The sequence below is a fragment of the Vulpes vulpes genome, chromosome 12 (genome assembly GCF_048418805.1).
Source record: "Vulpes vulpes isolate BD-2025 chromosome 12, VulVul3, whole genome shotgun sequence".
NCBI lineage: Eukaryota > Metazoa > Chordata > Mammalia > Carnivora > Canidae > Vulpes > Vulpes vulpes.
The window spans coordinates 157,366,631-157,510,809 of record NC_132791.1 but is presented as its reverse complement, the minus strand read 5'-3'; the positions used below and the strand labels follow the sequence as shown (position 1 = coordinate 157,510,809).

The following is a 144,179-nucleotide window of genomic DNA, read 5'->3' as shown; positions in this document are numbered from 1 at the left end:
GGTGAGGGTTAGCATAGGGGTTACTGTTAGCATTAGGACTAGGGTTAGGGGTCAGGGTTAGGATTAGGTTTATTCTATGGGTTAGGGCTAGGGTTAGGGTTAGCGATTGGGTTAGGGTTAGGGTTAGGGATGGGTTAGGGTTAGTGTTAGGGCTAGGTTTAGAGTTAGAGTTTGGGTTAGGGTCTGGGGCTAGAGTTAAGATTACAGTTAAGATTAGGATTTGGGGTTATTTTTTGGGTTTGGTTCGTGGTTATGGTTAGGATTAGGTTTAAAGATAGGGTTAGGGTTGGGTTTAGAGTATTGTTAGGGTTAGTGTTAATTGTTAGGGTTAGGTTTATGGTTATGGTTTTGGTTTAGGATTAGGCTTAGGTTGGGGATTAGGTTGTGGTTTAGGGTTATGGTTATGGTTAGGGTTATGGTTTGGTTAGAGTTAGGGTTAGGTGTTAGGGTTATGGGTTTGGTTTAGAGTTAGGTGTTTGGTTTAGTGTTAGAGTAGGTTTAGGGTTATGTTTAGGGTTAGGGTTAGGGTTGTGTTATGGTTAGGGTTAAAGTTAGGGTTAAAGTCATGGTTTGGTTTGATTCAGGTTTTGGTTGGTGTTATGGTTAGGGTTAGGAATTAGTGTTATGTTTAGGTTTAGGATTAAGGTTAGGTTGGAGTTAACGGTATGGATGGTTAGGTTTAGGGTTAGGAGTTAGGGTTAGGGTCATGTTTAGGGTTAGGATTTATAGTTATGGGTATGTTATGAGTTAGGGTTAGTATTATAAATAAGTTTATCATTATGTTATACTGCTAGGGTTAGAGTTAGGATTAAGGTTATGGTAAGGTCAGCCTTAGGATAATGTATTGCTTAAGTTTAGAGTTAGAAGTTAGTTGAATGGTAGCATTATGTTTAGTTTTAAGAGGTAGTGTTAGGGTTACTGTTAGGGTTACGGTATGGTTAAGGTAAGGTTTAGGGGTAAGTTTAGGGTTAGGTTTAGACTTAGAATTAGGGATAGGGTTAGGGGTTAGTGTTAGGTTTCGCGTTAGGTTTAGGTTTATGGCTAGGTTTAGTTTGGGGCTAGGTTAGGGCTGGATTAGTGTTTTAAGGTTAGGTTTAGGGCTAGGGTTAGGATTAGGGGATAAGGTTAGGGTTAGGGTTATGTGTTAGGTTTAGGGATAGTGCTAGGGTTATGGTTAGGTTTAGGGGTTAGGGTTGCTGTTAGGGTTAATGTTGGGGTTAACTTTGGGTTAGGGTTAGGGTTAGATTTAGGGTTCAGAAAAAAAGATTTAGGGTTCAGTTTTTGGTTATGGTTATGGGTTAGGGTTAGGGTTAGCATTATGGTTATGGGTTAGTTTTAGGTTAGGGTTACCTTTACATTTAGGTTTAGGGTTATCTTAGGCCTAGGGGTTAGATTTAGTGTCAAGGTTTGGTTTAGGGTTAGACCTTAGAGTTTAGATTTAGAGTTATGGTTAAGGTAGGGGATAGGATTAGGGTTAGGGTTACAAATTAGGGTTAGGGTTAGGTTTAGAGTTAGGGTTAGAGTTAGGGGTTAGGTCTAGGTTATGGGTTAGTGTTATGGTTATAGTTAAGGTTAAATTTAGGGTTAGGGTTTGGTTTAGGTAGGATTAAGGTTAGGTTGATGCTTAGACATTAAGGTTAGGGTATAGTTAGGGTTTAGAGTTAAGAGTATGGTTCAGTTTAGGGCTTAGGGTTAGGGTTCAGGTTAATTTAGTATTAGGGTTTTGAGTTAGTGTTAGGTTTAGGTCTAGAGTTGGGGTTAAGGGTTAGGGATGTGTTAGTGGTTATGGTTAGAGTTAGAATTAGGGTTAGGTTTAGGGTTATGGGTTATGGTTATAGATTAGGGTTATGTTTAGGGTTAGGTTTAAGTTTAGGGTTTAGTAGAGTGTTAACTGTTAGGTTTAGGATTAGGGTTAATTTAGTCTTAGGGGTTAGGTTTAAGGGTAGGTTTAGGTTTAGTATTAGGGTTAGGATTATGATTAAGCCTGGCCTAGGGTTTACATTTCTAACCCACCCCTACCCCTAACCTACCCTTACCCTACCTGTACCAACTCTACCCCAAGCTCTACACCTACACCTACCCATACCCTACTCCTACCACTACCCCAACTCCTAATCCTATCCCTACTCCTAAATCCCATCCTACTGCTATCCCTACCCATGGAGCCTGCTTCTCCCTCTGCCTATGTCTCTGCCTCTCTCTCTGTGTCTCTCATAAATAAATAAATAAATAAATAAATAAATAAAATCTTTAAAAAATAAATACTTTATCTGAGAGGCTACTTGAAGGCTGTATTCAAGAGACGGTTGTTACTCAGAGTTTAGTACACTGCATTTCCATTGTGCCTCCACTGCTACTTATGAGATAGGTGCTAACTCCCTTATATTAGCAGCTAGTTGAAAGCTGCTTTCAAGGAATGCTGGTTCCTTAGAGCTAACATAACCCTGGTCTTACCCCTACCATTCCTACCATTCCCCTAACCCTACCATGACTCAGTCCCCTACTCCTACTCATAACCCTAACCCTATTCTAACAGAAACCCCTACTGCTTCCCCTACTCCTAATCCTAACTCTACCCCTACATGTACCCCAAACCCTAACCCTACTACTACCCCCAACCCTACCACTAATCCTTCCCCTAATCCTAACACTAACCTTACCCCTACCTCAATTTCTAACCCTACACCTACCACTTCTCCTACCCTACACCTAACACCAACCCTACCGCTAACCTTCTACTACTCCTAACCCTAAACCTATTTCTTTTTTTTAAAAAAATTATTTATTTATTCATGACAGACAGAGAGAGAGAGAGGCAGAGACACAGGCAGAGGGAGCCCGACATGGGACTTGATCCTGGGTCTCCAGGATTACACCCCAGGCTGAAGGCGGCGCCAAACCGCTGGGCCATTGGGGCTGCCCCCTAAACCTATTTCTAACCCTACTCCTACACCTACTCTTACTCCTAACCCTAACCCAAACATGAACCCTAACCCTAACCTCACACCTACACCTACACATATACCTAACGCTAACCTTAACCCAATCCCTAACGTTACATCTATTCATAGACCAAATCCTACCCCTACCACTCTATAGCCCTATTCCTACCCTTACCTTTACCACTAACTCTCCCCCTGCTCCTACTCCAACCCATATGCCTACTCCTAAATCTAATCGTAAACCCACTCCTACCTCTAATCCTACCCTACTTCTAAACTGGCCTCTACCCCTAACCCTCCCCAACCCTAACACTAACTCTAAACCTACCCAACCCCTACAACAACACCTACCCCTAACCTAAGCCCTAACTCTACACCTAACCCTAGCCTTAACCCTATCAGTAATCATAACCCTAAACCTACCCCTAACCCTAACCCCTCTCTACCCATATCCTTAACCCTACCCTACCTCTATCCTCAAAACTACCCTGACCCCATCCTTACACCTATCCCTACCCCTATTTCTACACCTACACCTACAACTACTCCTAAACCTACCCCTACTCCTAATCCTACCCCTACCCCTAATCCTACCCCAACCCGTACCACTACACCTAATCCTACCCCTAATCTACCCTTACCTCTACCTGTATCCCTACCCCTAACTCTACTCCTACACCTACCCATACCTTACTCCTACCAATACCCCTACTTCTAACCCTATACCTCCCCCTAAATCTAATCCTACCCTTACACCTAGATATAAACCTACCCTACCCCATCCCTAGATCTAACCCTACCGCTAAACCTACCTCAATCCCCTACCCTTACCCCGAACCCTACTCCTAACATTCTTCCAAAACCTACTCCTACCCCTAGCCCTACACTTTCCCCTACCCATACCAATAACCCTACCACTATACCTAACCCTAAATCTAACCTACTCATAAGCTTATCCCTACCCCTACACCTGCCCCAACCTGTAATCCCACCCTTACCTTTAATGCTAACCATAACGATACCCCTACACCTATCCCTACCCCTACTGCTATCCTTACCCATACCCCTACATCTACCCCTACCGCTAATGATACTCCTACCATATGCCTACCCTACCCCTATCCCTACTCATAACCTTACACCTACCCTTACCCTAACCCAACACCTACTCCTACCCTTAACCCTACTTCTAACCCTACTCCTATGAGTACCCCTACCACTACACCTTATTCTAACCTTAATCCTACACCAACCCAACTCCTACCACTACTTGTATCTACACTCTACTCCTACCCCTAACCATATCCTACCCCCACCCCTACCCCTAAACCTACTCCCACACCTACCCCTATACCTATACTAACCATAACCCTACCCATACTCTACCCCTACCCCTACTCATATCCCAACCCCTAAGACTACTCCTAGAACTACCCCTAACCCTACCTTAACCCTAACCTACTCCTACCTGTAATCTACTCCTACACTTAACCCCTAACCCTAACTCTACCATTTCCTCTGACCCTACACCTTCCCCTAACCCTACCCCTAAAATACCCTACCTGTACAGCGCATTTCCATTGTGCCTCCACACCTATTGCTGAGACACATTCTAACATCCTAATGTGAGAATCTAGTTAAAAGCAGCATTAAAGGAACACTTGTTTCTCAGAATTAAGGACAACGCATCACCAATTGTGCCCCTACAACTACTTGGCAGTAAGTTCTAACTCCCTTATGATAGGGGCTCATTGAAAGCTGCATTCAAGGAACACTTGTTTCTCAGAGATACCCATAAACCTACTCCTACCCCTGCCCTTACCTTTAACTACTTCTAACCCTAACCCTACCCCTAAACTAACCCTACTTCAACACCAACCCCTATCGCTACTCCTACCCTTAATCTTAACACTACCCCTACCCCTACCTCTAACCCTAACCCTATTCTTACCCCTACTCCTACCCTACACCTAACCCCAACCCTACCCCTACCCTTTCTACTACTCCTACTCCTACACTGCCCCTAAGCTATTTCTTTTTTTTTTTTTTTAAGATTTATTTATTTATTCATGAGAGATACAGTGAGAGAGGCAGAGACATAGGCAGAGGGAGAAGCAGGCTCCATGCAGGGAGCCTGATGCAGGACTCAATCCAGGATCCCAGGATTATGCCCTGGGCCGAAGGCAGACACTCAACTGCTGAGCCAACCAGGCTTCCCTCCCTAAGCTATTTCTAACCCTACCCCAGCCCTACACCTAACCCTACTCTAACACAAACCCTAACCATACCCCTACACCTACTTACACCTACCCCTACATGTATGCCTATGCTACCCCTACCCCTACCCTATATCTATCCATATCCCTAACCCTACCCATACCCATACCCATAACCTTATTCCTACCCTATCCATACCGCCAACCCTACCATTACTCCAACCCAAACACCTATCCCTAAAAGAACCCGAACCCTAAATACTACCCCTACCCATAACCCCACCCCTTCTATACCCCTAAACATACTCTACCCCTACCCCTACCATGACCCCTACCTCTACTCCTGCCCCTAACCTAATCCTACCCCTACTCCATCCCTAGTCCTACCCCTACCTGTACAGTGCATTGCACTGTGCCTCTACAACTTCCATTGAGATAAGTTCTATCCCTTATGTGAGAGGGTAGTTGAAATCTGCATTCAAGGAATGCTTGTTTCTCAGGTTTATGTACAGCGCCTTTCCATTGTGTCTCCACACATACTTTTGGTATAGGTTCTAATTCCCATATGTTAAAGGCTAGTTGAGAGCTGCATTTAAGAAAAGCTTTTTTTTTCACAGTTAAGTACAGTGCATATCCATTGTGCCCCTACACCCACTGTTGAGATAGATTCTAACTCCCTTATGATAGGGACTAGTTGAAAGTTGTATTCAAGGAATGCTTGTTTCTCAGGTTTATGTACAGGACATTTCCATTGTGCCTCCACAACTTCTTTTGAGATAGGATTTAACTCCCTTAGATGAGAGGATAATTGAAAGTTGCATTCAAGGAAACCTTGATTCTCAGAGCTACCCATAACCCTACACCTACCCCTACCCTCACTCCATCCCTAAACCTACCCCTAAACCTACCACTACACCTACTCCTAACCCTAAACCCACTCTTATACCTAACTCTAGCTCTCATCCCACCCTAATACCTACTGCTACCCCTATTCCTAATCCTAGCCCTACCTCTACACCTAATGCTAACCCTATGCCTAACCCCACCCATACCTCTGCCTCTAAACCTACTCCTACTCCTACTCTGAACCCACCCTACTCTTACAGCTTCTCCTACTCTCACACCTACCCCTATCCCTACCCCTACCCCTAAGCATACCCCTACCCTCAACCCTACCACTTCCCTACCTGTACCCCTACCACTATCTACCTAATCCTACTCCTACTGCTAATGCTACCCCTAAACCTATTCCCACCCCATCCTTACTCTTACACCTAATAATATACCTTCCTCTAACCCTACACCTAATCCTAACCCTTTCCTGCCCATATCCCTAACCATAAGCCTATCCCCAATCCTAAACCTACCAGTACCCTTACACCTACTCCTATCCTTAACCCTTCCCCTAACTGTAGTGCTACCCCTAACCCTACACCTACACCTAACCCTACCATAACCCCACCCCAAACCCTACTTCCACCCCTACCACTACCTTATCCCTAACCCTAACCTTAACCCTACACCTACTGTTACCTCTCCACAACCCTACCCCAAACCCTACATCTAATCCTAACCTTACTCCTACACCTACCACAACCCTTATCTCTACCTCTACAACTAATCCTAACCATAACCCTACCCCTACCTCAAACCCTACTCCTACCCCTACATCTAAACCTACACCTAAATCTTACCCTACCACTACTGCTAGACTGCCCGCTATACCTCCGCCTCCCCCATCCCTACCCCTACCCTACCCTTATCCCTATCCCTACACCTACACCTAACTGTATTGCTACACTACTCCTATCACTAATGTTACACCTACACACATTCGACCCCTTCAAGTACCCCTACCTACCCCTAACCCTTCAAATACTAGTCCCCTATTCTTACCCAACCCCTACACCTACCCATACCCCTACCTTTACACCTAACCCTACTCCTACCACTATGCCTACCACTTTCAGTACCCCTAACCCTACTCCTACACCTACCCTTACCTCTACTCCTAGCCCTAGTCCTACCCAGACCCCTACCACACCCACTGTACTCCTACCCTACCACTACCCCAAATCTTACCCCTATCCTTATCCTTACCTCTACCCTTAATCCTAACCCTAGCACAACTCCTACCACTACCCCAAACCTAACACTAACACTAACTCTACCATACCCATAAGCCTACCCCTTCTCAACCCCATATCCCTACCCCTAACCCATAACAATACCTATATCCCTACCCCTAACCCAATCCCTAATACTACCTCTACCCTACCACAATCCCTACCAATCCCTGATCCCTACACCTAGCCCTACTCCTACCCCTACACATAACCCTCTTACTCATACCCCTACACTTAACCTTAATCCTACTGCTACCCTTCCCCTAACACTACCCCTATTCTAAACCTACCCCAACACTACCCCTAAAACTACCCCTACCCCTAACCCTAACTTACCCTTGACTCTACCCCTAACCATATTCCTACCTGTATACTTCCCCATACACCTAATCCTAACCAAAACCCTACTGTACCCTACCCCTACTCGTATTCATATCCCAACCCCTAATCCTACCCTAACTCTAAACCTACTCCTACCCCTAAAATTACTCCTATCCCTAATCATACACCTACATCTTATAGTAACCATAACTTCACACTTACATACCTCTACCCCTGATCGTATCTCAACAGTTAACACTACCCCTACAACTACCCTTAAACCTACCCTAACCCTAACTTACTCCTACCCGTGATCTACTGCTACATCTACTGCTACCCCTAACCCTACACTTTCCTCAAGCCTACACCTACCCCTAACCCTACCTCTAACCATACCACTACTCCTAAAACTACTCCTACCCCTAACCCTACATGTACAGTGCATTTCCATTGTGCCCCACACCTACTATTGAGATAAGTTCTAACTCCATTATGATAGGGGCTCATGAAAGCTGCATTCAAAGAATGCTTGTTCTCAGAGTTACCCATAACCCTACTCCTATTCTTACCCTTACCCCTAACTCTATCCCTAAACCTACCCCTACCCCTACTCCTTCCCCTAACTCTACATCTAACTCTAACCCTACTCCAACACCAACCCCTACCATTACTCCTACCCATAATCCTAAGACTAACGCTACCTCTACCTCTAACCTAACCCTACTCCTACCCCTAATCTTACCCTACACCTAACACCAAGCCTACCTCAACCCATATACTACTCCTACCCCTATCCCTACCTCTAAACCTATTTCTAACCCTACCCCTAGCCCTACTCCAAACCTTAACCCTAGCAAGAACCCTAACCCTAACCCTATGCCTACCCCATCCCTACACAATCACCTAACACTAACACTACCACTACCCTTACATTTTACCAATGTGAACAACAGTGAGATAGTGCTACACACCTACTAGAAATGCTAAAGTCAAAAAAATAAGGATACCAGCGTCTGGAGGGTGGCATATGACAAGAATGCTCCTTCATGCTGAGGATGTATGTACGGTTGCTTTGGAAGACAGTTTAGCAGTTTTTTTCAAGGCTAAATAAATCTCACCTTAGGGTCCAACAGTCACACTTCAATATTTACACAACTGCTTTGAAAAAACTATTTCTACACAAAAACTAGCATGCAATTATGCACAGTAACTCTATTCATCATAGCTAAAAACTTAAATAGATCAGGATGCCTTTCAACAGATGAATCCATAAATAAACTGTGGTACATCCAAGTGAAGGGTGCCAGGAAGGCGCCACCAGCCTGCAAGAAGAGTGCACATGGAGACTGCTGGGCCCATGCACACAGTCCTGTATAAATCCATATGTGTCTACTGAGTGCCCTCACGGGTCAGGGCTGTGCTGGCACATGGAGCTAGCAGGCAAAATAGGGCCAGCAGCACTCTTCCCAGATGGGAGAGTGGAAAGAATATGACCTCTGACATCCTCCACAACCCTTGACTAGGGTTGGGTTGGATATGAAACAGTCAGTGACCAGGGAGACATTTCACTCTTCTATTAGAGCCCAGGACCAAAGGGCAGGAAACCAATGCTTCAGCTCAGTCCTGGACTTGTATGTGACCCTGGGCAAATCCTGTCCACCTTGGGGGCCCAGGGAGATGGAGGAGAGAAGAGGGTCAGTTATGTTTAAACTTAACCCTGACCCTGACCCCAAACCTCTAACCCCAGACCCTGACCCTAAGCCCAAACCTGAATCTATCTATACCTTATTTCCCAACCACATACTGTAACCATCTGATCTATACTATTCTACTATATCATAAGCTGAGCATGTAGCCCTTTGTCATAAGGTGTAATTGTGACAAGCTGTCTTATTTTCTCTGCCTGTGGGAGATACCTTGTTCTTGGGTGTTGACCTTTCTGTGTCCATTTCTTCTTTCTTTCTTTCTTTCTTTCTTTCTTTCTCTTTATTTCTTCTCTTTCTTTCTTTCTTTCTTTCTTTCTTTTCTTTCTTTCTTTCTTCTTTCTTTCTTTTGATTTTATTTACTTATTTGACAGAAAGAGAGAGCACAAGTAGGCAGACTAGCAGGCAGAGGGAGAGGGAGAAGCAGGCCCTCCACTGAGCAGAGAGCTCAACGGGGGGCTCTATCCCAACACCCTGAGTTCATGGCCTGAACTGAAGGCAGACACTTAATAAATTGAGCCACTCAGGCAGCCCTGCCCCCTTCTTTCGATCTTCAATTCAAACCTCAAGTTACCTATATATTCAATAGTTCTCAGGGCAATAATCTTCAGAGTATTTTGAAATCTTGTTCCTTCTTTATCTTAAACGTAGGTAAGAAATTATCGCAAATTTAAACACATTTCTGAATTTATGTGCAAATAATACTGTTTAAAAATTAAATATGGGGATCCCTGGGTGGCACAGGGGTTTGGCGCCTGCCTTTGGCCCGGGGCGCGATCCTGGAGACCCGGGGTCGAATCCCACGTCGGGCTCCCGGTGCATGGAGCCTGCTTCTCCCTCTGCCTATGTCTCTGCTTCTCTCTCTCTCACTGTGTGCCTATCATAAATAAATAAAATTTAAAAAAATTTTAAAAAAATAAAAATTAAATATGACATATTTCTGACATAAAGTATAGAGCACAATTTAATAAACACACACTTTTCATTATGTTGCTTAGGGCTAGGATTACCTTATACCAAAAAGTACCCACTACCTTTTTAGGGGTTTATAGATTTCTTTAATTGTGTGATAATATTTCTGATGTTACAAAACATTCTACATTATGTATGTGCTATTATTTTATAAAATTTTAAAACTTATATACGTGGCATCATTTTCTAAACCATACATTTAATCTCTAAAATGTTTTGTAAATTGGGGCACCTGGGTGGCTCAGTGGTGGAACATCTGCCTTCAGCTCAGGGCATGACCCCAGGTCCTGGGATCGAGTCCCACATCAGGCTCTCTGGAGGGAGCCTGCTTCTCCCTCTGCCTATGTCTCTGCCTCTTTGTGTCTCTCAAAAATAAATAAATAAATCCTTTAAAAAATAAAAAAAATATAAAATGTTTTGTAAATTGACAATAAATTATAGCTCTTTGGATTGTTAACTCAGTTCAATGGGGACAATAAATGTAACTCATGTCATTGATAAGCATGTTACTCTATATTCATACAAATGACTCCTGTGTTGCAGAAGAATGCTAAGGAGTGTTCCTATGATCAATGAATTTTCTTTAAGAAGAGAAAAATCTTTTTCTTTTTCCATGAAGTTTATTATGGAAATTTTATTTTCGGGGATCCCTGGGTGGCGCAGCGGTTTGGCGCCTGCCTTTGGCCCAGGGCGCGATCCTGGAGACCTGGGATCGAATCCCACATCGGGCTCCCGGTGCATGGAGTCTGCTTCTCCCTCTGCCTGTGTCTCTGCCTCTCTCTTTCTCTCTCTCTGTGACTATCATAAATAAATAAGTTGAAAAAAATTAAAAATATTTAAAAAATTTATTTTCATTTTTATTTAGAAAGAAAGAGCAGATGGTCAGGTAACATGATGAAAAAAAAAGTTAAAACTTCTCCAGTTGCTGCTTTTTCTTACTTGCATAAAATAAATAAATAGTAATAAAGGTATTGGTCCAGTAAAAGAAAACAAAGCAACTCGTCAGTATGAGAATAACATGAGTGGCTTTGTTCTCAGCAGAGTGTGATGAAAACTGGATGGTACTGAGAACATTCTGAGCTGTATTGTGGTGTCTGTAAAGGATATTCACCATGTAGATACTACTACAGGTCATCAGGGAGAGAAAGGACAAATCTTGAATGAATACTGCACTTAGAAATATTGATGATATCTGACCATCATATGCATTGTTTTTACAATAGGCAATCTGATACCCAAGTCTATCATCGGTGGTATTCCTGTTGGCCACAGTTCATAAAATGATCATAGAATAGATGGCCATGTTGATCATCCAGAAGAAAAGTAAAGTGGGTTGAGTGATTGGAGAGATTTTGTATTTGAGTCAGGCCCATTTATGACTACTTGGAGTAATAGTCACTGCCTGAAGTGTACTCTGGAGGGCAGTTGTACACAGATAAATACTCCGGGTAACCCTCTAATATACAGCACTGTTTTACATCCAGTATTACCCATCTCCAGCCTAATTCCAAAAGATATATTTGGAATCCCTCCGAATATGAGCATCAGGGCACTAGCCAAAGTTACATGGGTAAGAATCACATCTACAGGCTTCTTTTTATGAGGAAGAATTAAGAAGTTGTACATATATAAGGTAAATGACAAAGAATTCCCCATGAAACTGACACAAGTTTGAAAGATAAAGAAGATCCCAAAAATTATGTCACTGGAAATCATTGTCTTTCAGTCTCTCTTAGATCGTCAAACCAAATCCAATACATCCTATAGACAAATAATTTGATTATGAATGTAAATATTAAAAGTAATTGAGACTGAGGGATAAATGATCAAGTTTCAGGGAGTCTTCCTGCAGAATCAGCAGCTATACAGCTATACCAGACCAATGGATCATTGAGATTCTTAAAGAACAGAACTGTCAAGGAACAGAATTCAATGTTTATGAAGAAAGAGAATATCACATTTTCTGTGGCAATTAATAAAAGTAAATTTTGTTTAAAATGAAGGCAGGGGGCCAAAGCGAAGAGCTCTAACACCTTACCATTCTAAATCAATTGCAGACCCAACAGGAAAAGAAGTCACAATTTGATGCCACTTTAGCTACTCCTTTACTATCCCAGCAGGAGGAAGGGTAGTCTCCTCTGCCTAGGCAACAACAGCCTAGTGATGAGAGACTATCTGGCCAATTTTGAAGACTATTCTTATATGAGACACTTTTATTTCAAAAATTTAATTCTTAATCTATATATATTTTAATATTCCTGTTTCTATGCACATTGAATACCAGTAGCATCTGTGCAATGATATTCTTCCAAAAAGCTTACTGTATTACATAGTTCATTTTTACAGATTGTATTATTGTAGCATATATAAACACGTTGCACAGATTCTGCTAAACAAAACCTATTTAACACTAGTTATGTTTTGCTAAGTTTGTTATAAGGTTGACTAATTTCAGAAACATTAAGGTATATATGGTCAAATGCAAAATACCAAAACCCACAGCCAAGTTATAGATTACTTCCATCATATTCTAAATCTCTTACCTCCAGCAAGTGGACCCTGTGATCTGCTAAAACTGGAAAACTTGTGATTACCATAATCTCACTCCATATTCAGTTCACTTACACTGACTGACATGTGTCTTATACTGCATACCTATGTGTCTCAGGACTCTCTTATCTCTCCATTTGAGTATTTCCTGAAATCACAGGTCAAGACTGGAGATGCCACAGACAGACCAAGAGGTAAGAGGAGGCTTATTACCTACATAATGAAGCTCTGGGGAGATCAGGATAAGCCTATGGAGATGATCCAAACATGGCTAGGGAATGAATAAATATAAGGGAAACTGACCAGATTTCTTTTGTTATGGCTACAAGTGTGGCTGGGGGAATGGGAATAGCTTATACATGCCAGCAGAGGTTTCATGCTTTGAATCTCCTACTGGTGCCAAAGGAGGGAGAATTTGGGATTTCTTATTGCTTTGCCCAGAGTTGAGGCACAGGGGGAAGAATGAGGAGGGAAGCCTAAAAACTGACAGCGAACATTTAAAAAAAACAGAGTCAGATTTATTATTATAACTATTCACCCATTAGAATAACTACAATTTTACAAATGACAACACCGAATGTTGGCAAGGATGCAGAAAACTTACCATTTGTATACATACAGTTGTAATGTAAAGTCTTACAATCACTCCTGGAAAAGAGTTTCTTCAAAAAATATTTTGCATACAATTATCACATAATTCAGTAGTAGCACTCCTGGGAATTTATCCCAAAGAAATGAAAAATTATTTTCACATAAAAAAAATATGCTACTGTATATTTTTTGCTACTGTAGATAGGATTATCTACAACAGCCAAATTATGGAAACAGCCGTGTCCATCACCTGCTGAATGCATAAGGAAGATATGGTATACATTGTAATAGTGGACCTATAAATATGTCCATATGTATGTATATTTATAATATTTTTTGTGCCAAAGGGACTTTCATGCCCTCAGAAATATGCAAATATGTGATAATTTAAACTCTTTCTTTTTTTAGTCAGTTTAAATTATATATATATTTTAATGTGTTCTTGTCTAATGGTTCATGTACATCTCTGGGGAACACCGAAATTTAAGGTGGCACTTGTGACTTTTATCCCATGATATTACTCCTATGATAATGTGGCAAAAGGTAAATTAAATTATTCAGCTAGACTCAATCCAAACACAGAAGACTTTTGATTGCATAGAGTTTTCTCCAGGTGGTCATAGAAGGCAAATGTCAGTGGGATTTAAATTGCAAGAAGGACTCAATGCACTGCTATGAAGATGGAAGGGCCATGCAGAAAGAATGTGGGTGGCAAGAATGTTGATAGTATCTATGAGCAGAGCGTGCTTCCATCTGACAGCAAAGGAAACAACTGGAGACCTATGGCCACAAGGAACTGGATTCTGCCAACATTCTGAATGAGCTTGGAAGTACCTTCTTCCCTAATCCTCTAGCTAAAAGCCTACTCAGGCTGACACTCTGATTGGAAACTTGTAAGACACTAGGAAGGATTCTGTTGAGCTCACTTAGACTTCTCATCTACAGAACTGTGAGCTAATAAATGAGTATTGTTGAAATCTGCTATGTTTTGGTAATACACCAAGATTTGTTTAGAAAAAAAAAGGAGATATACATGAATTGCTCCCCCATAAAAAATAACAAAATCTTACCATTTGCAAGGATATGGATGGAGCTAGAGTATCATGCTAAGTGAAATAAGTCAATCAGAGAAAGACAAATACCATACGATTTCACTCATATGTAGAATTTAAGAAACAAAACAAATGAGCAAAGAGAAAAAGAAGAGAGAGAGAGAGGCAAACCAAGACAAAGACTCTTCGCTATAGAGAACAAACTGATAATTACCAGAGGCGAAGTTGGTGGGAGGACGGGTGAAATAAGTGATGGGGATTACAGAGGGCACTTGTTGTGATGAGCATGGGATGTTGCATGGAATTGTTGAATCACTACATTATACTCCTGAATCTGATATTACATTGTATGTTACCTAACTGGAATTTAAATTAAAACTCTAGCAAAAACTAGACAACAAAAATAGAGGCATCTATTACATGAATACAGACACAAAACTCTCAAGCTAAATAGTAGCAAAATGAATCCAGCAATACATAATAAAGTGAGGGAAACCATAATGATGAAGTTGGGTTCACTCCTGAAAAACATGAAAAGGTGTTCAATGTCATTATTCGTTAGGGAAATGCAAATAAATAAAAGCCATGATGAGATATGACTCCACACTCACTAGGAGTATCATAATCAGAAAGAAGGAAGATAATGACAAGTATGTGGAGAAGTTGGAACTCTCAAATATTGCTGGTGGAAATATAAAGTGGTCAGCCGCTGTGGAAAGGAATTTAGTGGTTCCTCCATAAGTTAAACATATTATTACTATGTGATCCAGCAATTGTACTCCTAGGCATATACTTGAGTAGAAATAAGTGCTCAAACAAAGACTTGTATAGAAACAAATATAGCATATCCAGTTGCAATAGCTACAAGGTGGAAACAACCTACATGCCCAACAGTAGAAGAATGGATAAGCATTCATGTGGTGGAATATTATTCAGCTATAAAAAGGAATGAAGTGCTGATACACACTTCAACATAGGCAAGCTTTGCAAGCATTATACAAAACAAAAGAAACCAAACAAAAAATGACCATATTGTAGGATTCTATTTACATGAAATATAAGTGTATATAAATATAAATGCCCAGAATAGGTAAACCCACAGTGATGAAGAGCAGAGGAATAGTTGCCAGAGGCTGGGAATGGGGAGGGAATAAGGAAGAACTGTCTACATGGCATGAGGTTTTCTTTGGAATAATGACAATGTTCCAAAACTAGATAGTGGTGATGGTCACCTGATATTGTGAATGTACGTAATACCACTGAATTGTGGACCTTAAAATGGTCAAAAGGTAAATTTTATGTTATGTTTATCTTAACACAGTAAAAAATGTGAAGAAAAAACAGAATTTAGCTCAAAGTTGAGATATATTATCATTATTGAGAATATTTCACCGCTTCTAATGGAAATCACAAAGAATAGAATTATATATTTAATGTGATTTATTTTTTTAAAGATTTATTTATTTATTCATGAAAGACACAGAGTGAGAGACAGAGGCAGACACATAGGCAGAGGGAGAAGCAGACTCCACTCAAGGAGCCCAATGTGGGACTTGATCCTGGATCCTGAGATCACGACCTGAACCAAAGACAGGTGCCCAACCGCTGAGTCACCCAGGCGTCCCTATTTAATATGATTTAAAAAATAACTCTTATCCTAGAAATTAAATGCCAATGAAAATATTACTTAGGAGTAAAGGTACACTGAAGATATTTTCAGAGACATATGCTAAAACATATGCTAAAACATAAACACACACACCAAAGCTACTGTAGTTAATATAAAAAGAAATTCTAAAGAATATTTTTCAGGCAAAAGAAGTTACCCCTGAAGGACCAATGTCCTAAGTTGAATTCCTTCACCAACCTACAGCGCAGTCACCAAAACCCTCCACAAGGAAACTGCAGAACCAGAGAACATCATGGTGAACTCTATTAAACAAAGTAAAGTAATTTCACACTTACATTTTGACAAATAGTGAAAATTGCAAGCATTCCACAACTATTACACTAGTAAAACTTGAAAACCAAGAAAGGAAAATACTAAGACATATCAATATCATTCATGAAATGTAATCCTGAACAAAATCACTTAATCCAACAGTATACAAAATGATAGTTTACACGTATGAGTTAGGTTTACCCCAAGAAAACAAAATTCCTTACTGTTAAAAAGAAGTTAGTCAACTAAGCTTTGACAAAGCAGGAAAGAATATTCCATTTTCTTACACCATTTTCTTACACCTTTCTTACACAAGGATAAACTCAAAATGGATAAAAGACCTAAAGATGAGACAGGAACCCGTCAAAATCCTAGAGGAGAACACAGGAAGAAACTTTTTGATCTCGGCCACAACAACTTCTTGCAAGACATGTCTCTAAAGGCAAGGGAAACAAGCAAAAATGAGCTACTGGGACTTCATCAAGATAAAAAAACCTCTGCACAGCAAAGGAAACAGTCAACAAAACTAAAAGGCAACCTACAGAATGGAAGAAGATATTTGTAAATGACATCAGATAAAGGGCTGGTATCCAAGATCTATAAAGAACTTATCAAACTCAACACCCAAAAAACAAAATCCAATCAATAACGAGCCAAAGATATGAACAGACATTTTTCCAAAGAAGACCTACAAATGGCCAATAGACACATGAAAAAAAGCTCCACGTCACTTATCATCAGGGAAATACAAATCAATTTTATTTATTTATTTATTTATTTATGATAGTCACAGAGAGAGAGAGAGAGGCAGAGACACAGGCGGAGGGAGAAGCAGGCTCCATGCACCGGGAGCCCGATATGGGATTCGATCCCGGGTCTCCAGGATCGCGCCCTGGGCCAAAGGCAGGCGCCAAACCGCTGCGCCACCCAGGGATCCCGGGAAATACAAATCAAAACCACAATGAGATACCACCTCACACCAGTGAGAATATCTAAAATTAACAGATAGGAAACAACAAATGGCGAGGATGTGGAGAAAGGGGAACCCTCTTACATGGTGGGTGAGAATGCAGGTTGGTACAGCCACTCTGGAAAACAGTGTGGAGGTGCCTCAAGAATTTAAAGTCGTAGAGCTATGACCCAGAAATCACATTGCTGGGAATTTACCCCAAAGATACTGATATAGTGAAAGGATGGGACACCTGCACCTCAATGTTCATAGCAGCATCATCCACAATAGCCAAACTGTGGAAGGAGCCATGATGTCCTTTGACAGATGAATGGATAAAGATGTGATATATATATATATATATATATCACACACATATATATATACAATGGAATATTGGTCATATATAATGGAATATTACTCATCTATCAAAAATAATGAAATCTTGCCATTTGCAATGACATGGGTAGAACTAGAGAGTATTATGCTAAGTGAAATAAGTCAGAGAAAGACAAATACCACAAGGTTTCACTCATATGTGGAATTAAAGAAACAAAATAAATGGAACATCAGTGAAGGGAAGGAAAAATACAGATGAAAACAGAGACAGATGAAAAAGACACTCTTAATCATAGTAAACAAACTGAGGGTCACTGGAGGGGAGGGGAGTGGAGGGAAGGGGTAACTGGGTGATGTACATGAAGGAGAGCACATGATGTAATGAGCACTGGGTGTTATATCCAACTAATGAATCACTGAATTCTACCTCTGAAACTAATACACAATATGTTAATTGGATTTAAATTAATTTTTTTTTAAAAAGCACATTTCCTTCTGGGCTCTCTATTCTGCTCCATCAGCTTATGCTAGAACCACACTGTTGTGGGTTTGGTTTTTAAAAGTAGGCTCCATGCCTCATCCACAGTCCAGCACTGGGCTCGAACTAATGACCCTGAGATCAAGACCTGAGGGGAGTTCAAGAGTCAGATACTTAACTGAATGAGCCAGCCAGGTGCCCTAGACCCACACAATTTTCAATCTATAGCTCTGTAACATAGTTTGAAATAGGAAAGTGCTGCGTCCAACTCTGTTCTTCAATACTGTTTTTGCTGTCCAGGGTCATTTGTGGGGGGCGTATGAATGTTAGGATTGTTTTTTCTATTTCTAAAAGCTGCCATCATGATTTTGATAGGAATTACATTGAAACTGAGGGTTCCTTCAGGTACTATGGGCATTTTAACAATATGAAGTCTCCCACCCCATGTGTCCAGGATGTTTTCCCAATCTCTTCTAGTTTTCAGTGAACACATCTTTCACTTCCATGGTTCAGTCTAATTATTTTGTTCTTTTTGATGCTACTGAGAATGGAGTCATTTTCTTAATTTCCTTTCTGGTAGTTCATTGTTGGTACACAGAAAGGCTACTGATCTTTGTATGTTGATTTTGTGTCCTGCAACTTTACTGAATTCATTAGTATCTAACAGTTTTTGTTGAAATCTCTAGGGTTTCCTATTTATAGTACCATGTTTTCTGCAAATAAGGACAGTTTGACTTCCCCCATACAGATATGGGTACTTTTTCTTTCTCTTGTCTGTTTACTAAGGTGAGGACTTCCAGTGCTAAGAGGTGACTTCCTTGTCTTATTCTTGCTCTTAGGGGAGACAATTTCAAGTTTTCACCATTGAGTATGATGTTAGCTGTGGGCCTTCATAAATGACCTTTATTCTGTTGATGTATGCTTCCTCAAAACCCACTATGCTTTTTTTCCCCCACTATGCTTTTTATGTTGTATTTTCTCAAGTGCTTTTTCTGCAACTATTGAGATTATGGTATGGTTTTTGTCCTTTCTCTTAATGTGATGGATCATGTTGATTGCCAGAGGGGAAGTGAGTGGAAGATGGGCAAAATAGATGAAGAATATTAAGAGCTATAAGTGTCTGGTTCTAAAATAAATAAGTCAGAAGAATTTAAAAAAGTACAGCCTAGGGAATAGAGTCAGTATTATTGTAATAACTTTGTACGGGGACAGATGGTGACTATACCTCTCATGGGGAGAGCTGAGTAATGTACAGAATTGTCGAATCAGTAAGTTGTAGCCATGAAAATAATGTAATATTGTGTGTCAACTATACCTCAATAAATATTAAAGAATAGCGGTTTCTGATAGAAATCACAGTGGGTCCATGAAAGGCATTTACACAGCCATTACAAATATGAAGGCACCTCTGCAGAGATGATAAAGATTTCTCAAATGTTTTATTTTTTCTCAAATGTTTTAAATGTTAATTTGTACAATTTATTTGAGAGAGCGTGAGGTGTTAGCAGGGGTGAGAGGCAGAGGGAGAGGGAGAATCTGAAGCAGACTCCTCACCCACCACAACCTCGAGATCATGAACTGAGCCAAAATCAAGAATCAATGTTTAACTGACTGAACCACCCAGGAACCCCTTAAATGTTCTTATGCACAAAACCCATGCTGTGAACCCTTGGGGGCCAGAGAACATTAGTGACACCCAGTCAACCTAGAAGGGCGGGAGGCCTGGAGGGCCTGAGGATGGGAGTTAAGGATGTGGGAGGATGCCAGCATCCCTTCCCACCCTCCGTGATGACAGGACCCTCCCCGGGATGTTTGGCCTTCAGGATGAAGGGTTAAGTCCTGACTAGACCCGCCAACCTACAGGGATGATCCGGGACCCCATTGTGGGTATAACTGTGGTGCCCCACGGTTCCACCACTGCCTGATGCTTACTCTGTGTCTGCAGATAGTTACTCATGCTCCATACCTGGGCTCTGCTGCAATTGAACTGTCCCAGTCTCCCCAATACCTCAGTCTATAAACAGTAGGTGCTCACACAGTGACATGTCACAAGTGGGTAGGAGCTGCTCTCTGCTCCCCTTGTGAGACTGTGGGGCCTGTGGGCTCCTGGTGGAGGCACTGGCCTCCCAGGCTGGGGTGAAGGACACCCCGACCCCCATGTGAAGACCATGAGGCAGTCAATGGGATAAGGGCTGCCACCCTGCTGCCCCAGTCCAGGGAAGGAGGCTGAGGTTAGAACCCTGGCAGCTCACCTAGGACCTCTGCTCCTGTGTAAGCCCTGCGCTGTGCAGGGGAGACCTAAGCCATGACCTTTCCAGCCCATCCTAGATCCATGGATCCCAACACATGATGACCCCTCCCCTCAGCCCTGTGGTCTGGGGTGGACGGTCAGGGCTCTCTGGGACCTCCTGACCAATGAGCAGGCTTGCTCTTCATGAACTGGAACATGGAGTCCCTTGTGCTCTGCACAGACCCTTCCTTAGGCCATTCACAAGTCATTGCATTCAGGGTGGGTAGTTTTGTCACACCCTTGCTTGCTTAAGTTTTTAATTTTGATGAAGTCCAGTTCATTGCTTTTTCCCTTTGGTCACTGTGCTTGTGGAATCTAAGAGAAACCTTCAATACCATCCTTCCCAAGCCCATAGGAACACTTACTGGCTGGCCCATCCACCACCATCTCGGTGCTGATCCTGTGCTGGGAGATGTCACCCCAAGCATCAGGTCAACAGTTGCCCAGAGCCTCCTGGGCCCCTCGTGTGCTCCTGATAATGGGGTGGGAGAGCTCCGTCATCTTAGCATGACGGTGTGTTCTGGGACAGTGGCTGGGAAGGTGGACTGCAGGTGGGCAAGCTACAGAGAGTGAGTGCTGGTGTGTGATCCACCAGCCCAGCAGGTCCCCCTTAGAGCATAAGGTTGTCTTCATACTCTGGAGATGGGGATCTGCCAACAGGGAGCAGATGGACTCATGTGTCCTCTGAAAGTTTTCATGCAGTGTCATACTTGGATGTGTTTGGTTTGCAGCACCATGCAAGAGGATCTGGAGACCCTGCTGGTCTAGGAAAGGGCCAATATAATAGCCAAATACCATCAGGTGAGGCCCAGAGAGGTCCTATAGATGCTAGACCACCCACTAGAGGGGGGGACCATACCTGCAAGAGCAGGTGAGGCCCAGGTGGGGATCAGAGCCAGGGATGAGCCAGGTCAGCTCAGACAAGGACCATAGTCATCAGGAACAAGTGAGACACTGGGAATTGTCCTGGGCATCAGTAGCAAGTGAGGGTCCATCTTGGATCATAGTCATCCATAGCAGATGACCCCAGGTGGGGATCATAGTCACCAGGTCCAGGTGAGGCCCAGGTGGGGATCGTCACTGGTAGAAGCAGGTGAGGCTGTCAGGCTGCTCCCGTTGGACAGACAGGCGCTTCCTCCTGTGCCCAGCCAATCTCGGAGGGTCCTGAGCTCCCTCAGGATTCAGGGGAGGGATGAGCCATTCTGCTTCCTCTTTTCACCCATGTCCCTGGCTCCGATCAGTTCCCACCATGGGGTCCCCTCTGTTTCAGGCATGCCAAGCAGGGTTTCCCCGGGACCCTTGGGATGATACTGACCTGTCGCTGTGGAAGGTCACAGACCGTTACGGCTTTCTGCAGTGAGTCCCCTGGACACCCCTTTATCCATCTCTGGGGTGGTTTGCATTTGCAGGAACACCTCTCTGGAGGCTGACCCATTCCCCCCAGGTCAGGATCTTGTCCCCTGGAGCCCTCTGAGGGCCATGTCTGCACTGGGCTGGAGCTGAGAGACCCAGGAGGCAAACCTGGGCAGGAATGGAGCTGGGCCTTGGGTCAGGCCCCTGGGCATTCAGCAGCCTCCATGCCTGCTTTGGGGAGGCCAGATGTCTGGCTCCTGCATCTTGGGGGGAGGGGGTCCAGTCCCTTCAGCAGGGGCTCCAGAGGGTGAGGGGCTCTGTGACGGTGGTGTGCTTTCTGTAGAAGGATGGTCTGTTCTGTGGCAAGGCCGGAGGGGTGCTCCTCACTGACACCCCCCAGGCCAGGGCCTCCACAGTCCCGAAGGCTTCTGTGGGGCTGCAGGTAGATGCCAGGGACAAGGCAAGGTCAGGGAGGGAGAGTGCGCAGCAGGGGGAGTGAATGACCAGCTTAGGCAGGAGGAGGCTGCCCTGGGGCAGGAACGACGGAAGGGGGACAGCCCAGTGGCCTTTGTCAGAGGGAAGGAGGCTGCTGGGTTGATGGCCCCACAAGAAGCTTTGGAGGCTGGAGACTCCTTGGGAGGCCAACAGGGCTTCTCCTGGCCCCCTCAGCCCTGATCACTGCCCAGTGGCAAGTGGCTGCTTGGATGAGTCAGGGGTGAGTCATGCTCAGGAATAAAAATGGGCCAGAGTGGCAAAAGTGACAGTCAGAGGAGTGGAGTCAGGGGACAGCACGGGGATGGCCAGGGTGCAGGGGGAGGCTGACTGGACGCTGGGCAGTCAGGCCCTGGAAGGCGTGGGGACCTCGGCTGGACAGTCACTGGGGCACCCAGGCTGTGCTGACAGCTCTTAGACTGGTCCATCCCAGGACGGTGGCAGGTCACCTCCTGGGGGTACTGAGGGGCCCCTGCCCAGCCCACCACCAGCAATAACCCTTCTAAGACGCCCCCAGAATGCTGCCCCCGCCTGACCACAGGCATATTCACACATAGCTGGCTACCTCAAGGTTCTCTAGAGGGTCTGTTCCCATCAGAAGCCCTGGTGTCCAGTAGAGTCCTCAGGGGCTGAGCGGGAGGGCGGGGAAGGCAGTGTGCCCCCAGACAGGGTGGGGTACAGGTGGATAGAGCAGAGGAAGGAGCTCTGGTGTGTAGCATGCGGGGGCTGGCGGTGTGTGTCAGAGCCCTGGACCCACAGAGGCTGACCTGGAGGGGCCCCTGGGACGGGGCTGAGGAGCTGCCAGGCAGAGGTGCACTGGGGCTTCCCAGGGGGCCACTCGGACAGTCTCACCACAAGATGTCCATGCTCTTCCATGCAAGGAACCTTGGTGACCCCTGTGTTGCCCTTGGCCCTCAGCATGTGGCTGGTCTGGCTGACCTGTGACCCCTGGCACGGCACGCAGCAGGGGCTGGGGGTGCAGACTCATGCAGCTGTGCGGGAAGGTAGGTGGGCGGCTTCTGGCAGTTAAGCGGGGCCTCACCGCCATTCACCCCAAAGTACTCATAGATAGTGACCCAACTGGTTCGAATCCTTTTATTGGAGTCAAACCCGCATGAACGTTCCCTGCTTTCTTCACAATGGCTCAAACCTGGAAGCACCCAAGATGCTCTTGGATGAGCAGGGACGGGGTCCCTAACACAGAATCCAGTTCAGGGACACATAGGAAGGAGCTGTGGATGCACTCAGTGCCATGGATGTACCTGCTGCATTTGCTCAGGGCAGGCGGCCAGACGGTGGCTGGTGGTGTTCACAGGACACGGGGAACAAGCCAGAGCAGGGGGAGGAGAGGCATCAGGGGCTGCCGGGAGCGGGTGCAGGGGGAGTGCCTGGCTCCTGAGGGGGGTTTAGGACGGGTGGCTGCTCTAGGGCTGGAGGGGGAGCTGGCGGCTCTGGGAGAGCCCAGGAGCTGCACATCCCACAGCAGGAACTCTCATGAAGGCAAAAGAAAACCCCGGAACGCGGATAACTGCCCAGCACTCTGTGTCTGAGATCGATGCCTGTCACAGTGTGCAGACCTGACCCCAGAGAAATGTCCCCCACTGAGGTGCCCTGAAGACCACAGGGCCTGCACGGCTGGTGTCCACACCTCACCAGGCTCGCTCAGTGTGTGGCCAGACGGAGCAGACCACCCTGCTGCCACCCCTCCTAGGCAGCAAGCCTTGTTCCATGTGCTGTCGGCCTATTCCACGTACAACACTGTGAGTGTCCCTGCCCCCAGGCCTGCTGCCCCACAGTGTCCTTGTCTTGAGTATTGGTGACTAAACAGGACACATAGGACCCCAGCTCCCACTGTCTCAAGATGCAAAGAAGGGTCTCTCTCCTCTAGGACCAGGGCAGGGGGCTGGGGTGCAGACCTCACTGCTGAGAAGGAGGGCACCTGAATGCCTGAGTGCTGGGGCTGCCTGGGGCTCTAATGTGCACCGCTGCTGTCCTAAAACTCAGGTCTGAGTCCTGAAGAGACGGGACTGCAAATCAGAACCTGGTCGGGAGGAAGACTTCCATTATGGAGCCGTGGTGGTGTCTTGGCCCTGCTACCCTCATGGGACCTCCCAGGTGCCACACCCGACCTCCACTCATGGTGGAGTCTCCAGACCTGGCTGGTACCTTTCAGCCTGGCACACCTAACAGAGGCACCTCCTCCTCGTCTGAGGAAGGGGGCCCTGACATGGTACCTGCAGGGCTCAGTAGCAGGGCTGCGTGGTGCTGGCACATGAGCTGGTCCAGGTGACCCTGTACCCTGCTCTCCTCGCTCTCTGGGAGCACTCTCTAGGAGCCTAGAAGGTGGACACCTTCCATGGGCATCTGGCTCTTGCAGGAGGTGGGCTACTGTCAGGGCATGAGCCATATCATGTCCATCCTGCTGATGTACCTGACTGAAGGATGCCTTCTGGGCACTGGCTCAGCTGATGACCAACAAGAGGCACGCCATGCATGGTAGGGACTGGACTGGCTGCTGGATGGGACTTGGAGCTCAGGAGAGCTTCCCCGCAGGGCTGCTCCAGCAGTGGGACAGGTGGGGACCCCCACCCAGCCCACCTCCTTATCTGCAAGAGCACTGCCTCCCCAGGTGGCCTTCAGGGTCCTAGTGCAACGGCCACTAGCCCCACCATTTGCAGACCTGTCTTGAACTCCCGCTGTCACTTCAGCCTCATATCTGGCCGCCTGCTTGCCCACCAGGCCACCCTGCCACCCACAGTCAGACAAAGCCCAGGTGGCAGTGTCTCCCCCTTCCCATGTGCCCCCAGCCTGACTCCGAAGCTCCAGAGAAGGCCATGCACACCCATCACCCTCCCTGTGGCCAGCACTCCCTGCCCCTTGGTGCTGGGGACCCACCTGCTCCTGCTATAGCCACTGCAGGAAAGAGGGTGCTAGGTCAGATGGGCCTGGTCCTCAGCCCAAGGCACCCACCCAGCGGAGTCTCTGTGAGGACGAGGGTCCTCAGGCCCTGCCACCCCTAGCCTGGAAGGCAGTCCTGCTCTCTGGGATCAAGAGGGTTATGGGCACACTGGGGTCAGGGTGTGGGGGAGGAGGCCCCTGCCAGGATACCCCCACCCTGTGCCTGGTGCAGGAGAAGGCCCTGATCACTGGGGACCTGGGGCCTTCTCAGGCTTCTTCATTCCAGGATTCCCCAAACTGCTGAGATTCCAGGCCCATCACAAGCATATTCTAGATAAAGCTCTCCCCAAACTGAAGAAGCACATGGTGAGTAGAAGCTCCCCAGAGGCACCCTCCCAGTAGCCCTTCTGAGCCAGAGTTGGTGTCATGTTCCTCCTCCTGGAGGGCCTGGGGGCACCCTCGGGGTTGGGCAGGGCTGTGGGGACTGTGTCCATCTGGCTCCACAGGGCTGCTGGGTGGGTCCTGAGCACCTTTTGTCCTTCCGCCAGAGGACAGATGTGCGCTGGCATTTACACCCCTAGGTGGTTCCTTCAGTGTTTCATTGACGGGTAAGGCCACCCAAGGACCCTTGCTCCCTAACCTGCTCCCTTACCCCAGGGGAGGGCCGAGCTCAGCCTACCCTCCAGACAAGCCAGACCTGACCGCTGGGCCCTAAGACCGAGGCTTGCAGCCTAGACTCATCCTGGAGAAGCCCAGAGGGTTCCTTGAGGAGGTTTCGGGGGACAGGCTGCCTCTGCCTCAGCTCCCACAGGGAAGGCCAGGTCAGCCTGGGGTGTGGATAAGCCCTCAGCCCATTCTGCAGCCAGCCTGGGGTCCTCTCTAGGCATATTGCCACAAAGTGGGGGCAGAGTCTGTTACCTCACAGGTTTGTGGGTGGTGCTGGCCAGGGTTAAAACCCAGAGTGGCCTGGAGCCCTGATCTCCCCGGGAAGAGTACATGCACAGGAGGTGCATGGGGTGCTGTGGGGTCTCGTTTGATGCAGTCAGGGGGGCGGCAGGGGTTGTGGGCAGATGGGAGTCCCTAGCCCGAGCTGACACCCCCAGGGGCCCTGCTCAGGCCAAGCCTCCCACCCCTGCTGTCCTCTAGACCCCCTTATTGCTCACCCTGAAGTTCTGGGATGCCTACATCTTGGACAGGGAGCGTGTGCTCACAGCCATGGCTTACACGATCCTTAAGGTACACACCAGTAAGTGAGCCCCTGGGAGCCCAGGTGTGCCCGAGGCGGGGAAGGCAGGGGCATTGGCCCACTGCTCTGAGCAGCACCCAGGCCTGGGAGAGGGGGGACAGCCGGGCAATCGGTTTGAGCAGGGCTTCGTGAGAAGAGCAGTAGGCATGGGGCCTCTCCCAGCCATAGCACTATTGGCGGCGCTCCTGGCCACAGCTGGACCCCTAGCCGCTGCCCCTGGGAGGCACCCTAGGGTGGGGCCCTTCTGGGTCTGACTTACACCCATTGCCCAGAACGCCTCCTGAAGCTGCCCCTGGAATGTCTTCAGGAGTTTTTGCAGGACTCACTGGCCCAGCGCTGGGCCCTGGAGGATGAGGTGGTGCTCAGACACCTTTGGGCCTCCATGGCCCTGCTCAGAAGGATGAAGTGTGATCTGTACCCCCCCACACACCGCCAGGTGGGTTCAGGCCCCAGTCCCCTCCTGATTCAGCCTCCTGGGGCAGCCCATTGTAGACAGAGCCCCTGGAGCCTTCCTCCTCTTCTCTGTCCCTCTCCTCTTTTGCTCCAACCTCAGGGAAACCAGGCCAGGGCTGGGCTTGTGGGCACTCACTGAAGGGTCTGGGATCAGCAGTGTGGAGAGATGTGGTCAGGGTCAGGCCAGGGTGGCCACACAGGGAGCCTTGAGGACCCTGGGGCCCTACCAGCTGGGGACATATAGCCTGCTGGAGATGCTAACCTAGTCTGCCTCTTTCCAGTGGGACCCGAAGAGTTCCCCATGATGCCCCTGGGCCTAGAGTAAGTGTCCTGGTGCCCAGTCCTCTCCTCCTTTCTCTTAGCATTTGAGACGCTGCCCAGAGTGGACAAGCTGCCTCCCCAGGCCCAGCCACCTAACCTGAGCAGCCTGGACCCCCTCCAGGCCAGGCCAGCCTCAAGACTGAGATGCTGCTGCAGGAGGGAAGCTCCCCTGAGCCCACGGCTGTGCACCTGTGTCCAGGAACCCCAGGGGCTCCAGTTCTGAACCTCCTACCACCAGCTCAGGACCCCTCACTGGCCCGACTGCCCCCACAGCATTGGAATTCCCACCCCATCCTCCTGGTGAACCAGGAGGGTGCAGGCAGGTGGCCCCCGGACATGGACTTGAAACCAGAACACTGGGTCCCATTCTGTTAGCACCTGCCTGCCACCCCAGAGGCCACAAAATAGCCCAGGCCCTGGAGTCCCCCTGGGACTCCTGTCATAGGATCTACCCAGCTCACTAAAGATGACGCTGTAGGGCCCAGGACACCATTCCCTGGGCTCTATTCACTGCAGCTCATGCCCCTCGCTGGGCAGTGACTGGCACAGCCAGGACAGAGCCAGGGCAGCATGGAGTCAGCTGCCCCAAGGCCCTGCACATGCCTGGGATCCTCTGACCTCTGTGTCCACAGGGAAGCTGAATGCTCACAGGCCTCTGGAGCAGAGTGTGCTGGTGAGTGTAGGGGCCCTGAGGCTATGGCCAGCAGGCACCATGCCCTGCCCCCTCACCCTGTCCTTCATGGAGGGCAGCACCCCCCACACAGGATACAAGTCCCTGACCCAGAGGAACCTGGGCTGGCCTGGCCCTGGGCTCTGTGGGAGCAGAGATGACTTGAGCCCCCCAAGGGCCAGAATGAAGACTGATGGGATCGAGCTCTCCATGGCCCTGGCCAGTCCTGGATTCTACCCCAAGGTTGGGTGAGCCCTCTCGAGCAGTGTGTGGCCACGTGGGACCTGGGCATACCCTACAGATCCAGGTCTCTGACCTAGGGCAGCGCTGGAAATAACAGGACATCCCCAGCTAAGGGGTAGCAGGGGCAGGCTGGTGGGCCCCACCCTCACTTACACTAGGCGACAGGCTCTCCACATGCTGGATCTCGAGCAGTCACCTGGCACCAATGGGCCAGAGGCTGGGGTCCAGCAGACATGCTGGGACCCACCCTGGGAACCCAAAAGCTGTAGGTCCAGGTCAGGTCTGCTGTCCTCAAAATTGCATCTCATGGCCCAACCTCAGAAAATGTGTCCCCACCCGGAGTCAGCACAGGCTCCAAGGTGGGGGACTCTAGCACCCGCACCCCCATGTGCTTTTGGCTTTCCCCTAAAGGATAGGAAGGTCTCCCTTCCCAGGGGAAGGCACGCACCCTCGGCTCTGAGCCCCTTTTTGCTGTTGAAAGTTCAATAAACTGCTGTTGTGTTAAAATGCATGGCCAGCCTGTTTCTGCAGCCCCCAGAACTCTGTGCAAGCAGTGCCAGACAGACCCCAGAAAGGAAGACGGTGGCACAGCCCTGGCCCCCTAACCAGCCTCTGCAGGGGGGCCACCAGGCAGACAAAGCTGACGTTCCCATGTGCCTTCCAATGTCGGCCAGACATCAGGGTCAGGACTGTCAAAGAATTTACTGTGACTCAGCCTGTGTCCCACGGGCTAGCATGAGGGTGGGAGGAGAGTGACAGCCAGGGGGCCGGTGGCATCAGTTCACAACAGTCTGTGCAAAGCATCCTGGAAGGTCTGTGGTCCCTCTGTCCAGGGAGGCTGGGCTGGCAGGGCTCTGGGCGCTTCCTTCCTTCCTCACCCCATATTTGTGCTCCTGGGGCACAGAGGGTCAGTGGGGCTGTCAGGGTGGCCCTGGAAAGGACGTCAGGACAGCAGGCACCTGCAGCTCATGCAAGCCGGGCCACCCTCTTCGGGCAGGCTCAGTTTTCACACCTTGTGCTACGAGATCTCTCACACCAGCGTGTGGAAGGCATCCTCCACGCCCTGGAAAGTAGGGGCTGTGTGAGAGTGGGGCTCAGCCTGGGGGCCTGGCCATGGAGGGGATCAAGGGACCCCAGCCCCTTCCGCACTCCCTCCCCTCCTTGACTCCCACACTCAGGCCGCCCCAGGGCTACCCCCATCAGGCAGCTTGCTCCTCAGGAGCTCCCCCACATGGCGCCCGAGGTCTGGATCCCAGCTTGAGAGGCACTGAGGAAAAGAGAAGCCCTGATGCTCAGCTGGGACCAACTGCCAGACACTTGAATGTGGCCAAGCTGGACCTTCAAACTCAGCTGACTGTCCAGTGGAAAGTCACTGCTTGAGCGAGCCCAGGCTCGACCAGTAGAACCCAACTAGCTACCCAATGCCAGCCCCAGAAATGATAAATGTTGGTTTCTTTTTTTTTTTTTAATTTTTTTTTAAATTTTATTTATTTATGATAGGCACACAGTGAGAGAGAGAGAAGCAGAGACACAGGCAAAGGGAGAAGCAGGCTCCATGCACCGGGAGCCCGACGTGGGATTCGATCCCGGGTCTCCAGGATCGCGCCCCGGGCCAAAGGCAGGCGCCAAACCGCTGCGCCACCCAGGGATCCCGATAAATGTTGGTTTCAAGCCATTTCAGGGCTGTCATCAATAGGATGAGGATCAGATAGCGGCACGGCAATAGATACACACACCCCAAAATGAACAAACGTTGGAATCTCCCTGCATGTTGTCAAACAGCAGCAGAATGGTTAAAAACACGATGCTCTAGTCACACAATAGAATAGATTGACGATACTATAAACCATGACTGCAGAGAGGTGTTGGAGGAGGCATGGAAATGGCTTGCTGGGTTCCGACAATTAGTGAGAAGCAGTAGGAAACATTTTACAGAGGGTGGGCTCTCTCTTAGGAAAGGACACTAGATCCTTTCGAAGGCTGCAGATGGTGAAATCTGTCCTTCTCTCTTCCAACTTCTGTTTTTCCCCTACTTTGTTCTTCATAATTCTATTTCAGCCCCCTCCCTTCATCCAAGCCAATGACCATACAGGCTTTTTTACAACTTTGGGTCCTAAAAGGAGGCAGAGCTTTGGCTATGGGTTTCAGGAATGATTATTGCCTAGATTTATGCTGATCCACCTAACTCATGCCTTCACAACTCTTCTCTCCTTGCAGAACAAGGGGGAACACAGGTCTTACAATGAAAGAAGCCCACTCCCACGCGGACAGGACCAATCACTTGTAGACAACGTCATCTGGGCAAAGTAGTGAAAGCAGGCTGGATAAAGAATAGGTTGTAGGTTAGATATATTCCAGTTTGATTTTTTTTTTCTGAAGCAAACACTTATCTTTGATGCCATGTTTTGTTTCTTTATCCATTTATTATTTTTTAAATATTTTATTTTTATGTAATCTCTATACCCAATGTGGGGCTTACTTACAACTCCGAGATCAAAAGTTGCATGCTTCGCTGGCCAAGCCAGCCACGTGCCCCAATGCCATGTTTTATATATCTTTGCTTGCTTGCCTATCTCTGCATCCAACTGGAACATTAAATCCATGAGAGGAGAGCTTTAGCTACCTCCAAATCATAGAACATTCTTGCTATATCCCAATCCTAGAACAATGTTTGCCATTGAATAGCACTTTAAATAAATCATCAGTTAAATGAATACCAGTAAAGGAAATTGTCAGCTTTTAACATGTGGGGGCTCCGCTCTCTGGGCTCCTAGGAAAGCTATGCTTTCTTTAATAGTTATTAAGGTCCAAACAACTCCACAAAACCTCAAAGTGTGGGCTCAATTTCTGCCCTAAACACATGCAGCATGTTTGGTTCAATTAATGTATAAGTATCAAAGGGAGCCTGGCCAGCTCAGTGTGGATGGTAAGAACATGCAACTCTTGATCTTGGGGTAGTGATTACAGAATAATGAAGTCTTCAAAAAAAGAGCAATCAGTTATTTGTGGGAGACATAGCACCGAATCCCACAGGGGCCAGGGAGCCAGTTTATGGGTCTACGCACAGTATCATAAGCAAGAGAGCACAAAATTGGAACTTTTAGAAGTCTGCTAGAGTGGGGGACATCCTGGGTTTAACGGTGCTCAGGTGGCAAAGTGGAGGGCAGCCCCAAGAGCGACAGGGTGGGCTCAGGTGGGCTTATCACAAGGATGATGGTGCCAACTGTTCCTAGGCATGGGAGCAGGGAAACTGGCTGAGAGTCGCGGGTCTAGGGGCCAGCTTTCTGTTCTCATGACTGCAAACCCCAGCACAGTCATAAGACTGCTTTCCTTGGATGGGCCAGCAAAGGGCAAAAGTGGGAGGAGACCCTCCCCAGGAAGAAGAGCACACATCTCCATCATGGGAGTCTCTAAACTTTGGAGTTTTGAAACTCAGTCACTTGCCTGAGATAAAAAAGCTCAGACATAGGCAGGGTGAACGCAGGGCAGAAACTGCGGAGACAGGAGTGCTTGATGGCTCTTCTGTGAATGTTCACTGCAGGCTGGGGAGCAGAATATTCAGCTCCAGGGCCAGGGAACCCAGTGGGCCCATATTCATCCTGCCCATCAGTGCTGAAAGTCTTCAGGGAGAGAAAGAGTGCTGCCTGATAATCAGCGCAACAGGCCCCTCACCCAGAAGACTGGCACAAACAACTCCCTCCCACCAAGTTTACAGATCACAGAGGGCTGCAAAGATTCAGCTCTAGGGAGAAAGTTGAATCAGGCTTCCTTTGTACATTGTTCTTTATTATTTTTTCATTTTCATTTTCATTTTCATTTATTTTTCATTTTCAGTTCATTTTTCTTAATTTTTAAATTTTAATTTATATATATACTTTATATATTTTTATTTTTGTTTACTTTCATTGTACTTTACTTTTTTCTTTCTTATTTCGGGATCTAGATTCTTTTATTTTCTATTTTGGGATCTAGATTATTTTATTATTTATTTATTTATTTATTTATTTATTTATTTATTTATAGATTTCATTTATTTATTCATGAGAGACACACACACAGAGAGAGGCACAGACACAGGCAGAGGGAGAAGGAGGCTCCATGTAGGGAGTCCCATGTGGGACTGGATCCTGGGATTCCAGGATCACGCCCTGGGCTGAAGGCAGGTGCTAAACCGCTGAGCCACCCAAGCATCCCAGGGATCTAGATTCTTTTAAAAAGCAGGCCAAAACACACCCAGGATCTAGTTTGTTTGTTTGTTTTTTTGGGGGGCTTGTTATTGTTATTGTAGTTTTTCTTATTTTTTCTTTTTCTTTCTTCTTTCTTTTCTCGACAAAATAATGAGATGGAGAAATTCATCCCCCCAAAAGAACATGAGACAGTACTCACAGCTAGGGAGTTAATCAATACAGATATAAGTAAGATGTCTGAACTAGAATTTAAAACAATGATTATAAGGATAGTAGCTGGGCTGGAAAAAAGCACAGAAGACACTAGAGAATCCCTTACTGTAGAGATAAAAGAACTAAAATTTAGTCAGGCCAACATTAAAAGTGTTATAACTGAGATGTAGTCCCAAGTGGAAGCCATAAAAACAAGAAAGGTAATGGACCAGAGAGGCAGACTTAGGGAAATTGGTGACTTATTAAAGCAATAACACTCATATCAAAGGAGTCCTAGAAGATGAAGAGCGAGAAAAAGGGGCAGAAGATTTATTTGAACAAATTATGAAACTTCTCTAACCTGAGGAAGGACACAGACACTGAAACCAAGAGCACAGGGAACTCCCACTAAATTCAACAAAAGCCAACCATCGCCAAGACACATCACAGTCAAATTCACAAATACAAAGAGTCCTGAAAGTGGGGGTGGGGGGGCAGGGGGGAAGTCCTTAACTATAAGGGAAGATGTATCCGGCTCACAGCAGATCTGTCCACAGAAGCTTGCAGGCCACAAAGGAGTGGAAAGAAATATTCAATATGCTGAATGGGAAAAATATGCAGCCAAGAATTCTTTATCCAGTAAGATAGTCATTCAGAATAGAAGGAGAGATAAAGAGTTTCCAGACAGAAAAAAATTAAAAAGTTCATGACCACTAAACCAGTCTGGCAAGAAATGTTAAGGGCATTCTTAGTGGAGAAAAAAAGAGACCAAATGCAACAAAGACTAGAAAGGACCAGAGAATATCACCAGAAACACCTACTAGTAACACAAAGGCACTAAATTCATATCTTTCAATAATCACTCTGAATGTAGATGGACTAAGTGCTCCAATTAAAAGATATAGAGTATCAAAATTGATTAAAAAACAAGATCCATCTATATGCTGCCTACTTAGACTCATTTTAGACCTACAGACACCTGCAGATTTAAAGTCAGGAGATGGAAAATCATATATCATGCCAACAGACATCAAAAGAAAGCTGGAGGAGTCATGTTTATATCAGACAAACTAGATTTGAAACCGAAGACTATAACAAGAGATGAAAAAGGGCATTATTTCATAATTAAGAAGACTATCCATCAAGAAGATCAAACAATTGTAAATATTTATACCCCCAACATGAGAGTATCTAAATATATGAACCAAATAACAACAAACATATAGAAATTCATTGATAATAATACAATGATAGGGGATTTTAACATCCACTTACAGCAATGGACAGATCATCTAAGCAGAAATTCAACAGGGGAACAATGGCTTTGACATACTGGACCAGAGGGACTCAACAGATATATTCAGAACATTTCATCCTAAAGCAACAGAATACACATTCCTTTCAAGTGCACATGGGATATTCTTCAGAAAAGATCACATAATGGGCCACAAATCAGCCCTCAACAGGTACAAGAAGATTGAGTTCATATCATGTACATTTTCAGACCATGACACTATGAAACTTAAAGTCAACCACAAGAAAAAAAATTTGGAAAGACCACAAATACATGAAGATTAAAGAACATCCTACTAGAAAAAAAAAAAGAACATACTACTAGAGAATGAATTGGACAAACAGGAAATTAAAGAAGAAATTTAAAAAATATATGGAAACAAATGAAAATGAAAATATATTTATCCAAACTTCTGGGATGCAGCAAAGGCCGTCTTAAGAGGGAAGTACATAGTGATACAAGCATACTTCAAGAAACAAGGAAAGTCTCAAATACACAACCTAACATTACACCTAAAGGAGCTAGAAAAGGAACAGCAAATAAAGCCTAAAGTCTGCAGAAGACAGGAAAATAAAGACTAGAGCAGAGATAGACAATACAGAAACAACAACAAAACAGTAGAATGGAATAATGAAACTAAGAGCTGGTTCTTCAAAATAATTAATAAAATTGATCAACCCGCAGTCAGGCTTATCAAAAAGAAAAGAAAAAGGACCTAAATAAATAAAATCACAAATGAAAGAGGAGAAATCACGATCAACATCACAAAAACAAAACAATTATAAGAGAATACTATGAAAAATTGTATGCCAACAAATCAGGAGACATGAAAGAAATAGATGAATCCCTAGAAATGTACAAACTACCAAAACTGAAACAGGAAGAAATAGAAAATGTGAACAGATCCATAACTAACAAAGGAATTGAATCAGCAGGGGCAGCCCAGGTGGCTCAGTGGTTTAGCACCACCTTTGGCCCAGGGTGTGATCCTGAAGGCCCCGGGATCGAGTCCCATATTGGGCTCCCTGCTTGGAGCCTGCTTCTCCCTCTGCCTGTGTCTCTGCCTCTCTCTGTGTGTGTATGTCTCTCATGAATAAATAAATAAAATCGTTTTTAAAAATTGAATCAGCAATCAAAACTCTCCCAACAGGGATGCCTGGGTGGCTCAGTAGTTGAGCATCTATCTGCTTTTGGCTCAGGTCAAGATCCTAGAGTCCTGGGATCAAGTCCCACATCAGGCTCCCCAGAGGGAGCCTACCTCTACCTCTCCTTATATATCTGCCTCTCTCTGTGTGTCTCTCATGAATAAACAAATAAAAAATCTCTAAAACAAAACAAAGCACAAACTCTCCCAACAAATAAAAGTCCAGGGCCAGAAGGCTTCCCAGGGAAATTCTACCAAACATTTAAAGAAGAGTTAGTAGCTACTCTTCTCAAATCTTTCCAAAAAAACTTCCAGACTAGTTCTATAAGGCCAGCGTTACCTTGATCCCAAAACTGGACAGAGGCCCTAGTAAGAAGGCAAATTACAGACCAATACTCCTGGTGAAAATAGATGCAAAAATTCTCAGTGAAATACTACCAAGTCAAATTCAGAAGTACGTTAAAAGAATTATTGACTACATCAAGTGGGATTTATTCCTGGGCTGCAAGGATGGTTCAACATTCACAAATCAATCAAAGTGATACACCACGTTAATAAAAGAAAGGATAAGAACCATATGATCTGTCAATAGATGCAGAAAAGGTATTTGACAAAATACAGCATCCTTTCTTGATTTAAAAAAAAAAACCCAAAACCTCTCATCAAGGCAGGGATAGAAGGAACATACCTTAGCATCATAAAGGCCATATACCAAAGACCTACAGCTAATATGCTCAGCGGGGGAAAACTGAGAGTCTTTCCCATATAGTTAGGAACAAGAGAAGGATGTCTACTCTCACCATTCCTATTTAACATAGTACTGGAAGTCTTGGCCTCAGTAATCAGACAACAAAAATAAATAAAAGGGATCCTAATCATCAAAGGAAGAAGTCAAACTTTCACTATTTGCAGACAACATGATACTCTCTATATAAAACCCAAAAGACTCCACCAAAAATTGCTAGAATTCAAAGATAAATTTGGAAAAGGCAGGATATAAAATCATTGTGCAGAAATCTATTGCATTTCTATATACCAATAACAAAGCAGCAGAAAAAGAAATAAAGGAATCGATCCCATTTGCAATCACACCAAAAACTAGAAGGTACCTAGAAATAATCCTAACTATAGAGATAAAAGATTTGTACTCTGAAAACTACATAACACTTACAAAAAAATGTGCAAAGAACACAAAGAAGTGGAAAAGCATTCCACGCTCATTGATTGGAAGAACAAACATTGTTAAAATATCTATACTATCCAAAAAAATCTATACATTTAATAAAATCCCTACCAAAATACCACCAGCATTTTTCACACAGCTGGAACAAATGACCCTAAAATTTATACAGAAAAACAACAACAACAACAACAAAAAACTAAATAGCCAAAGGAATGTTGAAAAAGAAAACCAAAGCTGGAGGCATAACAATTCTGGACTTCCGATTATATTACAAAGCTGTAGTCATCAAAAAAAAAAAAAAAAAAAAAGCTGTAGTCATCAAGACAGTAAGGTACTGGCACAAAAATTGACACATAGATCGATGGTAAAGAATAGAGAACCCGGAAGCTCAACTCTATGATCAACTAATCTTCAACATAGCAGAAAGAATATGCAATTGAAAAAATAGAGTCTCTGCAACAAATGATGTTGGGAAAATCAGGCAGGCACATGCAGAAGAATGAAACTTGACCCCTCTTTTATACCACACACACAAATAAATTTAAAATGTATGAAAGACCTAAATGTGATACAAGAACACATCAAAATCATAGAGGAGAACACAGGCTGAAACCCCTTGACTTTGGCCATAGCAACTTCTTATTAGACACATTGCTGGAGCCAAGGGAAACAAAATAAAAAATGAACTACTGGAACTTCATCAAGTTAAAAATCTTCTGCATACTGATGGAAACAATCACCAAAACTAAAAGGCAGCCTATGGAATCTGAGAAGATATTTGCAAATGAGTATCTGATAAATGGTTAGTATCCAAAGTATATAAAGGCCTTATCAAACTCAACACCCCCAAAAATAAGGGGTGTTCAAGAAGCAAGAAAAATCTCAAATAAAAACCCTAACCTTACACCTAAAGGATCTAGAAAAATAACAAATGAAGTCTAAAGCCAGCAGAAGGAAGGAAATATTAAAGACTAGAGCAGAAACAAATTATGTAGAAATTAAAAAAAAAAAACACAGTAGAACAGATCAGTGAAACAAGGAGCTGGTTCTTTAAAAATTTTAACTAAATTCATAAACCAATAGAAGAGTTATCAGAAAGAAAAGAGAAAGGACCCAAATAAAATCACAAATGAGGGCAGTCCCGGTGGCTCAGCGGTTTGGTGCCGCCGGCCGTTTTTTTGGGGGGGGTGATCTTGGATACCTGGGATCGGGGATCCCTGGGTGGCGCAGCGGTTTAGCGTCTGCCTTTGGCCCAGGGCGCGATCCTGGAGACCGGGGATCGAATCCCACATCAGGCTCCCGGTGCATGGAGCCTGCTTCTCCCTCTGCCTGTGCCTGTGCCTCTCTCTCTCTCTCTCTCTCTCTTTCTCTGTATCTCTCATGAATGAATAAATAAAATCTTAAAAAGGAAAAAGAAAAAAAATCACAAATGAGAGAAGAGAAATAACAACCAACACCACAGAAATACAATTATCAGAGAACATTAGGAAAAATTATATGCCAACAACTTGGAAAAGCTGGAAGAAATGGATACATTCCTAGAAATATATAACATAGCAAAAATGAAAAAGGAAGAAATAGAAAACTTGAACAGACAGATAACCAGCAGAGAAACTGAATCAGCAATCAAAAATCTCCCAACAAAGTCCAGGACCAGATGACTTCCCAGGCAATTCTACCAGACATTTAAAGAAGGGTTAATATCTGTTCTCAAACTATTCCAAAAAATAGAAAAGGAAATAAAACTTCCCAATTCATTCTATGAGGCCAGCATTACCCTAATACCAAAACCAGATAAAGACCCCATTACAAAAGAGAGAGAGAGAGAACTAAAGGCCAATATCCTTGATTAACAGAGATTAAAAAACTCTCAATAAAAACAAACAAAGTGAATCCAACAATACAATTAAGTAAATCATTCACCATGATCAAGTGGGAGTTATTCCTGGGTTGCCAAGATGGTTCAATATTAATAAATCAATCAACATGACACACCACATTATTAAAAGAAAGGATAAAAACCACATGATCATTTCAATAGATGCAGAAAAAGCTTTGACAAAATACAACCATTCATGATGAAAACCCTCAACAAAGTAAGTTTAGAGGGAATGTACCTCAACATAATAAAAACCATAGATGAAAAACCCAGAATATCATCCTCAATAGGGAAAAACCAAGAACTTTTCCTCTACAGTGAGGAGAAAGACAGGGATGCCCACTCTCATCACTCTTAGTCAACACAGTACTGAAAATCATAGCCACAGCAATAAGACAAGAAAAAGAAATAAAAGGCATCCAAATCAGCTAGGAAGATGTCAAACCTTCACTGTTTGATGATGACATGATTTTCTGCATAGAAAACCCCAAAATCTCTGTCAAAAAATTGCTAAAACTGATAAATTCAGTAAAATCGACAGGATATAAAACCAACTTGCAGAAATCTGTTGCATTTCTATGCTACAATAAGGAGGCAGCAGAAAGAGAAATTAAGAAATCAATCTCATTTATAGTGGCACCAAAAACAAGATACATAGGCTTAAGCCTAACCAAAGAGTTGAATGACTTGTACTGAAAAACTATAAAGCATTGATGAGAGAAATTGAAGATGCCACAAACAAAATGGAAAGACATTTCGTGCTTATGTATTGGGAGAACAAATATTGTTAAAAAGGCTATACTACTCAAAGCAATCAATACATCTAATGCAATCCCTATCAACACAGCAATCGCATTTTTCACAGAGCTGGAACAAATAATCCTAAAATTTGTATGGAACCACAAAAGACTGAAAATAGCCAAAGCAATGTTGAAAAAGAAAACCAAAGCTGGGTGCATCACAATTTCAGACTTCAAGTTATATTACAGAGCTCTAGTGATCAAAAGAGTATGGTGTAGGCAAAGGAGTAGGCACATAGATCAATAGAACAGAATAGAAAACCAAGATGAGATATGAACTGATAACTCTATGCTCAATTATTCTTCAATAAAGCAGGAAAGAATATCCAAAGGGCAAAAGATGGTCTCTTCAACAAATGATGTTGGGAAAACTGGACAGCCATATGCAGAAGTATGAAACAGGACCATTTTTTTACAGCATATATAAAAATTTTTTCAAAATAGATTAAAGACCTAAATGTGAGACCTGAAACCATAAAAAGAAGAAAAGATAGGCAGTAATGTCTTTGACATCAGCCATAGGATCTTCTTTCTAGATATGCCTCTGAGGCAAGGGAAACAAAAGTGAAAATAAACTATTGGGACTTCATCAGGATAAAAACGTTCTGCACAGTAAAGGAAACAACCAAAACTAAAAGGCAACATACAAAATGAGAGAAGATATCTGTAAACAACATGTCCAACAAAGAGTTAGTATCCAAAATATGTAAAGCAAATATAAATCTCAATATCCCAAGCATGAATTATCCAATTGAAAATGGGCATGAATGGATAATGTCTCTAAGAAGACATCCAGATGGCCAACAGATATGTGGAACGATACTCAATATCATTCATCATCAAGGAAATGCAAATTGAAACCACAATGAGATATCACCTCATACCTGTCATAATGGCTAAAATTAACAACAGGTATTGGTGAGGATGTGAAGAAAGGGGAGCCCTTTTGCACTGTTAGTAGGAATGTAAAGATGTGTAGTCACTGTGGGAAACAGTAAGGAGATTCCTCAAAAAGGTAAAAATAGAACTACCCTATACTCCAGAAATTGCACAACTAGGTATTTACCCAAAGGATACAAAAATAGAGATTTGAGGGGGTACATGCATCCCAATGTTTATAGCAGTGCTATCAACAATAACCAAACTCTGAAAATAGCTCAGATGTTCATTGGCAGATGAATGGATAAAGATATTGTGGAAAATATACACACTGGAATATTACTCAGTCATCAGAAAGGATGAAACGATGCCATTTACAAAGACATGGAAGTTAAAAGGAATTCTACTAACTGAAATAAGTCAGGCAGAGAAAGACAAATACCATACAATTTCATTCATATGTGGATTTTATGAAACAAAACAAACTGGCAGGGATGCCTGGGTGGCTCAGTGGTTGGGCATCTGCCTTCCACTCAGGGCGTGATCCAGGGATCCAGAATCAAGTCCCACACTGGGCTCCCTGCATGGAGCTCTCTCATTCTCTCTCTCTCTCTCTCTCTCTCTCTCACTGTGTCTGTCATGAATAAATAAATAAATCTTAAAAAAAAAACTGGCAAAGTGTGGTGGGGAGGGAATGAGAGAAGCAAACCAGGAAAAACACTCTTAACTATAGAGAATAAACTAATAAATGCTAGAGGACGGTGAGGGGAGGATGGAGAAACAGGGGATGGGGATGAAGGAGGGCACCCAGTGATGAGTACGAGGAGTTATATCCAAGTGTTGAATCACTATATTATACACCTAAAACTAGTATTATACTGTGTTAACAAACAGGAATTTAAATGAAAGTTTTAAAATAACAATTGTTAGTATTCATGAAATAGGTGCACACACAGAGACAGAAAGGAAATTGAATACCCATATAAAGAGTATTTAAAGCCACAAATCCCCTTCTTATCTCAGCTCAAGAAATGGCTGCCATGTCTATTCTCACCCCAGCAGAAGCCTGGAGCTTGTTTCTCTGGAGAGAACTCTGAACTGATGGATGCCAGGCACATAACTTAAACCAAAACATAACTATAATGCTTAAAACTAACCTGGTGAAGATACTGGGAGTCCCAGGGGCCAGACCCAACCTCCAATTATACACAGGAATAACCCTAACCTTAATCTTAATCCTAACCTTAACCTAAGCCTAAAACTAGACCTATTACTAACCAAAAACCTAACACTAACCCCTAGTCCCCAATCCTTAAAACCTAACCCTAACTCCAACTCTAACCCTAACCCCAACCCTAACCTTAACCCCAACCCCAAGCCCAACCCCATCCCTAAAACTAACCCACCATTTGCTTCGATGTGGATATAACAGAAGGTATTATGCTGAGTGAAATAAGTCAATCAGAGAAGGATAATCATTGTGTGGTTTCACTTATACGTGGAATATAAGAAATAGTGAAAGGGATTATAAGGGAAAGGAAGGGAACTGAGTGGGGAAAAATTAGAGAGGGAGATAAACCATGAGGGACTCCTAACTCTGAGAAACAAAGGGTTGCAGAAGGGGAGGTAGGTGGGGGGATGGGGTAACTGGGTGACAGGCACTGAGGAGGGCACTTGATGGGATGAACGCTGGGTGTTATACTATATGTTGGTCTGTTGAATTTAAATGTTAAAAAATGTAAAACAAATAAATAAATTAATTAAAAAAACAAAGTGGCATTTGTTTAGCGTCCCATTTAAAGAATAAAAAATAAATAAATAAATAAAATAAAATAAAATGCATTACCACCGTAGAACAATGTGCAGCAGCAATACCCAGTGTTGAAAAGAGGTCATGAGTAATAGGGAAAACAGTTTTATGTTGAAACCCACTCCTCTCCTGCCCTCTACTGGTATGTTTAGACTATTAAGTCATTGTTCAACTATTATTTTCAAATAAGCAGTATTATTAAACTGAAGTTGTAAGGTTTTTTTTTTAAGGATTTTATTTATTGATTCATGAAAGACACAGAGAGAGGGGGTGGGGGGCAGAGACATAGGCAGAGGTTAGAAGCAGGCTCCATGCAGGGAGTCCGATGTAGGACTCGATTCCGGAACTCCAGGATCATGCCCTGGGCCAAAGGCGGTGCTAAACTGCTGAACCACCCAGGCATCCCTGAAGTTGTAAGTTAAAGGCAGTATCATAATATCTGCTGATGTGGACAGTTTTATTTGTATGTTATTTGGGAACTTTATATGGGTAGGGCTTCAGAGTAGTGTTCCAAGACAGCTTACAGAGCAATTTGCAAACTTATGGTTGCCCTCTCAAATCCATTGTAGCAGTTGCAAGTGGTTGTGTGGATATTGGATGTTTAATCTTTACCATTTGCTTTGTATTGACAATATTTTTCATTTTAGTGTTAACTCATGCACTATTTTAGGAATAATGCAAATCAAGCCTTCATTCAGTGATGAGAATAGCAGTATAATAGGAATTTGCTGAATGTGCTTTAAAGGATTAATTGCTTTTTTCTCTTTTAGCATCTCATAGACTTTGCATGACACGGTACACTCCTAATTATGCATTCTTTAGTTTCCAAATCCTAACCTAAGACATTCTATATTAACTGATTGGTAACCTGAGAAAGAGCTTTCTCTGCCTGTTTCTCCCCCTCACTCAATTTTTTTGGGCAAATTATGGGAAAATCAATGCAATTTCTCACTTCTCTGGATGAAGCAAAGTTTGTTTGGAGGGCACAACCAAACTTCAGGGCTATATAGAACGGCTATTAAGAATATTTAGAAAATCCAAATTGATGAAAATTACTCCATGACAAACCATAAATCTCGTTCATTAATAATATGTGCTTAATTTTGAACTTACTTTTGAGAAAACAGTTCAAACAGGTTCTTTTAAGATTATTTTAATCAGCTCAGAAGCAAGAACCTACTTAGCTAATGAAAGTTGAGACACTTTCATAAAAGCAAGAAATTCTTGAGAGCATTTTTTTCTTTAAAAATGGGACAATGTTAATGTCAAGATGTTTATGCAAGAATAAAATTTTTAAATCTTTGACTTTTGTAGAATTCCCACTGTCAAATTCCCATGGACTTGTGAGAGAAAAGCTATCCTTTGTTTGAATTTTGATGGAAGAGCTTAACTTTTCAAAGGATATGAAAAATTCATTGGGAAGTGTAATGTGTTCATTTCAAAGGCTCTCAGTTATCTGAACTGAAGGTACTGTTCTCATTCTGGCCAGATGACTGAGAGTGTTCTGTACATGAATCATGCAATATTTTCAATCAGGACATCACTTAGTTACAAGTGTTGTATGTATAGAGTTTTGTTTTGGGAAATTTTTTTTTTTTGCCTAAATAAATGTTATAAATTTAATGTAAAGTGTGTCTTGTTTACTTTATTTCTAGGCATTTGCTTTAAATTTAATGCAAGATTTAGATTCCTTGGTTATTCACTTGTAACAATTGCTTACCAGTGGTTTTACTGCAGAAGTTTCCAATCCTGGAACTCCATTGATTTCATTAAATGCCTGTGGTAAGTACTATTAAAGTGTTGGAATTTATATAATTTACAAGTCCCTCAAGGGGGAGTTTTGTGGAGTTTTATGGAGAAGAAGAAATATTAAGCATATAAATATTAGTTAACATTGTATCACAGGCCAGTCCAAAGTGCTTGTTACAGAGCCACAGAGATCAACTTAATCCAAAGTAGGCACCCATTACACAGCCCAACAAGACTTCCTAGAGAACATAATATCTGGGTTGATGTCCATTCACACAACTATTGAGGTAATTAACTGATATTATGCATATTAAGTGCATGTAATGAAGCAGATTACCAAACAACAGAGCATAAGAACCCCATAGCCAGGAAGAATCCTTAGTTATTTTAGTTTTAGAAACTCATTTTTTAGTTGAAGAAACTTATTCTTAGATAAAATGAGCTTGTTTGTCACACAGTAAGTCAGTGACGGACTCTGTGCTATAGTTCTTATTTTCAGACTTCCAATCCAGTGGGCCTCTCTTCCCCACCATATTGTTACATAATACCATGAGATTTCTTAGATCTTAGGCATTATGTAGTTAAGCATCAAATGAATGATTCAGAAAAGATTGTACACCAAATGGTCAGAAAAGTGGAGATTGTCCTGAGGAAGTGTTCTAAGGCAGCATTAGTGTTTAAATTCTATAGAATTGTTAATGAATGACCACTACAGATAGTATTGCTTCACTAACACACAGATGTGAGGTTAGCTGTGTTAGGGTGACAGGGTTTGTTTTTAAGTTTTACTATAATTTTCATAATAATTACTAGTTTCATTATCTTGTTATCTGTCCAATAATTCACTCAATAGTGACATGGTATTACTATGAGCCATACATACTGAGGAACATAAATACTTTTGGCTAATACCTAACCAAATAAGTTGATAAGCTGTGTAGTCTACAGCCAACACCAAAAATGTAAAAGCCCTCCTCCATTCTTCCCCCTCCCTCCTTTGTCACAGTTTTTATTATGTAAATTGACCCAATCTCTCTTGACAAAATTCTTCCTTTCCTCCTCATTACCCATCCATCTCCTCTTCTCCATTCTTAATCTGCATTTTAGGAGTCCAGTGAATTGATCTGACTAACTGCATAACTCTTTGAATTGAGAAGAGGGGATAAAGGTAGAAACTGTGAGCACTCACATTAATCATTTTTTCCTGATAATTTTAGATTCCAATGCACTCTCAAAATTCAGCCTCTACACAGGCTCCTGCCTATGAAAGAGCAAGTCATAGAGTAGGAGGACCCACAGCAAGCTCTTAGTTTTCAGAAGTAAGTCTTTTGAACATATTTGGGGAAACGGCACTTGTAGTCAGATGCTGCAAATGAAAGGTTTATTCCCATACATTCAGTAGGACAGCTGTTTAAAATCATCTTGTGGGGCGCCTGAGTGGCTCAGCTGGTTGAGCGTCTGACTCTTGGTTTTGGCTCAGGTCATGAGTCATGGGATCCAACTCCACATTGGACTCTGAACTTGGCAAGCCATCTGCTATGGATTCCCTCTCCAGCTCTCTCAAATAAACAAAAAATCTTAAAAAAAAAAAAATCATGGTGGCACCTGGGTGGCTCAGTGGTTGAGCATCTGCATTTGGCCCAAGTCATGAGTCATGAGATCCAACTCCACATTGGACTCTGAACTTGGCAAGCCATCTGCTATGGATTCCCTCTCCAGCTCTCTCAAATAAACAAAAAATCTTAAAAAAAAAAAAAAATCATGGTGGCACCTGGGTGGCTCAGTGGTTGAGCATCTGCATTTGGCCCAAGTCACACATCAGGCTCCTCACAGGAGCCTGTGTCTCTGCCTCTCTCTGTCACTCATAAATAAATAAATAAACTCTTTAAAAAAATAAAAGTTCTTGAAGAAATTTGACTATGCTTTAAAGAGATCTTGACTACAGTTTTCTAATTTCATTTCAGAAGTTTAATTTCTTTCAACTTCTTAATTTTTCTGCATCTGGACTATCTTTCTTCTACCTTTTCTTCAGAGTTGGCAGGAAGAGGGTGGGGTCTGTTAGAGAAAGCTTTCTAGAGGAAGTGACATCTAAGTAAGGATCAATAGGAATTTAGTAGGGGGCAATAGAGTGGACAACAATGAGTGTGCAAAAGTCAAAAGTACATTTCTGGAAGTGAAGCAACTTCAGTACAAAATGGCCAAATGAAAGGTTATAGTGAGAGTACTCACGGTTTAAACTAGAGAGGTAACCAGGAGCCAGCTCATGAAGGGCCATTGAAAGCCATCCTAAGAAGTTTGGGTTCCATTCTGAGGACAATGGGGACATGGAAATGTTTTAAACTGGGAAGAAAGGTGGTCAGATTTGTGTTTTAGGGAGAGCACTCACTGAAGAATTAGAAGGGATGAGTCTAGTAACAGGTCAATTAGGACCATGGACTGAATCTTCAAAAACTGTCAAACTGAAGCGCAAAACTGACAAATAGGTGGGGGATAAGCATAAAAGAAATTAAGAGAGAAAGGGATAGTGGAACCAATTATCAAAAACTTCTCCTTCCCTAAATAGATACAACCTTGTCTCTGATTTCAGAGAAACTTTCCTCTAGAGGTACAATTCATTTTTTCCAGGTAGCCACATATTTTTTCAACAAATATTATTGACCCCTTCGAAAAGTTAGTCATTGTTTTAGGCCTGGGGATACAACAAAATAAAGTCTTTGTCCTCATATAGCTTACTTCTTTTTTTCCTTAGAGAGAAGCAGCCAGAAAATTAAAAGAAAGAAATAAAATAAATAGCATAACAAATAATGGAAGCAGAGGAAGAGAGACAAGCAGTATGAGGTGGCATGGCAATGATTATGTGGATTGCTATTTAATGTATCACAACCAGGGAAGTCCTTATTGATAAGGCTCTATTTGAGCAAAAACCTGAAGGAGGTAAGAGAGCCATCCATGAGAATAGCAAGGAGTCCAACAGTGCTGGGGTGGAATAAGCAAAGGGGAGAATGGCAGAAGTTGAAGGGAGAGAAAGGCATGAAGAGAACTATGTAGAATCTTACAGAACACCATCCTTAAGAATTTTTATTTTTTTAATTTAATTTAATTTTTTTTAAATTTTATTTACTTATGATAGTCACAGAGAGAGGCAGAGACACAGGCAGAGGGAGAAGCAGGCTCCATGGAGCCCGATGTGGGATTTGATCCCGGGTCTCCAGGATGGCGCCCTGGGCCAAAGGCAGGCGCCAAACCGCTGCGCCACCCAGGGATCCCCTTAAGAATTTTTAAATTCTTTTCCTTTTTTTAAGATTTTATTTATTTATTCATGAGAGACACAGGGAGAGAGAGAGAGGCAGAGAGAGAAGCAGGCTCCATGCAGGGAGCCCGATGTGGGTCTCCAGGATCATGCCCTGGGCTGAAGGCGGCGCTAAACCGCTGAGCTACCCTGGCTGCCCAGAATTTTTAAATTCTTAGTGAGATAGTAAGTTATCAGAGAGTTTTGTACAGAAGGGTGACATGGCCATCAGCTTGTTTATTTATTATTTAAATTCAATTTAAAAATATATAAATATACATTTATTTATATATTTGAGAGAGGGAGCATGAGTGCAGGGAGGGGCAGAGGAAGAGGGAGAAGCAGATTCCCCGCTGAGAAGGGAGCCCAATCCCCAGCTGGGTCCCAGGACCTTGGGATCAGGACGTGAGCCCAAGCCAAACACTTTAACCAACTGAGCCACCCATGTGCCCCAATTTTTAAGTTTTTTTTAAAGCCATCTCTGCATCCAACATAGGGCTGGAACTTAAAACCAAAATCAAGGGTCATACGCTGCACTGATTGAGCCAGCCAGGCACCCCTCAGCTTGTTTATATGCTGGTGGCAATGATTCAAGAAAGAGGGGGAAAATGCGGAAGAAAGAAAGGATGGTGCTGGATAATACCTTTGAGTAAGTAAGAAGTTATGGGATCTGGTGGACAAGTGCAAGTCAAGGAGCTGGCCTTAGGTAAAAGCAAAATTGTTGGTGGTATAGGTAGTAAGGCAAAAACAGCCCATACAGATTGGTGGGTAGATGTGATGGTGAGAGCTTGGGATTTTTTTTTTTTTATTATTGCTTTTTTTTTTTTTTTTCTTTTTTAGTAAAACAGGCAGCAGAGAATATGGTTGGAGGAGGAGGTGTTGGAAGTTTGAGGATAGAGAAGAAGTTATAAAATAGTCCACTGGGAAAAAACCCAAAACATTGACTGGACTCGGAGTTAGAAAACTGGATTTTGACTCCCAGGTTTTCCACTCACCAGGTGTATACAATTTATCTATTCAACCTCTCAGGTGTTCAGTTTCTCTGTGGGTAAAATGGAGATACCTACTGATAAGGATTATTTTATTATTATTATTTGGTATGAGGATTAAAGAATAAATGTGAAAGGAAAGCATTTTGCAAAGTATTTGTACTTGAAAAACAACTTTAATTTTTAAATCTACTTATCAAGGACTTGTTATGTATCAAGCATTATTGTTTTTTATGTACATTATCTTGCTTAATCTTTGCATCAATCTTGTGTGCTAATAATACATTCTTATCCCACTTTACCGATGGGGATGTGGACTTTCAGAGAAATTAAGAATGTTGTCCTAGTTTGCAATTTAGTGGACAAAGTTGAGCGGATATTCCAATCCAAGATTCAAATCCAAGGTTCATACTTTTTTTTTTTTTTTTTTTTAAGATTTATTTATTTATTCAGAGAGAGAGAGAGGCAGAGACACAGGCAGGAGAAGCAGGCTCCATGCAGGGAGCCCGATGTGGGACTCGATCTGGGGACTCCAGGATCACGCCCTGAACCAAAGGCAGATGCTTAACCGCCGAGCCACCCAGGGATCCCATAAAGGCTCATGCTCTTTAGAATTACGCTATTCAAGGTATATTTTTTCTTAAATTAGCTGAAATGTACTAATTTCCTGCTCTTTGAGGGCTTCTTTCTTGGAGCAAGTTATAAAGATCTTCTTGGTATCTTGTAGGTAGAAGAAAGTAAAGTATTTGGTTTTGTGGATTAAGGTCAGACGTGGTTTTGGCATTTGATTCCTCCAATGTCAGTAAGAGTCGAAACAGAGAAGGCTACTGTAATAGACGTGCCTGCTGCCGGAGTGTTAGGAGAGAGGTCTTTAAGCATATATATTCTACAGGTGCCTGGCTGGCTCAGTGGGTACTGCCTGCGACTCTTGATCTTGGGTTGTGAGTTCGAGCCCCACGATAGGTGTAGAGGTTACGAAAATAAAAACAAGAATATATTCTGTTTCCCAGCTTCATTGAGCGTGTTCGTGGGCAGGCTTTAGAGAGGCAACAGGAAAGCGGTGTAAGTCACTGAGCTGTGGGTTTGAGAGAAGTGGGTCTCAGAGAGGTGAGAAGAAGGTGGGTGTGCCGGTAGAGCAGGCCTAAGGCGGTTCCTGGAGGAGGACGGTTGGACCCTGATAGGGTGGGGTAGTGGTTGGCGCGGTAGGGGGGAGGGGGAGGGGGAGGGGAGGCGGGAGGGCCCTGAGAGCGTGAGGTAGTGGTCGGCGGGGGAGGGGGGAGGGGGGAGGGCCCATCCTGGGGGCGGGGCGTGCGCCGGTCCGGCCTCCGCGGGAGGGGGCGAGGCTGCGGCGGGCGCGTGCGCGCCGTCACGCCGGGCGTTTCAAACTCTTGCGGCCGGACGGAGCGGCGTGAGCCCTGCGTGCGCTGCCTGGGAGCCGGCGCTGCTCCGCTGCCTCGGGGCGGGAATCGGCTCTTCCTCTCGCGGGATCCGGGTCCCGCCTCGACGCCCGCTGTGTCCTGACGCCCCGCCGACGGGGGTCGCCATGGTTCACTTCTTGCACCCGGGCCTCTCGCCGCGGAACATTGTCCCTCCGGACGCCCAGAAGGATGCGCTGGGTTGGTGCGTGGTGCAGGTGAGCGAGGGGGCGGGGACGCGGGCTTCGGCGGACGCCGCGCTCGTCCGGGAGTCGTCGGGGACGGCGGGGAGGCGCCTGTCGGTTCGCTTGGCCGACGGGGGTAGAGTCCGCAGAGGCCAGGCGGCGGCTGGGCTGCCGTCGTCGCCGGGGAAGTGCGCGCTGGAAGGAAGTGTCCTGCCCGGGGCGTCCCAACCTCAGGGCAGGGCGGAGCGCGCGGATCGCGCGCCGGAGCGTGGAGGCGCGGCGAGGGCGAGTCCGGCCCCCGGGTGACCTTGGGGCGGGGGTGGCGGTGGCGGTCGCCTCAGGGCTCGGACTCTTGACCCAGGTCCGCCCGAGGCAGCCGGCGTTTTGCCTGGTGGTGTAAGCTCGGAAGTGAGCCCTGGTCCCGCCGCCGGCGTCACCGGCACTACACGGCGGCGCTTATTACTGTCCAAATGAAGCCAGACGCCCCAGACCTCGACCGCGGTGCCACGTGCGGGGTGGACGTGGCACCCCACAGAGGCCGTGACCCGGCAGTCCCTAGCGCCCGAGGCTTTGGGTCCGGGAGCTCGTACTGGGAGGCCCTCCTGAGCCCGGCGGGAGGGATCCGGAGCCCCGAGGCCGAAATTCCTTCAGTTCACGTGTTCTCCCCCACGGGATTCCTATTAGACGAAACTTCTCAAAACGCAAACCGAAAGAGCCTATTTGCTGCTTACTGTCTGTTACTTCGTTTCTTCAGTAATTCGGTTATCTCCTTTTTTTTAAGGCATTGAGAGTCTCCATTTTAGCGGTGCGTAGTAGAGAGGTTGAGAACTCAGAAAGTTAGTTGATTTGCTCAAGAACCTGAACTTGACATCAGGTGTTCTGAGGTCAGACTCCACATTCTACAGCGCCCCAAGGACCACCCTCTTAGAACTCAAAAATCTAGGAAAGGCTCAACGTAAATTACCGAGGGAAGGAAAGATGCATTGAGGTTGTACTTTACATACAACGCCTTGTTGGAAGGCTTGTGCCCTGCAAAGATCTGGCTTGTGCTAGTGTACTCTTGGACTCTTTATTTTTTATTTTTTTATTTTTTAAATTTAATTTATTATTTTATTTTTGGACTCACTTTTAAACACCACTATATAATTTGTAAATTTGTAGCTAATGGAAAAGCTGGGTTTTTAAGCATGTACTAGCACTGTCTGGAGCACATTTTTGTTGCCGCTGACTGGAATTATAATGAGCTTCCTTAAAAAACTGATCAACTCTTTTTCTGTCTAGTTCCATAGTGTACTGTACACAGTCGCTTTCTTTATAAGGTTTTTTTAATTAAATAAAATTAATACAGTGCATGAGTACATTTTCATTTATGACACGTTTCTCTGTTTATGTTGTCTAATTTTATTTAGTAATGTGTTGTAGGTTTTGTTTTTTTTTTAAGATTTATTCATGACAGAGGGAGAGAGAGAGGCAGAGACACAGGCAGAGGGAGAAGCAGGCTCCGTGTAGGGAGCCCGATGTGGGACTCGATCCTTGGACTCCAGGATCATGCCCTGGGCTGAAGGCAGATGCTCAACTGCTGAACCACGGGCGCATCCCATAACTTGTTGTAGTTTTTATATAAAGGTCTTTCGCATATTTGTTAAATTGATTTCTATCTTCGATACTGTAAATATTTTTAAAAACAATACAAGCTTTTTTTATTGGTATATTGACCTTGTGTTCTACAACCTTGCTAGATTCCCTTTTCTCCAGTTTTTTTTTTAGATTTTTAAAGAGATTTTCTTCACAATCATGTCATCTGCAAATAAAGACAAACTTTATTCCCTTTTAATTAAGCTTTTTTTTTTTTTTTTTAAGTCTATGCTTCTTATTTACCTCTTTCTAAATTGCATTTTCTAGGACTTTTGTAGAATGTTGAAGTGGTAAGAGTGGACCTCTTGGTATTCTAGATCTTTAAGTATGATACTGGCTATAGGTTTTTCCATTGATGCCCTTTATCAAATTAAGAAAGTTTTTCTTTTATTCTTAGTTTGCCAGCATTTTTTGTTTTTGTTTTTGTTTTTTTTATTTGCCAACATGTAGTATAACACCCAGTGGTCATCACATCATTTGCCCTCCTTAATACCTGCCACCCACTTACTCTGTTAATGTGGTGGATTTTATTGATTGTGAATTTAACTTTACATTCTAGGAATAATCCCCAGCTGGTCATGATGTATTGTTATTTTTTATATATCACAGGATTCTATTTGCTGATATTTTGTTAAGTATTTTTGTGTCCATGTTTATGAAGGAAATGGCTCTTCAGAAATATTTTATCTAGTTTTAGTATTAGGATAATGCTGACCTCAAAAAATGAATTGGGAAATATTCCCTATTAAGGTTTTCTTCATATTCGGGGCACCTGGATGGCTCAGCGGTTGAGCGGCTGTCTTTGGCCCAGGTCATGTTCCCAGCACAACTGGGCCAAAGCATTACTTTCATTTTATGTCTATAAAAGGATCATAACATTCCTAAATGTATGTGCACTTACCAACAGATTGTTAGTTTTTGTAGTTTTTCTAGTAATTTGCCTATTTCATCTGAGTTATCAAATTTATTGGCAAAATTGTCCATACAGTTCCTTTATTGTCCTTTTAATGCTTATAGAATCTATAATTGTCTTCAGTCTTGTTCCTGGTATTGTTTTCTCTTTTTTCTTTCTCTTAGTATTTGTACTTAGGGATTTAGTAATATTATTAGTCTTTTTGAAGAACTAACTTTTGGCTTTGATTTATATCCATTGCACATCTGTTTCCTTTTTTTTTTGTTTTTTAAATTTTTATTTATTCATGAGAGACACAAGAGAGAGAGGCGGAGATGTAGGCAAAGGGAGAAGCAGGCTCCTCACAGGGAGCCTGATGTGGGACTTAATCCCTGAACTGGGATCATGCCCTGAGCCAAAGGCAGACACCCAACCGCTGAGCCACCCAGGAGTCCCCCCCCCCCCTTTTTAAGAATTTTATGTATGTAAGTAATCTCCATACCCAAAGTGGGGCTCGAACTAGAACCCCAAGATCAAGAGTCACACGCTCTTCCCACTGAGCCAGCCAGGTGCCCCGCACGTCTGTTTTCTCTTATTTCTGTTCGTATCTTTATAATTTCTTATGTTTACTTTGGGTTTAACTTTCTCTCTTTTTTTAATCTTTTTATTTTTAAATATTTTATTTATTCATGAGGGACACACAGAGAGAGGCAGAGACATAGGCAGAGAGAGAAGCAGGCTCCCCTCGGGGGAGGCTGATGTGGGACTCGATTCCAGGACCCCAGAATCATGACCTGAACCAAAGGCAGATGCTCAACCACTAAGCAACCCAGGCGCCCCTTTTTTCTTTTTAAAGTGGAAACTTAGGTCATTAATCTTATATCCTTCTTGTTTATAATATTAACATTTGGAGCTATATATTTTCTCTAACACAGCTTTGGTTAATACCCATAAATTTTGATATATTGTTCAAAATGTTTTCTGATTTCCATTATGAGATTTTATTTGAGCCATGGGATATTTAGAAATGTATTGTTTCAATACCAAATAGTTGGGGATATTTCACATTTTTTATTTTTTTATTTTTAAAATATTTTATTTATTTATTCATGAGAGACACAGAGAGAGAGAGGCAGAGACACAGGCAGAGGGAGAAGCAGGCTCCATGCAGGGAGCCCGACGCGGGACTCAATCCCGGGTCTCCAGGATCACATCCGGGGCCTAATGCAGGCGCTAAACCACTGAGCCACCCAGGGATCCCCCTATTTCACATTTTTAAAAAATTGACCTCTAATGTAATTGTTGTCAGATCATATTCTATGATTTTAATTCATTTATATTTATTGATATTTGTTTATAGCTCAGATATGTTCGATCTTGGCGCAGGCTCTTATGCACTTGAGTATATATTGTACATTTGGGTGTGATAGTCTATGAATGTCAGATCAAGTTGGTTGATAATGTTAATTTTCTATATTCTTACTCATTTTCCAACTAGTTTTTTTAATGAATTGCTGAAGATGAATGTTCATTTCCAACTGTAATTGTGGATTTGTCTTTTTTTTTTTTTTTTAAATCTTTATTTATTTATGATAGTCACAGAGAGAGAGAGAGAGGCAGAGACACAGGCAGAGGGAGAAGCAGGCTCCATGCAGGGAAGCCCGACGTGGGATTCGATCCCGGATCTCCAGGATCACGCCCTGGGCCAAAGGCAGGCGCTAAACCACTGCGCCACCCAGGGATCCCTGGATTTGTCTTTTTATTTCAGTTTTTGCTTCATGAATTTTAAAACTGTTAGTAAGGGCATATATGTTTAGGAATTATGTCTTCTTGATGAATTAATCCTTTTATCTTTATGATTTCTGGTAATATTCTTGGCCTGAAGCCTTCATTTTCTGACACTAGTATAGTTAACTCCATTTTCCTTATAATCAGTGTTTACCAATCCTGTATTGTTTATGTTTAAAGCATATCTCTTGTAAACAAAGATCTTTTTTATCCCTTCTGACAATGTGTGCCTTTTGAATGAGAGTAAATGAGAGTAATTCTCAAAATAGTTGGATTTAAGTCTACTATGTTGCTATTTGTGTTCTATTTGTCTTGTTTTGTTTCTTCCTTCTCTGACTGCAGTATTGAACATTTTTAAAGTTCCATTTTGTCTCTTCTATTGATTTAATCTGTTTCTCCTTTTCTTTCTCTCAATCTTTTTTTTCCCCTTCCCTCAGTCTTTAATGGTCACTCAAAGGTAACAGTTCTTTGTGTGTTTTTTTATTTTTAATTTTATTTATTATTATTTTTAAAGGTTTTATTTACTCATGAGAGATAGAGAGAAAGAGAGAGAGAGAGAGAGAGAGAGGCAGAAACACAGGCAGAGGGAGAAGCAGGCCCCAGGCAGGCAGTGCAACGTGGAACTCGATCCCGGGTCTCCAGGATCATGCCCTGGGCTGAAGGCGGCAATAAACCGCTGAGCCACCAGGGCTGCCCTGTTTTTTTTTTGTTTTTTGTTTTTTTTAAAGGTAGCAGTTTTTAAAGTGTGGACTCAGGACCTCTGTGGTCTCTAAGACGCCATTTTCTTTTTTTACTTCCCTTTTTTTTTTTCTTATTTATTTGAGCACAAGTGGCAAGAAGGAGGGGGGCAGAGGGAGATGGGAAAGTAGACTCACCACTGAGCAGGGAGTCCCATGGGAGGCTTAATCTCAGGACCCTGGGATCATGACCTGAGCTGAAGGAAGGTGGAGTCTTCTCTGACTGAGCCACCCCATGTGCCTCTAAGACTCCTATTTTCTTAAGCTATACACTAATGAAATTTGCAAAATGTAAAACAGTGCTGCTGTTGTCACTGACCTTTAAAAAAATTGCTTTTGAAAACTTTTAAAAAAATTGTTCTTGGGGATCTCTGGGTGGCTCAGCGGTTTAGTGACTGCCTTTGGCCCACGGCGTGATCCTTGAGTCCCAGGATCAAGTCCCGCATCTGGCTCCCTTCATGGAGCCTGTTTCTCCCTCTGCCTGTATCTCTGCTTCTCTTTCTGTGTCTCTCATGAATAAATAAATAAAATCTTTAAAAAACCGTTCTTAACAAAAAAGACAGGGGGCACCTGGGTGAATCAATCGGTTGAGTATCTGACTCAAAATATGTCCAACTAGATACAAAACATAAGCCCACTGGGATGCCTGGGTGGCTCAGTGGTTGAGTATCTGCCTTTGGCGCGGGTCATTATCTCAGGGTCATGGGATTGAGCCCCTCATCAGGCTCTGTGCTCTGCAAGGAGTCTGCTTGAGATTCTCTTTCTCTTTCTTCCTCTGCCCCTCCCCTCCCTTGAGTGCATGCATGTGCTCTCTTCTCTCTTTCTTCAAGATAAATAAATAAAAGTTTAAAAAGATTTCATTGGGATCCCTGGGTGGCGCAGCGGTTTGGCGCCTGCCTTTGGCCCAGGGCGCGATCCTGGAGACCCGGGATCGAGTCCCACGTTGGGCTCCCGGTGCATGGAGCCTGCATATCCCTCTGCCTGTGTCTCTGCCTCTCTCTCTCTCTCTGTGACTATCATAAATAAATAAAACTAAAAAAAAAAAAAAAAATTAAAAAGATTTCATTAATCGATTTACGAAAGACACAGAGAGGCAGAGATATAGACAGAGGGAGAAGAAGCAGGCTCCATGCTGGGAGTCTGATGCGGGACTTGATCCTGGGACTCCGGGATCATGCCCTGAGCTGAAGGCAGACGCTCAACCACTGAGCCACCCAGGCGTCCCTTATTTATCTATTTGAGAGAGAGAGAGAGAGAGAGAGCTAAGAGAGAGAGCTCCAGCAGGAGCGGTGTGTGTGTGTGTGTGGGCGGGGGAAAGGGGCAGAGAAGAACGCGAGAAGCAGGCTCACCCTGCCAAGCAGGGAGCTCTACGTGTATTTTGATCCCAGGATCCTGAGATCATGACCTGAGTAGAAGGCAGACATTTCAACCAACTGAGCCACCCAGGTGTCCCTAAATAAACAAATCTTTAAAAAAATGATATTTCATTGGGGCACCTGGGTGGCTTAGTTAAGTATTTAACGTGTGATCTCAGCTCAGGTTTCTGTCAGGGTTATGGGTTCCAGCCCCATGTTGGGCTCTATTGTGGGGGTGGTGCCTACCTCATAAAGGTATTTCATTGGCTTCTGGCTAGTCTTGCATCTGATGAAAATTCAGTTGTCATACTTTTAGAAAAATAACTGCCACAGCCCTCCCCCAACCTTCCATGTTAGGATTTTTTTTTTTAATCATTGGTTTTTAGGCATTTGTCACATTGTGGTGTCTTTTGTTTATTTCATTTTGGGTCCATTTCGCTCCTGGGATCAGTGGTTTTATGTTTTGTGTTTTTTTGCTTTTTAAATATTTTTTTATTCATGAGAAACACAGAGAGGCAGAGGGAGAAGCAGGCTTCCCAGGGGGAGCTCAATGTGGGACTCATCCCAGGACCCCAGGATCATGACCTGAGTCAAAGGCAGATGCTCAACCACTGAGCCACCCAGGCATCCCAGCGGGCTTATGTTTTGTATCTAATTAGACCTATTTTCACTTTTTAAGGAAAGCCATCAGATTTGTTTAAATTTTTCTTTGTACCCAGTGAATTAACTGTATGCTTCAATAAATATTTAATAAAAACAATTTCAGGGGAAGCCTGGGTGGCTCAGCAGTTGAGTGTCTGCCTTGGCTCCAGGGTGTAATCCCAGAGTCCTGGAATCAAGTCCCACATCGGGCTCCCTGCGTGGAGCCTGCTTCTCTCTCTGCCTATGTCGTGCCTCTGTGTGTGTGTGTCTCTCATAAATAAATAAAATCTTAAAAAAATAAAAAATAAAAATAAAAACAATTTCATAGGGGGCACCTGGGTGGCTCAGTGGTTGAGCATCTATCTGCCTTTGGCTCAGGACGTGATCCACAATGGGTTTTGATAGGTTGATACTGCCTGTTCTCCCTAATTCTGTCCATATGTTCTACTCTTTATCAAATTATGTTATTAATCCTAGAAATGCTCTTTCAGTGCTATTCCATTCCCCAATGTGTTTATATGAAGGAGTGATTAAGAATAATTATTTGAAGCTACAGGTACTTCATTTTTTAGTTACTTGTATTTATCTTCTTCATACTTCCAAAACGAATTTAAGATATCTTCATATTCTGCTTTTAGAAAGAAGGAAACAGCAACAAATCCAGTATCATCAGAGTTACAAAATAGATAAATTAGGAAATTATTCACATTCTAATAAAAAGCCACCAAACTTTTCTTTATAGGATGCAGTAATGCAGAGTCATCCAGATAGCAAGGTATAGTGGAAATGAAATAATTTATAAAGATCCATATTTGTAATTTTTTTGCAGTTTGATCTATTGCCAAAGGTAAAGTGTCTGAATATTTCTTACTTTTTGGTTCATATTGTAAACTCTTGAACCTTGACATTATCTTTATTCTTTTAACATATGCTTGTTGAGCCTTTGCTTTGTTTCCCAGGTTGTACTGATGTGGGGAACAGTCACAAAGACACAGCTGCTTTTTATTCTAATTTCAGGGTTGGGAAAATTTAATATCTAAGTGAAAGGTTGTTGACGGCCTATTGGCAGGTCAGAATTTGTTCTCGTGTTCTGATTTTCAAAAGATGGTACTTGAGCACAGCACCTAGTTTTGGTACATGTTTTAAGACCACTGATAAAGAGTTAACTACAATAGACAATTTTTTTTAAAGATTTTATTTATTTATTCATGAGAGACACAGATTGAGAGAGAGAGAGAGGCAGAGACAGAGACAGAGGCAGAGGCAGAGGGAGAAGCAGGCTCCATGCAGGGAGCCTGATGTGGACTTGATCCCAGGTCTCCAGGATCAGGCCCTGGGCCGAAGGCGGCGCTAAACTGCTGAGCCATCCAGGCTGCCCACAATAGACCATTTTTTTTATCTTAAATTGGTATATCTTACAGAAAACCGTTAGAATTTTTCTACTATCAAAGGTATTTCAGGGAATTAAAGTGTTTTTGAGTGCAAATTTTTTTTATTAGTTTATATCCATCCAAGACAGTAGAAGGAATACAATTAGTCATTATGTTAGCTTATTTGAAAACATACCATTTTTAGCACACTAATTTCTAGAAAAAGGGGAAATCTAATTAAAACTAGATTGATCGAGATGGCAGTGTGAACTTATATTATTTGATTTTCTTAACTTGGAAGATTTAGAATTGATGGTAAGAAAGTTTGGCAAATGATGCTTTTTAAAAGAAATGGTCTTGTTTCCTGTGTACCCTCAACGCATTGTGGAGATCAAAACTCTAATGCCATACATAATTGAAATGCCAAGGTAGAGCTGCAGCATGATGGCCTGACAACTTGGTAATTATTTGATTCAGCATTTTAATGTATTTTCTTTTTTTTTTTTTTAATGTATTTTCTATGTTACCAGCCATGGCAACAGTGTAAAAGATTCTCTTGTTTTAAGGAAGCTCCGTGCCTAGTGTGGAGCCCAACTCAAGGCTTGACTCAGAACCTTAAAATCAAGACCTGAGTTGAGACCAAGAGTCAGACACTTGACTGAGCAAGCCACCCAGCTGTTCCTAAGAGGTTCTTTTTTTTTTTTTTTAAATTTTATTTTATTTATTTATGATAGGCACACAGTGAGAGAGAGAGAGAGAGAGGCAGAGACATAGGCAAAGGGAGAAGCAGGCTCCACGCACCGGGAGCCTGACGTGGGACTCGATCCCGAGTCTCCAGGATTGCGCCCTGGGCCAAAGGCAGGCGCCAAACCGCTGCACCACCCAGGGATCCCTAAGAGGTTCTTTATATGAAATTACAGAGGATGTTGACAAGTAAATATCTGCTGCTGTTGATCAAAAATTAAAGCCTAAGCAAGGGATAAAAGTATCAGTAAAAATTAAGCAACCAAATAGATGTGATGCCATCATTTTACTGAGCAGTAAAAGACTGGGGAAGTTCAGTTTTCTTCATGGTAGATTTGGAGTATTTGTGACAGTTAAATAGACATGTCAGGGAGGCAGCTGGGTATCCAGGACTAGCTTAATGAGATATGCCCTGGAGATTATCTGGAGTTCATTGGGTTTATAGATTAGTATCTGTTTAAGTAATGCTTACCCCAACATGAAGCTCTAATTCCGAGGTCAAGAGTCCCATGTTCCACTGACTGAGCCAACAAGGTGCCCCTGTAGATTAATATTTAGAGTCATGCTATTAGTAGTCAAATAATACAAAGAGGCATTAAGTCATTAGTGGTCTTGGCAAGGGATGGAAATCTGATAGAGTGATTTGAAGAATGAATGGCATAGGATATTTCTCTAAGACATCTACTGACTTCTAAAACAAAAACCCGTAGCAGAATACTATTGTATGATTCTATTTACATAAAGTTCACACATAGAGAACTAAACCGTATTCAAGATCATGATTACCACTGGATGAGGGGATGGGAAATAGCATTAGGGAGGGACACAGTAAGGGACTCTAAATATTGGTATATTCAGTTTAAGGTACGGGGTAAATACAAGCGTATTTATTTCTTTTAAGATTTCATTTGTTTGAGAGAGGGAGAGCATGTGCATACACACCAGGGTGGGGTAGGAGGGTGGGGGCAGAGGGAAAGGAACAAGCAGACTCCCCGCTGAACAGGGAGCCTGGTGCAGTGCAATCCCAGGATCCTGGGATCAGGATCTGAGCCAAAGGCAATTGCTTAACCAACTGAGCCACCCAGGCACCCCAGTACAAGACTATTTAAAAAGATGGGAGGCCTGGGTAGCTCAGTGGTTGTTTTTATTTATTTATTCATGAGAGACACAGAGAGAGAGAGGCAGAGACATAGACGGAGGGAGAAGCAGGCTCCATGCAGGGAGCCCGATGTGGGACTCGATCCCAGGACTTCAGGATCATACCCTGGGCCAAAGGCAGGCGTGCTCAACCACTGAGCCACCCAGGGATCCCTGTCCCTTGTGTTGTATTGAAATTGTCAGATTTCTTGGTTGTATTCTCCACTGATCTGTTAGCTCCAAAAGGATTAGAACTATATTTTGCTCTTCCGTGTATTTTTAGTGGCTGGTAAGAGAACAGGTGATGAATGAAGTATTGAGAGAACTTAATTTTTTTTTCCAAGGTAGAATAGAAAATAAAATCTTCCATTCAGTTACCAGTTGGAATAAGGTGGTTTCATTACCTATAAATCATAGAAATCACTATTAGGGTAAAGAGAATGTATCTTCAGATATCCTCATCAAGTAGTTTGAGTTTTTTGCATGACTACTTTCATGTTGAATTTTTGTAGATGTATTTTAACAAAGTTTTATTTTCTAGGAGGAGGCATCTCCCTACTCTTTGGTTAACATCTGCCTGAACGTCCTCATTGCTAACCTAGAGAAATTGTGTTCTGAAAGATCTGATGGAACCTTGTGCCTTCCAGAGCATTGGAGCTTCCCTCAAGAAGTAGCTGATCGATTCCTTGGGGTAATGACATGGCAAGGTAAAGATAAAGCTCCTTTAATTTTTATTTTATTTAATTTTTTAAAATAAAGATCCTTTATATTGTACCCTAATAGCACTTTACTATTTGAAAAGCATTTTCATAAACAATTTCTGTTTTGCTCCTTACAACAAGTGGATGGGAAATATGGAAATGATTCCCATTTTATTTATGTAGACATTTGAATCTCTGAGTCTTTTTGGGAACCTTTGACGGGAATTGATCTTGGTTCTAGGCTTACCTTGCTGTTGGCTTAGCAGAGTGAAGACAGTGGAGAACTAAACCAAGTTCCCACTCCTCCATCTCTCTGCTCTCTAGCTTCTGAATTGCTGTTGCTATAGTCTTGTCTCCTACTCTTTTTTTTTCCTAAGTTTTACTTATTTAAGTAAGTAAACTCAGCGCTCAACATGGGGCTCAAACTAATGACCCCTGTATCAAGAGTCCTGTACTTTTCTGACTGAGCCAACCAGGTACCCCTCCTACTCTTTTCACTGTGAATATGAGACTTAAAACATTTTTTCCAGGGCATGTGGGTGGCCCAGTTGGTTAAGCAACTGACTCTTGATTTAGGCTCAGGTCATGATCTCAGGGTCCTGGGATCAAGCCCTGCATCTGGCTCTGAGCTTGACGAGGAGTCTGCTTGAGATTCTCTCCCTCTGCCCCTCCCACTGGTGCTTGCACACATGTTCTCTTTCTCAAATCTAAAACAAAAAAACCTTTAAAAATGTTTTTCCTTTACCTACCATTGTAGTGGGGCTTTCAAAGGGCTATGTTTAATTTCCATATTACAGTTTTTTCTTTTTTCTTTTCTCTTTCGTGTTTTTAAAGATTTTATTTATTCATGAGAGAGAGAGAGGGAGAGACATAAGCAGAGGGAGAAGCAGGCTCCCTGCAGAGGAGGGAACTTGACTTTGGACTCGATCCCAGGACTCTGGGATTGTAAGCCAAGCCAAAGGCAGATGCTTAACCACTTGAGCCACCCAGGTGCCCCCCAGCTTTTTTTTTTTTAGATTTTATTTATTTATTTGAGAGAGAGTGAGCAAGCATGAGCCAGGGAATGGTCTGAGTGGGGAGCCCAATACAGGGCTTTAATCTTAACATGGACCATGAGATCATAAGCCAAAGGCAGATGCTAAATCAACTGAGCCATTCAGGAGCCCTACAGTTTTGTTTTTTTTTTTTTTTTTTTTATAATGAAAAGGTTTTTTTGGGGGGAATGCCTGGGTGGCTCAGTGATTGAGCATCTGTCTTTGGCTTGGGTCAGGATCCCAGGGTCCTGGGATTAAGTCCCACATCGGCTCCCCAGAGGAGCCTGCTTCTGCCTCTGCCTCTCTCTCTCTGTCTCTCATGAATAAATAAATAAAATCTTTTTTTTTTTTTTTTTTTTTTAATAAATAAAATCTTAAAAAAAAAATGGGGATCCCTGGGGTGGCGCAGCGGTTTAGCGCCTGCCTTTGCCCCGGGGCGTGATCCTGGAGACCTGGGATCGAATCCCATGTCGGGCTCCCGGTGCATGGAGCCTGCTTCTCCCTCTGCCTGTGTCTCTGCCTCTCTCTCTCTCTCTCTGTGTGACTATCATAAATAAATAAAAAATTTTAAAAAATGGAGGGGTTTGGTAATCAATTATTGAGATATATTTTCACATACCATATAATTCGTCCATTTAAAGTATACAGTTCAGTGGGTTTTTTTTTTGTGTGTGTGTGTGTATGTGTATGTGTGTTTAAATCACAGATTTGGGCCAGCCATCTTCACAGTCAACTTCAGAACATTTTCATCATCTCAAAAAGAAACTCCTAACCCGTCCCCCAACCCTAAACAACTACTCTTCTACTTTCTATGAGTTTATCTTTCCTAAACAACTAATATAAATCAAATCATGCAGTATGTGCCCATTTATATCTGACTTCATTTACTCAGCATAATATTGTTACGATTCATCCATGTTGTAGCATTAGTTACAACTTCATTTTTGCGGCTGTATAATATTCAGTTGTGTGGATTATGGCTAGTCATTCAATGAATAATGCTACTTACAGACATTCGTGTACACATTTCTGTGTGGACATACATTTTCATTTCTCTTGGATGTATACCTGGGAGTAGAATTGCTTGGTCAAACAGCAACTCTATATTTAACTCTTTGAAGAATTTCCAAATTATTTCCCAAAGTGGTATCATTTTACTTTACTATCAGCAGCATGCAAGAGATCTAATTTCTCCATAACCTCACCAAGAGTCCTTACTTGACTTTTTGATTATAGCTGTTCTGGTGGATGTGAAATATTTATTGTGGTTTTGATTTGCATTTCCCTAATGAGTAATGATGTTGAGCATATTTTTATGTGCTTTTTGGCCATTTTATATCTTCTTTATTATTATTATTTTTTATAATTTTTATTTATTTATAATAGTCACACAGAGAGAGAGAGAGAGAGGCAGAGACATAGGCAGAGGGAGAAGCAGGCTCCATGCACCGGGAGCCCGATGTGGGATTCGATTCGGGGTCTCCAGGATCGCACCTTGGGCCAAAGGCAGGCGCTAAACTGCTGTGCCACCCAGGGATCCCTCTTCTTTATTTTTTTTTTTAATTTTTTTAAATTTATTTATGATAGTCACACGCACAGAGAGAGATAGGCAGAGACATAGGCAGAGGGAGAAGCAGGCTCCATGCACCAGGAACCCGACGTGGGATTCGATCCCGAGTCTCCAGGATCGTGCCCTAGGCCAAAGGCAGGCACTAAACCGCTGCGCCACCCAGGGATCCCTTCTTTATTATTTTTTTAAAAGATTATATTTATTTGAGAGAGAGAGAGAGAGCAAGAGAGCACAAGCAGGGGGAGTGGCAGAGGGAGAGGAAGAAGCAGGCTCTCCACTGAGCAGGGAGCCTGATGTGGGGCTTGATCCCAGGACCCTGGGATCATGACCTGAGCCAAAGGCAGACACTTAACTGAGCCACCCAGGTGCCCCTGTATCTTATCTTATCTTATCTTTTCTTTTTTCTTTCTTTTCTTTTCTTTTCTTTCTTTTCTTTTCTTTTCTTTTCTTTTCTTTTCTTTTCTTCTTTTTTTCTTTCTTTTTTTTCTTTTCTTTTCTTTTTTCTTTCTCTTTTCTTTTTTCTTTCCGTCTTTCCCTCCCTCCCTCCCTTCCTTCCTTTTCTTTCTTTCTTTTCTTTTCTTTTCTTTTCTTTTTTTCTTTTCTTTTCTTTTCTTTTCTTTTCTCTCTTCTCTTCTCTTCTCTTCTCTTCTCTTCTCTTCTCTTCTCTTCTCTTCTCTTCTCTTCTCTTCTCTTTTCTTTCTTTTCTTTCTTTTCTTCATGAGAGACACAGGCAGAGGGAGAAGCAGGCTCTATGTAGGGAGCCCAACTGATGTGGGACTCGATCCCGGGACTCTAGGATCACCCCCTGGGCCAAAGGCAGGTGTTAAACCGCTGAGCCACCCAAGTGGCCCAACCCCTGTATATTTTCTTTAGAGAAATGTCTACTCAGATCCTTTGTCCATTTCTTAATTAGATTGTCTTTTTTTTTTTTTTAAAGATTTTATTTTATTTGTTTAGAGTGTGAGCAGGGGAAGGGGCACAAGAAGAGAGAAGCTTAAACAGATTCCATGCTGAGTGTGGAACCTGTTGCTGGGATCCATCCCATGACCCCGAGATCATGACCTGAGCTGAAATCGAGTCAGTTGCTTAACTGACTGAGCCACTCAGGTGCCCTAAAAGTTGTTTCTGTTTTTTTTTTTTTTTTAATTGAGGTATAATTGACATGATTAGGTGTACAAGACAGTGATTCAATGCATATGTTACAAAATGATGATCATGGTAAACCTAGTTACCATCTGTCAGCATACAAAGTTTTTACAGTATTACAATATTCCCTAAGCTATACATTCTATGTCTGTATTCTTTAAATATTCTAGATACAAGTCCTTAATCAATTACATGGCCTGCAGTATTTTCTTGCATTCTAGGAATTCTTTTTTCACTTTGCTGATAGCATCCTTTGAGAAGTTGATTTTGATGAAACCCAATCATCTGTTTCTTTTATGGCTTATGTTTTTGCTATCCTATCTAAACATCCATTGCCAAATCCGAAGTCATAGTATTTGCATCTGTATTTTATTCTAAGAGTGTTGGTTTCTTTACTCTTACACTTTTAGGTTTTTAGTCCATTTTGAATAAATAGAATCTTTCAAATTTCTTTTTTAGTTTATGCACATAAATTTTATACTTCCTTTGTTAAATTTATTTTTTTATTTTTATTATTTTTAATTTTATTTATTTATTTATTTATGATAGTCACACAGAGAGAGAGAGGGGCAGAGACACAGGCAGAGGGAGAAGCAGGCTCCATGCACCGGGAGCCCAACGTGGGATTCGATCCCGGGTCTCCAGGATCGAGCCCTGGGCCAAAGGCAGGCGCTAAACCACTGCACCACCCAGGGATCCCTGTTAAATTTATTTTTAAATATTTTGTTTGTTTTTAGAGAGAACGTGCGCACATGTATGTGACTGAGGGGTTGGGGAGGGGTGAGCAGGAGAGAGAATCCCAAGCAGGGATATAATGCAGGGCTTGATCTCTTGACCGTGAGATCATGACCTAAGCTGAAATCAAGAGTTGGATGCTTAACTGACTGTGCCACCCAGGCACCCCAGTATTTTATTCTTTTGATGCTATTTTACATGGAATTGCTTTCTTAATTTCATTTTTTTAATAATTTATTTTTTATTGGTGTTCAATTTGCCAACATACAGAATAACACCCAGTGCTCATCTTGTCATGTGCCCCCCTCAGTGCCCGTCACCCATTCACCCCCACCCCCCACCCTCCTCCCCTTAATTTCATTTTTGGATTGGTCATTTTTAGTGTACAGAAATGGTTTTTTAAAATTTTAATTTCAGTTTTTTTTTTGAGATTTTATGTATTCACGAGAGAGAGAGAGAGGCAGAGACATAGGCAGAGGGAGAAGCAGACTCCCTGTGGGGAGACTGATATGTGGGACTTGATCCTAGGACCCCGGGATCATGACCTGAGCCAAAGGGAGATGCTTAACTGACTGAGCTACCCAGGTGTCCCTATTTTTTTTATTTTTAAAGATTTTATTTTATTTTAGTTTAAAGATTTATTTACTAGGGGCAGAGGGAGAGAAGCAGACTCCCCACTGAGTGAGGAGTTGACAGAGGGCTTGATTCTCATGACTCAGATTACGACCTGAGCCAAAAACAATATTGGATGCTTAACCAGCTGAGCCACCCAGGCACCCCAAGATTTTATTTTTAAGTAATTGCTACATCCAGTGGGGGATGAACTTAGAACCCTGAGGTCAGGAGTCATGTGCTCTTCTTACTGAGCCAGCCAGGCACCCCCATATTCTATTTCTTCTTGAGTAGTTTTACTAGTTTGTGTTATTCTTTGAACTTATCCATTTTGTTTAAATTATCTAATTAGTTGGCATACAGTTGTTCTTAGTATTCTTTTATAATATTTTATTTCTGTGGTGTAAGTGGTTCTGTCCCTTTTCATTTCTCATTTTAGTAATTTGAGTTCTCTTTTTTTGTTAGTCAAGCTACAGGTTTATCAATTTTGTTGATCTCAGAGAACTAGCTTTTGATTTTTTTTTCTTCTGTATCTTTTCCATCCTCTATTTCATTAATTTCCACTCCAATCTTTATTATTTCCTTCCTCTTGCTTACATTGCTTAGTTTGCTTTTTCTTTCCCGTGAGTATTAAGACTTTTAACAAACTTATTTATTCATGAGAGACAGAGGAGGGACATAGGCAGAGGGAATAGCAGACTCCTGACGCAGGACTCGATCCCAGAACCCCAGGATCATGCCCGGAGCTAAAGGCAGACGCTCAACCACTGAGCCCCCGAGGCGTCCGGATCTAGTGTTTTATAATGTTGTTCTAACCTTTGTGTTTTTGGTTTTTTTTTTTTGGATCTTTTTTGGTTGGATCTTTTGCCTACATTGAAAAGGTTTTTGAATCCATTTTGTAATTCATGCTAATGGAATACACCTGTACCCTTAGGAAATTTAACAAAGAAGAAAAAAAAAGGGATGGGTAATTTTTTGAGGGTGAGGGTGGGGGAAAGGATAGCCCAGATCTGTTGTATACAAAAAGGGAAAAGCCAGTGAAGACTGAAACATTAAAAATATATAAGAGCTAAAAATTGATGACACAACGTCCTGTGGTGGCTGAAGGATAAAAATCATGAGCCTAGGTCAGTAAGGTTTGCCTGGGAAGGAAGAAATGATGAATAACTAAAAGGAAAATAGAGTGGGGTAAGAGCTGTGTTTGATGTTGGTGGGGAGGAAAGCCATTCTGAAAAGATTCTAGGTTATTTGTTGGCTGAGGATAGGTTCTGAAGAGAAGGAAATAAAGAGATTTATTTTTCCAGGTTGAGGTTGGAGATAACCAATTTGTAAAGTCAGTGTTCATTGACTCACTCAGTTTATGTCAGAGACAAAGAATACTTTTGGTGTTCAAGAGTCCATAAGATAACTTCACAAGGGTACAGTTGCTAGAGATGTGGTGGCTGAAGCTGAAGATTAAGAACTTTTGTTCTGTGGTTTAGTTAGGAACAACCCCCTCCCTCTCCCACATCAGTTTTTCCCAATAGAGATAAGGAATATATCAACCATATGTTATTAAGCTTTGTATATACTGTTATCTCTTTTTATAGATGAAGAAACTGAGGATCAGAGAGATAAATAACTTTTGGTCCAAAGTTGTATAGCTTAGAAGTGGCAGTCAGAATTTGAACCAAGACACTCTGGATCCAGACACAGTGGTTTTTTGTTTTTTGTTTTTTTAACCACTATGCTATGCTTATTTGATAACCTTTTCATGAGACTTGTGGCAGATTTCTTACAAATAACTATGTGCTTACAGCAATTTTCACTTCTTTTTTTTTTTCATAATTTTTTTAAATTAAAAAAAAATTTTTTTTATTTATTTATGATAGTCACAGAGAGAGAGAGAGGCAGAGACACAGGCAGAGGGAGAAGCAGGCTCCATGCACCGGGAGCCCGATGTGGGATTCGATCGATCCCGGGTCTCCAGGATCGCGCCCTGGGCCAAAGGCAGGCGCCAAACCGCTGCGCCACCCAGGGATCCCCAATTTTCACTTCTTAATTCATCAAGTCCCTACTACTCAGCAGATACTGTGCTAGGAGCTAAAGCTTCAAACCCTGAGTTGTATTCCCCTTAAGGAGTCCCTGAAAGTGCTACTTTGTATTCATTCTCACCGCCCCCCCTAGATTTTACATGTTCAATTTTATGTATTTATTGTATTTTTTTTCTTTTTTATATTTATTGTGTTTTAAGCAGGTTCCAGGAACCTAATGTGGGGCTTGAACTCATGACCCCTGAGATCTAGAGTTGCATATTCTACTGACTGAGCCAGCTAGGCACCCCTTATATTTAGTTTTAATATAAAGATGCTATCTATTATCAGTTAAATAAATTTGCAAAACAATTAAGCAAAAGAAAATGCATTCTATCCTGTGGCTTTTACACTCTGAGGCCCATATATTCCTCAAAGTGAAGGCATATAGTTTTGCAAGAAAAGAAGATAAATTTTATATCTTCTAATCTCTGTAGATTTGATTTTTTAAAAACTTATGTAAATATTTTGAAATGTACAAAACTAGAGAAACTAAACCTCAGTATATTCAACTTAGATAATTATCAGCTCATGGCCAATCTTGTATCATTTATACCTCTACCCACCCTTGTCCTACCCCCAGATATTTTGTAGATATTCTATCATTTAAACTGTAAATGTAGTTGAGGAGTGGGGACTTGTGTGTATGTTTGTGTATATGTATGTGTGTATGAATATGCACATATATAACACCATAATTTTAATTTCACACTTAAAATTTTAGTATTTATTTTTATTTATTTATTTATTTATTTATTTATTTATTTATTTATTTATTTATTTATTTATTTATTTATGATAGTCACAGAGAGAGAGAGAGAGAGAGAGAGAGAGAGAGGAGAGACACAGGCAGAGGGAGAAGCAGGCTCCATGCAGGGAGCCCGATGTGGGACTAGATTCCGGGTCTCCAGGATCACGCCCTGGGCTGAAGGCAGCACTAAACCGCTGAGCCATCCGGGCTGCCCAGTATTTATTTTTAATATCAAATATATAGTGAGTGTTCATTTTGACTGTCTTAGAACTTTTTAATTTTTAAAAAAGATTTTATTTATTTAAGAATGATTTATTTTAGAGGGGTGGGGAAGGGACAGAGGGAGAGAGATAATCCTGCAGCAGGTTCCCCACTGAATGTGGATCCCACAGGGCTGGATCTTAGGACCCCAAGGTCATGACTTGAGCTGAAATTAAGAGTTGGCTGCTTAGCCAACTGAGCCACTCAGCCCCTGTCTTAAAACTTTTAAAAAGCTTTGTTTTAGTTAGTATCCAGGTGAGGTCCATATATTTTGATTGCTTGATGGGGGTTTTTAGGCCTCTTTTATTCTACAGGTTTTCCGCCTGTCTCTTGTATTATTTTGCAATATGTATGTTATGTGTATGGGTATCTGTGTGTGTAATGCATATTTTTAAGTCTTTATTTTTTTTATTTTATTTATTTATTTTTTTAATTTTATGATAGTCACAGAGAGAGAGAGAGAGGCAGAGACACAGGCAGAGGGAGAAGCAGGCTCCATGCACTGAGAGCCTGATGTGGGATTCGATCCTCGGTCTCCAGGATCGCGCCCTGGGCCAAAGGCAGGCGCCAAACCGCTGCGCCACCCAGGGATCCCTTAAGTCTTTATTTTTTAAAGTAGTTTTAGGTTTACAACCAAATAGAGGAGGTACAGAGATTTCTTATGAATTCTGCCCCCACACATGCGTAGCTTTCCCTATTATCAATATCACTCATGAGAATGGTATTTTTTCCATATTTGACACATTATAATCACTTAGAGTCCTTGTTTTTTTTTTTTTTAATATTTTATTTATTCATGAGAGACAAAGAAAGAGGGAGAGACAGAGACATAGGCAGAGGGAGAAGCAGGCTCCATTCAGGGATCCCAGTGTGGGACTTGATCCCTGGGTTCCAGTATCATGCCCTGGGCCGAAGGCAGGTGCCAAACCGCTAAGCCACCCAGGTGTCCCTCAGAGTCCTTGTTTTACCTTAAAGTTCACTTTTGGTGTTATGTATTCTATGGGTTTGGACAAAAGTATAATGATATAGTCATCATTATATCAAAGTATTTTCACTGTCCCAAAAATCCTCTGTACTCTATTCATATCTTCTTCCCATTCCTGGCAACCAATTATGTTTATACTGTTTCCATAGTTTTGCACATTTGTAATCATTCACTATATAGCCTTTTCAGGTTGGCTCTTTCACTCAATATGTGTTTCACCGTGTCTTTTATAGCTTAATTGCTCATGCCTTTTTTCTTTTTTTTAAAGATTTATTTATTTGAGAGAGAGAGCACACACACATAGCAGGGGGAGGGTAGAGGGAGAGAATCTCAGGTAGACTCCCTGCTGAGCACAGAGCCCAAATTGGGGCTGAATCTCATGACCCTGAGATCACAAGCTGAGCCAAATTAAGAGTTGGCCACTTAACTGACTGAGCTACCCAGGCGCCCCTAGTTCATATCTTTTTAGTGGTGAATAGTCCATTGTCTGGATGTGTAACAGTTTATTCATTTACTTGCTTCCAAGTTTTGGTGATTAAGAATAAAGCTGCCATAAACATCTTTTTTTTTTTTTAATTTTTATTTATTTATGATAGTCACAGAGAGAGAGAGAGAGGCAGAGACACAGGCAGAGGAAGAAGCAGGCTCCATGCACCGGGAGCCTGATGTGGGATTCGATCCCGGGTCTCCAGGATCGCGCCCTGGGCCAAAGGCAGGCGCCAAACCGCTGCGCCACCCAGGGATCCCGCCATAAACATCTTTATGCAGGTTTTTGTGTGGGCATGTTTTCACTTCCTTTGGGAATGCGATTGCTAGATCATATGGTAAGAATATATTTAGTTTTGTAAAAAACTGACAAACTGTCTTTTGTACCATTTTGCATTCCCACCAACAGTATATGAGTTCCTATTGCCTCACATCTTGCCCAGTTTTGGGTGTTATCAGTGTTCTGAATTTGAACCATTCTTATAGGTATATAGTAGTGTCTTGTTGTTGTCTTGGTTTGCATTTCTCTAATCACATATGATGTGGAGCATCTTTATGCTTATTTGTCATCTATATATTGTCTTTGATGAGGTGTTTGTTAAGGTCTCTGACCCATTATTTAATTGGGATGTTTGTTTTCTTACTGTTTTTGTTTTCTTATTGTTAGGAGTTCTTTGTATATTTTGGATTAGTTTACCAGATAAGTGTTTTATAATGATTTTCTCCCAGTCTGGCTTGTCTTTTAATTTTTTAATATACTCTTTAATAGGGTGTAAGATTTTAATTTTTTAAAATTAACTAATTAATTTGAGAGTGAATGAGTATATGAATGAGAGGAAGAGGGAGTAAGGACCTGAAGTAGACTCTGCACTGAGCACAGAGCCCAACATGGGACTCTATCACATAACTGCAAGATCATAACCTGAGCTGAAACCAAGAGTTGGATGCCCAAACAGCTGAGCCCCAGGTACCCCAAGATTTTAATTTTAATAAAATCTAGCTTATTAATTATCATTATTTTAAGTTTTATGTATTTAAGTAATCCATAACTCTGTGTGTGGCTTTAACCCATGACCCTGAGGTCAAGAGTCACATGGTCTTCTAACTGAGCCAGCTAGGTGCCCCTCAATTATTTCTTTCATGGATTGTGTTTTTAGTATTGTATCTAAAAAGGCATCACTATACCCATTGGTTTTTTTTTTTTTCCCCATTGGTTTTCTCCTATGTTATCTTCTAGGAGTTTTATAATTTTGTGTTTTACATTTACATGTATGATCTATTTTGAGTTGATTTTTATGAAGGGTTTTAGGTCTGTGTCTAGATTCACGTTTGGTTTTTGTTTTTTCATATGGATGTCCATTTGTTCCAACATCATTTGCTGTAGTATTGTATTTGAGGCATTGAATCACCTTTACTCCTTTGTCAAAGATCAGTTGGATCTATTTCTGGGCTCTTTCTTCCTTTCCATTGATCTCTTTCTCTATTCTTCCACCAGTACCACACTGTCTTGATTACTGTAGCTTTTATAGGAAGTCTTGAAGTTAGGTAGTGTCCACTTTCCAAGTTGTTCTTCTCTTTCAAGGTTATGTTGGATGTTCTGGGTCTTTTGCCTTCCATGTAAACTTTATTGATATTCACAAAAATAACCTGCTGGGATTTTTCTTAGGATTGCATTACATTGGTAGATGAAGTTGGGAAAAACTGATAACTTTTAACAAAAATTTTAATTCCCATATAATTAATATACAGTGTTCTATTAATTTCAGGTATACAAATTAGTGATTTAGCAGTTTTGTATATCACCCAGCGCTCATCACAAGTGTACTCCTTAATCCCCATCACCCGTTACACCCATTCCCCTGATCCTCCCCCAGCCATCAGTTTGTTCTCAATAGTTCAGAGTCTGTTTCTTGGTTTCTCTCTCTCTCTCTCTCTCTCTTCTTTCCCTTTCCTCTTTCCTCATTGTTTTGTTTCTTAAATTCCACACAAGTGAAGTCATACAGCATTTGTCTTTCTCCAACTGACTTATTTCAGTGAGCATTATACTTTCTAGTTCCATCCATGTTGTTGCAAATGATCAGGTTTCATTCTTTTTTATGACTGAACAATCCAACTGATATTTTGATAATATTGAGTCTTATTTGTGAACATGGAATATCTCCGTATCCATGATATCCAATATCTCTCCATTTATTTAGTTCTTCTTGGATTTTCAGTTTTTAGTTTTCTCATATAGATCTTGTACTTATTAGATTTATACTTAAATATTTCCTTGTTTTGGGGTGCTGATGTAAATGATATTGTATTTATGGAAAGAAGTGGTGAGGGATCCCTGGGTGGCGCAGCGGTTTGGCGCCTGCCTTTGGCCCAGGGCGCGATCCTGGAGACTCGGGATCGAATCCCACATCGGGCTCCCGGTGCATGGAGCCTGCTTCTCCCTCTGCCTATGTCTCTGCCTCTCTCTCTCTCTCACTGTGTGCCTATCATAAATAAATAAAAATAAAAATAAATAAATAAATAAATAAAAAGAAAGGAGTGGTGAGAGGGGACATCCTTGCCTTTTACCTGATCTTAGTGAGAAAGTTTTGTTTCTCACCACTAAGTATGTTACTTGTAGATTTTTTGTACTAAGGCTTTTCAAATTGAGGAAGTTCCCCTCTGTTTATGGTTGAGAGTTGTTACTAGGAATGAATGTTGGATTTTGTCAGATGCTTTTTTTTTTTTTTTCATCTAGTGATATAATCATGTGATTTTTCTTTTTTCAGTCTGTTGATGTGATAGATTACATTAATTGATTTTTAAATGTTGAGCCAGCCTTCCATACCTGGAATAAATTTGTTTGCTTGTGGTGTGGAATTCTTTTTATACTTTGTTGGATTTGGTTTGCTAATATTCTGTTGAGGATTTTTGCATCTGTGTTCATAAGGTTTGTCAGTAGTTTTCTTTTCTTTTTATTTTTTTAAATTTTTTGTTTATTCATGATAGACATAGAGAGAGAGAGAGAGGCAGAGACACAGGCAGAGGGGGAGAAGCAGGCTCCATGCAGGGAGCCCAACGCGGGCCCGGATCCCGGGACTCCAGGATCACGCCTTGGGCCAAAGGCAGGCGCCTAAACCTCTGAGCCACCCAGGGATCCCCAGTAGTTTTCTTTTATAATAGCTATGTGGTTTTGTTGTTAGGGTATTGCTGGCCTCAAAGAATGAGTTAGGAAGTATGTCCTCTGCAAGAAATTGTGGAGGACTGGTATAATTTCCATCAGTGTTTGGTAGAAATCATCACTAAACTCATCTGGACCTGGTGCTTTCTGTTTGGAAGGTTATTAAATTATTGATTCAATCTCTTTAATAAATAAACCTTATCAGGTAATCTATCCTGTGTGAGTTTTGGTAGATTGTGTCTTTCTGTTAAGAAACAGACTCTTAACTATTGAGAACAAACTAAATTGATGGTTGGGGGAGGAGCGGGGGGCGGGGGGGGGGGGAATGGGTGTAACAGGTGATGGGGATTAAGGCATACACTTAATGGGTCTAGGAATGGGTCCATTTCATTTAGGTTATCATATTGTGGGCATAGAATTAGTTCATAGTATTCTTATCCTTTTAATATTCAACGGATAGTGATGTCCTCTTTTTCATTTCTGATGCTAGTAATTTGTCTCCTTTTAGTTAGCCTGGCCAGAAGCTAACTTATTTATTTAAAAATATTTTATCTATTACATTTTATCCATTTATTCATAAGAGACACAGAGAGAGAGAGGCAGAGACACAGGCAGAGGGAGAAGCAGGCTCCATGCAGGGAGTCCGATATGGGACTTCCAGGATATGGGACTTCCAGGATCGTGCCCTGGGCTGAAGGTGATGCTAAACCGCTGAGCCACCCAGGCTGCCCGAGGCTAATTTATTTTTAGTTAGGTTGATTTTTATTGATTTTTTCAAAGAACCGGCTTTTGGCTTTGTTGATTTTTCTCTATTGATTTCACATTTTCAGTTTCATTGATTTCTGTTCTAATTTTTATTATTCCTTTTTTTCTGCTTGTTTTGCATTTAATTTGTTCTTTTTCTGGTTTCCTAAGGTGGAAACTTAGATGATTGGTTTTAGCTCTTTCTTTTCTAATGTATGTATTCAGAGCTATAACTTTACCTTTAAGCATTTTCACTTTATCTCATAAATTTTGATAAGTTGTGTCTTCATGTAGTTCAAAATTTAAAATTTCTCTTGATTTCTTCCTTGATCCACATTTTAATTTCAGGTGTGTTGTTTAATCTCTATGTGTTTGGGGGCTTTCCAGTTTTTTTTTTTTTTTTTTTTTTTCCAAAGAAACTGTGGTGGTTTGTTATGTAGAGTTTTTCCACAGTCTGGATTTTGCCATTGTTTGACAGTGCTATAATTTTTTGCTGTTCCAAAAAAAAAATTTTTTTTTTTTTTTGCTGTTCTTCTGATAGCTGTAATTCCTTTAAGTTGGAAGTTAGAGGTAGATGCTTGATTAGATTTAGATTTGATGTTTTTGATAGGGCCTTGTACTTCCTTAAGGGAGTTAATTAAGTCTGGTGGTCTGGTTGGTTTTGTATTTTGGTGGCCATAAATGATAATTGCCTAGATTCATTAAATCATCAGAGATTATTGTACTTTTGACTTTTAGTATTAATTACTCTTGACCTTTCTGACTTAGAGTATTTCATTCTTCTGTTGCTTTTTTTTTCTTGTATTCTTGGTTACTCTTCCACAATTTCCTTTGTATGCTGTTGTTTTTCTGTATGTACCTTAAATATTTTATGTTCCTTGAGATTCTGACTTGGGTACCCAATAGTACTTTGTACATTCTGTAGGTCTTTTTGTTTTGTTTTAGAAGCTACCACTTCTACTCTGATTCCTTAGAGTTCTCAGCATAGTACTTTTATTCTAAGCTTCAGAACCATATATCCAGGATGTGTCCTGAGTCTACTGTGTTTCTTCTCTGGGCTTCTCAGTCATCATATTCTTCTGGTTTTCCTCTACTTCAGTGGCTGCTGCTGATCTGTCTCCTTATCCAACTCTCCTTGAAAGGCAGTACAAATTAAGATTTAAGAGTTCTGGTTCTGGTGTCAGACTATTTGGGTTTATACACTGTCCTGACTATTAGATGTTTCCTTGGGCCAGTTACTTAACTTTCCTATGTTTCAACTCCTCTGTAAAAGGTGACTAATAATAATCCCTTCCTCATTGGGTTTTATGAAGACTTAGAGAATTAATATATCTAAAATATTTAGAACATCAGCAGCTATTATTTGCTATTATGACTATTCCTCATTCTACTGACCTCAGATGTAGTTATTTTCCATATTTTGTTCTTGCTCTTCCTCCTTTTACATTCCCATGTCATCCATTCCCACAGTTTTTTTTTTAATGAAGCAGCTTTTATTTATTTATTTTTTAATATTTTATTTATTTGAGAGAAAGCACAAGCATGAGGAAGGGCAAAGGGAGAGGGAGAAGCAGGCTCCCCACTGAGCAGGGAGCCTGATGTGGAGATTGATCTCAGGACCCCAAGATCATGGACTGAGCCACCCAGATATCCCAATTCCCACTTTTTTTTTTTAATTCTTTCTTTCTTTTCTTTTCTTTTCTTTTCTTTTCTTTTCTTTTCTTTTCTTTTCTTTTCTTTTCTTTTCTTTTCTTTTCTTTTCTTTTCTTTTCTTTTTTTTCTTTTCTTTTCTTTCTTAGCGAAAGAGAGGCAGAGACACAGGCAAAGAGAGAAGCAGGCTCCATGCAGGGATCCTGACGTGGGACTCGATCCCGGGTCTCCAGGATCACACCCTGGGCTGCAGGCGGCACTAAACTGCTGCGCCACCAGGGCTGCCCTAATTAATTCTTTCATTCATTCATGTGAGACACAGAGAGAGAGAGAGAGAGAGAGAGGCAGGGACATGGGCAGAGGGAGAAGCAGGCTCCATGCAGGAAGCCTGATGTGGGATTTGATCCCAGCATCCCGGGATCACGACCTGAGCCACCCAGGTGTCCCTCCCACAGTTTTATTAAATACTGTCTCTATGCCAGTTAATTCCAAGTGTTTGTCCTTTAGTCTCATAGGTTGAAACTCTATGGAATCTAGAATACCTCAGCTGATCATTTGGGGAATCCTGAAGGTGAAACAATGACTCAGATCTGCGCTGAGTTGAGATTTGAGATGTGAGGGCTGGACCTTTATATGAGGGTTGGACCTTTATACCATCCAGATCAGTTTCGGATATGGGTCTGCATGGGAAATGGTCTGACCTTGGGTAGGGCAGCTCTTTTCAGTTGATGTCCCATAGATGAGGGCTGACTGCACTCCCAGCAGCTCTAATAGTAAGTTCTTTGTTCCTATTAAGGATCCAGGTGTCATATTACAACATCCACTGCACTGCTATTTCCCCCATCTCCAGAATGACTTGGTCATCTACCTTGTTGTTCAGTGACTTAGGAGGAGTAGTTTTTCATTTCTTCTTCCTCTCTCCTGGATTCTTTTTTTTTTTTTTTTTTTTAAATTCATGATAGAGAGAGAGAGAGAGAGAGAGAGAGAGAGAGAGGCAGAGACACAGGAGGAGGGAGAAGCAGGCTCCATGCCGGGAGCCTGACGCGGGACTCGATCCCGGGACTCCAGGATCGTGCTCTGGGCCAAAGGCAGGCGTTAAACCGCTGAGCCACCCAGGGATCCCTCTCTCTTTGATTCTATTGAAACATTTTCTGCCTTCAAAATATCTATCTCAAACATTCTTTTCTTCTTAAAAAAAAAAAGTCTTATCAATAACACCTTTCTCTTTCCTCTTCCCTGACCTCACAAGTGCTCTCTTTACCTCCACTTTTGTCCCTTGCCAAGCTCTGCCACATAGCAAACAGTCCTCATGACAGATCTGGCCACTCTTATGTCACACTTGAAAGGCTTCTCCTTATACTTAGGATAAAATGTCAATTCTTTGCCCTGGTCTGACAGATCTGACTCTTGCCTCTGTCTCTAACCTGTCTCTAACCTTCATCAGCTGTGCTTCAGTCACATTGGTTTCCTCTCATTTCGTAGAAAAAGCCGACCTGTTTCCCATCTCAGGACTTTAGCTCTTCCTTCAATCTAGAGTGACAGTAATCTTTATCTTTCACATCCTTAGGTCTTAGCTTAAGTATCACCTCCTCAAACTCCAGAGAGACAAAGAAGATTCTTGACATCCTTCTTCCTTTCCTTACCCAGTTTTATGTTCTTGTTTGTTTCCTTTAGAACACTTACTACATTTCTTAAAAGTTTTAATTTAAATTCCAGTTATATAACATACAGTGTAATATTAGTTTCAGGTATACAATTTAGTGACCCAGCACTTCCTGTATCAGCTGATGCTCATCACAGGTGCCTTCCTTAATCACCATTACCTATTTGTAATCTGTCCCACTTCCTCCCTCCTAACCATCATTTTGTTTTCTATAGTTAGGAGTTTGTTTCTTTTTTCTTTTCTCCTTTCTCTTCTACTGAGAGGGAGAGAAAAGAGAGAGAGACTATACTCTTGGGTCTTGGGGTGGGGTGGGACACAGAAGGAAGAAGAGAATCCCAAGTATGTTCCCCACTCAGGGTGGAGCCTGCCTTGGGGATTGATCTCATGCCTGAGATCACCATTTGAGCCGAAACGAAGAGCTGAGCACTCAACCAGCTGAGCTTCCCATATGTCCCAAGAGTCTGTTTCTTGGTTTACCTCTTTCTTTTCCCCCCACTTTGTTCTTTTGTTTCTTAAATTCCACCTATGAGTGAAATCATATGGTATTTATCTCTCTCATAACTTATTTTGCTTGGCATAATACAATATACTGTAGCTCCATCTGTGTTGTTGCAAATAGTAAGATTTTATTCTTTTTTATGGCTGAATAATATTCTCTGTCTCATATATATACACACACACATATATACATTTACATATTTACGTGTGTGTGTGTGTTTTTACACGTACCATCTCTCCTTCATCCATTCAGTCGCTGGGCTCTTTCCCATAATTTGGCTGTTGTTGGTGATGTTGTTATAAACATCAAGGTAGGGACGGCTGGGTGGCTCAGTGGTTGAGTGTCTGTCTGCCTTTGGCTCAGGGCATAGTCCTGGAGTCCTGGGATCGAGTCCTGCATTGGGCTCCCTGCATGGATCCTGCTTCTCCTTCCTCTGTTCCTCTGCCTACATCTCTGCCTCTCTCTGTCTCCAGTGAATAAATAAATAAAATCTATAAAAAAAAAAAAATAAACATCAGGGTACATGTGTCCCTTTGAATTAGTATTTTTTTTATTCTTTGGGTAAATACCCAGTAGTGCAATTGCTGGATCATAGAGTAGTTCTATTTTTCACTCACTATTTTTTTTTCACTATATTTTTAATGTTTATAGTTTTCTGCTTGTTCAGTGTTCTCCCTCTAGGGTGTAAATAAGCTCCATGTTGGCAGGAGCCATGTTTATTTCCTTCACCATTCTTAGCATCTAGCATAGCTGACATTTCACATACAGTGAACTCTCGGTATTTGTTGGATAAATGTATGAATGAAAATACTGAATTCTTCCTCAAAGTCTGAGGTATAGGGACTTCCTTCTTATTGTCTTAGTAGTGCAACTTAACACAAACTGGGAAGCTGGGAATCAGCTTAATATACTTTTTTTTTTTTCCTCAGTTCTTTGCCCTGGTCTGTTCAGCCACCATGTTCTGTCAGTCTTAGTTTAAACTTTTATCTTTCATTTTGAAAAAACAATAATACCTTGCCGTATCTCACTCCCACCAAACACCATCGTAATTATTTTAGTCACATAATTGGTCTTTCTAAAAATGTAGTTATGACCATTCCTTTTTCTGCTTCAAAATTTAATTGTTCTTTATTGTCCATAGGATAAAAGTCTGGGTTTCCTAGCTTTGTGTACAGACCCCATCTGCCTTTACCTTCCTTCCACTTTGCTTTTTAGCTTTTACACCACTGTGTTCCAATAGTGTTGGTCTACTTAGGATCTTTCCAAATAAACCTGCTCATCTGTGCCTCCTTGTCTTTGATATGTTCTTCCACCCTTCACTGTCTCCCTTCACTCCCCCAAACTGATATTTAGTCTTCAAAACTTTTCCCAAAGTTAATCTTATGTGTACCAGCTCAGGAGTGGTACAAATCAGTACTGCATGTCAGTACACTATTATTAATCCTTTATTTACCTGACATGCCTTTCTAAACTGAACTCCTTGTTGTCACAGGGGTCAAATTACCTTGTGTGCCCATTTCTTAACACAGGATCTCACATATAGGAGATGCGTAGTAAATCTTCTCTAAATAAAATCTAGTATAACCCATTCATTTTACAGTTAAGGAAAATGAGGCCTACAGAGGTAAGTGACTTGTCAGAGGCTGTCCATTAATTTGGTTAAAAGTAATCATTGGTAGTGTTATTTTTATATTATATATCCTCTACTTATTTATCTGTTTTGTGTTTTGTTGTTTTGTTGAGTGTATGAACAAAGTTACTATGGATAAAACTATGGGCTCTGGAGTTGAACTAGTTTTGATTCCTGGTTCTACCACATGTTTTGACTTTGAACAAGTTACTGGAGGTAACTGGAGCTCTTTAAGCTCCAGTTTCCTCAATTATAATAGTAATAGTGTTATGGTATTGTTATAGTATTATAAAGAATAAGTGAAGTAATCTGAGTAAAGGGTTTAGAACAATGCTTCGCAGGGTGTAAGCAGTAAATGTAGTCATTGTTATTATTAGTATCTGTCATTGTTCATTGGCCACAATGCTTCCTGGAAAAGGCATGAGATTTAGTTATTACAAGCTGGTTTTGGTTCTCTTATAGGGAAGCTGACTGATAGAACAGCAAGCATTTTCCAAGGCAACCAAATGAAACTGAAGCTGGTCAATATTCAAAAAGCTAAAATCTCGACAGCTGCATTCACAAAAGCCTTCTGCCATCACAAAGTCATTGAGCTAGATGCTACTGCAGTGCACACTGACCTCCCAATTTCAGACATCCTAAGTGGACTCTGCAGCAATAGTTGGATCCAGCAAAACCTTCGGTGTCTCCTGTTGGACTCAACAAGTATCCCTCAAGATTCAAGACTCCTATTTGGTCAGCTCACTGGTCTTCGCGTTTTAAGTGTTTTCAATGTTTGTTTTCATAGTGAAGACCTGGCTAATGTTTCTCAGTTACCAAAACTGGAAAGCTTGGATATCTCCAATACTCTGGTCACTAACATTTCTGCACTCCTTACCTGTAAGGATCGACTCAAATCTCTGACTATGCACTATCTGAAATGCCTGACTATGACCAAACCACAAATTCTTGCAGTTATTAGAGAACTTAAATGTCTGCTTCACCTTGATATTTCTGATCACAGGCAACTCAAATCAGATCTAGCTTTTCATTTGCTGCAGCAAAAGGATATTCTGCCTAATATTGTGTCGCTGGATATTTCGGGGGGCAATTACATCACTGATGGAGCTGTAGAACTGTTTATACAACAACGGCCTGCAATGCAGTTTGTGGGATTATTGGCTACGGATGCTGGTTATTCTGACTTCTTTACTGCAAAGCAAGGCTTGAGGGTTTGTTTTTTATTTGAAATAAGTTTGTTTCCTTTGTTCAGAATGTTGTTAGGCTTTTACTGTATATCAGAATTTATGCTAGGTATTAGAGTTACAGAGACAGATAAAATTCCTTAAGGAGCTTAACAGTAATTTTTATGTAGCTACCATGTGGTAGGTTCTGGAATTATGACCTTAAACAAGATATGGTCCAGGCTTCCAGGGTCTTCTAGGCTAGTTTGGTATGATAAATATAGCCATTTATACATTACCTCCTATGTACCAGATGCCACATTGTGTGTGTTGTTTTCCTCTTTAATCCTCCCATTTTACAGATGAGGAAATGGAAACTCAGAGGTTAAACTGATTATTCTTTATCATATAACTACCTATTAAATGGTAGAGCTAGGATTTATTTATTTATTATTTTAAAAAAATTTTTGAGCTAGGACTTGTATCCAGGTCTTTGTAATTCTAAAACTTATGCTGTTCACTTCTATATAATTAGTTAGGCAGGTGATCAACATTTTTGGTGAAGGTGTGAGAGAAAACAATTTTGAAAAGAATCTTTAAAAAAAGTTTTAACAGGGCACCTGGGTGGCTCAGTCGGTTAGGTGTCTGACTCTTGATTTTGGCTCAGGTCATGATCTCCGGGTTGTGAGATCGAGCCCTGTGTGGGTTCCTCATTCACTGGAGAGTCTGCTTGGGATTCTCCCTCTCCCTCTTTTGCCCCTCCCCCTGCTGGTATGTTCAAGTGCTCTCTCTCTCTCTCTCTCTCTGGCCCTCTCAAATAAATAAATCTTAAAAAAACGAAAGAAAAAAGTTTTGAACATTGCCAGAATAAATTTATAGCCAATCATGCTATATATATATTTTTTAATATGGAACACCTTACAAATTTGCATCTTATCCTCGCTTAGGGGCCATGCTGATCTTTTCTGTATTGTCTCAGTTTTAGTATATGTACTACTGAAGTGAGTACTCTTGGTGCTGTTTTTAAAACAGCATATATTTAAGGATTTGTGTTCCAGAATATATTTTTTAAAGATTTTATTTATTCATGAGAGACACAGAGAGAGAGAGAGAGAGAGAGAAAGAGAGAGGCAGAGACACAGGCAGAGGGAGAAGCAGGCTCCATGCAGGGAGCCCGACGACGTGGGATGACAACGTGGGACTCGGACTCCATCCCAGGTCTCCAGGACCATGCCCTGGGTTGACCACGCCCCGAGTTGAAGGCAGTGCCAAACCGCTAAGCCACTGGGGCTGTCTCAGAATATTTCTTATTTAAAATAGTGCAGTGCCTGGGTGGCTCAGTCGGTTAAGTGTCTGCCTTTGGCTTAGGTCATGATCACAGAGTCCTTGGATGAAGCCCCGTGTCAGGCTCCCTGCTCATTGGGGAGCCTGCCTCTGCCTGCTGCTCTCCCTGCTTGTGCTTTCTCTTTCTCTGTCAAATAAAATCTTTAAAAACAAAACAAAACAGTGGTTCCCTACCTTGGTTGTACATTGTAATTATTTTGGAAGCTTTGAAATGTACTGATGCCTGTGTCTGATCTCCCACAGATTCTGATTTAACTGGCCTGGGAGTTGGTGTGGGCATCAAAATTTTGAAAGTTCCCATGTAATTCTAATTTGCAGCCAAGGTTCAGAACCACTGCTTTAAAATGCTTTATAATTATACAATAAGTAATTCTTTTTAGAATGAGAGAATAAAGTTATTTGCAATTATTAGTTGTTTTTATTTATTAATTTACTTACTTATTTAAGTAGGCTCTATGCCCAGCATGGGGTTTGAACTCACACCCCAAAGATCTAGAGTTGCATGCTCCACCGACTGAGCCATCCAGGCACCCCTGTACTGGGTTTTATTACCAATTTTCATCCGAATCCACTGGGAAATTGGATGCTTCTGCTTTTGTTTTTTGGCCAGGAATCACTTGATCCTGAAACTTTTGTGAGAAGACATGATGGACAGTCAACCACACACACCACGGTGGTGGACCAAAAGAGAGAGCTGTTTTCACGTTTTTGTTCTTTTGATTTGAAAATAGCAATTGTATTTTGAAGTCCTTTTATATTTTTAAAAAAGATTTATTTTAGAAAGAGAGCATGTGAATGAGGGAAGGAGCAGAGGGAGAGAATATCCAAGCACACTTCCACTGAGCATGGAGCTTTAGCATGGCTAGATCTCATGACACTTGAGATCAAGACCTAAAATCTGGAATGTGACTCAACCAACTGAGCCACCCAGATGCCCTTGAAGTCCTTTTAAATTTCTGGCATGTCTAATGAAGGTGGAAGCCATATCATATCATTAGGCTTTGTAATAGAGATAATGTGAACTTTCAGATGTTGAGAATTATTTACCAGGAATGTATACCTAGGCCTGTTTCAGATGAATAGCATTTAGTGTCACAATAATCAAAAGACTGCAAGAATTGGGGAAAAATTGTTTTTAGCACGTTAGAGCTCTTGGTATATGCAATAATATCAGACAAATGCTGGAATATTTTATTGATGGATTATGCATATAGTTGAGATACTATCAAAGTGGGTATGCTAAAAGAAAATGGGAAGCTATGTTTCAGTGACCTTATCTGGTATACGTGTAAATTTAGTTTACTTTGAAAATTTTAAATTATGCATTATATACAGTGTTTGATATTATTGGGACGGAGAGGAGAGACCACAATCTATCCAGTACTAAGAAACTCTAAAAGATCTTAAGCCAGCCTTATGTAGACTGTAAGGTATGGCAAATTTAAAAGGTATGTTTCAGGAAACCTTTTATTTAGTGGAAATATATGTTTCATATCAGATGCAGAGTATGCCAAGTATCTTAGTTGTTTGATCAAAAATTTGCTCACATTTAATATGGATAAAATTAAATGTCAGCAAAGACCCTCAAATACAACAAATGTTATTTATTGCACCCCAAATTAGAATGGGTAACATGTACCTATTCCTTGAAAGTAGGTATAAGGGGGAGGTGCCTGGCTGACTTAGTCGGTAGAGCATACAACTCTTGATCTTAGGATCATGAGTTCAAGCCCCATGTTGAGTGTGGAGCCTACTTAAAAAAATAAAAAACAGGCAAAAAGGGCACCCAGCATTAGTAGTATCAAAAGCCATGCAGTATCTTCATTAGGTAGGAAATCCTTGTTGATCCACTGGTGGGGTGTGGCAAGAATCCTTTTTGAAGATTGTTTTGTAGTGGCATCTGCAGGAAGCCAAAGAGAAGAGAGGGTGAGGCAACAGCTATTTGGTCTTCTGCTTGGTTTTGTTGTGGCTTATTCATTGTTCCTTTTCAGCTCTTACATCTGATTGTAAAACTTTTAAAAAAAATTTTTTTATTTTGTTTTGAGAGTGAGAGAGGAGAAAGAGAACACAAGTGAGCATGCACAAGTAGGGGGAGGGGCTCCCTGCTCAGCAGGAAGTCTGCAGGACTTGATCCCAGTACCCCTTGGGATCATCACCTGAGTTGAAGGCAGACACTTAACCAACTGCGCCACCTAGGCACCATGATCATAAAACTTAAAAACATTTTAGAATATATTCTTTAGGTTATTATGTATAGGTCCTTGGGCCATTAATCTATTTTTAGTACTTAAAATTTGTTTTGAAAAAACTTTTAACTTGGTGGGTTGCTAATTTTAAACATTTTGACCACATTTATTTTATCGTATCCTTTTTTTTTTTTTTTAAGATTTTATTTATTCATGAGAGACAGAGAGAGAGAGAGAGAGGCAGAGACACAGGCAGAGGGAAGCAGGCTCCATGCAGGGAGCCTGACGTGGGACTTGAACCCGGGTCTCCAGGATCACGCCTGGGCTGAAGGTGGTGCTAAACCGCTGAGCCACCAGGGCTGCCCTATCGTATCCTTTTTTTTTTTTTTAAGATTTTTTATTTATTTATTCATAGAGACACAGAGAGAGAGAGGCAGAGACACAAGCAGAGGGACAAGCAGGCTCCATGCAGAGAGCCCGACGTGGGACTCGATCCAGGGTCTCTAGGATCATGCCCTGAGCTGCAGGCGGCGCCAAACCACTGCGCCACCGGGGCCACCAGGGCTGCCCCTATCGCATCCTTTTTATACACAGAATTTTTTTCTGAACCATTCGAGAGTAGGTTGCATACATCATGTCCCTGTAGCTCTTAATGCTTGAGTTTTGTATTCCTAAGAGCAATGATATTCTCCTTAATAGCCAAGTTACAATGGTAACTTGTAGTTACCAAGTTTCAGGAAGTTTAACATTGATGTAGTGCTTTAAACAATTTTTTTTTTAAGATTCTATTTATTTATTCATGAGAGAGAGGGGGGGGGAGGGAGGGGGGGGGGAAGGAGGGGGAGGGAGAGGGGCAGAGACACAGGCAGAGGCAGAAGCAGGCTCCATGCAGGGAGCCCATTGCAGGACCTATCTGATCCCTGGTCTCTGGAATCACACCCTGGGCTGAAGGCAGTGCTAAACCACTGAGCCACCCAGGCTGCCTGATGCAGTGCTTTAAATAATCTTACTATGCACATTTACAATGTTGATTAATCCCAGTAATGCCCTCTGTAAAATATTTTTCCTTTTAGTCCAGGGTCATTTTTGCATTTATTTTTCACGTCCCTCTGTAATTTAATTTGGGAGAGTTACCTAGTCCATCCTGTTCTTTGTGACATTGATATTTTTTAAGATTATAGACTAGCTTTGTTTTGTTGAATTTTTTTTTTTTTTTTAAGATTTTATTTATCATTTGAGACAGAGAAAGTGAGAGAGAGCACAAGCAGGGGCAGAGGCAGATGGAGAGGGAGAAGCAGGCTCCCAGCTGAGCAGGGAGCCTGATGTGGGGCTCTGATCCTAGTACCTTGGAGTCCCGCATTGGGCTCCCTGCATCAAGCCTGCTTCTCCCTCTGCCTTTGTCTCTGCCTCTCTCTCTCTCTCTCTCTCTCTCTCTCTGTGTGTCTGTCATGAATAAATAAAATCTTTAAAAAATAAATAAATAAAAAATAAAATAAAATAATACTTCCAAGTGTTCATCTGCACACCATTCTCCTTCGCCTTTCCCCATTCTGCTTTTTATCTCTTCCACAGTGAGAACTTGATTTTTAGCAGCATCAGCACATTTGCTTAATCCTACAGTATATATAAAAGAGTTTTCAGAATTGCTATACCTAACTACAGTGAAACACAGACCTGCTAAAAAAAAGAGTTGAAGATTCATTTGCTGTTCTTTTTTTTTTTTCTTCCTAGACTGAGGGTATAATCAAGGTACTAAGCAGATGGATGTATTTAGGTTCTCTTATTTCCTCTTCTTATACAATAGGTCGTAGGCACTTTGCATTTATTACCTAACAATATGCCTTGAAAATCACCCCATGTCAGTTCATATTTCCATCCTTTTTTTTAAAGATTTTTTTTTCTTAAGATTTTATTTATTTATTCATGAGAGAGAGAGAGAGGCAGAAACACAGGCAGAGGGAGAAGCAGGCTCCATGCAGGGAGCCTGATGTGGGACTCGATCCCGGGTCTCCAGGATCAGGCCCTGGGCTGAAGGTGGTGCTAAACCGCTGAGCCACCCTGGTTGCCCCCATTCTTTTTTTTTAAGTAATCGCTACTCCTATCATGGGGCTCAAAATCAGGACCTGGAGATCAAGAGTCACATGTTCTACCAACTGAGACAGCCTGGTGTCTTAATATTTCCATTCTTTTAAAAACTTTTTGAATGGCAAACTATATAATATAAAATTTACCATCTTAATATAAAATTAAGATGGTAAGTATACAGTTCAGTGATATTAAGTACCTTCATAATGTTGTGCAACCATCACCACTATCCATCTCCATAGCTCTTTTCATCTTGTAAAACTGAAATTATATATATGCATTAAACACTAACTCCTCATTCCCCTCTCTCTACAGACCCTGGCAAACGCCATTCTACTTTCTGTTTCTATGATTTTGACTAAGTACTTCATATGAATGGAATCATAGAGTATTTGTCTTTTTGTGATTGGATTATTTCACTTAGCATAATGTCCTCAAGGTTCATCCATGTTGTAACATATTGCAGAATTTCCTTCTCTTTTAAGATTGAATAATATATATGTATATGTGTGTGTGTGTGTGTGTGTGTGTGTGTGCGTGCGCACATTTTTCCGTATCCAGTTAATGTCTTTGGACACTTGAGTTGCTTCCATGTTGCTTTCAACTATTGTGAATAATGCTGCTATGAACCGGGTATTCAGATACCATTTTGAGACTCTTGTTTTCAGTTCTTTTGGTATATACCCAGACTTAGAGTTGATGGATCATATGGTAATTCCAGTTTTAATTTGTTGAAGAACTGCCACACTGTTTTCCACAGCAGCTGTACAATTATATATTCCCACAGTGCATAAATATTCCAATTTCTCCACATCCTTATCAACACTTTTTTTTTTTTTTTTTTTTTTAAGATTTTATATATTTATTTGGGCAGCCCCCGTGGCTCGCGGTTTGGCGCCGCCTTCGGCCCAGGGTGTGATCCTGGAGACCCGGGATTAAGTCTCATGTTGGGCTCCCTGCCTGGAGCCTGCTTCTCCCTCTGCCTCTCTTTCTCTCTGTGTGTCTCTCACAAATAGATAAAATCTTAAAAAAAAAAAAAAAGATTTTATCTATTTATTTGACAGAGCACAAGCAGGGGGGAGTGGCAGGCAGAGGGAGAAAGAGAAGCAGCCCTTCTGGCTGAACAAGGAGCCCAATGTGGGGCTTAAACCCAGGACCCTGGGATCATGACCTGAGCCAAAGGCAGACGCTTCACTGACTGAGCCATGCAGGTGCCCCAACACTTGTTACTTTCTGTTTTTGTTTTTAAATGGTAATAATCCTAGTGAGGGTGAGGTGGTATCTCATTGAAGTTTTGATTTGCATTTCCCTACTGTCAGTGATTATTAAGCATGGTTTCATGAGCTTATTGGCTATTTGTTTCTTTGGAGAAGGTCTTACTCAACTCCTTTGCCCATTTTTGAGTAGGGTTACTTGTTTTTTGTCATTGTGTATAGGAGTTTTCTCTATATTGTGAATATAGATACCTATTCATGTATCCATCCCTTACCGGATATATGATTTGCTGATACTTTCCCCTTTCTGTGGGTTTCTTTTTTACTCTGTTGATGCACAAAATTAAAAATTTTTGGTCTGAGGTGCCTGGCTGGATCAGTTGGTAGAGCATATGACTCTTGATCTCAGGGTTGTGAGTTCAAGCCCCACGTTGAGTGTAGAGATTACTTTAAAAAAAATTTTTTTTTTTTTAGGTCCAATATATAGACTTTTTTTCTTTTGTTGCTTTGGTATCCTATCCAATAAATCATTGCCATGCCATTGTCATGAAGTTTCATGTTTCCTTTTTTTTTTTTTTTTTTCATGTTTCCTTCTAAGAGTTAAATAGTTTTAGGTTTTATGTTTAGGTCTTTGATCCATTTGGAGTTAATTTTTTACATGGTGTAAAGTAAGGGCCCACAACTTTATTCTGCATGTGCATATCCAGTTTACTTAGCACAATTTCTTTTTTTTAAATTTTTTTAAAGATTTTTATTTATTCATAGAGATGCAGAGAGAGAGAGGCAGAGACACAGGCAGAGGGAGAAGCAGGCTCCATGCAGAGAGCCTGACGTGGGACTTGATCCAGCGTCTCCAGGATCACGCCCTGGGCTGCAGGCGGCCCTAAACCGCTGCACCACCGGGGCTGCCCACTTAGCACAATTTCTTAAAAAAAAAAAAAAAAGACTGTACTTTCCTTGTTGAATGGTTATGGAACCCTTGTCAAAAATCATTTGACCACATATATGATCATATATGCAAGTGATTGTTTTAGGAGCTTTTTATTCTATTCTATTTCTCTATATGTCTATCTTTATGCCAGTACCACACTGTTTTGATTACTGTAGCTTTATAGTTAAGTTTTGAAATTAGGAAGGTAAGTTATCCAGTTTTGTTCTTTTTCAAGATGGCTTTGTCTAGTTGGGGTTCCTTGGAACTCCTTATGAAATTAGGATGGGCTTTTCTGTTTCTGTAAAAAAAAAAAATCTCTTTAGGAGTTTGGTAGGGATTACCTTGAATATGTAGATCATTTTGGGTAATATTGATATCTTAAGTCTTTGATCCACGAACATGTCTTTCCATTTATTTATGACTTTAATTTCTTTTTTTTTTTAAATATTTATTTATTCATGAAAGACACGGAGAAAGAGGCAGAGATGTAGGCAGAGGGAGAAGCAGGCTCCATGCAGGAAGCCTGATGTGGGACTTGATCTCAGGACTATAGGATCTCATCCTGAGCCAAAGGCAGAAGCTCAACCGCTGAGCCACCCACGCGTCCCTGTGTCTTTCATTTCTTAATTAACTTTTTATCAGTGTTTTATAGTTTTCATTGTGTCTTTCACCTTCTGAGCTAATTCCTAAGTACTTTGTTTTATTATTATAAATGGAATTGTTTTAATAATTTCCTTTGTAGATTATTCATTGTTATAGAAATATTGCTGATTTTTAAAAAAGATTTGAGAGAGTGAGAGTGAGTGGGGGGAGGGGCAGAGAGAGGGAATCCACAAGCAGACTTCCTGTTGAGTGTAGAACCAGATGTAGGACTTGATTTCACAGCCTTGAGATCATGACCTGAGCTGAAACCAAGAGTTGCATACTCAACCTACTGAGCCATCTAGATAAGCCAAGATGTAGCTGATTTTTGTATGTTGGCTTTGTTTCCTGCAATTCTTAGTTCATTTATTAGTGCTCATGGTTTCTTTGTGTGTGCGTGGAATCTTTAGGCTTTTCTGCATATGAGAGGATATTATCTACGAACAGATAATTTTACTTTTTCCTTTGTAATTTGGATGTCTTTTATTTCATTATCTTGCCTAATTGCTCTAGCTAGGACTTCAGTACCCACTTTATTTCATTATCTTGCCTAATTGCTCTAGCTAGGACTTCATTCAGTACCCACTGAAAGCGGTGCTAAGGGGGAAATTTATAGCTATAAATGCTTAAATTAAGAAAACAAAAAAATCTCACATCAACAACTATCTTTACAACTTAAGAAACAAGAAAAAGAACAAATTAAACCCAAAACTAGCAGAATGAAGGAAATCATAATGATTATAAGCAAAGATAAATGAAATTGAGAATAACAAAATTAGTAAAACCAAAAGTTGGTTCTTTGAATAAAACATACAAACCATTAGCTACCAGATGGACTAAGAAAAAAAGAGAGGATTCAAAATACTAAAATCTGAAATCAATGTGGGGATATTCCTACCAATTCCTATCCAAAAATCATAAAAGTATTATGAACAATTATGCTGCAATAAATTGAATGACCTAGATGAAATGGACAAATTTCTAGAAACATAAGACTTAATAAGACTAAATCCAGAAAAAATAGAAAATTTCAAGAGACCTATAACTTAGTAAGGAGATTTTTCTTGTTTTCTTAATTTAAGCATTTATAGCTATAAATTTCCCCCTTAGCACCGCTTTCAGTGTGTCCTATAAGGTTTAGTATGCTGTATTTTTGTTTCCATTGTCTCTAAATATTTTCCAATTTCTCTGTGATTTTCTTCTTTGAGCTATTGGTTGTTTAAGAGTATATTACTTGGAGAACTGGGTGACAGGCACTATGGAGGGTACTTGATGGGATGAGCACAGGGTGTTATGCTGTATGCTGGCAAATTAAATTTAAATTTTAAAAAAGTATATTACCTAATTTCCATAAATTTATAAATTTTCTGGGTTTACCTCTATTCTAACTTCATCTTGTTTTCAGAAAAGACAGCTTTGTATAGGTCTCTTTTAAAAAAATCTATTGAATCCTAATTTTTGGTCTGACCTATGGTCTATCCTGGAAAAGTCCCGTGTGCACTTCAAAGAGTGTGGATGCTAGTGTTGTTGGTAGAGTGTTTTCATATGTCTGTTAGACCTAGTTGGTTTATTGTGTTAGGGCCTGTTTCTTTACTTCTGTCTGGTTGTTCTATCCATTATTGAGTGGGTTGTTAAAGTCTCCATTATTGTAGAAATATCTATTTTTCCATTTAATTCTGTCAGTTTTTGTGTCATGTTTTAGTGGTCTGTCATTAGGTACATAGATGTTTGGGCTTATCATATCTTCTTGCTGTTGTACTGAACCTTTTATTAATATATAATGTCAGTTTGCTTCTTGTAACCTCTTTTGATTTAAAGTCTACTTTGTGTAAAGTACTATAGTCAGCCCTACTCTCTTTTGGTTATATTTGCATGGAATATCTTTTTCCATCCTTTCATTTTTCATGTTGTTGTGTCTTTGGTTCTGAAGTGGGTCTCTTATAGACCGTGTATAGTTGGATCATGTGTTTTTTTATTAATTCTTCCAATCTTTGTCTTTTGATTGTAGCATTTAATCCATCTACATTTCAAGCAATTAGTGATAAGGAGGGACTTATGTCATTTTGCTCTGTGGTTTCTATATGTTCTGTAGCTTTTTTGTTCCTCATTTCCTGTTTTTTTTTTGTTGTTGTTGTTTGTTTAGCTGTTTTTTTTTTTTTTTTTTATAACAAAATGTTTAACCCTCTTTCTCTTTTCCTTTTGTGTATATTCTGTAACTATTTTCTTTTGGTTATCATGGAGTTACATTTAACATCCTAAAGTTAATTTGAATTTATACCAGCTTCACCTCAATAACATAAAAAACTGCTAATTTACATCTTTATCCCCACCCTTTTAATCAATGATGTCCCCAAATTACATCATTATACAGTGTCTGCCCCAGAGTTTAAAATGGTAATAACTTTTGATCCATTTGCCTATTAAATTATGTAGAAAATGGGGGCACCTTGGTGGCTTAGTCAATTAAGTATCTATCTTTGGCTCAAGTCATGATGTCTGGGTCCTGCAGTTGAGCCCCATGTTGGGCTCCCTGCTCAGCAGGGGAGTCTACTGCTCCCTCTACTTTTCCCCTCCTTCCTGCTCATGCTCTCTCTAAAATAAAAAGATAAAATTTATAAATTATGTGGAAAACAAAATTTGGAGTTACAAACCAAAGTTATAACAGTTTTTAGAGTAATATTTTTTTAGAAAATGTATTAGTTTCTTGAATACTATAGAAAACAAAAAGAGTCACAAACAAGTTTTTGCGTTTGTTTTTTGTTTGTTTTGTTTTTAAGTAATTTGTACACCCAACATGGGGCTTGAACCCACAACCCCAAGATCAAGAGTCACATACTCTGCCAACTGAACCAGCCAGGGACTCCTACAAACCAGTTTTAATATATCTCTAGCTTTTTAAATTGCCCTTGTGTTTACCTTTATTGAGATCTTTATTGCTTCATTTGATTTCTTCTTACTGTCTAGTGTTACTTTATTTTACACTGCAGGATTCCTTTGAGCATATCTTACAGGGCAGGTCTAGTGGTAATGAACTTCTTCAGCTTTTGTTTATCTGGGAATATCTTGATTTCTCCCTCACATTTGAAGGGCAGTTTTGCTGGATATAGAATTCTTGATTGACAGGGGTTTTTGTGTGTGTGTTTTGTTTGTTTGTTTCCTTTTAACAATTTGAACATATTGGCCCACTGTCTTCTGGCCTTCAAAGTTTCTGATGAGAAATCTGGAGATAATCTCATTAAGCACCCCTTGTGTGTGATTTGCTTCTCTCTCACTGCTTCCAAGACTTTGTCTCTCTTTAGCCTTCAAAAATTTGATTATAGTGTGTCCTGGTGTGAGTCTTCTTGAGTTCATCTTACTTTGGAACTCCTAGGATGCTTATATTCATGTCTTTCATCAAATTTGGAAGTTTTCAGCCATGTTGTTTTTTGAATATTCTTTTTGTCCCTTCTCGCCACCACCTTCTTCTGGGACTCCCACAATGTTTAGTTTGGTCTGCTTGTTGGTATTTCATAAGTTCTTGAAGCTCCGTTCACTTTTTTAGGTCTTTTTGCTTTCTGTTCCTCTGATTCAATAATCTCCGTTGTCCTGTCTTCAACTTGGTTGATTCTTCTGCCTGCTCAAATATGCCTTTGAGTCCCTCTAGTGAGTTTTGTATTTCAGTTATTGTACTTTTCCAAGATTTCTTTTCTTTTTCTGTTTTCTGTCTGTTGGTTTTTCTCTTTTGTTCATACATCATTTCCTTGACTTTATATCTTCTTTCAGTTCTTTGAATATCTTTAAGAATCATGGTCTAGAAGTCTTTCCTAAAAGATCTTCCATCAGGTTTTTTTTTTATAGGAACAGTCTCTGTGGATTTCTTTTTCTCTTAAATGAGCCATACCTCCCTATTGTTTAGCATGTCTTGTGATTTTTTTTCTTGTTGAAAACTGGACATTGGGACTAACAATATGTATGGTAACTCTGGAAATCAGATTGTTTCCTTTCTCTAATCTCTTTGCTGTTTGTTACTGTTTTTGTTTTGTTTGGATCTGTGCCAAGTATCAGCCTGAGATATAAAATATAAGGTCTTTTTAGCTCTTTTCTGAGCCTTTTCTTGGGTACATACAGTCACTTTGGAATTTTCTCTGTATATGCATTTGTGCGTTTTGGAGGGTTTTGTTAGATTTTTATTTCAGAGAAAGGTGAAGCACAAATGGGGAGGGGTAGAGGGAGAGGGACAAGCAGACTCCCCACTGAGCACAGAGCCTGGCTCGGGCTTGAACCCAGGACTCTGAGATCATGACCTGAGCTGAAGTCAGACACTTAACTAAGTTACCCAGGTACCCCTATGCATTTGTTTTGGATGTCTTAGTCTTTAATGTCCGGCTCCCCAAATTGGAAAAAGAATTAAATGAAGACAAGGGAGATATAAAGGATACTAATCCTTTACCTTCCCTGGAAATCACTTTGGTTGAAGGGAGGGAGACATTGAACAGTTGGGGAGGTGCAACAGCAGTGACTGCTCACTTGTTTGTACCTATTAGAAGCAGCAATCTGTGATCAGAAAACCGATCCCTGATAAATGGAGGATATGGTCCTTTTCCCCATTCTGGCTCCCACCAACTAAGTGCATGCTGCTCTGGGTGTACTGGCTGGGGAATGGACAGCTGCTATTGTGCTAAGAGCTGAAATTAATGGAAACAAGTCACAACTTACTGTCCAAGGCTTCTTCTGGAAATTGTAAGCCTTTAATAAACTCCAGAGTTCCTGGGTAGCTCTGTCATTACGTGTCTGCTTTTGGCTCAGGTCATGAACCTAGGGTCCTGGGATTGAGCCCCAAGTCTCCCTCACCTTCTGTCCCTCTTCCTGCTCGTGTGCATGTGCTCTCTCCCTCTCTTTCTTTCTCTCTCTCAAATAAATAAATAAAATAAAATAAACTCCAGAGTTCCAACATAGTTATGTTAGACAAAGTTTCCCAATGTGCTTGTTCACTCTGTGGGGAGACTGATCTATAATTAAATACATTAAATGGTCACCATCTGTCCTTTTGCCACAGTTGTACTCAGTCATCTCTTGGTTGTATGAAACTTATCCTCTAGTAGATTTTTCAGGAAGGAGATTTATGTCCTACTCTCTTGAGTTCTTGTTATTCATTTTCAGTCTTTTATAGCCTTGCTATTTGAAGTATAGCTTGGCTGGGTATAAAATCCTTGTTTACCTTTTTCTTCCTGGTTCCTTGAAACAATTTCTTCACTGGTGACTTAGTATGTATGTTGCTTGTTAAGTCTGATGACAGTCTAATTCTCTGTGTAATTTATTTGATCTTTTTATAAGCCCTGAAGATTTTTTTCTTTGTTTTTTTAAATTTAGTCCTTGTACTGTGATACGTCTCAGATGATCTAGGTTAGTTGTTCCCAGAACTTGGTGGATTCTTTCAGTGTATTGATTTAGGTCTTCTTTTTTTTAAATTATTTTTATTTCTGGAAAGCTTTCCTAGATAATAGTTTTAAATACTAGTTAGTTTCCCCCTCAGGAACTTCAAATATATGTATCATGGATCTTTGTCTTTCTTCCATATCAACACTCAGTCTTAGATCAGTTTTGTTCTTCTTTTTAAAAAATTTTGTTTTCTTGAATTTCTTCTCCTTACTAAATTTTGATTCAAATCCATCCTTCTTTGAGTACCTTGTAAGTTAGTTTTTTTATATTTGATATAATTTTATCTCTTTCTTTCCATTTTAATGAGTTGTTTCATCTTTTTGTTGAAGTTATTTTTTTCACATTCCAAAATGCTTATGGTAATTCAGTTTAAAGTGCCGTGTTAAAATTTTCTTCTGATTTGTTGTTGGGTCTTTTTTTGTTTTTGTTTTTCAAATAAGCTCCACACCCAGCGTGGAGCCTAACACAGGGCTTGAACTCATGACCTTGAGATCAAGACCTGAGCTGAGATGAGGAGTTAGACACTTAACTGAGACACCCAGGTACTCCTGTTGTTGGTTTATAGAAAAGAATTTTGCTTAGCTGAAACGTGTAGATTTCCTGCTTACATATTTCTTACAATAATAGCTTTATATGGAATTGGTTTGAATTTTATATTTTTTGTTATTTAATTGACATAGTTCCTCATGTCCATTAGTGATGTCAGTTAGCAATATGAGGTTTTTTTCAGTGATGTTACTGGTCATGATACAGTAGAGAGGGGAGTGGTTTTTTTAATTTTGTTTTATAAGATACTGAGTTTTCTCCCTTATTTTCTTTTTTTTTCCCTTCACTACCCAGGAATGCTGAAAGTTGGGTCATATATAGTTTTATTTGCATTCCTTGTTAATTTTTTGTTTTGGATCTGGGGAGGGGATACTATTATCTTCCAGACCCAGAGTCTATGTATAGATTTTTAAAAACTATTACTTAAATGGTAACAAGGAAGAATTATGTTAACATATAATAAAAAATATTACTATAAAAGTTAATTCCCTTTTCCATTTTAGTTATTTTATGTGGCCTTTTTTCTTTCTCTTATTGTCTAATTTGTCCTATGTAAATACTTAGAAGACATGCAGTCATGGTTATTGATTGTTTAAAAATTTATGTGCTCCCCATTGTTCAGTTGAGGTCTTAACTGTAATGTAGTTATAGGGAGATGGTATTTGAATTTGGCTCCATCACTTAATTGGTTTGTTAAATTTAGTGCCTTCCTTCACTTCTCTGGCCCCATCTGGAAAAATGAGGTTGAGGTGAACATTTCCATATTAGACTTAGGATTCAATAGAGCAACTTTGTAAAACATCTGAAACATTTAATTGAGCACTTGTCATTGTTTCAAATACTCCAAGCATCTAAAAAAGCCTGAACTGTGAAACCTATTGGTAACGTCTTTCTTTTTCAGGTTGCTGGAGGAGCCAATGTGACTCAGATTTCAGAAGCACTGAGCCGATACAGGAATAGGTCATGTTTTATGAAGGAAGCTCTCTATAGGCTCTTCACAGAGACATTTTCAATGCAGGTAACCATGCCTGCTATTTTAAAGGTAACTATACTTCAGAAAGGCTTTTGCTACTACTTTTTACTTAGTTCGGTTAAAGCTATTTACCAAACAGAGTACAACAACTTATGTGCCTTATTCTATAGTGAGCCAAAAAGTACCCTCATGGAAAAAGGAAAACAATGTTTGGTTTAACTGCCAGATCATCTCTCATTTTAAGCATCTAAATTAGTTAGAATCATCCAGTGTTTTGGTTTAGTCTGAGAAAGGAGTTTACGACATTTGTACTATTTTGCCTAAAATAGGATATCTTAATCTATAAACATGTATTCACTTTACCCTAAATGTTTTTTCTTGTTTATTCATTTGTTTACTCTTTAAAATATAATAAAGAGTTTTATTATAAAACTGGTTTTCTAAAAGAAAACAACAATGTCTCCAACAGAATTGGGGCAAAGTATAATATTTGAAGGTGGCCAGATCTACTACTTAACAGTATTTTGTGAGTAAAGTAAAATTAGCAGTATTGATAGGGCCAGACTTTACTTTGGTTTACAGAAGAATGAGTTTATTTTAAATGTTATTGGAAATACTGAGTGGTTTGAAAGAAAAGAGCAATTATTTAAAGTGAAATGTAAAATGAAAATGAAGAATTGAAGCCACTTTGTCTTTATTATTTGTAATTCTTTATAGTTCCTTTAAAAAATTGGGTGTTTCTGTACTGTGAGAGATTAGATTTATTCGTAACTTAAAAGTATACTGTATAAAGTGGAAAAAAAACTCTGGACCTTTGTTTCCCATTAGAAATGAGATTGAATTAGATTGAATTAGATTGAATTAAAAGTCCTTTTCATATCTAGGATTCTGTGATTTTTTAAAATCAAGTTTTGTGTTTTTTTTTATTTCTACATATTTAACTTACAGATGACAATCCAGTGAAATCCTAGGAATAGTTTAGCAATATAGAAAAAAGTCCTCTTCCATACTTGAAATGTGTCTTAGGTCTGTCTCTAGGCTCTGTTACTCAGAGTGAGGGGCTCTGGTCTCTTAAAAATCATGGTTCATGCCAATATCAGACTGGTTTCTGAGCTAGAGAGAGACAGAACAGATTGTATTGTTGCTGAATGGTAGTGCAGGTGTGGTCTAAGCTTAGTACAACACCTTCATGTTACCTCTGTGTTTTAGGTCTTCCACAGTCTGTCCCCTAAAGACCTCTCTACTGTTATGTTTGCAGTTTTCAAATTTGTTCAAAATTCTGTTAAATTCAGATTTTTTCCTCCTCTCTTGGTGGGTTCATCCCATCCTTTTGTCTGTTTTGTGTATTTCTTTATCACATTTCCCTTCCTTAGGAATCTCTTCTTTATTCCATCCCTACCGCCACCTCCTTCTGTCCAAATCTTATCTAAGATCCTTCCTAAATATGCTCTCTTAATGAAGAATACTGAGCCATACCAGAAATGAATGCTCCCTCCACAGCTACCTTAGGCAGCACTTTATATATACTTTTATGGTGCTTTTTTTTTTTTCCAGTTTCATATTTTGATAGCCTTAGCAATGTTATTTGTTTACATGCTATATTTTTTTCCACAAGGCTTTATGCTAAGGAATAGGGTGTGATTCATGTTTCTGTCCCCTGTAGTGCTTATCACAATGCCTTGTATGAAGTGAGGTTCAATAAATGGTTATGAAATCATGGAGGAAATGAAGTCCAGAGAAGGAGAGTGACTTGGCTAAAGTCTCACAGCTAGTTAATGGTTTCACTTGGATGGGTAGGTATTGCTGGTGTCCTAAAAAAGCAAATGCTGAGGATAGGAAAAAATGTTTCTGTCCCAATGAGCAAATATTTTTGCCAGCTAACACAAAAACAAGATAGTATGAAGAATGCTCATGTTGTCATATGCCACTAAAAACAAGTTCATCTTCAGCTTGTGGCTGTAGGAATGAGGAATCATCCATTGGATTTGCCAGTGCAGTTCACAGCCAGTGCTTGCGCCCTCAACTTAACACGCCAGGGCCTGGCCAGGGGGATGCCTGTTCGTCTGTTATCAGAGGTCACCTGTCTGCTTTTCAAGGCTCTGAAAAATTTCCCCCATTACCAGCAGGTAATTTGAATTGAATACTTGACTGCTTCTTCCTTCAGAACAAATATATGAAAAAATTATTATTAGCTATTATTAGTATTATTTTTTTTATTTTTTCATTACCCTGAAAGAGAGAGAGAATAGATAAGGAATCTTTTTGTTTAAAAAAAAAAAAAAAGGCATCTGTTTGTTATAGAAAAAAAAAATAGCAGATTTGGATAAGCATTTGGGTTTACATTTAAAAAAAGTTTTTTAGAAACCAGTAACCCAGAATCCATGTACTATTAACACTTCAACACATCCCTGTAGGCTTAAAAAAAAGTTAAATTAAAAGTGAAAGTTAAATTAAAAAAAAAAAGTTAAACTGAATTGAATCATAGATACAAATATAGAGGCTAAAAACTGTAAAACTTCTAGAAGGAAACAGGACAAAATATTTGTGACCTCAAAGTAGGCAAAGTTTTCTTAGGATACAAAAAGCACACATTCTAAAAGAAAAATAATAAATTAGAATTCATCAAAAAAAATTTTTTTTTTAATTTTTATTTATTTATGATAGTCACAGAGAGATAGAGAGAGAGGCAGAGACACAGGCAGAGGGAGAAGCAGGCTCCATGCACCGGGAGCCTGACGTGGGATTCTATCCTGGGTCTCCAGGATTGCACCCTGGGCCAAAGGCAGGCGCCAAACCACTGCGCCACCCAGGGATCCCTAGAATTCATCAAAATTAAAAGCTTCTCACATGCACACACACCCACAAATTGGAAAGGCTAAGTCATGGGCTGGGAAAAATGTTTATTTTGTGTATATGAGAAAGGACTTTTATAGAGAATATAAAGAATTCAGTAGCACAAGATGAATAAATCAATTTCTTAAGACAAAAGATTTGAGCACTTTACTGAAGATATGCACATGACAAATGAGCATGTGAAAAGATGCTCAGTATTTTTAGTTATCAGGGAAATGCAAATTAAAACCACATTGAAATACCACTGCATACCAAGATACTATTACACACCCTCTAGATTGGTTGAAATTTATTAATAAATATTTTACTTATTCATGAGAGAGAGACAGAGAGGGGCAGAGACACAAGCAGAAGGAGAAGCAGGCTCCTTGCAAGGAGTCCAATTCAAGACCCAATCCTGGATTCCGGGATCACACTCTAAGCTGAAGGCAGACGCTTAACCGATGAGCCACCCAGGTGTCCCAAGATTGGTTGAAATTAAAAGACTGACAAAGTGTTGACAAAGGTGTAGAGCAACTGAAATTCTCATGTATAGATGTTAAGAATTGTAAAATGAGAGATCCCTGGATGGCTCAGCAGTTTAGTGCCTGCCTTCGGTCCAGGGCGTGGTCCTGGGGTCCTGGGATCAAGTCACATCAGGCTCCCTGCATGGAGCCTGCTTCTCCCTCTGCCTGTGTCTGCTTCTCTCTCTGTGTGTCTCTCATGAATAAATAAATAAAATCTTAAAAAAAAAAAAAAAAAAGAATTGTAAAATGATAAAACTATCAGTTCAGTCTGGTAGTTTCTTTCAAAGTTAGACATACCTTTTTTACTACCTAGTCATTCCACTTCTAGAGAAACGAAATCATATTTTCATGCAAAAACTTATACGTGAATGTTCATAATGTCTTTATTCATAATACATCCCCTAAAGCTGAAAACTTTTCAGTTGTTGAATAGCAGGAGAATAGATAAATTGTGGTTTATTCATATAAGAAACTCCTATTTGGTACTAAAAAGTACTGATACATGCAACATGGATGAATATCAAAAACATTATATGCTGAGCAAAATAAGTCAGATACAGAAGAGTAGATACTATGATTTTATTTATGTGAAACTTGAGAAAAGATTAATCTGTAATGACAATGTAATTTTCTGGGGTTGGGGTTTGTAAGTTTGGGATTGACTAGAAGGTGGTATGTGCAACTCTTGGGGTGATGGAAATATTTTTTATCTCAGTTATGGTGATGGTAGATGGTAGTGGTTATACAGCTGTATCAATTTGCCAAATCTAATTTAAGTGTATACTTAAAATGGAAATTTTTAAAAAATAAAATAAGGTAGGTGGCCTTTCCTCATTAAAAAAAAAAAATCTGCACTTCCACTTTCTGAAACGGAAGCTCCTTCACAGTTTAGCATTAATTCCTTCATGGAAGGCATCAGTTGGAGTAACAACTACCCCTATAAAAGGGCATGAATTCTCCATTTGGCCATAATTTCCACCACTGCCCTGCTGTGTCACACTCAGCCCTCTTCACTTATTTATGTTACTGCCTAGTTTCTGTTGGCATTTCAGGCTTGCTGCCCCTGCTTCATACCCTGTACTTCAGTTAGACTGGCCTACTCATGGCCTTTCAAAGAGATGGTGTATTTTTCTATTCCTACAACTTTCTCAGGCAGCCTCCTCTTTCTTTCCTGTCCATATAGACTCAGTTCAACCCCTACCAGCCTTACGTTGCAAGTATAGCTCTAACACAGAGTTAGTTATGAGATCTGGTAAGGACATTTGTAGATGGCCAGGCTTCAGTAGTTGACTTGGATTGACACATAGGCAGGCCACTAGAGTTCAGAGGAAAGAGACCCCTTCCTTTGCCAGAAAAAAAAAAAAAAAAAAAAGTAGAGGGGGGTTATCCTTTAGGTAGAGGTGAATGATTAAATGAAGAACTTGGAGAGGGCCAGATACACAGTGAGTTCTCAGTAAGAAAAGTTCATTGGTGGCACCTTCCAAGTGCTTAGAATCTTTGTTTAGAAATGAGGTATACCTTTGCTCAAAATTATTTTTCTTTATTTCCTTAAAGTTACAGAAGAATTGTCTTCTCTCCTTAACTAATTCCAGGATTCTTGTGGATGTTCCATTTGACAGGCAAGTATAAAACTTGGTCATCTGATTTTGGGATATTTACCAGTGTTATTCTGAACATTGTTGACTTTTGGTTATTAGCTTCTTAGCAAGGGTTTGATTAAGGCTGGGCTAAGGTGTTTGAGGAGGATGTTCTGTTGAGCCTCTGCCACAGAGGTGATTGAAAGTCCCCTACAGGGGCAGCCTGGGTGGCTCAGCGGTTTAGCGCCGCCTTCAGCCCAGGGCATGATCCTGGAGACCCGGGATGGAGTCCCATGTCAGGCTCCTTGCATGGAGCCTGCTTCTCCCTCTGCCTGTGTCTCTGCCTCTCTCTCTCTCTCTTTCTCTCTCATGAATAAATAGATAAAATCTTAAAAAAAAAAAAAAAAGTCCCCTATAGATAACCCTAGAACAACGTGGGGGGTTAGGAACACTGACCTCCCTTATCCCCATCTTGCGAAGTCAAAAATGCACGTATAACTTTTTTTTGAGATTTTATTTATTTATTCATGAAAGACACAGAGAAAGGCAGACACATAGGCAGAGGGAGAAGCAGGCTCCAGGCAGGGAGCCTGACATGGGACTTGATCCCGGGACTCCGGGATCACACCCTGGGCCAAAGGCAGGCGCTAAACTGTTGAGCCACCCAGGGATCCCCACGTATAACTTTTAAGTCACCAAAAACTTTACTCATAGCCTCTTGTTGACTGGAAAGTTTTAGTGATAAACAGTTGATTAACATGTATTTTGTATGTTAAGTGTTATATATTATATTCTACAATGAAGTAACTTAGGGAAAAAAAATGTTACTAAGAAAAATCATAAAGAAGAGAAAGTACAATACATTTTCAGTACTGTATTTATTGATACCAAAAGCTTATATTATCTGTTTAGAAGATGAATTATCTGTCAGTACCCACAACCGTATCATCTTATATGATACAAAACACTATAGATGTTGTATGTGTTACTAAAACTAGATATCAAAAATGAAAAGGTAGGGATGCCTGGGTGGCTCACTCAGTTAAATGTCCAACTCTTGGTTTTGGCTCAGGTCATGATCTCAGCTTGGGCTCCACGCTCAGCTGTGAGTCTACTTCTCCCTTCTCTCCCTCTCCCCATCCTCCTGCGCATGTCCTTTTCCTCTAAATAGATCTTTACAAAAAGAAAGAAAAGGTAATGTGGGGTGCCTGGCTGGCTCAGTTAGTAGAGCATATAACTCTTGATCTCGTGGTTGTTAGTTTAAGCTCCATGTCAGGGGTGATGTTTACTTAGAGAGAAAAAAAAGAAAAGATATTATGAAAAAGAAATACTTGGACAGCCTGGGTGGCTCAGCGGCTTAGCACCACCTACAGCTCAGGGCGTGAGCCTGGAGACCTGGGATCGAGTCCCACATCGGGCTCCCTGCATGGAGCCTGCTTCTCCCCCTGCCTGTGTGTCTGCCTCTCTGTGTGTGTGTGTGTGTGTGTGTGTGTGTGTGTGTGTGTGTGTCTCTCATGAATAAATAAATAAAAGCTTTAAAAAGAAAAAGAAATACTTATTTACAGAGCGCCCGGGTGGCTCACTTTGTTAGGCATCTGACTCTTGATTTGGACTCAGGTCATGATCTTGGGGTCATGAGATGGAACCCTCCATCAGAGTGTACCTGTGTATTGCATTCTCTGTGTGTGTGATATTTAATCACACATTGTGATTAAATCACACATTGTGATTTAATCACACATTGTGTGTGTATATATCTATATCTATATCTATATATATAAATTTATACACACACAGAGGTATATTCATGCATGGGATAATGAAGAAGCAGCAATATGATTGCTTTATGGTACTGTATATAATCAATAGAGTTGCTTCATGGTAGCCTAGCCTTACACTATTGAATGAATCACTATAAAATTTTTATGGCATATAATATAGCAGTCATATTTATAATACAATATTGTAAATATTGTTACATAAAAAAAACTACCTACCTGTAATGATAGACTGATAACACAGTTTCTACAATTATGGCAGAAAGGCATATTATATGGTAATGTAATTCTTTGAAAGCAAAGTTATAAGCTGTAAGAAAACTAACACATTGCTAATTTTATATTAAATATCACTTACCGGGCAGCCCCAGTGGTGCAGCAGTTTAGCACTGCCTGCAGCCCAGGGTGTGATCCTGGAGACCTGGGATCAAGTCCCATGTCAGGCTCCTTGAATGGAGCCTGCTTCTCCCTCTGCTTGTGTCTCTGCCTCTCTCTCTCTCTGTCTCTCTCATGAATAAATAAATAAAATATTTTAAAATAAATAAATATCACTTACCTTATGCATAGGTAGAGGTAGGCTATTCACTTCCATGCAAGTCTTGCATGTGATATTCTGGATCACGAATACTTAGGTGGTGATGATGATGACACAGAAACATTTCATAGTTGCTATACGGTTATTAGATGTTCACATGAAAATACACGACAGATAATGCTTATTAACTGTAAGCATGATGATTATTTACTCTTCATTAAGTGTGACTAGATCATCATAAAGGTCTTTATCCTCATTGTTTTCATGTTAAGTAGGCTGAGGAGGGGTTGGTCTTGCTATCTTGGGGGTGGAAGAGGGGAAGAGGTGGAAGAAGTGGAAGGCGAGGCTGGTACAGTTGGTGTACCTTGACAGAAATACATCATAACTTCTGTCTGACTTCTTTGCTTCTTCATTTTTCTAAAAATATTTCTATATAGTACCGATCCTTCTTCCACCATTTGCTTTAGTTTCTTTGCTCATATCCTATCATCCATGTCATAAAAGAAGCCAAGAGCAGTCTTGAATAATGAGACCCTTCTGCCAGATAATCTAATGTCAGTTTATTTTCTGGCACTGCTTTTACATCTTCTTCCTCATTGTTGGGCACTGGTTTGGAAGTGCTCATCTCCATCAAATTGACCTCCGTTAATTCCTCCAGTGTGGTATCTATTAGCTCTTGAATTTCTCCAATAACCATGTCTTGAAACTCTTTATCCCCCACCTTTTTTTTTGGCCATATCTAAAATCTCTTTCATGATTCCCTTGAAATCATGAATCAACAGATTCACTCTGTTATAATTACTATGAAGTCACACACAGCATCTGGACACACTTTTCTTCAGAAATTTATTATTTCAGGCTTGATGGCTTTTATGGCTTTTTCTATAATAACAACAGCGGCGTCTTCAATGGTGTAATCCTCCCAGACTTTCATGATGTTTTCTCTATTGGGATTCTCTTCCATAGTGTTGACAGTCCTCTCCGTAGAATACTGTGTATAATGAGCCATAAAGGTCTCTATCACCCTCTGATCTAGAGGCTGAATTAGAGGTGCTGTGTTTGAGGGCAGATAGACTTCTTTAGTGCCTTCAGTGTTGAACACATGCAATTCTGGATGGCTAAGGGTATTATCCAATATCAAAAGAATTTTATTTATTTATTTATTATTTATTTATTTATTTATTTATTTATTTATTTAAATCTTTTTTTTTAATTTTTTTTTTTTTAATTTTTATTTATGATAGTCAGAGAGAGAAAGAGAGGCAGAGACACAGGCAGAGGGAGAAGCAGGCTCCATGCACCGGGAGCCCGATGTGGGATTCGATCCCGGGTCTCCAGGATCGCGCCCTGGGCCAAAGGCAGGCTCCAAACCGCTGCGCCACCCAGGGATCCCATCAAAAGAATTTTAAAAGGCAGTCCTAAATCAATATTGCACTATATGTTAATTAGAATTGAAATAAAAATTTAAAAATTTGAAAAAGGCAGTCCTTTACTGACAAGGTACCTCTTGACTTCAGGGACGAAGTATTGATGGAACCAATCAAGAAAAAGGATTCTTGTCCAGGCCTTCTTTGTTGTATAACCAAGAGACTAGCAGCCAGTGTTTCTCTTTTCCCTTCAAGTTGTGGGGATTAATAGTTTTATAGATAAGGGCAGTTCTTACCATAAAGTTGACTGTATTTGCACAAACCAGTATGTCTCTTCCTGCCTTAAATCCTGGTGTTTGCTTCTCTCTCTTGATAATAAATGTCCTTTGTGGCTTTTTTTTTTTTTTGTTACAGAATGGGGCACTTTCCGTCTACATTAGAAATTTGTTCAGGTAGATCTCTTTCCTCTTCTATGATTGTCTTAATGGTGTCTGGGAACTCATCTGCTGCCTCTTGATTGGCATAAGCTTTTTCTCCTGTTATCTTGACATTTTTATTTATTCATGAGAGACAGAGAGAGAGAGTCAGGGACACAAGCAAAGGGAGAAGCAGGCTCCATGCAGGAAGCCTGATGTGGGACTCAATCCTAGAACTCCAGGATCACGCCCTGGGCCAAAGGCAGGTGCTAAACCGCTGAGCCACCCAGGGATCCCCTATCTTGACATTTTAAAATTCAAACCTCTTTCTAAAATTATCAAACCATCCTTTGCTGGCATTGAATTTTACAGTTTTAGATTCTTCACAGAATGATGTCACTTTTTGTGGAGTCATATTAGAGTCTGTAATATGCCTTTATAGCAATCCTGTACCCACACAAAAGCTGCATTTTCAATGCCATAAAAAGGTATTGTGCAAAAAGTACAAGATTTTCATACCTGCTGACATAGCTGCAACAACTTCACAAATTTCCTTATCCACTTTTTTTTTTTTTTTTTTTTTTTTATACCTTGGTCCTTATACTGGATTCATTCATCTTGAAATGATGGGTTTCCATAGCTGCTGACCTTAGTCTGCAGTAGGTATCAGGTAGTTGGCTTTTTCTTGTAATGTCTTGACTTTTCTCTGCTTCTTGGGAGTGCTTCCAACATCACTTGTAGCACTTTATATGGATTCCCCCCATGGTGTTACTCCAAATTTACAATATTTCACTAAACACAAAATACACAGGAACTATAAGAGATTACTTTTTATTGCTGTATGCAATTTACTGGAAAGACAAACTGCTCATATGGAGTGATTAGTTTTACATGACATCTTAAGTGGATACTTGTAATACTTGAGCTCACTCCTATATTGACAGGAGGTGGCTGTGAAATAATTACAGTAGTATAATATATACTACAGTTAATTTTTGCAGTTATCATTTAATACTGTATCTTTGTTTACATTTCTATTGATTGGTGCCATGTATGGTCAGCGTTTGTGTACATTTCAATAAATTTTAACCTTTTATAGTAGATGTGTGTATATTTTATGGTAATAAAATAGTAAAAGAATCTAGTACCTACTATGTACATATATTTTGTGCATTTATAAATACCTTTCTCTTAAATTTTTTGGATGTTTCTAGGCTTGTGGGTTGAGTTTTTTCAAATTGTCACAAATCTCCTAAATTTTCCAATATATTTATTGAAAAAAGTCTGTGTATAAGTAGACTAGTACAGTTCAAACCTGTGTTGTTCCAGGGTCCACTGGGTTCACACATGTTGTCTCTCAAAGTGTGATTCCATTTTAGGGTAGTGAGTGGTAAGAATGTGGGCTCCAAAGAGTTAAACATACTTGGTTTCATGTCCTAGCCCGTCCATCATTATCCTCGTGCATAAGTTTCCTCATTTGTAAAATGGCGACTGTTATGAGGATTAGACGTGATAATGTTTGCAGAGTACTTATGTCAGTGCCTAGTTTAAGAAGTAGAGGCAGTTCTAAACATTAGTCATTCTTGTTGTTATTATTTTATTGATAATAATTAAGAAAATCATCATCCTAGATTCCAAAGGGGCTTCTCTTGAGGCCTTTATAGTCTTCCAGATTCATGAGCCCAAAAACATCACAGTTGCTGGTAATGGCAGAACAACAGGAAGCACAGGCTGACATGAACAGGACCTGTGATACTGGGGTGCAGGGTTATAGGCTAAGCCATTCTCAAATCCAGTTAAAAGGTGTATATTTAATTTTTTTTTTTAATTTTTATTTATTTATGATAGTCACAGAGAGAGAGAGAGAGGCAGAGACACAGGCGGAGGGAGAAGCAGGCTCCATGCACCGGGAGCCCGACGTGGGATTCGATCCCGGGTCTCCAGGATCGCGCCCTGGGCCAAAGGCAGGCGCCAAACCGCTGCGCCACCCAGGGATCCCTAAAAGGTGTATATAAAACAGGAGTTGAGGGCAGCCCGAGTGGCTCAGCAGTTTAGTGCCGCCTTCAGCTCAGGGCCTGATCCTGGAGACCCAGGATCGAGTCCCATGTCAGGCTCCCTGCATGGAGCCTGCTTCTCCCTCTGCCTGTGTCTCTGCCTCTGTCTCTCTCTCTCTCTCTGTCTCTCATGAATAAATAAAATCTTTAAAATAAACAAATAAATAAATGAAACGGGAGTTGGCTTTTAAAATTACAGTAAGGAAGGTAGTCTTCCTCAAAAAAGAATTCTATTTCTACCTTCTCTTGAAAAGTTAGAAGATCTTTTTCAACTGTCTTCATTCCTACAGTTGTAGTCAATAGGAGCTGACTACCAGCTGTCCCTATAATGCATGCATAGAAAGGCATGCATTCTCTCTAGCTAAGTGATTTGTTTGCTGTGGCATTTTAGCATTGTGTAGAATTCAGATGATAAATTGCTACCTGTGGGGGAACTTCTTTCCTTTTTTCAGACCCATCATAGTAGAAACTGAATGCTAAAAAATAAGTCTTTTTTAGATCTGCTTATCTTTCTTTGAATTCTACACATTTTCCTTACATTCTTATTTGCCTGCTCTCTTCCTCTTCTCATCTCTTCCTTAGGCCAAATGCTCTTGATTTTCATAGCTGAGGCTTTAAAAATCTAAGATACAGGATTTGATGGGGAGCCTAAGTGATTTCTTCTCTCCTTGTATAGAGTTGAAAATTTTAATGTGAGAAAAATATGCTTTTCAGGTTTGATGCTGCCAAGTTTGTTATGAGATGGCTCTGTAAGCATGAGAACCCGAAGATGCAAACAATGGCAGTGAGCATCACCTCTATCCTAGCCCTGCAGGTATGTGATTGCTAAAGGCAGGATTTCTCTTCCTAGTCTTGATGGAGCTCTGATAGACATCCAGTATTTCACTTTTGGCTTTTTGTTTGCTTATAGCTCTCACCTGAGCAAACTGCACAACTTAAGGAAGAGCTCTTCATGGCAGTTAAGGTAGGTGGATTGCCACTTTCATAGTTTTTCCAATAAAAAAAATTGTGAACGTAATTTTAAAAAGTCAGTTCTTAAATAGCTTATAAAAAAATCTGTAAGACCTCTTCCCAGAAGATACTACTTCCTACTCTTAGAGCTACTTCTGATATCTACCTCCACATCTCTAAATAAAATGCTTTTAACTTGACTTAGCAGTTTTAGATGTTTTGTAGTAATTCTACTGCTATGGTAAATAAGAACTTAGCTCTCCCATATGTATCTTTACAAATTACCTCCATTCCCAACTTACAATTTTTAAAATTAAAATTCAGGTTAATTAGCATATACTGTATTATTTGTTTCAGAGAATTCAGTGATTCATCAGTTGCATACAACACATAGTGCTCTTGCTTAAATATATCATAATTTGTAATCATTATTTACATTATGATTATGCTAACATTGCTCACTAAAAAAAACATGTACCATTGTTTTGTTTTGCACTTATTTTGAGATGAGGCTTGTGATACCTAGCCCCTCAACTCCAAATCATTTTTGTTTCCTGTGAACTATTCACTCTTAGCTTTGAAGTGTTTTCCTTTGGGTTGCTAGCTTTCTTCTGATTTATAAGATTTCTTCATATATTAAGGAATTGAACCTTTGTGATATTAGATATTAGACCTAGATATTAGATATATTTTCTGCATTTGGCTGTTTGACTGTTTTTACTTTATTTATGGCATGTTTCACCATGTAGTAATTTTAAAATGTTTATAGGATTGAATTTACTATTTTATTCCTCTGGCATAGATGGCATATTTAGAAAGTATTTCCAAAAGTTTTTCATTATTTTTAACATGTAAACACTTGATTTACTTGAAGCTTTTCTTTCTTTTCTTTTCTTTTTTTTTTTTAAGACGTAAGGGTTTTTCTTCTCAGTACTGCCTCTCTACCTTTTATTGAATACATTATCTTTTCTCCACTGTTATACAATGCTGCCTCTCTCATATATTAAATTCCCGTATCTGTTTGCATCTATTTCTGGACTTGCTGAGTTAATTTGTATATTTATATACTGATATCATACTTCTTATTAATTGTCTTTATAAATTCCTTAACAGTTAAGATATTTCCTTGGGTTTCTTTTAATTATCTGTATCCTGTTTTGTTTTTTTTTTTTTGTTTTTTTATTTTAAAGATTTTGTTTATTTATTCATGAGAGACACACACAGAGAGAGAGAGAGAGAGAGAGAGGCAGAGACACAGACAGAGGGAGAAGCAGGCTCCATGCAGGGAGCCCGATGTGGGACTCAATCTTGGGTCTCCAGGATCAGCCCTGGGCTGAAGGTGGCGCTAAACCACTGAGCCACCCGGGCTGCCCCTGTTTTTTTTTTTTTTTTTTTTTTTTTTCCCCTGTTTGTTTTTTTAATGTGAACATCAGAATTGGCTTGTCTAGTTCTTCTTCTTCTTTTTTTTTTTTTTTAAGATTTTATTTATTTTAGAAAGAGAAAGAGCAGGTGTGCAGCTGAGAGGAGGGGAAAGGGCAGAGGGAGAGGGGAGAGGGAATCTCAAGCAGATTCTCCCACTGAGTGTGGAACCCAATATGGGACTCGATCTCACAACCCTGAGATCATAACCCAAGCCGAAACCAAGAATTGGATGCTTAATCAACCGAGCTACTCAGGTGTCCTTTGGCTTGTCTAGTTCTAAAAAGCTTTGTTTTCTTTGGGGTTTGTTAAATGTATAGATTGACATAGAAGAATTGACATTTCCGACACTGATTTTTCCTTCTGAGAACACTGTATGTTTTTCCATTTATTCAGTCTTTCATGTCCCCCAGAAGTATGTGGATGCATTCTTCATGTTGATATTCTATATTTCTTAAATTTATTCCTAAGGTCTTTATCTTTTGCATTCCTGTTACAAGTGGAATCATATGAGTATTTGGATCTAGTCAGTAGGTTTGGGGGATAAAAATCGAGTGATTTTAGACATGTTAAGTTCTAAGATGCTTGAGATGTCAAGGAGGCAGTTTGATGGGGGTATAGCTCAGAGGATTGGGTGGATAGGACTAGAGAATAATTTGAGTCATCAGTTCTGATGTGGAATGCAAGTACCTAAAGAGTGTGGAGGTTGTATAGAGAGAAAAGAAAAGGGCTTAAATGAGTATGTTTGAAGAGAAAGAGGTGCCAGGGAAGGAGAGAGAGGATGAGTTAGTTAGAATGAGTTAGTAGAAAACTAGGAAAGAGTGATGTCTTAGAATCCAAGAAAATTATTTCAAGAAAAGTTGAACAGTTATATCAGATGCTGTTGAGTAGTTCAGTGAGATGAGAGCAGAGTTGCCAGTTGGATTTGGAAGTCGTTAGTCATCTTGCTTACATTATATTAGTGGAGAAGTGGGACAAAACTTGTGTAGACTACAGTGATGAGCAAATGGGATGTGAGAAATGGAGGCAACTTTTTGATACATTTTAATGAGAAAGAAATAAAAAGGAAGACACTACATGGGAAAATTGATGGCAAAGGAAGATGGAAATAATTTGGTGCCAAATCTTTGTGTGTGTACAGAATTATATATAGAGTAGGAGTAAAGATTTTGGTTTTAGACTAGAGCAGAAGGGAAAGAGGAGTACATTGATGCAAGTGCAGGTAGATGGAGATTTTGTTAGGAAGAAGAGCAATAGTTCTCAGTGACAAACTAGATGAAGGGATCAAATGAGTAAAAAGACAGTGAATAAAATTGGAATAGAGAATGAGTAGTCTTGGGAGCAAATTTGTTGAGAAATATGATAGAATTTCCAGGTACAGTTGAATACCCTCTTAAAGTATTTTGACAAATATTGAAAGTAAGGCTGCAGCAGTCTTTTTCAGTATTCAGATGTTTGGACCTAGAGCATAAAGTAGGGTGTTTAAGGCAGCACTTTTGTCAAGATGATATGATGGAGTCGCTGGAAATGGTAACAGGATAGACAGGGATACAGAAATGGAGTGAGATAGAGAACAAGTACTGAAGTAATACGAAGGGAAGAGTAGCACTTGGAAAAACAGTTTTAAGTGGTGTTACCAAAAATTCACCCAGGCTTTGGGTGAAAACCGGTTGTGTTCAGCCACTAGTCCTAAGACCTTAGATAATTTATCTATTTTTTCTGTGCCTCAGAATCTTCATCTGAAAACTGGCATCATCTGAAAAACAGGCATCTGTCCCAGGAATGTCATAGGAGTAGTAGTTTGCAGTTATTTTGAATGTCATTAAGGTGAAATCTATAAAGCATCTAACATGGTCGTTAGTTTCAAGGTCAACCTCACTTCCCTTGCTCTGTCCCTTGCCTTGGTGCCACTCACTCCCTTGGTTGTCTAGATGATTGCTACCAATTGTGTGTGCCACTCTTACACTTCCCTGTTGGTCCTCATAGCTTTATTTTTATGACAAACTCTTTTGGTACTTTCTTTCCTTATTGGGTAAAATTTTTGAAGTGATCTCGTTCCTCTTGAAAATAGACATACTCTGATTTGTTTAGAGCTATTATATATTATGTTCCTTTTCATTAGGTGGCTGAGTGAAAACTGCTATCTTTTCCCTCTCTTATGACAGTTTAATGTGCTTGAAAGAAAGTATGAATACTAGCTTAACTTGTGTCCAAAAATACTCTGATCTGAAATGGTGTTTTGGAATCTCAATTAAAAGTGAACCCATGATTTTTTTAAGCTATTAGGATATATGGTTGTAGTACTAGTATTACTCTCTAGCCATCCTGATCTTGCTCAGTGACCTAGAACAGCATACTTTTGCTCTGCCTGGCATGTCCGTCCGTCTCCCCCCCCCCCCCCTCCAGTTCTTACTTATTTACCCTCTTGCTCTTCTCGTCTTATTTGTCTCAATTTACGTATTACCTTTGCATGGAGGCTTCCTTTTTCTACCTTTTCTAAAATAAAATGTGTTTTTAATGTGTTTCCTTCAGAACGTTTACCAAAACCTAAAATCTTTTATTTAGTTGGGAAAAACAGACTTTTTTTTTTTTTTTTTTAATCTGCCTCACCTGAATAAGTGCTTGATTTCCAGGAGATGTTTACTAAGCAGTCTCAATAAATAATGGAGTAGCTAATATGTACTTGATTATGAGTCTTAATAAGGACCAAGAACTAGATTAAGTGCTCATTAAACTTTAACTCCCCCCCCCCCCCTTTAATCCTCATAAAAACCTTAGGAGTTAGGTGTAACTCATTATATATAGAGAAAATGGATCATAAAGCTATTAAGCGGTAGAAAAACTATTGGCTTTTCTTGTAATCGAATCAGTCACTGGGGCATCTAACTTTTTGTCTCTTTGGTTTTTAGGAACTTCTAGCAATAGTAAAACAAAAGACTACTGAGAATTTAGATGATGTCACCCTCTTGTTTACTTTGAAAGCACTTTGGAATCTTACAGATGAGTCTCCAGCTGCCTGCAATCACTTTATGGAAAATCAAGGATTGGCAATCTTTATCCAAGTCTTGGAGGTGGGAAGACAGGATTGAGTTTGTATGTAAGGTTCTTTTCTTCATGATAAAGTAACCTGTATATTCTTTTGACAGACTTTTTCAGAGTCAGCAATTCAAAGCAAAGTACTTGGTCTTTGGGTAAGGTGAATTGTTTTCAGTTAATTCTAATTACTAAAATAAGTAAATAACACTTATGTAGCACCTACTATATGCTAGGCACTTTTGTAGGCAATTTCTGTATATTAACTCATTTAATCTTCACATGATTCCCTATAAAATAATACCATATTAGTCATCTGTTGCTGTGAACAAACAATAGATAAATCAGTAGCCATTTTATCTACCTTTGAATCTGTGGGTCAACAGTTTGAACCTAGCTGTACAGTTATTCTGGTCTCATGTGGAGTTACTCATGTTGCTGCTGTTACTTGGTGGCTCAACTAGAGCTAGATGCTTTGAGATGGCCTGACTCTTGCTGTGACAGTGGGTGCATGTTGTTGGCTGGGTCTCGTATCTCTGTGGGCTTCTGTATTTGGCATTTTCAGAGTAGCAATAGAAAACAAGTCCCACTGTACAAGTGCTTCTGATGCCTCTGCTTATGTCACGTTTTCTAATGTCTTGTTGGGCAGAGCTCATTCAGGTGTCTGGGGTGTTTCCCAGTAATCACTTCTCCAACTCTTTGTAGCAACTGGGTATCCTGCAGTTCAGTTCAGTTCTTACACTGACTACCTGGAGTTATCCTCTGATCCCACAAGTTAAATGGCTCAGTCCCATGAGACTGCCCCCACTTCAGTTGCCAGTTATAAGTTTTGCACCAACTGTACTTCTGACTGACTGGCTATCAAGTAAGGGTTTCCACAACCCCCTCCTCAGGTTGATAATTTGTTAGAATGGCTCACAGAACTCAGGAAGGTACTTTACTTGCTATTATCAGTTTACTATAAGGGATAATAAAGGATACAACTCAGAAACAATGAAATGGAAGAAATGTGTAAGGCAAGGAAGGATGGGTACATGCAAAACTTCCATATTTTCCCTGGATACACCACCCTCCCAGCGCCTTGATACGTTCACCAACTCAATTCTCCAAACCCATCATGTAGGGTTTCATCATAGGCACAATTGATTATTAATTCAGTCTTCAGCTCCTCTCCCATGTCCCAGAGGTTATGAGGTGGGGCTGAAAGTCCCAGGCTTCCTCATCCTGAAGCTGATTAGTTGCCTGTCAAGAGTTACCTCATTAGAATAAAGGTACTCCTATCACTTGGTAAATTCCAAGGGACTTAAGAGTTGTCTTTCAAGAGCAGGGGACAAAGACCAAATATATATATATATATATATATATATATATATATTCCTTATTATATGCCCATGGTTAAGCCCAGAGTAAAGGAAGTGGCCATCCCTTGATGGGAGGAGCAGGGAAATCCCATGACTAAGTCAAACAGCATTAGGAAAAATTGTGTTATGTTCTATACCCTACCATACATTCTTAGTTATATTTTATAGACAAGAATCTGAGGCACAGAGGGCCGTTTACCCTGTGTTACCTAGGTAAAGGAGGCAGAATCGGGCATCCTGGCTCTAGACCCTTTGATAAAAACAACTTTACTTCCTTTTTATCAAGGCAATCAGTTTTTTAGAAATTCTTTGGGACACCTGGGTGACATAGTTGGTTAAGTATCCTGCTCTTCGGTCATGATCTCAGGGGCATGAGATTGAGCCTAGTGTCAGGTTCTGCTCAGCGGGTTTTAGTTACCTGCAATCTGGAAGCAGATGATCCTCTTGAGGATTGGTCAGAAGGTCAGTAGTAGCCTAATGCTATGTCACATGCCTACGTCATCCACCTCTTTATCTTGTCATATAGGCATTTTATCATCTCATCACAAGCAGAAGAAGGGTGAGTACAGTAGAATAAGTTATTCTGAGAGAGACTACATTCATATAACTTATTACAACATATTATCTTTGTTCTTTTATTAGTTATTGTTGTTAATTTCTTACTGTGACTAATTTATAAATTAAACTTTACCATAGGTATATATGTGTAGAAAAAAACATAGTATATATAGAGAGTTTGGTACTATTTGCAGGTTCAGGCATATCCACTGGGGTTTTAGAACGTGTCCCCCACAGGTAAGAGGGGACTATTGTATTAATCTCTCTTGCAGTAGACATGCTAGAGAGAGATTCTTCTTTACTATCTTTGAAAAAGTAAGCTGCCATGAAATAAGTGGTTGGAGTAGGGAGAAGCTCACATTGAAAGGAACTATGGGCAGCGTCTAGGAGCTAAGGGTGGCCTCCAGCAAGAAACTGAAACCCTCAGTCTTGGAGCTGCAAGGAAATGAATTTTGCCAACAGTTTGAGTGTGCTTGGAAGTAGGTTTCCCTCCAGTGGAGCCCCCAGATGAGAATGCAACCCAGTCAGCACCTTGTGAGACCTCAGAGTAGAGGAGCCAACTAAGCCATGAATGAACTCCTAAACCACAGAAACTGTGAGGGAAAAAATGTTGTTTTAAGCCACCGAGTTTGTGGTAGTTTGTTAAACAGCATAGAAAACTAATATATATATATAAAATAAAATACCACTTGCCTTTCACTGTTACTATTAAATTTCAAGTTAATGTAACCTATAGTAGGCTCAAGGAACTTTTAAGTATTTGAGTCAGACCTGGATTTTATTCTAGTTCAGCCAGTTATTAGCAATGTGAACCTGACAAGTTCACTGACTGACAAGTTAAGTCTTGCTGAGTGACTTACTTATTTGTACAACTATGTTAAAAATTAAATGAGGGGTGCCCAGATGGCACAGTCAGTTGAGCATCTGATGCTCAGGTCAGATGAGTGTCCGTTTCGGCTCAGGTAGTGATCTCAGGGTCATGGGATCGAGCTCAGCATGAAGTCTGCTTAAGAGTCTCCCTCTGCCTCTCCCCACTGTGCACACTCATATGTTCTCTCTCTCAAATAAATCTTTTTTAAAAAGATTAAATGAGATAGGCAGATAAAAAGACTTTTTTGTCTATCTAGTACAGTGCCTGGCACTTAGTAAGTGCTTACTCAGTGATTTATGATGATCCTCATCATCAGGGGGTGGGATTGTGGGGGTAATAGGCTAAATTGAGAGGGAGGAGGATGGGACTAAGTGTTCTGACTCTATCTGAGCTAAGCAGTAGAAGAGGCAGAGGAGCCAGTGTCTGATTCTCTCTTCCTTCCCTATCCCTGATATTTCCTGCTCCATCTGACCTGTAGAACAACATAGCTGAAGTTAGAGAACTCTCTTCCAAGCTGGTGACGGAAGATGTGGTGAAACATATTAGCAACTTGCTCCACAGCAAAGAAATGGAAGTCAGCTATTTTGCTGCAGGTATCATAGCCCACCTGACATCTGACAAACAGCCCTGGATGACCCATGACCTTCAGAGGAGTGCTCTTCTCCAGGATCTGGTACAAGGATCATTCCTCTTTACAAACTCTGGAGTAATCTCTTCTTGTAGGAAACCTATTTTTCTAGATCATAAGAATTTTAGAAATATATGTGCATTGTAGAAAATGAGAAATAGAAAAGTATAAAAATATATTCTAAAAAAAAATATATATATATATTCTAAATCACTCATACCCTACCATCCAACACTAACCTTGTCAACATCTTACGTTCCTTCTGATATTTTTCTTTTATAAAAGTTACACATGCAAACAGTTGTATATGGCTGTACCAGTTCTCTTTCCCATTTTCAGCTCTTTTTCAAGTTATTTCTTTTGGTATTTACCTCCATATCTCTAAATAACAATGGTTGTCACTTCTTGACTTTGGAGTATTAGGCATTATCTGTTCATTCTTTTTCCCACTCTGGAAAAATGAAAATTCTTTTTCTCATTGTCCCTGTGCACACCCTTTACTATACTCAAAGTATAAATCTCCTTTCAGTATTTCAAACATATTCTATCCATTTCAGTTTCTCAGAGACTTCTTTCCTAGAACCTTCTTTCTCCTATCTGGTCTGCTTATTTGCGTATCTGCTATGTTGCTGTCATCCCAGGATATTCCTTTACTATCATCCTGGGGATTCTCTTTGCCTCTTTGGTGTTGAAGTCCCAGTTTCTGGATTGCATGCCTTCCTGTTTTTGTTTTGTTTTTTTTTTTTTTTAATTTTTTTTATTTATTTATTTATGATAGGCACACAGTGAGAGAGAGAGAGAGAGGCAGAGACACAGGCAGAGGGAGAAGCAGGCTCCATGCACCGGGAGCCTGATGTGGAATTCGATCCCGGGTCTCCAGGATCGCGCCCTGGGCCAAAGGCAGGCGCTAAACCGCTGCGCCACCCAGGGATCCCTGTTTTTTTTGTTTTGTTTTGTTTTTTCCTTATTCTGTTGGATTGTATCTAGTAGTTTCCTAAGAACTGTGTGAAATAGAAAACTTCAGATCTTCTCTGTTTGAAAAGGCCATTATTTTACTTTTACATTTGGTTGGTCACATGGCTAGGTATAGAATTTTTGTTTTGGAATATTTTCCCTTCAGAATTTTTAAGTCATTGCTGCTTTGTCATTTATTTCTTGGTATCACTGTTGAGAAGCTAGATGCCATTTTCCTTTGGAACCTTTAAGATCTTTGTCCTCAGTGTTTGGAAATCTCAGCAGTGTACCTTGATGTAGGTTTATTTTCTTATATTATGTTGGCTACTTATTGCTCTGGAGCTTGTTTTCTTTAGTTCTGGGAAGTTTCTTTCTCCCTCTCTCTTCTTCCCTTGTCCCTACCTTCCCTCTCCTCCTTTTTTTTTTCCCCCCTGGGATGTCAGTCTTTTATATAGTTCTATTTTCATTTATATATTTCTATTTTTAATTTCCAAGAACTCCTTCTTTGTTCTCTGAGTGCTTCTTTTTTATATCCACTCTTTTTCTGTGGTTGTTGTATCTGTTATCTCTTTAAAGGTATTGATTATTGTTTTTTTTTTTTTTTAAGTTTTTCTCTTCCTTCAAGGTCTCTGTTTCCTATGATTGCTTTATCTTCACTATTTTGTTCCTTTATGTTACAGAGTCTCTTAAAGTATGTGGTGATCCTCAGCTGTCCAGTCATATCTAAGAGTGAGGCTATTTGGAAGCTGTGTGCAGATGGGTAGAACTTGTCAACCATAGGCTTCACCTAGAGTGACTGGATTATTCATTGTCATTGTCATTAGATCTTTTGTCCTGATCTGGTTGGAATTTACCTGAGGAAGAATCTTCTATTCTCCTGACTGAAAATGACATTCTTGGTTTCCTCTTACTGAAAGCCCAGTAGAGGAAGAGAGTTGAGGACAGGGGACTCTCAGCATTTATTAAAGTCTCTTGGGGGTTCTGTTGAAATTGGTTCATTTTTTAAATCTCTCCCAGTGCTAGATCTGTTAACATTTTCCTTCTGCTTTGTTCTTATGTGTTTGCCTTCTTTTACTTTAAACCGTTTATACTATTCTGTTCATGGGATTTAGGAAAGGAATGGATACATGCTCAATCCTGCATCTTTAAACAGAAGCCCCATTTCATTGCACCTTTTCCCACAAGACTTTGTATTTCAATATATATAATGGTTACCTAATTGATATTTTGGCAGGTAGGGATACCTTAATTTGGATGATATTCCATATTTTTAAAATTTGTTTTTTCATATACATGTAATTATAAATGACATGAAACAGCCAATTAAGACCTTTTACAAATCATGGAATACAATACTTAGAACCTTGGTTTCTCTTTTTTGTATAGTATGCAACCATCCAGAATTGGCCAAGTTCAAGTTGTAAGATGACAGCATTGGTGACCTACAGGTAATCTTGTGATATAATACATGGTGTAATACTTCTCTTAAAGCTTGTCCTCATTATACTATGTAGAGGCCATGGTACAGTGATAAAATACAGTCAGATGGCCTTGTGTTTCAAATCCAATTTCTGTGATTTTGGGAAAATCACTTGTAGAAGATTTCTGAGATTCAGTTTTCCTCATCTGTAAAATGAGGCTGATAGTATGCAAGATTATGGATGAAATGGGATATTGAATGTAAAATATGTCTAACACAAATGCTGTTTCTTAAAATGTTAGCTTCTGAGATATGCTCAACAATATGTTTGGCTCAGTGAGGAAATAACCCTATGGGGGAAAAGGTTGAAAATAATTATTATATCTGATGCTAGCCTGAGTTCTGAATTAACTTCTTTGTGCCTTTTAGATCCTTCAAGGCATTTTTCCCACTCCTTAGCAACTTCTCTCAACCAGCAGTTCAGCTCTGGGCACTATGGGCAATGTATCATGTCTGCAGTAAAAACCGTATGTATTCAAAATGGTAGTTTTCAGTTATTTTTCTGTATAAAGACTAAGTTCAAATGGAATTTTGGAAATTTTTGTTCACCTGCATACTGAATTTAACTCTTTTATGTTTTAAAGGTTTTATTTATTTATTTTAGAGAGAGAGTGCGAGAGCGGGGAGAGACAGAGAGAGAATCTCAAGCAGACTCCCCATTGAGCATGGAGCCCAACTCAGGACTCAAAGTCATGACCTTGAGATCACGACCTGAGCCAAAATCAAGAGTTGGACACTTAACCAACTGAGCTACCCAGGTGCCCCAGAATTTAAGTTTTTTAAAAAAGAAATTGGAAAAGGTTTTGATTTTAAAAATGCTACAGAATTGGGGGGACGGGCATTAAGGATGGCACTTAAAGTAATGAGCACTGAGTATCATATGTAATTGATGAATCACTGAATTCTGCCTCTGAAACTAATAATACGTATATGTTAATTAAATTAAAACATTTTTTTAAATGAGACAGCCAAAGGTAGACACTTAAGTGGCTGAGCTACTCAGGCACCCCACGAAAACAGAGTTTAATTGAACTTTTTGATCTTTGCCAATCTCAGGTGAGAGTGATAGTCTCATTTGACATTTAAGTGTGGTTAACCATCTTATATGTAAGAGTTCTTTTCCTTGGATTGTTGATATTCTTTATTCACTTCTTGTCTACTATTCGTTTGTCTTTCTCTTTTTAATTTGAAGGAACTCTTTGAGGCAAATATTTTTTTCCCAGTTTATCATCTTGACTTTGTTCATTGTGTTTAGTCAGCCTTTTGTTATATGGCCTCTGAATTTCAGGTCACAGTTACACTTTACAAAATGGATGAAAATTCTCAGCTATTTGAAAATATTATTCTTACCCTATACTTTTCTTATGGAATATCTATTAGAAGTATCTTGTATCTCCTCTTACTTTATCCTTCACGTCCTGTAGACTTAAAAAATAATAATTTCAGTGGCACCTGGGTGGCTCAGTTGGCTGAGTGTCCGACTTTTGATTCCTGCTCAGGTCATGATCTCTGGGTCGTGGGATCAAGCCCTACGTGGGGCTCTGTGCTGGGCATGGGCCTGCTTGTTTCCACACACTCCCTCCCGCCAAATAAATTAATAAGTAAAATCTTTAAAGAATGTTTTAAAAAAGCAATTTCCATGTCTTTGTTTCTTTGTGCTACATTCTTAGTAATTGCAGTGTTTTTAAATCATTATATTTCTCTGTGCCTAATTGGCTTTTGGACTTAAGAGAATCCTTTTTAGACTGTGTTGTAGACATGTTCCTTCAGCTTTGTATTTGCTTCTGTCAGGTGCTCTAGAGGTTTCTCTGGATTGAATTAATTTTTATGTTAACTTCTCAGCTCAGGGGTTCCCAGAACATTTGGGTAGTATAAATTCAAATCCTAAAAAAAGAAAAGTTAAAAAAAAAAAAATTCCTATACCAACTCAGTACTGTGGTTATGAATTCTTGGGAAAGACTTCTCCAGCCCACTCCTGTATATCAACCTAGATAGAGCCCAGACCAATCTTAAAGATGTTTCATTGTCTTATCCCTTCTGTATAGTCCTTTGAGGGATCAATTTTATGCACTGATATATATTTTATTATATATGTAGTGCTTCTAACTTTGTAAGTTAAAACCTAAATTCTTGGATTACTGAAACTGACAGTCATTTTCTAAAGCTCTCCTTTCTGTCCTAGGTAAAGTTACATGAGCTTAGGTGCTCTCAGACTGCTGGACAAATGCTTTACTTTGTACATCACTATGCGCTTAAAATGTTTTGTTACATTTTATCCAGCATCAGGTGTTTTCAGGTTATCTAGCTCAACATACTGCCTGAACTTGAAATGTGTATTATATTTATAATATAAAAGAAGTTCTTATTCTTTTAGCTAGGCTTAGAGATTTTGAAGCATAAAGTTGTCTCGAAGTAAACATACAAAAATAATCATTTGTTATCATACTACACAAGTCAAGCATTATTTGAGTTTTGATGTAATTCTTTTAAATTGACTAATTTTATCTGTTAATTCCTGTGTCAAGGGGCTCAAACCTTGGTACCCTTACTTCAAAAAGGTGAATGTGGTGACTTGGAAATATTTAAAATGTCAACTTGTCGGTCAGGTTTTTTTGTTTCATTTTCTTTCAGCCAGCAAATACTGCAAAATGTTAGTTGAAGAAGAAGGATTGCAGCTTCTGTGTGACATCCAGGAGCACAGTGAGGCAGACCCTCAAGCACAGCAGATTGCAGCCTCTATTCTAGAGGACTTCAGAATGCATTTTATGAATTATCAGAGACCGCATCTGTGTTGAATGCCCTTCACAGCCTCTGGGGCTTCAGACGTGCTCTCTGATTCTCAGTGTCAGGACCTCTGCCTTGCCAGTTGTCACTGGAGTTTGTGAGTTGGCTGCCTCACTGGCTTTTTATTATTGATTTTCTATAGGCTACAAAAAGGTTGGATTTGAATGATAGCCATAATCCCAAGTAAAGTTGGAATCATTCTGGGAACGCCCTTTCAACAGTTTTGAAAAGTCAAGCCTCGGACTGTGTGGGAAGACCTGTGAGCTTGTGTTACAACAGCCCTGCCAGTTCCTTTTCCTAACCCTGGACAGTTTCTTAACTCTGGGAGTTTGTCAGAGGAAGGAGGAAAGAAAAACGTGCAGGGAGATCTTGAGGTTTATGTTAACTTTTCATGTTTGAAAGAATATCCTGAGTTGTTATTTGTACTTACGTGAGGCTACTAGAAATGTACGTGAAAAAGTTCTGGGAAATACATGCTTATAAATATGTTGTTTAGAAGGCAGGATCTCCTTTGGAGGGGAGGAGAAAGAGGTTAAAAAGAATTTTTTAAAATAAACACCCAAGTATCTTCCACTTGTGGGATACAGGGAAGAAAAATGACTTTTTTTTTTTTTTTTACCATTTTGGATATTCTGCCTTTGGCCCTTCTTCTTCCACCTTTACACATTAGACACATTAGACTGAGTGAACACATTCTGTGTAAGTAGGTATGATGGTAAAAAAAACAGTAGGACTTAGGACTATGACTAGAGTGTTTAGATGAAGATTATCTGGGAACTAAATATTGATCCTGTAAGGTTTTGATTTTAGTAGGATTATGACCAAGAGGAAGAAGAAGGTAGCAAAAAGACTTTGCTGTAGGTTTTAAGAATGCTCTTACTTGGGGCAGCCTGGGTGGCTCAGAGGTTTAGCGCTGCCTTCGGTCCGGGGCGTGATCCTGGAGTCCTGGGATCAAGTACCATGTCGGGCTCCCTGCATGGAGCCTGCTTCCCCCTATGCCTGTGTCTCTGCCTCTCTTTCTCTCTGTGTCTCTCATGAATAAATAAATAAAATCTTAAGAAAAAAAAAAGAATGCTCTTACTTAACATGGAGGCAAGAAAAGTAGAGGCTTTTGAGAACCAGTTTCAACTGCAGTATAAACTACCAGAAGCTTCTGTTTGTGTCCTCCTCTGTGGGACAGAGTATGAATTCCTTCCTTGTTACTGACAGCTAACAAAATGTGTTTCGCCATTCATCTGCTTAAGTTTTCCAAAGAACAAAAGTAAATTGCTTTTTGGTTAGTAGCATATTTTCATATTAGATATTTGTGCTTTTATCTGGCCAGACTCTTAAGTAGAGTACTATAGACCATCTTTTGGAATCAAATGAGGCTTATCCTTACTCTGAATCATATTCCAAATGCTTGCTCATCAGTGTTCCACTGCATAAAGGGAAATTGTAAACTGTTTCCTTTTTTTTTCTTTAAGATTTTATCTGTTTATTCATGAGAGACACACACATGCACACACACACCCACACACACACAGAAGCAGAGACACAGGCAGAGGGAGAAGCAGGCTCCACGCAGGGAGCCCAATGTGGGACTCGATCCTGGGTCTCCAGGATCAGGCCCTGGGCTGAAGGCGGTGCTAAACCGCTGAGCCACCCGGGCTGCCCAACTGTTTCTATAGTTCTGAAACTGCACTGTATTTTCTGTTATTCACTCTTCTGCATAATTCCAAAGGGTGTCTTCATTTCCTGACCTGGATGCTAGTACTTGATAGATAAGTTGTATTCTCCCCATTTAACAGATGAGAAAAAGGAAGTTCAATAGGGTGATTACTTTCTAGAGTGTTACAGCTAATGCATAGTTCCAGCTAATATGGTTGGTTCTGATTTTATGACCTAGGCTCTTCTGTATTACTCTTTTTTCCAGGAAAGGAGCATAGCCTTGGGCACACCTGCATTTATCAACAATGTTACTGGTATATATATCAGTGCCCTTGTCTTAGTGTCTCTAGGCCAAGCCTAGGCTTGGGAAACTCAAATGAATTAAAGAATAACCATAAGGCCACAGCTTAAGATGCAGCCTTCTCTTTTCCTACGTTGGTATAGGAGGAAGGCTAGCTAGTGTGCATATGTGTTTATCAGTCCCCATTATTTCTAAGTGTGTCATCCTCTTACTCACCTTCAGTCTTGCTGTTCCCCTCAGCCTTCCTCTCCTTGCCATAAATGCTGACTGAACCTTCAGGCTTCACTCCAGTGTTACCTGCCCATTTCCTGACCCTCTGTTCTCTCCCTCAGACTTAACTGCTCCCTTCTCAGTGCTCCTGAAGGTTATGTGCCACAGCCATCAAAGATTGCCTGCCATCCTATATACTTCACAAAAGATTTCCACAGTGTTAATTTCATTTGGTTCTCTGAAGAACACTGTACATTAAAAATAACTCACTTATTGAACATGAGGCATAGGCTTTTTTTTTCTTTTAATACAACAGTTTCATTTTGTCGATGAGAAAGCTGAGGCATACAGAGAGGCACTCTCTGGCAGAGAGTTGGGATCTGCAGTGTGATTCCAGATGCCTAGTCAACCATTGCCAGGCTTTCTGTATTTATTGTACAGAGGAAGAAACTGGAGGGTTCTTACAACATTTTGCCATCTCTGGTGAGCACCAGATAACTAAGAGGCAAAGATCAAGCCTGAGAGCCAACAATACAAAGGCCCAGAGTGGTCTGTTTTAATCCTTAGTTTACCATTCGAGCAGGGAGAGAGACTCTCCAAAGCCAACTTGACCCCAGTGATTATCTAGCCAGGATGAGGAATTATGAAGGTAGCTGTAGATGGAATGTACCTTGGTATCAAACACCACGCCAATGTTTTTTTTTTTTTTTTAATATATATATTTTAATTTTTATTTATTTATGATAGTCACAGAGAGAGAGAGAGAGGCAGAGACACAGGCAGAGGGAGAAGCAGGCTCCATGTACCGGGAGCCCGACATGGGATTCGATCCTGGGTCTCCAGGATCGTGCCCTGGGCCAAAGGCAGGCGCCGAACCGCTGCGCCACCCAGGGATCCCCACGCGAATGGTTTTATATCTGTCCTTGTCCTTATGAGGAAACTAAAGCTTAGGTGAAACAATGAGACCAGTCACCCTGCAAATTTTCCTTCTGGATCATGCACTGGAAGGCAGGCATCTCCCATACTTATATTAAATGGGAATCACTTGCCAACAAATCTGGGGGGCCGCTTCTCCTTGAAGGCTGCCATGCCCTCTAGCCGGTCCTGGGTGGGGATATTCTGAAACAACAACAAAGAGTATTAATTTGGGGGATAGCTGCAAGGCCAGAGGTCAGTAAAGACTTGCTCAAGCTTGTTCACTCCACGACAAGGTCAGAATCCAAATCTTTCCATTGTCTCTGGACTCTGGTGATGGACTAGGCAAACGTATGGGCCTCAGTAGCTTCCTGGTCTCCTGAGGAAGAGGCCACCTCTCTAGCATCTGCCTATCACATTAGCCTCTTAGCACACTGCTTATATGCCTCCAGAGAGCTGATAATCTGCAGCAGTCTGATAATGCAGCTGTTCAGTTGAGAAAAACAATTAAGTTTTGCAATAAGAAATCTGGCTTTGAGTCCTGGTGTATAGTTCACACTAGGTTTTCCAACGCCCAGGACTCCTTGTTTAGGAGTATTATGAATATTTGTTAACCTGGAGATTAGTATTTTTGACTCAACTAGGAATCCAGGGCTACGTAAGTCAGCCCCAGATCAACACTATCCTCATCCCCCCACCGCCCATTGAACACATAGAACCTGCAGCTATAACCAAGGCCTTGACATCCCAGCTCCAGCCTGGCCTCTATAGCAGCCACTGGTACAGAGATAGTAGAAGCAGTTCTTTGTCAAGTACCTACCTGTGTGCTCTGTGATTCTGTGTGTACCAAGTGGGACAGGATATACCACTATTAGATGGCTGGAAACCCTCCCAGAGAGAAGCAGTATGGTTTCCTTAGGACCACCCCAAGCTAATTGGGAGAGGGAGAGTGGTCCAGAGTCTAACTCTTCGGGTTGGGAGGAACCTACCAAATTGGTCATGTATTGCACAAGGCTCCCCACCTCTGGCCTGGCCTTGTTTGCAAGTGTGTGTAGACTGGCAGCAGTCATGTACGTACCTGGGCATAGCATATCCCTTCAATGGCCATCCCTGATGCAATGTCCACCTGTGAGAAAGAAGTGGTACCTGGATCAGCCTGATTAGCCACTTCCATCTGTACTGGGTGCCAGCCCATCCTACTGCCTAGATCATTCCCTACTGTTCCATAGATTCCTTCAGCAAGATATTACTGAGGCTTACTATATACAAGTCCATACAGAGATGATTAGCGTAAGGAATTTCCTATCTGGAGAGGGAACACCATTCTAATGGTGATAAAACAATACTAGACAAAGGTGGGGGGGAGCTTTGAGAACAGTAGAGAGGATCACACTTGGCCTGGAGAGCTGAGGCTATCATATAGCCAGTGTTCCCTTCTTCCCATCTGGCTGCCTCTCCATACCTCCTGTCACTCCTGGTAAGTGAACTTCCATTTAGGCTTTCCATTGCCCTGAGGAATAAGGTCCTCAGATTTTATGGCTGAGCCTCTGGTAACTTTCCAGCCTCTACTGCCCAGTGTTTACTGTCACTTATAAGCACTATTGTAAGAGAAGTACCATGTGTGTTCAAACTCATTTACTTTTTACAGCAAGGGTTATAGCTAAGAAAGGCAGAGATAGTAAACGTCACAACATGGACCTTAGTCCATGGTAATCCTTAGTTTCCCTAAAACTGGGACACAGAGCAAGTCTTTGAACCCAGGCAGGCTAGCACCAGAGCCTGTGCCTCTATCTCTGTGCTGTGCAGTCTCACTCACCCCTCACTCCCACTCAGTCAAATTGCTTAGTTATACAGCTCTGTGCTTTTGCTCATACTTTTCTTTTTCTGAAACCCTCAACCTTCCCAAGGCCCAACTCTACAAATCATTATCTAACCCAGCACTACCCAGTAGTAGTAGCCACTAGCCACATCGACAGCATAGCTCTCACTCCTCCAGGGTGTCTGCTTCATAGCCCCCTTTTTTTCTTTTAACAATCTCTATACCTAACAGGGGACTTAAACTCGTAACCCCAAATTAAGAGTTGCATGCTCTAGTGACTGAGCTAGCCAGGCACCCCTGCTTGGTATCTTTTCTCCCCCCCCTGCTTGGTATCTTTAATCTTGTATTGGTGATTGTGTCTGTATCTGTCCTCTCTCCCACCTTGGGGATAGTAACCATATTTTACTTTCCTTTTACTAACCATATTTTACTTACATTTTTACTTAACCATATTTACTTTCTCTCTGTGTACCAGTTATCAGCTCAGGTCTAGATTCAGTATGTAATAGGTTGATGAGGAAATTGATGTCTTAGGATGGATTAGCTGCAACCAAGGCCCCACCTTGAGCCCTATCCTTTGGCCACTTTACCACCAGCACAAACAAAGAATATGGACTGGGAACCACACAGAGCTGCATTCTTATTATTCACTTGCTTTGTGAGCCTAGACAAGTCATTTATCCTTTCTGAACCTCAATTACCTTCTCTCTAAGGAAGAGAGATGAAGATAAAATGTAATTCAGAATGTCACCTGATCTAACTTTACATTTCATGGATGGGTAAACTAAGGCACAGAGAGGTCAATGTCTGTTAGAAGAGTCCAGTTCTGAATTCTTTCCAGCTGTGCTTTTAACCTGCGTTGGCATAAAAGCACTGTCTCCCACCTACTTCACTGACTTGAGTGGACCCAAGTTCTGACCCAGAACCTCCTCACCTCCATTCCTCTGTCAATGGCTACTTTGCCCAGCCGCACAGCAATGGGTGCCTAGGGAAAATAAAAAAGACTTGGTTGGGGGGATTAGTGCTGATAGTTGGTGGAGGAAGGGGGTTTGGAATAAAGAGAGGGACACAGCTTCATGGTAAGGGAAGACTCATGGACAGGGAGACTGGTCTGGATCAAGTTCCAGCTGTTGTACTCACTATTACATTTCATTAGTGCTAGTACCTACTACTCAGTTGATATTCTTTTCTATAATGAAGAAAGCCTGACTGATCCCTGTCCCTCTCAATTCTGGCAGTATGGGGTTCTTGTCATTTAATCCATCCTAATAAATAGGTAGATAGTAAAATGCTAGTAATGCCCACTATTGCTGAGATTCAGAAAATAGGTATTTGCATACATTATTGATAGAGTAAATTGGTACAGTGCTTCTGAAGACAACTTGGCAAGAACTGGCAAATGTTCTTAGATGGATGAACATACACTGATGTTGGGATTCCATGTAGGAATTTACCTTACAGAGGTAATCTAGAGGTAATATACCTCTAGAAATACATGAAGATGTTGAGTTATGCACTCTAGCTATTTATAGTAGCAAAAGGCAACATAAATGTTCATTATTAGAGTATTGGTTAAGTAATGATGGCGTATCTGTAACGTGTTATTTAAAAGAATGAGCTCTAAGTTTGTGCTGAAGTGGGAAGTCTTCCAAAATACTGAGTGAAAAAAAAAGTGCATATTAATATGTATATAATTATGTCATTTGTGTAGAAGATGTTGGCATGACATGCCTTTGGGGAGAAGGGTCAGGAGAATGGAGAACTTCACTTTTTGTTTTATACTTTTCCATACTGTTAATTTCTTTACTGTGCATATTTTAATTCCATGTTTTTAAAATGTCTCTTAGAACTGGATTACCCTCTAAAAGTGTTTTCCCTGTCCCCCAAACCATCTTAAAAGGAATTCAGAGTTATTTAGATATGTGGGTATATGTGCATAATATATATTTTATATATACAATGAAAATTTCTGGAAGATTGTGTAAGTTGTTAATATTGGTGATCTCAAAAAATAAAAATAAAAAACAACCAGGCGTGGTCTCTGGGGAGAGGGACTGGGGACTTGAGAACTGTTTTGGTGATCACCTCTCTTGGTTTGCTAGTGACTGAGTTAATCAGGATGTGGGACTTTTCACTTTTAACTGGAATAGCCTTACGTAGACAAGGTTACCTACTTTTGATTTTTACCTTATGCCCTTATTCTGTTCTATTTGTTTTGTTTGTCATGAATATGCATTATTATTTAGGTAACTACCCTAATAAACTGATTTCTCACCAAAGAAAAGTAAAAACTATATAGATGTGTGTGTATGTGTTGAAAACACATTTTTTTTTCCTGAGTGTGTGGCTTATATATATCATATGGCTCCCTAGTCTTGGCGGCTTATCCACTAGATCCCAGCCAGTTACCATACCATCCCCAACACTTGCCCCATCCAGGAACCGTCTCATTCTCAGTACCTCATAATTTAGCTAGAAATCCAAGATTGGGATTAGTGAATGTAGAACTAGGTTTTGGTCAGATGGTGTATTGGTATATAAAGCTACTTTTAAGTACTGATATACTAGTAATTCATAGAATACCATTGGCCATTGTTTCAGTATATTCAAAAATCTGAAATCTGAATCCTCTTGCATTCAGTTTATGCAAAAAGACAAACCCTACAGTTGACAGGGCTTTGCTAGATAGCACCCCCTGTGGAAGTGCAGTCAGCTACACACTACCTTGAGTCAGAGTTTTGTGTTGGTTCAGAGATTTTTTTGCTCAGGTGTAATAGAAACCTGGAGCATTAAAATGGTCTAGGTAACAGCATAAGATTCCATTTGTATGTGATGAAGAGAAAAGAAAGAAAAGAAAAACACAAAACAAATGCTTTCTTTTAGACTATACTCAACTATTTTTAAAATTTATAGTCCTTACCCTCAAAGAAGACCTCAGTTATAACAGAAAGGATTATTTAAATTTAAGGGAGACAAGATTTTTTCTGAAATAAAATACTTATTTTTGTGATTAATTCAAATGCCTCTGTTAATATTAAAATAATATATAGTTAACAGTTTTATAAACAAAATCTTTGTTTTGTAACGTTTGTAAATTTTTGTGTTGGAAATGCATTTGATATTTAGTTTGAGTTTCAAACATTTTGTATATGTTCTGCACTCTTTAGAATACCAGTTTTTATATTGTATTTTGTATTATGCAAAATAAAATCCCAAATACCAGTATTATCTTTCTTTCTGGTATTGCAATAACTTTTTATGATCTTTATTGAGCAAGTTATTTATCTTTCTGGGTCTGTCATATCACAAATACAACAGGGATAATCAACTCAACTGGATTGTACTAGTAACTGAGAAACTTGTAAAGTACCTAGGATTGTTTCTTATGGGTAGAAAGTGCTCCATATGGGCTAAGTCAGTATTTATTATAAATTATAAAACCTAGGGCAGCCCAGGTGGCTCAGCGGTTTGGCGCTGCCTTCGGCCCAGGGCGTGATCCTCAAGACCCTAGATCAAGTCCCACATCAGGCTCCCTGCATGGAGCCTGCTTCTCCCTCTGCCTGTGTCTCTGCCTCTCTCTCTGTGTGTCTCTCATGAATAAATAAATAAAATCTTTTAAAAAGTAAAAAAAAAAAATTATAAAACCTAGCTCCATTTCAAGCTGCTTTCATATGGAAACTTGGAACCTTCCTCTCGGTCCTCTTAGAGTAGTGAGAGGCTCTCAGGTCCTTGGAGACCACATCAGCCACATCCTGGCCTGTCCTGCTGAAGGCTCTGGACTTGGCATCTGGTAGGATTACACCTAGGCTGGGTCCTAACACATGTCTTACATGATGTATTTCAGGAAATTCTCCACCATGTTGTATGCTTGGAAAGATAAGTTCTTTATCTGCTTTAGAATCTTCTTTTTTTAGTTTTGGGGACATTTTATTGCCATATTATCCAATGTTGGCAGTAGGTACATGTCGCTATTAGCATCTGAAATGGGGAAGTGTAACGGAGAAACTAAATATATTTATTTTAAAGATTTTATTTATTTATTTATGAGAGACAGAGAGGCAGAGACACAGGCAGAGGGAGAAGCAGGCTCCACGCAGGGAGCCCGATGCGGAACTCGATCCCGGGTCCCCAGGATCATGCCCTTGGCCGAAGGCAGTGCCAAACCACTGAGCCACCCGGGCTGCCCGAAACTAAATTTATTTTAAGTAATCTCTACACTAGTGTGAACTTAACTCTCAACCCTGAGATCGAGTTGTGTTCTTTACTGAGTCAGGTGCTCTTGAGAAACTAAATTTTTAATAGAAGTCTGGATAAGTGGATCTTATGTGGCCCCATGGGACAATAACCCCAGCCTCCCCACAGGTGTGCTCCCTCCCACTTGTCCCATGACACAGGACCTCCCTCCTGTGCTGGGCTGCAACCACACCTGGGGCAGGATCTCCTGGGCCAGTTCCCGTGCCCGATGGTAGGCAGCATTGCCGTCCTCATTTTGCAAAACAGTGTGGTTCACCAGCCCCAGGGCTTGGGCTTGTGCACCATTCAGTCTTCGGCCTGTGAAGATGAGCTCCTTTGCCAGGGCCACCCCTATGCATCGAGGCAGCCTTTGAGTCCCTCCTGCCAGGATGAAGCAGGGGTAGTAAATCCATTTGGGAAGTGGGAGCCCAGAGAAGCCCAGTTTGGGAGTAAACAGACTTCTCAGAGGAGCAGATCCTGAGTTAGGATGGAAAGGCAGAGCACAAAGCAAAAGAGGAAAGCAGGGAAGTAACCTGGATAGAGTGGGACTAAGTAGAGAAGGATGGGTACTGTGGGTATAGTTACCTGCTCCTGGGAGGAGCCCTCGGGTGGTCTCGATCAGCCCCATGACAGCTGAGGAAGCTGCTTAAACAGAACAAAGTGAAGCACCCCACTATCCTGCAATGCCATTCCCCAGAGGGAAGAGACACCTGCCTCTAGGCTTTGCTCACCCCTCCAGCCAACCACTTCCCTCGTGAGCTGGCCACAGCAGACCTCTCAAGACTCTGCCCTGGGAAGAGCCCTAGTGTGGAAGTCAGGGGGCTCAGGCCCTCACCCTGCTTCTTTCAAGGGTGGAGGTATGCATCCAGGCTCATCTCACCCTTTCTGAGCCTCATTCATAGATGAAAAGAAATATAGTTATCCCTCTTCTGCCTTCACCAGAGAGCTTCTAAGGATCACGTGAGGTTAATAGTGCTTGTAACGAGGAAGGGGTCCTTAGAAGTTGCCCGATGTCTATTTGTGGGTTAATGGATTCTCTGTCTCATGGACCCTTGGCTCTGGCCTGACCTCTAGCATCAATGACTCCTGCTCCTACCACAGTTATACCTCCCAGCTTCCATCAGCCTGAAATTTCCCTATGTTCCAGTTCACATCTTCTGAGTTCTATTTCCTCTATGAAGCTTTCCTGGAGTGTCCCGCCCCACAGACTTCTCCTGAATTCCCTCACAGACATCTGAACCATACAGTATGACAGCAGTGAATGGCCATTACTCTTGCGTATAAAGGGTTTTGTATTCACACTCTGCCATCTACCAAAACCCTGCAAGTTAGTTGACCTAAACATGGGGCTCATGAGAAGCACAGTTGGAGCTTGACCTATTATGATGCTTTCTCTTTGGTACATACACATCATGTAGAAACAAGCCACCTCTATGCCCAGAGGTACACATTTCTAAATGTTCTACCTGGAGTGGCAGGAGAAAGCAGTGAAGGGGAGAGAAGAGAGTAGCACCAGATAGCACTTGGACTTTTTCTAACTGCCTCCAAGAAGGGCACACCTAACCATCAAGTCAGTAAGGCTAAAGGAGATCAATTATCTTTATCTCCTCCCTCCACTCTTCAAAGCTCACAGCTCTGAACAAGTAATGCAAACCTTGGTGGTGGTGCCATTAAACTAGAGGGCAATGTTCCTGCTCAGGCATGTTTGTGAGTAGCTGGGCTGGTGACAAACTGCCACTGTAACTCTCTTTGTGCAAAACATGACAAACAGAATTGGCTTGCATAGAACTGGAAACTTCAACAACTGATCTTTGTCCTCAGTCTCCCCTCTCTGTTCTCTTTTTGTCCTCTAGCAAGTTGCTCTGGAGTTGGTAGAAACATTCCTGAGGTGAGGGAGGCTGGTTCTGAAGTGACAGTACTACAGTTGTGGCTGGGCCAGGAGGCGAACAGCTTATGTCCAAATTCTCTCTGTATCCCTTTAGTTTTGTGGCTGGTTTGGAAAACCCAGAGTAGTGGCTAACCTTGCAGAGTCCCCACTCTACTCTGTTTTACTTACACTTCTCACCCTCATCCCACCTTTCCTTCTGCCCAGTACCTGCTACTCGGAGGTCACAGGCCAAGGCAAGTTCCAGGCCGCCACCCAAGGCAAACCCATCCATAGCTGCAATAGTGGGCGCAGGAAAGGCTGCTGTAGAGATGAAGAAAGACTTAGCCTGCGAGGTCCTGGCAGGACTCAAGGCTGGGGAGGGGATGGCCCGCTCGTTGGGACAGAGGACCTCACTGGCCCTAGGTTTGGAACCAGCCAGGTTACTGTAGAAGACGGTTTTCCTATTGGGGGAAAGCTGGGGAATCAGCTGGGGTACTGGAGTGGGAAGATGGGCTAGATGATCCCCACTCAGGCCCACTTTCCTGCTGGCCTCCTGGACCAGCCTTCCTGCTCTTCCTCTAAGTTCTGTGTGTCAAGCCCCACGCTGGATGTTAGGAATAGACATGGGGAAGGCAGAGCTATCAACAGGCAATGATGACCTGGGGTGATAAGTGCTCTGAAAAAGCTTAGAGAATATGTCAGGGAACGCTTCCTGGGAAGGATGAGTAAAAAGTTCAAGTGGACGAGGAGGGAAATTGTCAAAGCCTTTTGAAAGCATGCTTGGTGAAATTTGACTCCTATGGAGTAGCTGGACTTGAACCCTGAGGGTAGAGGGGTGAGGGATCAGAACTAGCAGGACACAAAGACTGAGAGCCAGAGCTCCCTCTGGGAGAAATGCCCTCTGAGTCTCCTGATCACCTGTCTCCTTGTCGAATTCTTTGTGCCCATTCCCCCTGGGAGAGTCATCTGTCTTTCCAACAGAGCTTACAACAGAAACTGTCCTTTCTTTATAGGAGAGAATGGCAGGTGAGGTAGGGCTAGGATCAGCAGGGCCCCTGAATGTCCTCCTCCAACCCACTCCAAGACCCTCACCAATCTCATTCATCAGGCCTCGGAGCCGCTGGACAAAGATCCCCACTTCTGCCTCACTCATCTGTTCTCGCTCCTTCAGGTCTGCACCTGCAGATGGTGAGGGGGTGGTGACAGCCTTTGAGAAATAACCCATTACTGAATCCCAGGCTGTTGAAGGATCCAGCAAAGGAGACTTGAAGAGAAGCAGCCAGAGAGGAAGGCAAAAACATCAAGAAAACATGGTCAAGGAAGCCAAGGAGGAAAGGGGTTGGGAGTGGGAGAAAAGAACAGGTGCAAGATCAACAAAAAGACAAGGTGAACATCATCAGACTTAAAAAACTTTTGTGCATCAAAGGACACTATCAAGAGAGTGAAAAGGCAACCCACAGAATGGAAGAAAATACTAGCAAATCACATGTCTGATAAGGTAGTAATATCTAGGATACATAAAGAACTAGAACCCAACAAAAGTTACGGGGCACCTGGGTGGCTCGGTGGTTGAGCTTCTGCCTTTGGCTCAGATCTTGATCCCGGGGTCCTGGAATCGAGTCCTGCATCAGGCTCCTCATGGGGAACCTGCTTCTCCCTCTGCCTATGTCTCTGCCTCTCTCTTTGTGTCCCTCATGAATAAAAAAATCTTAAAAAAAAAATCACAAAGGACAAGGGACTTGAATAGACATTTCTGCAAAGGAGATACATACAGAGAGCCAATAAGCACAAGAAACGCTCAACAACATCAATCATTAGGGAAATGCCAATCAAACCCATAATGAGAAACTAACTTCACACCATTTAGGTTGGTTATTACAAACAACAGAAGCAGAAAACGAGGGCTGGCATGGATGTGGAGAACTCTGGGACACTGCTGGTAGGAATGTGAAATGATGCAGCTACTATGGAAAACACTTTGGTGGGTCCTCAAAAAGTTATACATTGAATTACTATATGATCCAGCAATCCACCGCTAAAAGAATTAAAGAGACACATGCTGGCGTTCATAGCAGCATTATTCACAATAGTCAAAAGGCACAGATGACCCAGTGCCCATCAAGAGTGATAAACAAAATGAGGTATATATATAATGGAATATGATTCAGCCATAAAAAGGAATGAAGTTGTGCCATGCTACATTATGTATGAGCCTCGAGGACATTATGCTAAGTAAAAGGAGCCAGACACAAAAGGACAAACGCACGATTGTACTTGTATGAGGTACCTAGCACAGGCAAACTCAGAGCGAGGAAGTACAACAGAGATTATCAGGGGCTGGTGGCGGGAGGGATGAGAAGGGACTGCTTAATGGGTATACAGTTTGTTTAGGATGATGAAAAATTTCTGGAACTGGACAGTGGTGATAGTTGCACAGCCTTGTGAATGTACTGGCACTTAATTTTATACTTAAAAATGATTAAAGTGTAAACTCTGTGTGATGTATATATTTACCACAATTTTAAATGTATAAAATAACTTTTAAAATGCATCATTTCTTTCCAGTTTTATTGAGAAATAGGTGACTTAAAAAAAAAGAGAGAGAGAAATAGGTGACATATTATTTTTTAACAGGAGGGGTCAGTGTAGTCCAAGGAAGCTGAGACGAGAGTCAGGTAAGATGAGAACTGAGAAGCAAGGGCAGGATAGAGTGGCACAGAGGTAGGTGGGCAAGGACGTTGGTGAGAGAAGTGACCAAGGTGGAGTCATCTAAGGCCAGATGGCAGAGGGCTGACACAAGAGGGGGTGGCGGTGAATATATTCTCTTCAAGTCTGAAGAACTTGAACAATGAACTACCTCTTCAAGTCTGAGAAGTCAGAGCTGAGAGTCCTTGCAAGTCTTTGAGTAGTTCCAACCCCTCAATGAAAGATGGAGAAACTGAGGCCCAGAGAGGAGTAAGGGCTATCCCAGAATTCCAGAGCAAGTCAGGGACAGACCAGACCTACAGCAGTACCCCCCACTCCCCTGTGCGTAGGTGGGATAGTGGGGCTAAAGGCAACCTTGAAAGAGTTTGTCAGACAGAGGTAGAGCCAAAGGAAGAGGCCAGGGTGGAGTGAGGGCCTCATCCAGGGCAGCTGGGTCAGGCAGACTGGTCCTGCTAGGCAAGACCCCAAACTGGGCACTGGGATCCCTACTGCTCAGACCTAGGGACTCAGCCACATCCCCTTGAAAGTCCCTGAAAATCATACTCTTCCTATCCTATCCTATCCATGGCCTCTTCCGACTTCCCCACTGCCCATTGCTGTCCCTCCCCCAGTCACGCCAGAGTTGCGTTCTTAGCTCAGCCCAGCGCATCTCTCACTCACTTACTTCTTGTTGTGGGGATGGGATGTTTCTTGTCTTTGACACAGAAGCTCGTGGTGCTTGTCCTGTTTTGAGGACCAAATCCTCCAGGGGCAGTGGAGGGCTATGGTGACAGGGACTTAGCTCTTGTGGGTGGGCAAAGGGGCACAGAGTCCCATCTTGGTCACAGAGCTTGTGAATGTCACTGGACTCCATTTCCTCAATTCCTCAATGAAGGGTCAGAACAGAGCATGGTGTAGCAGAAAGAATATGGATTTGGGGGTCAGAGGGGCCAAGTTAAAAATCAAATTCTGTTCCACCTCTTACTAGCTAACACCAGGCAAGAAATCTTACCTTTGAGTATTTGACCTCACTTCTGTGAAATGGGAATAATAAGTCCTATGCTAAAGCTGACCTAAGCCCCTACCCCCTATAGACTGGTGGGAACCCTGCTGAGCCCTGGGGTAGGGGCCAGGGAGGAAACCCACCTGCACAGAACACACCCTTCACTCCACTTCTGAATAGCAGAACACGCACTTGCTGGTCCTCCCGCAGCTGGGCCAGAGCTTCCAGCAGCTGCAGAGGAGACCTTGTCAGACACCTCCCAGCCCAGCCCCAGCCCAGCCCCCCACCCACCCTGGCATCTGCCCTTTCTCACCTGGTTGACCAAGACGTTCCCCAGGGCATTGCAGGCACTAGGTCTATTCATCAGAATCTCAGCGATTCCTGCAGGTGACAGGGCAGCCTTGAGTGAGTCACCTGGTCTGCTCACTCCTGGGCTGGGGTCTGGAGGCAGCAGCCTGGATTTTGGGCAACCTCTACTACCCTTCATGAGCAGCGTGACTTGGGGCACGTCACACACATCCAAGCTTTAGTTTCTTTGACTATAAAGTGGAGAGAATAACCCCTCGTTCTTTCTGCCTCACCAAAGAAGTGGAAGGGCTTGTAAAGCCCATGGATCAGTCTTTCTCCTGTACCCTTTGTGAGCAAATGATCTATCAACCCAGAAGTGTGTCCTTTTACTCCCTCTTCCTCACCCATGAAATTTACTCAGTCTCGCCAACCAATTCAACTTCTTAAGTAGATCTCAGATCTCTCAGCTCATATCCCTCCTTGCAGCCAGTAACCTGGTCTGGGTTCATTCCTCTAACTGGCCCTCTTGCCTTTGGTCTTGCTCCTCCTCCCCCCTCCCCATGCATTCCCTTATTTGGGTCAGAATCCTCTTTCTAACCCAAATCCAACCATGTCCCTCCCTTTCCCTTTTCACCAAAATTAGGTCAAATTCCTTAATACCACCCAAAGGATGCCTCCCTTCCCTAATCTGGCCATTGCTTTCCACTCTAGCCTCAACTCACCCACAATCTGGGCCAATTGTAGGGAAGAGAGACCAACTCCGGGCAAGGGCTCAAATACTCTTACACCTTCTTGGCTGTTTTCCCTCCTGTGTTTACCAGTCCTTTAGCCTTCAAAGGTCTCTTACTATTTTATCCCAGGATTCTTAGCCTTGTCAGTGGAATAAGCAGTATTTATTAAGATAGCATAGACATGGAGAAAAGACAATGAAAGTTTTGGGGCTCTCAAGGAACAGAGTTTCTAGCCAGGAGTTAGAGAACCATGGTTCAGGACAGAAAACTAACATTCAGACTAGGTCGGCTTCCTTAGCCTCCCCAGAAACCTTCAAAAAGTTCTTCGAGCCCAGCAGGCCTGGAGGTCCCACAGAACTCAGATGTCCCCAAGGTCTTCTTCAGCTCTAGTGCTCCAGGAAAGAAAATATTGCAACTTTGGGGAAAGGAAACTCTGGTAGATACAGAAAAGCCACATCAGAGTCTAGAGGTCCAAGGTCTTTGTGGCAGACTCTAGAATGGGCCCAATCTTCATATCCTCAGTAATCTCCTTCCCTGGAGTGTGGAAAGAGCCTATGAATTGCTTCTAACCAACAGAATGCAGCTAAGGTCATAAAATGTCACTTCCAAGATGAAGGTTCAGTTATACAGCAGAGGTAATGAGGTGTTAGTTCTGTGATTAGGTTGTAATATATGTAAGACTCTGTCTTGCTCGGGCACACTAGACAAACTAGTGGGCCTACAGAGAGGGTCATGTGGCAAGGAACTATACGCAGCTCCGAGGAGTGAAGAATGGCCCCCCAGGCCAGGAGGAAGAAAACAGGACTTTAGACCTACGACCACACATGGTGAGTTCTAGCAACAGGAGCTTAGGAACAGATCTCTCCCCAGGCAAGCCTATGATGAGACTATATGCTTCACCAACTCCTGGATTGCAGCTTAGTAAAACCCTGAAACAGAGAACCCAGCTAAAATGGGCTTGGACTTCTGACCTACAGAAGCTACAAGATAATAAACATGTATCATTTTAAGCAATAAGGTGTGTGGTAATTTGTTATGTGGCAATAGAAAACCAACACAGTCATGTTGTCCTGAGATTGATAGAAACTTTACTCTCTCCTCTTCACTTTCCTGTTCTGTCCCCCTTTTTTCTGATTGACTGTCTACTGTATTTCATCTGTATCCCTCTCCATCTTTATCTCCTTCTCAAGGATACAAATAGGGTGCTTGGCTCGAGTCACAGCTTGGACAAATACTAGCTCTACTGGCCTTGGGCAAGTTGCTTTACCCTTCTGACCTTCAATGTTCTGATCTATAAATAGATATAACAAAAAGATTTTTCTGAAGATTAAAAGAGAGAATGTCTTGGGACACCTGGTTGGCTCAGTTGGTAGAGCACGAAACTCTTGATCTTGGGATTGTAAGTTCAAACCTCACTTTGGGTGTAGAGAGTATTTAAAAATAAAATCTAAAAAAAAAAAGAGAGAGAGAGGGAGAGAGATAATGGCCATAAGTGCTTAGCCAGAGTTTATGGGTATAGTGAGCAGGAAAAAGGCACAGATGCTAGAGAAAATTATACGATTCAATAGATGGAATGAACTCCAAGTTGGGAGCTGTGAGGAGCCAGACAGGGTGTCTTTGGCTTTCATTTATTTTGTACTACCACATGTCAGATCCTGCAGAAATGGAGAAGACTCAGCCACAGTCCCTAAATTTTTAGTTGAGCCCTGATTATGAGAACACTACCCTTGCTGGATGTCTGCAGTAGGGATAGGTCTGTACCACACTGTCTCCACTCTTCCAAACCCACCATGCTACTGGCTGATAATTTCTTTAGCAGCTGACCTTGGGTCACTTCTATCTGGATGGCCTAGATTACAGGCTAGGTAATGCAGGTGGGAGTTGTAGGGGCCAAGGACAGGCTGCCCCAAGATAGGTCACTTTGGCATGAAGACTATTTGAGTTAAAAAAGTAACCAAACTCAGCAGACTCAGGAAAAGCTCTTTACCTCCCCTCACAAATACTTAAAAGGAATTTGGATAGATGATCTGATCCAGGAAGAGTGCTATCACCATAGATAACTACATTATACTATGAACTAGGTATGGCAAGACTGAGAGGAACCTAGCCAAGGCCTGTTTGGTTTATTTTTGTTGTTGTTGTTGTTTTTGTTTTTTAAGATTTATTTATTTGAGAGACAGAGTAGGGGGGAGGGTCAGGGGGAGAGTGAGAGAAAGTCTTAAGCAAACTCCTGGCTGAATGCTGAGCCCAACCTCTCAACCCTGAGATCATAACCTGCATAGAAACCAACACTTAGATGCTTAAGTACTGTGCCATCCAGGTGTCACATGGCCTGTTTGATCAAAGTCCTCTATGTCCCATTGTTTCTGGTGGCCCAGCAAACATTTGTTCACCAAATATTTACTCCTTTTCATCTTCCTGTGAATTATATTCCTTCCCTTTGAAGTCCCAGGCCCCTAGTCTCTTCTCCTTAGCTCAGAATGACATATATATATATATATATATATATATATATATATATATATATATATATATATAATTTTGCCTGTTTGGGGAATTTCCATATCTATGTGAATTCCCTATACATACAAAATTAAATTTGATTTTCTCCCGTTAATCCGTCTCATGTTAGTTTGATTCTTAGTCCAGCTAGAAAGACTTTGAAGGGGACAGAAAATTCTGCTCCCCAATGGAGTCCATAGAAAGCACTGTAAGGGGCACCTGGGTGGTTCAGTCACTTAAGCATATGATTCTTGGTTTTGGCTCAGTTCATGATCTCAGGGTCCTGGGATCCAGCTCCCACATTGAGCTCCCTGCTCAGCGGGGAACCTACTTGGCTCCCTTCCCCTCTCCCTCTCCCTCTTCCTCTGCCCTCTGATATCCTCTATTCCTCCCCTCAGTCATGCTTTCTCTCAGTCTCTCCCAAATAAATATTTTTTTTTTTAAAGAGAGAAAGCACTGTAAGCTATTAGAGACCAACTGGCTTTACAACCTCTTACGATACAGAAGGGGAAATTGAGGCCCAGAAAACTAGAGATTGTGCCTAAATTAACAGCTGGACCCAGCTAGCAATCCTCACTTTCAAAGAGCTAACAACCTATGAAGCAGACACATCCAGATATGGGGAAAGTAAAGGGATGACAGGAGGGGGAGGGGTGTATAATTCCAGAAGGACTTATACAGGCAGAGAGGAAAGAGAACCCAAATGAGCAAAACATAGGTGGGACAGTTTAAAATGAATCCCTGGCTAGAAGAGGTAAGATGGGAAGGTGAGGTTGTGGTTTTCGAGGATAACAGGTAAAATGTGACAATGCTGGGGTGCCATCAGCTCAAGTGGAAGCAGAATCTGTGGCTTTTTTTTTTTTTTTTTTAAGATTTTGTTTATTCATGGGAGACACAGGCAGAGACATTGGCAGAGTTCAGGATCCCTGCGGGGAGCCCGATGGGGGACTTGATCCAAGGACCCCAGAATTACCACCTGAGCTGAAGGCAGATGCTCAATCACTGAGCCACCCAGGTGCCCAGAACCTGTGGCTTCTAACATGAACATCAAATGACCCTAAATGGTCACTTTGGGGTGGAGAGGTGTTCTCCTTTGTGAGTCTCTTCCTCTTGCCTCCTCCACCTTTTCTCTGTAGTTTGTTTCCTCAGTGACTTTATCCTGCCTTCTATATGCTCTCTGGCAAGGGCAGAGGCTTAACTTGCTGACCCTTGTTTTTTTCTGGATAAACATTCTGTTATTTGGAAGTAAGCCCTAATTTGTTTTTGTTTTTTTTTTTTTTAAATTGAAGTACAATCTGTGTTTTGAGTCAGTGATTGCTTAATAGTTGAGAACACAGGTTTTGAAATCAGACCTGGTTCAAACAGTTTAACCTGTGCAGTTCCTTAGTCTGTAAAGTGGGGAGAATAATTATAACAATCTCAAGGCAAGTGCTGTTGAGTTTGGCAATGAACTAAGCATAAGAGAAAGACACAGGAATCTCAAGTGGCTGGAGAAAGCCCCTCCTGTTCGCGTGGGGGATGCATAGTAGGGAACAGTATACAACAACAACAGAGAGCAAGGAACCAGACTTACATGGCAAAGTAGCTCTCCAAAACTTTATATCAACCCGGGAAGGAAGGAAGAAATACGAGATGTGTAGTACAATACCATCTATGTACACTAAAAGTGTGTAAATTAAAACACAAACTATGTTACATCAAACATAGGGAGAGGGGGATCCCTGAATGGCGCAGCGGTTTGGCGCCTGCCTTTGGCCCAGGGCGCGATCCTGGAGACCCGGGATCGAATCCCACGTCGGGCTCCCGGTGCATGGAGCCTGCTTCTCCCTCTGCCTGTGTCTCTGCCTCTCTCTCTCCTTCTCTCTGTGTGTGTGACTATCATAAATAAATAAAAAAAAATTAAAAAAAAAAAAACATAGGGAGAGGGGTTTAGCCAAGAAAACGGCTTCACCCTAATGGTAACATGCATTGGATTGAGGCATGAGTAACGCCATTGAACCTACTTTGAAGTCCCCTCTCACCAGGGGGAAAACAACACAACACAATGGGTGCATTAAAAAATGTGGGACTAGGGGTGGTGGAAGGGGAGGAGGGCGGGGGGTGGGGGTGAATGGGTGACGAGCACTGAGGGGGACACTTGACAGGATGAGCACTGGGTGTTATTCTGTATGTTGGTAAATTGAACACCAATAAAAAATTAATTTATTAAAAAAATAAATAGCAATTGAAAAGTAAAAAAAAAATAAATGTGGGACGCCTGGGTGGCTCAGCGGTTGAGCATCTGCCTTTGGCTCAGGGCATGATCCAACAGCCCCGGGATGAGTACCACATCAGGCTTCCTACATGGAGCCTGCCTCTCTCTCTGTGTCTCTCATGAATAAATAAATAAAACCTTAAAAGAGAGAGAGAGAGAGAGAGAATGTTCTCTGCCGATCAATTTGGGAGGAGAAGGCATGCTGAAGGCAAAGCACAAGCTGACAGCCTGCAACTTCCCACCCCCACAGGTGGAATCTGTGTGACATCTCTGGGGCACTCCCAGCTGCCCTAGAACAAAGGAAAGGGAAAAGCAAGTCCTGCAAGACTTAAGTCTTCATCAGTTTGCAACTGTCTCAATGATTTACAAGAAAAAAAAAAAAAAAAAAAACCCTCTCCAGAAACCTATAGACTCAATGTCCGGGAGCCCTAACGTTCTCTGCCCCTCCAAAGGCTAGAAAATCTTAGATATCACTCCTCATAACCGCAGAGCAGCTCTTTCTGTCCGTGGGTCCTGTCCCTGTGCTTTATAATAAAACCACCTTTTGGCACCGAGTTAGTATTGATGCCAGGGCTAGCTGAGGACAAGGCGCGAGCCTGGGGCAGCACACTGACAAGTCCTTGAAACAGGCAAAGGGACATTCCTCTACAGACTCCACGGCCTCAATGTTCATACTGTTCATACTTTGCTAAGGGCAAAAGGCAATCTTAGCCCGACCCCCAGGGGCCTGTAAGCCTACTTTAACTTATATGTTTTTTATATAAATTCCTTTAGAAATTTCCTTTAGGGGATCCCTGGGTGGCTCAGTGGTTTAGCACCTGCCTTCGGCCCAGGGCGTGATCCTGGAGTCCCAGGATCGAGTCCCACATTAGGCTCCCTGCATGGAGCCTGCTTCTCCCTCTGTCTGTGTCTCTGCCTCTTTCTGTGTGTCTCTCATGAATAAATAAATAAAATCTTAAAAAAAAAATAGAAATTTCCTTTATCTCTAACCCCCCCAGACACATGTCTGGGGCCATCATCCCCCAAGCACATGGCCCACAGATACACATCTAAAGGGTCTCATGAAGAAAAAATAAATAAATAAAGGGTCTCATGACTCAGGTTTTATCAGATGGTAATAAGTGACCTTTTCCCAACAATTAGCCCCCTCAAGGTACTGGAAACCTTGCTTCCAAAATTCCTTAAGAGTACAGCTATCCTCAAACCCCTCCCAACTCCCAGGTATATAATCAGCCACCTTGATGGGATGAGCACTGGGTGTTATGCTGTATGTTGGCAACCTGAACTCCAATAAAAATAAATAAATAAATAAAAAGGTCAAAAATATATATATATAATCAGCCACCCCTCACAGGCCGGGGCGGCAGCAGGGGTCCTGTCCCTGTGCTTTAAGAAAAGCACCACTTTGCACCAAAGACGTCTCAAGAGTTCCTTCTTGGTGGTGGGCTGCGGACCTCACTTATGTCCCAAAACTTAATCAGTGACAAGAATTCTTTCCCGGCCACAGGGTGCAAACCACACCACCGGGGAGCGGCGTGAACTTTGTCCGTGGATTCCGAAGCTCGCGGAGTCGGCCCGGGGGCAGGGCCAGCGCGCGGGGAGTCGCGCGGCTCGCTGCGGCCGCCGCTAGGTTGTCGCTGGGCGCTGCTGGGCGCTGCTGGGCGCTGCTGGGCGCTGCTGGGCCGGCCTGGCCAGCGCCGCGGGCTCCTGCGCCTGGACCCGGAACCCAGCCGGGACTCCGGGCCGGGAGGGACGCGGGGCCCCGCGCAGTTCCTGGGGTGGAAGCGGTGGTGCTGGCGGTGCCGGTGCCGAGTCGCAGCCCCGAGCGACGCTCCCCCCTCCTCCCCGGCCCCCGGCGACTGCAGGGCCTGGCGTCCACTTGGGTCCCACTTCCCGCTCACTTGGGGTCGGCGCGGCCGGTAGGGCGGCCACCCACCTCCGCGGCCTGGAGCCCGGCCTGGGAAGGGTCGAGTCCCCCAGCGCAGCGAGCGGCCCCGCCTTCCCTTCAACGGCCTGTCCTCCGGCGCTGGGTGGGCGTGCGGGCCGTGACTCCCACCCCCGCCGCGGCGCCGGCAGCGCGGCTCGGACCCGGGCGGCCGCCTCCGGGCGCTCCCCGCGACAGCGCGCTTACCGTGGTCGGCGCCCGCCAGGGCGCGCACTTGGATCTCGGGGGGCCCAGCCGGCCCGTGGGAGGCGCAGCTGCGCGCCCGCAGGGCCTTCCAGGGCCGTGCAAGGCGCCGGGGGTCGGTCAGGGCGCGCAGCATCGGGGCGCAGGCTGGGCAGGTGCCAGGGGCCCCGCCGTCCCTCCTCTCCCGCCGAAAGCTCGCGGCTGGGCCCCAGGTTTTCGCAACTGCGCCCTCTCCCGGCGGAGCGCGCACAGCGGATCGTCTCCGGGACGCTTGGAGCCCGGGCTAGGCGACCCTGCGGCCTGGGACAGGGGTGGCAGCAGTGTTTTAATCACCAAAGCGGGGGTCATAATAGTGACCACGGTCAGAGATAAGGGGGAGGCTAAAGTAGCGAGAACACGTTTCACTCAGCAATGTCCTGCTGCGAAGGGGAAATGTCCGGGGCGAGCTGACCTCGGCTTCCGTCCGTGCGGAGGTGACGGAGAGCTCTAAGGGGGGGAGGAGACAGCATGGAGGTGAGTGACCCGGCTCTAGAAGACAGAGAAGTGAGATTACAAATATCGGGAAAGGTATTAGGCCGCGTGAAACCCGCCCGGGTCAGCAAGCCAAGGCCTGTCCAACCTCAGGCTGCCACAGAAACTAAGGACAGGGTGGGGGTTGTGCTCTTCAGGTGCTGGCTGCAGCAAGCAGTAAATTCTTTTGGCAGTGTCGACTTTAAAAATAACAGGTAAAAAAATAAATAAATAAAAATAAAAATAAAATAAAAAATAAAAATAACAGGTATAGGGACACCTGGATGACTCAGCGGTTGAGCACCTGCCTTTGGCCCA

The 144,179-nt window shown here is 41.5% G+C and overlaps 2 protein-coding genes, 1 non-coding gene and 1 pseudogene across 17 annotated transcripts; 1 reads left to right on the top strand and 3 right to left on the bottom strand.

The window, feature by feature from the left end:
- Positions 1 to 11,106: 11,106 nt before the first annotated feature.
- LOC140594853 (olfactory receptor class A-like protein 1) lies at positions 11,107 to 11,996 on the bottom strand (annotated as a pseudogene).
- Positions 11,997 to 48,000: 36,004 nt separating this feature from the next.
- Positions 48,001 to 121,363, top strand: ZYG11A (zyg-11 family member A, cell cycle regulator). Of its 9 annotated transcripts, XR_011996002.1 has the most exons (16): positions 48,875 to 49,175; positions 59,984 to 60,149; positions 79,601 to 80,349; positions 95,569 to 95,709; positions 97,590 to 97,766; positions 100,554 to 100,618; positions 107,441 to 107,540; positions 107,637 to 107,690; positions 112,006 to 112,167; positions 112,243 to 112,287; positions 114,017 to 114,049; positions 115,398 to 115,592; positions 117,888 to 117,949; positions 118,351 to 118,448; positions 118,586 to 118,739; positions 120,613 to 120,747. XR_011996002.1 is itself a non-coding variant. In XM_072730892.1 (15 exons), exons 1-15 carry the CDS (start codon positions 48,144 to 48,146, stop codon positions 120,774 to 120,776), a joined length of 2,238 nt encoding a protein of 745 aa, XP_072586993.1. In that variant the 5' UTR covers positions 48,015 to 48,143; the 3' UTR covers positions 120,777 to 121,363. The 9 variants fall into 9 exon arrangements, 7 of the variants coding, with proteins under 7 accessions (XP_072586994.1, XP_072586993.1, XP_025862684.1 ...); XR_011996003.1 differs by lacking the exons at positions 48,875 to 49,175; positions 114,017 to 114,049; positions 120,613 to 120,747 and adding exons at positions 48,001 to 48,170; positions 119,481 to 119,895 and having other exon boundaries at positions 118,566 to 118,670; XM_072730892.1 differs by lacking the exons at positions 48,875 to 49,175; positions 118,586 to 118,739 and adding an exon at positions 48,015 to 48,170 and having other exon boundaries at positions 120,613 to 121,363.
- On the bottom strand, positions 81,204 to 81,310 carry LOC112926177 (U6 spliceosomal RNA). The gene has a single exon (XR_003236277.1). It is a non-coding gene; the product is annotated as a U6 spliceosomal RNA (small nuclear RNA).
- Positions 121,364 to 123,621: 2,258 nt separating the features above from the next.
- ECHDC2 (enoyl-CoA hydratase domain containing 2) lies at positions 123,622 to 143,845 on the bottom strand. 7 transcript variants are annotated; one of them, XM_026007054.2, is made up of 10 exons: positions 143,355 to 143,845; positions 135,762 to 135,829; positions 135,592 to 135,679; positions 132,853 to 132,939; positions 131,989 to 132,081; positions 130,479 to 130,538; positions 130,087 to 130,274; positions 126,595 to 126,645; positions 124,920 to 124,967; positions 123,622 to 124,045 (listed from the first exon to the last, which is right to left on the bottom strand). In XM_026007054.2, the coding sequence occupies exons 1-10, from the start codon at positions 143,485 to 143,487 to the stop codon at positions 123,968 to 123,970; spliced, it is 894 nt and encodes a 297-aa protein (XP_025862839.1). In that variant the 5' UTR covers positions 143,488 to 143,845; the 3' UTR covers positions 123,622 to 123,967. The 7 variants fall into 7 exon arrangements, with proteins under 7 accessions (XP_025862839.1, XP_025862844.1, XP_025862840.1 ...); XM_026007059.2 differs by having other exon boundaries at positions 130,087 to 130,244; XM_026007055.2 differs by having other exon boundaries at positions 130,479 to 130,535.
- Between the last annotated feature and the right edge of the window lie 334 nt (positions 143,846 to 144,179).

Bases quoted from the DNA above. Each gene is read 5' to 3' on its own strand.
- ECHDC2 (XM_026007054.2), bottom strand. From the start codon at position 143,487: ATGCTGCGCGCCCTGACCGACCCCCGGCGCCTTGCACGGCCCTGGAAG. The intron at 132,082-132,852 runs GTGAGGGTCTTG...TCATCTCTACAG, and splicing joins AGGCCTGATGAATGAGATTG to CAGCCTTTCCTGCGCCCACT. The intron at 126,646-130,086 runs GTGTGGTTGCAG...TATTTTCCCTAG, and splicing joins CCCAGGAGATCCTGCCCCAG to GCACCCATTGCTGTGCGGCT.
- ZYG11A (XM_072730896.1), top strand. From the start codon at position 49,086: ATGGTTCACTTCTTGCACCCGGGCCTCTCGCCGCGGAACATTGTCCCT. The intron at 97,767-100,553 runs GTAATTTGAATT...ATTTCCTTAAAG, and splicing joins ATTTCCCCCATTACCAGCAG to TTACAGAAGAATTGTCTTCT. The intron at 117,950-118,350 runs GTAATCTTGTGA...TGTGCCTTTTAG, and splicing joins ACAGCATTGGTGACCTACAG to ATCCTTCAAGGCATTTTTCC.